Here is a 124,200-nt window from a genome sequence, read left to right on the forward strand (position 1 = left end):
GAAGTAGCATAATTGATTTATGAAAACTTGGCCAATCCCAATCTAAATCTAGCCAACTAAGATCGAGAGAGTGATTCCCAAAGCAACTAAAAATAGTTGGAGTTGGAAAATTTTCATTTCTAAAATTCGTCACGTTGTTAAGATTTCAAATCCCTTCTCACTGGTAAAAAATTATCTTATGAAATGGTCTTCTAAGATATTTTTCTCACAAAATATGTTGCAAAAGAAATGTCTCATATGACCATCTTGCTTACAACCACCTAAAATGGATAGCTACAACTCATACAAGCCAAGAGTATGAATGACTTATCATTTGGATATTCAACATGATGGACTCATTAGCACCATGTGAGTTTTGCAAATTTTGACTTTCAATCACGAAAAATTGGGAGGAGTTGAGGAACTGGGATAGAACTTATCCACTAGAAAAATATATCATCAAAAAAGAAAAAGAAAAAATCCATGGTGACAGAGAAGGTTAGGGACCTAGGGATTCCCATATGGTGATGCTGAGTGTTATCACGCGCACCAAGGTGACAATAGGTCCAAATAGTTGGTTTTGACGTAGTAAATGTTCACCTAGAACTTCAAGCAACAACTATTTCCATAGATACATGGCAAGTAACGTTATCACTTTAATGTCCTAATAATATCCAACAAAATAATGAGCCTCATAATTTAGATTTTGGACTCTCTCTTTTGAATTCAGCTTAAAAGTGAAAATGGTAGGCATCGATCTTACTTGGGTAGGTGTGAGTTTTGAAATTGACTCTAAAAAACAAACCTAAAGTCCAATAAGGCCAACCATGAACCATCTAAAAATTGACACTTGGTCCCCACAAGGACCCTAACAACCTGGAAAATTGTTGTTTATTCTCTACTTTCATTATTGTAATAAGTCTTCACTTAACACAATTTCTAAATTTTCTTTTGAACCACTTGCACTGTTTCTACTCGTGTTGAAAGATTCTTGTAATGTTCCCTTCGTATGTTATGAATACTAGCAGCAAAAATAATCTAACCACTGACAGATAGAAGGTGTTACCTAAGTTAGAATGCAATCAAATGAAACTCAAATAATGGAAAATTTAGATCCAAAGTCGTATTGGCGATATGTGAATTGACATGGCTGGAATATTTTATAAATATCTTGAAGAACCAACAATTTTTTTTTTTCTTTCATTTTCTAATATTGTATTATTAGTAAATGACCATAAAAATATTGTGATAATTACAGAACTGCCACAATTTCTTGTTCAAATCTTGCTTCTATTCCATCGAGTTTTTATTTTTAAACCGATTAAGAGTCATGCAGCTCAATTAGTACTTTTTGATATTTTCAACATATATAATTAGGATTCAAATCTTCTCTCCTCAACTATCAAATTATCAAAAATAATAATAATAATAACAATAATGTAAATAATACTATTACCATATTTTATGACTTTTTTAGTTTAGGGAGTACTTTTTTTTAAGAGAATTTCAACTTATAACGTTCCTTCCTAGTAATATCTTTATCATTAAATCAAGACATCAATCAATTTTTGGTATAAATAGTGATTGAACTTCAAATACCCTAATTAACCCTAAAAAATTTTACCGACTAAACATTTTCTGGAACCTAATTGATGGAAAACAGAGAAAGTACCCAGTCACCAAGAAAGCGAAATAAAATAGTTCAAGTCAAAGATAGTAATGAACTCCAGTTCCTAGTGCTACCGCTACGGCTCGTCACCCATCATAAACATAAACAATTAAAGTTATTAAACACATATCAATAGTCTAATTCCTTTACTGTGTAAGTAAACGTCACTTACGCTAATTGAAAATGTTGGATTTGTACGTACACGCGGAAAGATGATTTTACTTATAAAAATATTTCAAGATCAAGATGCATTAGAGACTTAATTCTTTGTAAACAATAGTATTTATTAAAGGCACCCTTGATTTTTGTGTAAATGTTTATTAATGTTTTTTAATTTCTAAGAAGCACGTAGATTCCGAAACTTTCAACGTGTCTATGTCCAACAAGTGTTTGTATTTAACACGTTGAGTAACTCAATACATTTTTTTTTTTTTGCTGAATAATAACTCATATACATATGTCATTATTCCTTTCCCCTTATATTGTTATGTTAATCCTCTATTCTCTTTTGGGAAATTTAAAATTGAAATCCTTTTTTAATAGTTTTTTTAAAAAAAAAAAAAACAAATAAATTTCTTAATATACCCTTCAATTTATTTAAAAAATTAACCAAAATACCCCTCTTTCACTAAAGTTTAAATTAAAGAGGGTAATGTTGAAAACCTGAAAAACTGTTCTATATATATATATATATATATAACAATACATTAATTGATGTTCTATTAAAAAGTTTGATATTTTTTTTTAAACATGCCTAACAAATTGAGATGGAATGAATATATATTTGAAGAAAAAAAAATTATAAAAAATTCATTTGATTGTAGAATTTTCTTAAAGAATTTTGATTGTTGTGATCTATTTTAAAAACTTAAAATAAATATAGAATGTGCCTATAAATAAATTAAATATATCTAAAATATGTATATATTAATTAATTATTGTACCCCCACCGTATTGTGTCTTAATTTCTTAATAATTGCTGTGTTACCGTGTCTCATATCATGCCATGGCCATTTTAGTTTCCATATATGTCCATGCTTCTTAGATTTTTTGGGGTTTTGATGTTCCTTCAAATGTTAGTAAACACAAAACATTTTCGTATGTCAAAACGCATAAAATTACACTAAATTGTTTGAAAATATTTGTTACGATTTTAAAAATTGTAAAAAAATTTATGAGAAAAAGTGTTGAATGCATGCCTGCCAGATTTTACCCCATTTTAACCCTTCTGTATGTAACTACTGTCACTTCCTACATCATTGGTGGTCATTACCTATTCCCTAAATTTCTCTGTCGATCTAGCCACTTCTGCTAACCATACTCACTATCTACTAGCTACCACTCGATCCTCCCTCTACTGGACCACCTTTGCCATTTTGCCCATCGCTGACAACCACTGGTTTTTGCCCATTAATTTCTGATCACCATTTGTTGTCAAACTCATTGTCACTAATCATTAGCAACTAATATTGTCATTGTCACTAATCATTAACACTAGAAAATTATTTTTTTGGTTCTCAAGCAAATAATAGAAAACATGTAACCACTAAATATATTCTTTTAGAAAAATATTTTATGTTCAAATATACCAAACCTCAAATATTTAAATACATATTATTATGTAAAATCAAGGGTCTAGAGTCTAGACAACCCGTGAACATACATAGTTAAAACAGTTTTCATAGTAGCAATACAATATTGTAGTGATTGAGTGGTATGAAAAGCCTCTTTTAGCTACAGATGCATCCAATAAATTTTAAATCCATAATTTTATCCTTCATCCCAATAAACTATTTTTTAAATATTATAATAATTGAGGCAGAAGAGATTTGAACCATGAATGTCTCTTTTAAAAACATCAAGTATCAACTAATTGAACTATAAAACTCTTGACTACATCTCTATAAACTTGAACTAAATTTTTTTGGTTTTGGCATAAGAAGCTATTTTACTTTGAATGTAATGCATAATTAATTGGCTAGCTTAGCATATCTAATACATGAAATTGCACAGTGAACAAAATATAGACTTATTGTTACCATTTAATTATAATTAATCTTTTTTTTTTTTTTTTACCTTGCAAAATGTGAAATCCAATTTTAAGAGGCTAGCAAAATCAACAAGAAATTGGGAAAGAAGTTTTTGGGTTGGCAATTATTATCGAAGTTGCCAATATAAAAATAATTGGTTACAAGTTGGATTAATTGGACCAAACCAATCTATGAACATGTGATACATTCATAAAGTGTTACATCTCTTGGTCTATATTTTTTATTCTTAATATGACATTTTATATATATATCGAAATTTAAGGGTAGGAATTTAAATCTCAAATATCTCTATTAAAAACTTCAAAAATATTAATTAATTAAGTTATGAGACTTTTGGCTTAATATGACAATTTTTTTAAAGTCATATAATTCATGACTAAAGCTATGATTAGGTTAGGTAACATAATATCCTAATATACATTCCACCAACCTAATATACATGCCGCACTGGCACTGCACTTGAATTTGCTGTGGACATTGGTTTATCTGATATAGTTATTGAAGGTGACTGTGTACAGGTGATTAATGCTATCAAAGCTGACAGGAGTAATTTGTCTCGGCAAGGCCATGTTTTTAAAGATATTCAGGTGTTGATTTCAGGCCTGAGGTGGGCAGAAGTTCGTTGGGTGAAGAGGAGCGCAAATCTGGTCGCCCATAGTTTAGCGCGGTATGCAAAAAATATTTCAAATGATGTAATCTGGTTGGAAGATAATCCATCACCAGCTCTTGAACCTCTGTTTCATGACTGTTTAACTATTATGGAATGAAAGTTTGGTTCCAGTTTCAAAAAAAAAAAAAAAAAAAAAAACTATAATATTATCATTAATTATCATTCAGATGCAACCTTCTTCTCAAAAAAAAAAAAAAATCAGATGCAGCCTATGAGCCAGCTGGAATTCAAATTGACTTCGCACCTTCACACTAGTCACTACCCAACTTGCAATTATCTATGAACAAAAAAACAAAGAGAAAAAAACAAATAGATAAACGAGTATAGCGTATGCATTATCTCAAAACTCGGATAATAGGTAATATTCTATCAAAATCCCACTCTATCTACCAAGTCAAACTTTGCAAAATAACCAAAAACTACGTATGCTATTGTTTGATTAGTCAATTTCCAACCTTATAATTATCAGGAGATTGTCTCTTTTCTTTTCTCTTTATTCTCAACCTCTAGAATCTAGATGCCAACAATTTTGATAACCAGTAAGTAGATCCCACACTTTGAGTGTAAATAATATTTAAATAGCAATAATACCTAGCATATGTATTATATGCCTTAGCTTCAACATGATTGGTTTGGTGAGGAATAAGTGAATTCTGCCTGTAAAATGGGTAAACAGAACATAAGTGAATTATTTAAATAGCACAAGTGAATTATTTAAGTGAATTTTGTGTGGGTTTGGATTCAGCGGAAATTTAAGTGAATTTTGTGTGGGTTTGGATTTAGTGTTTCCGCTGAATCCTGCGTCCGCGTTTTCCCCTTTTTTTTTTTTTTTTTTTTTTGCCTTCACGCGTTTAAGGAGAGACAGAATTTACTGTTCATGAGACATGTCACTGTTCACGCACTGTTGAGCACTGTTTACAGATTAAAAAAATATTAAAAATTGGTCATACCGTACTATTTACATATTTAAAAATTATTTTGCTACCGTATTTTCAGTTTTCAGTTTCAACAACAATAAATTTAATCCAAACAGACCATTTATGTTGTATATATCTCATAGACTCATATTACTTCTTATTGTATAGACATACACAGAACATTTTACTAATAAGCGATCTAATAAGCGAAAGTTCGAACTGTCGGTGGCCCTTTTTGGGGTCTAGTGTATAGGATTCGAATAGTACCTCCTATTCCCTCTATTTACCTAATAATAAAATAATAATAAAATGACCATTGAATATGTGTTTTCATCATCTTCTATTTGTTTTAGGAAATGGTTAGAAAATCTACACTATGATGCAGTCTCTGCTGCTGGACCCAGCTAGCCCTCCCTTAGACCCTCATGCACTTACTGCATGGGGGAGGTATCACTTGGACTAACATATCTGGTGGTGTGTTTTCATTGGAAGATGTGTATTCCATCGAGTCCCTAGTTCCTGATTTAAGTTCAACATTTCCTTTTGAGCACCTTCTTGTACTTGTATGCTCCACTTGGCACTTATGCTCGGATCTTGAGCTTAGAATCAACTTGTTTAACTCAATTGACTTTTTGATAGATCTGATCAAGTAGCTGTAGTTAGACTCCAAAAAATGAAGCAAAAATAATTTTAGATTGACAAATATTTTTGAACAATTCAAAGGTAAAAATATTAAGATTAAATTATTACTTTGGTCCTCCAAGTAAAGTTTGATTTGATCATTCAACTATTACTGATGGCGGATGCTAATTTAATCTCTCAAATTTCAAAATCAAGTTTAAATCATTCCTGTGTCTTCTATCCACTTAAATATAAAATCCATGTTGTTTATGTTAACATTTTGATATATAATATTCTAATATATTTTAACATCTTCCCTCGAACTAAAGGTGAAGATGTAACAAAAACTTATGTTAGGAAGGAAAGTTTCAACACCCATCAAATGAATCGAGACTCATTAAAAATAAAATTAAAAATTAAAATTTAAAAAAATTTAAAAAAATAAAAAAAACCCTAAAAAAGATCATCATTGGAGAGAAAGAAGTGCATGATGCAATGGTGGCTAGCTCTAGAATTTTTTTTTTTAGGGAGGTCAGTAATGGTGGAGCCAGGAATTTGTGGGTTGGGGAAAGGGAGGTAGGCGAGTAAAAAATAAGATTATCAATTTTATTTTATTTTATTTTTTGTATATACAATTTTCGCATTATATTCAATACAACTATATTGTAAAATAGTCTAAAAAAATTATTAATAGTTTAAAGATTGTTAAGACAACAATCATTGGATGCACAACACAATAAAATTGGGGTTAGGGTGTTCTAATTTTTATTGTAAGGGTCAAAACAATAAAATTTTAAAAATTAAATATTATATATACTTTTTTTTGGGAGCCAAGTCAGGGAATTCATTTGAACTCCTAGGCTGGTCATGGGGCCGCCCCCCACATGATGCACATGAAAAATGTGAAAATAATTTTGACATGAGAGCGTATGTAGACTAATTTATATTATATGTACTGTATAGTAAATACCAATTAAAGTCAAATAATAAGCAAGACACATAATCAAGATCAAATTGGTGTGTGATAACTCTAAAGTGGCATTTGACTATTTTAGTATTCTTGGGAATGTTGAAAAACTCTCATATTTTGTTGCAAATCACACAAGGGAATTATTTGCTTGGAGTAGTATTGCATTTCACTCAATGCCTTTTTTGTAGGAATGTGGATACCCTTTAAAAAATGTGGGTATCCACACCCCTATACCTGAATAGAGTTACATTTTGTATAATTGACAATTTTACTCATTTCCCCTACTCTTTAACCAATAGAAATAAAATAAAAATGTTATTATAAATTGACAATTTAAATAATTTTTTTTTGAATTATAAATGTTATTTTAAAAAACGTTATACTACAGTTTTATTAATTTTTTCATGATTTATAGTTTATATTTTGTTTCTCATAATTTATTTGGAAGAAGATTATTTAAAAAAAAAAAAAAAAAAAAACCTTGATGTTATATTTAGGAATCAAATGGTATTTTAGAAACATAAATAATTCTTATAAGATTCTTAAAAATAAATCAAAAATAAGCATATCATATTCTTAGGATTCTTATTAGATTCCAAATCAAACCAAACATATAATAGTTACTTTTCTAGAGATTCAAATTTTTAGTCATCACATTCCTAAGAATTTGGATGTTAGAGAAAATATGGATTCTCCTATACCAAACACCTACTAAGAGCATGTAGCAGTTGTGGAGGGTGTCTTCAGATTAGAAAGTGGTGTGTACAACAACATGGAAGCTTAAAATAGGGACTGGAGGGTGTGTTAGGGAATGTGCAATGTGCTTAATGGAAAATTTGAGAGAATCTGTATGCATATCTAAGGAGTATAGTTATAGATGAGATTCCCTTGAATCTAGACTTCAGGTGTGGGGTTGGATGTTGACAGCAGAAGCAACAATATTGAAGATTAATAAGGTTTAAAAATTTTGGTTATGGTACCCATTAACATGGTAAGAAGAAAATTAATTGATGTAAAAACAAAAGGAGCAAAAACAAGAGAATTAACGTGCTTTCGCTTGACAAATTTTTTCCACATCAAAAGGCTATAAATGACTATTTGTTTGGGAGCAGCTTATTATCTAGATTTTTGCAGAAAACTATTTACTGAAAATATGCTAAAGTAAAACTATACTTTAAAAAAGTAAGAAAAAATGGGGTTTTAAAAAGAAAAAAACTGGCTTATAAACTGGCGTCAAACACACACATCTATACTGATGATGCTGAAAATACCACCAGTAAGCCGCACAGTCCTCGCGCACTACAAACGGCACTTGCACAATAAAAAGAAAGGACCTAGCAGAGAGTACAGGTGTGGTACCAGCCAAACACCCTCCGAAGGTCAAGTCAGAATTATTCTCACTGCTCTAGAGTGCTAGAGAGAGCCAATTATGTGTACCTTGGTTTGTGAGGGAGCATGGTTTTTATAGTAGTAGGGCTTGCCTCCTTTTCCTTGGAGTAGAAGTCTTTTCCTTATAGGAGTCTCCTTGGACGTATTTTGCGGGATTCTTTGATTTCTTTCCATATAGGAGTCCTTTAGGTTTCATGAAGCGTGGGGAGCAAGTTATTTACTTATACACGCAAACGTGGTGATCAAGCATTCAATAGATTGACACCGTCAGTCTATGTTGTTCTGTCAGATTCAGCACCATCAGTTTCAGGATGTCCAGTTTTATGGTATTTTACATGGAGTTCCTTCACACCATATTGCCTTCAGCTCTTTAGAAATGCTGACGGCAAAGTGGAGTTCCTTCACACCAAATCGCCGTCAACTCTTTAGATATGCTGACGGCAAAACGTGTCCCGTCACCCTTGTCCTTCACTTATTTTATCCTCATCACTTGCCCCCTACTCCGTCAGTCTTTATACTGACGGGTCATGGAGTTTATTTTTCAAAGAGGCAGGGATTTGTATGGATCTGTGTATTTAATGCTTTGGACAGGTGGCTCGTTTCTATTGGCTCTGCTTCTAACGAGGTGTCACTTCGTCTTCCGCGCCCTTTTTCTCATATATAAATAGCATCTCTCCCTCATTTTCCACTATTTCAACCCTTGGAGAGAGAGTTCGTCGCCCACTTTTCGCCATCTTTACTCCCGTCAGCTTATCCGTCGCTGTCTTTAGAGCCATCCAGAAGGCCACCATATTGGTAAGTTTTCATCTCCTCTCTTCTTTCTTCTTTTTTATTTTTTGCCTCATTAGTGAGGACGTCAGTCTAGGTACTTAGATTGAATCCGTCACTTGTAGGTAGTCAGATGTCAAGTGACGCGTCATGTGAGGAGTCGTCAATCCGCGAAGGAGCGGGCTACGACGAGGCTTTTGGTTCTGGAAATGAGTCAGAGGACTCTTCAATTCCGTCAGAGAGAGAGACGTCGGCCCAATCTCCTGACGGCGATGAGAGTTTCGCTGAGGGAGATGAGGATGAGGAAAGAGGGGATGGAAACGACGAGGATGAGATGGATGTTGACGGAGACGATAGTGACGGGGATGAGGGATCTAGTGAAGGAACTATGGAGGGTCCCGGAGATAACCGTCCCTTCATTCTCCCTGAGGATTGGGCCGTTAACAAATTTTTGCCTAGGATGAGCGGTAAGGTTTTTAGGGAGTTGCGTATTCGTTACCAAATCTCAGACCACATCCCAATCCGTCTCCCTGGCGAGAATGAGAGGTGTTACTCTGGGAGGACTGCTGACGTTGGCATGTATGATGCCATGTTTGCTGCGGGCTTGAGGTTGCCTTTGACGGCTATACACTGTCAGCTTGCTGACTCCCTGGGCATATCTGTCACCCAAATTGCCCCAAACGCCTAGAGGACCTTCATAGGAGCTGAAATCCTGTGGGGTAGTTTTAGTGGAGGACACCGTCAGCTTACGTTAGGCGAATTTTTTTATTGTTATAGGCCTCATCATATTGCCTCGTCTAAGGGGACATATCACTTCAATGCTAGGGAAAAAGAGTTACGGCTTGTGTCAGACATGCCAGATTCCAATAGGAACTGGAAGAGTAGGTATTTTTTCGTTAAGGGGACGGATTGGGTTTGCCTTCAGGAGGAGTGGGCGACAATGCCCCACGGCTATTTTGACAACACCTGGGCCTTTGTCAAGGACTCAGGTTGATCCCGTCAACTATGTTCCTTCTGTTTTTTTTTTTTTTTTTGAAGTAACGCTACTAACACTTGCTTTTGTTTCTTTCAGCCTATATCCATCCGCACATAACTGACGAGCAAGAGGAGTTCATCCAACGGATTCTGGAAATCCCTTTGGAAGACCGTAAGTGCAGGGATTTGATCACCCTTGACACCCTTCACTTATACTGTGGGGGTCCAGAACTGTCAGCGGCAGTTCGAAGGTTGGAAGAGTTTGCACGTTGACGTGAGTGGACTTTTATTTTCCCCGTAAGTTTCATTCCTCCGTCCCTTGCCCTAACAGTCTTTTTGTGTTGTAGAGATGGAATCTGCGAAGTAAAGGATAAGGGCTGCCGCAGCTCGTCAGAAGGAGGAGAGGAAGGCTAAGGAGGCAAGGAGGGAGGCCTCGTCAACCCCCAAGGCCGTCGCTAAGGTGGCGAAGAGGAAGCCCGACGGGATTGACAACCGTCCCTCAAAAAAGGCTGCCATTTCTCCTGGAGACGAACCACTGAAGGACAAATCCCCTCCGAAGCCTAGCCAAGGCGCGGGCAAGGGGGTGATGACTTCTATTGGTCCCGTCAGCGAGGGTTCCTGCCGCCTCCTGACTCATAAGGAATATGCCATCGAGGAGGTTGAATCTTTGAAAAACCGACGGACATAGAGCCTTGTGACCAGGTGGGGACGGAGGATTTAGGGGCGTCTGCCCTCTTCGATCTCACCAGGGTATGTTTATTACATTTTTGGTTGAACAAGTTTTATTTTGTTTTGGTATACTTTTTGACTGACGGATATGTTCTTTTAGGCCTTGGTGCGCGTCAAGGCCCTTCGCGACCGTTGTGTGGCGAAGGAGGGGGTCGTCACCCAAGTTCATAAACATAACACGAACCTGTTGAATCAGCAAACTCAGTACAAGGAAGCCGTCCGTATCCTCAACCAGGAGCTGCAGGAAGTTAAGGAGAAGCTGACGAAGGTCAGCTGTCAGAATGACAAGCTCCAGGGAGAGGTGACGGCTCTAGGGGAAAAGTTACAGACGGCGGGGGCTGACGCGATTAGAGACTTTACAGTGTCGCAGTCTTTTATTGACCCATGTGCCAAATATTATGGCACTGGGTTCGATGATTGCCTTCGGCAGGTCGCGTCGGCCTTCCCGGAGTTGGACTTGTCTGGGATTACCATGGATGATGGAGATGATGACTCTCCTCAGCCTAACCCTACTCCGGAGCATGACGGTAGTGTAGTCCTAGCTCAGCCTGCTGCTAACCCTGCTGCTTCTGATTCTCCAGCCGTGATTGTGGATATTGAAGACCATTAAGCTGACGGCAACTCTGCTGACGTTCCTGCTGCTTAGTTTTTATGTTGCATTTTAGCTATGTACAAAATAGTTGCATTTTAAACATTTGGAAAACAGTTGTAGTTTTAAACAATGTTTAAGTGCCCTTTTGGTTTTCTTCGGGCTTTTGTTTATGTACAGTTGTGTATGCGTTTAGTTCCGTAGCTTTTATATCTCTTTATTGATGATGACCCTAGACGAAATTTTGGTAAAAATTCTCGTCTGTTTGGAACCTGTCAGTTCTTTGAACTGTTGGAAGACTCCGTCGGCATTACATCGTGCCCAGTCTTCTTACCTTATTTGTTTTACGGGTTTCCTGTTGGATTTTCAGCCTTGTTTTTTCCAAGCCCCGTCAGCTTGGTGACCGTCCAGTTTTCTGTTTTGTCTGCTGGAGCCCGTCGATTTACAGCTTTTGTTGGTTGGTCGCACCATTTAATGGTCGTCAATCTCTTAAGACCGTCAGCTTTTTTAGTTTTGGCCTTGATGACTGTCATCATTGTAGGTCTTTTGGTTTGAGGGCCTTGTCCATATGATGATAGCTTCATCTATGGGACCGTCAGGTTTCTAGCCTAAGCTTTCGCTGACCTTGTAATCTTAGTAGGTCCGTTGGTTTTAGGACCCCGTCCACATGATGATAGCTTCATCTATGGGACCGTCGGGTTTCTGGCCTAAGCTTTCGCTGACCTTGTTATCTTAGTGGGTCCGTTGGTTTTAGGACCCCGTCCACATGATGATAGCTTCGTCTATGGGACCGTCAGCCTTTTGGCCTTAGCTTTGCTGACCTTCTTTATGGGCCCGTTGGTTTCAGGACCCCGTCCTCATGATGATAGCTTCATCTATGGGACCGTCAGCTTTCCTGGCCTTAGCTTTTGCTGACCTTGTCATCTTAGTGGGTCCGTTGGTTTTAGGACCCCATCCACATGATGACAGCTTCATCTATCGGACCGTCAGCTTTTTGGCCTTAGCTTTTGCTGACCTTGTCATCTTAGTGGGTCCGTTGGTTTTAGGACCCCGTCCACATGATGATAGCTTCATCTATGGGACCGTCAGCTTTTTAGTCCGTGTGTTATGGACTTGGTCGTTTGATTTGTTCACTTTTGCGAACTTAGTTGCCCATTCTGTGGATTCTAAGCCGTAGGTTTCTAAAATAGATACATTAGCAATTTTGAATAAACTCCTTTTATTGCCATGCATTTGTAAATAAAAGTATTTAAAACCAAATCCTGCCCTTTGGGCTTAAAAAAAAGTATTGTTGCAAAAAACTAAAGTAAATGATAAATCTAAGAAGTAAAACTAAAATTTGCTGGAATAAAAAAGAGGTTGGTCTTCATGCTGCCGCTCCTACTGGTAATACTTTCGTAGGTGCTCAGTGTTCCATGGGTGTGGTAGTTTCTGTCCTTCCAACATCTCTAGGTGGTAAGTGTTTTTCCTCTGCCATGACGTAACTCGGTAAGGTCCTTCCCAATTGGGGCCGAGTTTCCCTTGGGTAGGGTCCCTAGCGGCACCCATGACCTTTCTAAGAACAAGGTCTCCAACTTGGAAGTCTCTATGTCGGACCCGAGAGTTGTAGTGTTTGGCCATGCGGTCCTGGTACCTAGCGAGCCTTTGTTCTGTTGCTGCTCTGATCTCGTCCACTAGGTCGAGCTGTAATCGCATAGCCTCGTCGTTTTTGTTCTCATCATGGTTGTGCATCCTGTAGCTTATGAGTCCAACTTCGGCTGGGATGACTGCTTTCGCCTCCGTACGTCAGTCGGAACAGTGTCTCTCCTGTGGGTGTTCTTGCCGTCGTCTTGTATGCCCATAGTATACTTGGCAATTCTTCGGGCCATATACCCTTTGCCCCCTCGAGCTGAGTCTTGATAATCTTGAGCAAGAATCAGTTCGTGACCTGGCCATTAGCTTGAGAGTGGGCGGGGGAGGAGTAGTGGTTCTTTATTCCTAACTGTGAGCAAAAATCCCAGAAGGGGTCGTTGTCGAATTGCCTCCCGTTGTCCGAGACAAAGACTCTAGGAATGCCAAACCTACATATGATGCATCTCCAGACAAAGCTTCGCACGTTCTTCTCTGTAATTGTGGCCAAAGCTTCAGCTTCCACCCATTTCGTGAAATAGTCAATGCCCACTACCAGGAATTTCAGCTGTCGTGCGGCTGTAGGGAATGGTCTCATAATATCTAATCCCCATTGTGCGAACGGCCATGGGGCCGTCATCGGGGTCAGCTCTTCAATTGGTTGTCTAATAATATTGCTGAACGTTTGGCATTTGTCGCAGGCCCTGACATAGGCTTTGGCGTCCTTCTGCATGGTGGGCCAATAATACCCTGTTCGCACAAGCTTGTGTACCAACAATCTGGACCCTGAGTGGTTTCCGCAGATTCCTTCATGTACCTCTCTCATGACGTAATCTACCTCTTCCGTACCCAAGCATCTCAAATATGGTCGGGAGAAACCTCTTTTGTACAGGACGTCTTTTATCAGGACGAACCTCGCCGCCCGGACCTTAAGCTTCCTTGCGGCCTCCTTCTCATTTGGTAAGACCCCGTCTTTCAAATATGAAGCTATCGGCGTGGTCCAGCTGTTTTCGGAGCATATTTCCTGCACGTTGCTGGGATCTATTAGCGGAGAAAGCTGAACGAAAGAAAGTACATTACCCGGGATGACCATTTGTTCTGTTGAAGCGGCCTTTGCGAGGCGGTCGGCTCGCTCGTTTTCTCCTCTAGGAATTTGGACAACTTTAGCTTCCAGGTCATCTGCTCTCGCCCTGACTTCATCAAGGTATTTCTTCATCCTTTCACCCTTGCACTTGTAGTCTCCATTTATTTGGTTAGTGATGACCTGAGAGTCGCAGTAGATGACGACCCTTACGACTCCTGCTGCTTTGGTGAGGTCGAGCCCTGCTATCAGCGCTTCATACTCCGATTCATTGTTGGTAGCAGGGAAGTCGAGAAGGACCATACATTCAATGATGTCTCCTTCGGGCGATAGTAGCACAATGCCAGCCCCTCCGGCCTGTTTGTTGGACGACCCGTCCGTATATATGCTCCAGTGAGGGGACTCTTCTGCCCCCTTGACTTCGTTATGGGTGAATTCGGTTATGAAGTCTGCGATGACCTGTCCCTTGATGGCGGTTCGCAGGCGGTACTGAATATCAAACTCGCTCAGTTCTATAGCCCACAACGCTAATCGACCCGCAGCCTCGGGATTGCTCATTGCCCGTCGTAACGGCTTGTCGGTCAGAACGTTCACCGTATGGGCTTGAAAGTACGGTTTGAGCTTGCGGGCTGCCGTAACTAACACAAAGGCGAGTTTTTCCATGGGCGGATACATTTCTTCAGCACCGCGAAGCGCTCGGCTTGCGTAGTACACGAGCCTTTGTACTTTTTCCTCTTCTCTAACTAAGGTAGCACTTACAGCTGCAGGGGAGACGGCTAGATAGAGAAAAAGCTCCTCTCCTGGCTGTGACGGGCTCAGTAGCGGTGGGGAGGAGAGGTAAGCCTTCAATTCTTCGAATGCTTGTTGGCATTCGACCGTCCACTCGAAGGATTTCTTTAGCGTTCGGAAGAAGGGTAAACACTTTTCTGTTGCCCTTGATACGAACCTATTCAACGCCGCTACTTTTCCGTGAAGGCTTTGCACCTCCTTCACATTCCTTGGTGGTGTCATTTCCATGATCGCCCGGATCTTGTCCGGGTTGGCCTCGATGCCCCTTTGGGACACCATGAATCCTAAAAACTTTCCTGTCATAACTCTAAAGGCACATTTTCCTGGATTGAGCTTCATGTTGAAGGAGCAAAGTGTGTCGAACGTTTCTTTGAGATCTGCCAGATGATTTTCCTCCCTCCGACTCTTTACTAGCATGTCGTCCACGTAAACCTGGACAGTCCTCCCAATTTGTCGTGCGAACATTTTGTTCATTAGTCTTTGGTATGTTCCTCCTGCGTTTTTCAGGCCGAAGGGCATCACTTTGTAACAGAAGAGGCCTTGACTAGTGACAAACGACATCTTTTCCTGATCAGTTTCGTACATTCTAATTTGGTTGTACCCTGAGAAAGCGTCCATGAAGCTCAGCAACTGGTGTCGGGCCGTCGAGTCTACAAGTACATCGACTCTAGGGAGAGGGTAGCTATCTTTGGGGCAGGCCTTGTTAAGATCGGTGAAGTCCACACACATCCGCCATTTCCCGCTCGCTTTTTTGACCATTACCACATTTGCTAGCCAGTCGGGATAGTACACTTCCCTGATGAAGTTTGCTTCCTGTAGCTTTCGGACTTCTTTTGCTATGACTCGATCTCGCTCGGGAGCGAACACTCTCTTCTTTTGTCGAATAGGTGGAAAGGTGGGCGATACGTTCAATCGGTGCACCATGACTGAAGGATCTATCCCCGGCATATCTTCATGACCCCAGGCGAATACATCTCGATTGCCTCTGAGGAAGGTAATGAGTTCCTAACGGATAGCGGGGTGTGCGAGTGTTCCAATTTTGGTCGTTCGACCAGGATCGGAACTGTCAAGGGGTATCTCTTCTAACCTTTCTACTGGCTCTGTTGTTGTCCGGTGTTCTTCTATGCTTAAAGCTTGAACTAATTCTTCCATTTCCATCATGGCCACGTAGCATTCGCGTGCGGCCATCTGACTTCTGCGTAGCTCTCCTACTCCGTAGTCGGTTGGGAACTTAATCATCAGGTGGTAGGTGGAAGTTACCGCCTTCCACGAATTGAGCGTGGGTCGTCCGATGATAGCGTCGTAGGCAGACGAGCAATCGACCACCAAGAATGTCACGTCCTTGATTATCTGCTGAGGGTAATCACCTACCATTACGGACAATGTGACCGCACCCAGGGGGAATACTCGGCTCCCTCCGAAGCCAACGAGCGGGGCATTTGTCGGAACCAACTGCTCCCTGTCGATCCTCATCTGCTGGAATGCTGGGTAGTATAAAATATCTGCTGAACTGCAATTGTCGACCAGCAGTTGGTGCATGTTGTATTCTTCTACCTGCAAGCTGACGACTATCGCATCATCATGTGAATGGTGAAGGCGTCGTGCGTCTTCTTCTGAGAACCCAATTATGGGGCCTTCTCTTCGTGCTATCTTCGGCACGACTCCCGTCAACTGAACATTTTGTACCATCCGAAGGTAGGTCTTGCAGGCCTTCTTGGATGACCTGGCGACAGTTGTTCCTCCTATGATCATCCTTATGTCCCCTATCGGGGGCCTCGATCGCTCGTTATCTCGTTGAGGGCGTTGGTCTTGTGCAGGAGGATCCACCTTCTCCTTGCTAACGAATCTCTGCAGTTTTTCTTGTCTGATAAGAGCCTCAATCTGCTGCTTGAAGTCATAGCAATCAGCCGTATCGAGACCATGGTTGCGGTGGAAAGGGCAATACTTATCCCTGGAACGTTTGTTGGGGTCACTCTTTAGCTTTCCCGGGAATGTCAGCGCCTCCTCGTCCTTGATCTGCATAAGGACTTGGTCTATCGGGGCTGTCAACGGAGTGAAGCTCGTGAATCTTCCTCCCAGGGGCTTAGAGCGCCTCTCGTCCCTTCGGTCTCCTGTTCTTGTCTTCTTTCGGCCTTGGTCCTGCCGAGTGTCTTCTTACCTTTCTCTTTTCCTGGGCCTCTCTTCTCGGGTTAAGAGCGCATCTTCAGCGTTCATATACTTTGTGGCACGATAAAGTACTTTTGACATGGTTTTTGGGTTGTTTTCGTATAGGGAGAACAAAAACTTACCATTTTTCAAGCCATTCGTGAATGCCACAACAAGTATCTTATCGTCGGCTTCGTCGATCGAGAGCGCCTCCTTATTGAATCAGGATATGTAGGCTCTTAGAGTTTCACCCTCTCGCTGCTTCATGCTCATCAAGCAAGCCGTAGACTTCTTGTATCGATGGCCTCTAATGAAGTGTGCGGTAAACTGAGCGCTGAGCTCTTTGAAGGTGCTGATGGAGTTTGGTGTCAGTCGGCTGAACCAAATTCTCGCTGCGCCCTTCAGTGTTGTAGGGAAGGCCCTACACATGATGGCGTCCGCTACTCCTTGAAGGTGCATTAGGGTCTTGAAGGTCTCCAGGTGGTCCAGTGGGTCCTTGACTCCGTCATAACTATCTATCTGCGGCATGCGGAACTTACTCGGTAAAGGGTAGGAGTTGACGGTGGCGGTGAACGGCGAGTCAATTCGGTTGACAAGGTCGTCAAGGTCGCTTGATACTCGCCCCTTGAGAGCATTCATCATAACCTCCATTTGTTCCTTCATGGCCTGCATCTCCGCGATAACAAGTGGTGGAGTGGTTTCTGCGAGGGAGGGGATGCTTATGTTCTGTCGTTCTGGTTTGCTCGGGGCGTTGCTGGCCTGAGGTCCCTCTTGGTTTCTTCTGTTGGCGCTGGTTCCTTCTTGATCTGCTCCTTGGTTGTCTGGTGCAGCGTTCTTTTGGCGCAATTGCTCTTCTAGGTCGTGGTTTTGTCGAGTGAGGCGTTCCAAGGCCGCGGCAAGAGTCTTGACTTGCTTCTCAAGGGCGGTTATGGGTGGTTCTTCTTCTTGAATGTCATTAGTGGTTGCCATTGAGCGGGTGAGTACCATGCGACTTTTGTGCGAGAAGCGGTAATATGACTTTACACTACGTGTTTCCCACAGACGACACCAACTGATGATGCTGAAAATACCACCAGTAAGCTGCACAGTCCTCGCGCACTACAACGACACCTGCACAATAAAAAGAAAGGACCTAGCAGAGAGTATCGGTGTGGTACCGGCCAAACACCCTCCGAAGGTCAAGTTAGAATTATTCTCACTGCTCTAGAGTGCTAGAGAGGGCCAATTATACGTACCTTGGTTTGTGAGGGAGCATGGTTTTTATAGTAGTAGGGCTTGTCTCCTTTTCCTTGGAGTAGAAGTCTTTTCCTTATAGGAGTCTCCTTGGGCGTATTTTGCGGGATTCTTTCCATATAGGAGTCCTTTAGATTTCATGAAGTGTGGGGAGCAAGTTATTTACTTATTCACGCAAATGTGGTGATCAAGCATTCAATAGACTGACGCCGTCAATCTATGTTGTTCCGTTAGATTCAACACCGTCAGCTTCAGGATGTCCAGCTTTATGGTATTCTACGTGGAGTTCCTTCACACCATATTGCCGTCAGCTCTTTAGAAATGCTGACGGCAAAGTGGAGTTCCTTCACACCAAATAAACGTGTCCCGTCACCCTTGTCCTTCACTTATTTTATCCTCATCATATACTATATTGGACTATATACTATATGTTATAATAAACACAATATAGGGTTTCTATATGTACATTAAGAGTGTGTTTGACTTTTACTTATTTCTGGTAGTTTATTTGTATAGTGTTTATCAAATGATTTAGTTTTTGGTAACTTTGTGTTAAATGTGTTACAAAAAGTTAAAAACTAGTTTATTTTTAAAAAATAAAATAAAATTTAGATTATTTGCTAAAAAGCATAGAAAAAAAAAGTAAAAAATGCAAAAAGCAAAAGGCAAAACTTTTTTTAAATATATCCCAAGTTCACACTTAGTGCTTGTTAGGGATGCACTTATAAGCTTTTTTTTTTTTTTTTTTTTGAGGGAACACTTATAAGCAAGCTTATTTTTTATTTTTCCTATTATTTTATGGGTCTCGCGTGAATGACATACTTATTTTATTTAACTTTTACATTTTATCTGCAGTCAACAAAAATGTTTCAGCAAAATCTAGATAAATTATTTCCAAACGAACTAAACTTAGTATATTAACCCTAAAACTGCAGTAATCCATAGCATTTACAAAACCAACGTAGCCCTAGTATTCTTTAAAAAAAAAAAAAAAAAAAATTGATTACATTATTTATGATATTATTCCAATATGTTTAAATAGAAGTCCAATAAAATAAAGTTACTAAGAGCAACCACATCAGTCCATGTATTTTACACATCCATTTTTACACTAAAAACCTACTTTTTCTATTTTACACATTCACTTTTACAAAACACCCACATCAGTTCATCTATTTTATCACCTCCTTTATTTAAATAATCAATTTTTAAAATTTTTTTATTATTTCCTCAACCGACCACATTATTATACGCGCGTTCTCATTTTTTCTATACAGCTCTCTCTTTCTTTTCTGATAAAGCTCTCTCTCTCTCTCTCTAGGAACCCATTTTTCGTTCTCATTTTTTCTTTTCTGATAAAGCTCTCTCTCTCTCTCTGGGTTCTGATAAAGCTCTCTCTCTCTCTGGGAACCCATTTTCGGTTCTCATTTTTTCTTTTCTGATGAAGCTCTCTCTCTCTCTCTGGGAACCCACTTTTGGTTCTCATTTTTTCTAATAAAGCTCTCTCTCTCTCTCTCTCTCTCTGATACAGCTCTCTACACCCATAACCCATCTCTTACCCAAATCTGAATCAACTCTCCCTCTTGGTCTATACCAATCCACAGCTCCGTTCCACAGTTCCCAATCTCCCTAGCTCCGATCTATAGCTCCGATCCACAGCTCCGATCAGGCAAGCACCGATCTCCCTAGCTCCGATCCACAAGCACCGATCAGTTATTGTATCTTCCTAACACCAATCAGGAAAGACCCATACCCACGAGCTCCGATCAAGCGAGACCCACGAGCTCCGATCGTTCCAGTCAAGTGTATCTCTGTGTTTTTTTTTTTTTTTTTTTTTTTTTTTTTCACTTTTGAGCAAGTGTATCTCTATGTTGATTTGTCTGTGAATGTGTTTGGGTTAATTTTTAGTTGATTTTGGGTTAATTTTCAGTTGAGTTTGGTTAATATTCTATGCTAGATTTTGGTGTTTGGTGGTGGCGCTGGGTTTGGTGGTTGGGTGGTTATTCTGGCGCGCTGGGTTGTTGTAATGGTTGGGGAAGAGAAGTCGTTTGACAGGGGAGAGAAAATAATGTTAAAAAATTGTTTACACGGTGAACAGTAACCGTGTATATATGCATGGTTACTGTTCATTTTGCAAGATGTCGTGTATATATAGACATTTTTACATGAACTGATGTGGAAGAATTTTAGAGTAAAATGTGTAAATTGGAGCACTTTTTGTATTTTAGATGAGAATCCACAAGCTGGTGTGGATGCTCTAATTTAACCAAAATTAAATTAGGAAAATGTTGAGATAAAGAAAAAAAAAATGTAACGTTGAATTAACTTTAGAAAATGAAAAAAAGATGGTGAGATTGTTGGACCCTATTGGTATATTTGGAAGAAGAGAGAGACATGCGTGTCTAGCGGCAATGGCAATGCACACAGAAGCAATGAAGAAGAATAAAGTCCACATGATTTATTAGGGGGGGCACGTCACAGTAACCACATCGTCAACACCGCATGCAGCTGCAACCCCATGTGACGACTCTCACTATCAACAGACAACAGTCGAACGTTATATGCTCCTGGTAAAATCTGAATCTAAGCTCTGGACTTGAAATCACATTTCAATTTAGTCTAATATTTACACGTTTTATGATTGGGCTTGCTTTGAAATTTAATGGGCCTTAAAGGGCATGCCATTATTGAACGGCTCACTTTTTCTTTTTTTAAATATAAAAAGATAATATTCACAAGTCTCATTCATTATTGTTCTTTATCATCAAATAAAATCAATTATCAATTTATTTTTGATAGGGATCAGAATCAGTTATTTTATTTGAGGACAATCAATTTTATCAATTTTGTTTTTGGTAAATATAAATTTTATCAATTCAACAATTATAATTTTTTTTTCTCATTTTATCTTGTTACCCATAATTTATGGATTCTGTTAATAAGTGTCTTAAGAGTAATTATTAATAAACAATTTTAGAAAAAAATTGACACGACTTTCATAAAAAAATATAAAAAATTGTAAAAAAAAATAATTATTTTTTTTGTTTTTTAAAATATTTCCTATGGGCTTTCAAGGTCATGCTATTGGACGGTACACTTTTTCTTTTTTAAAATATAAAAAGATAATATCTACAAGTCTCATTTATTATTGTTTTTTATCATCAAATCAAATCAAATCAATTACCAATTTTTTTTATATGGATTAAATTCAGTTATCTTATTTGAGGGCAATAAATTTTATCAATTTTGTTTTTGGTAAATATAAATTTTATCAATTCAACTATCATAATTTTTTCTCTCATTTTATCTTGTTACCTATAATTTATGAGTTCTGTTAATGGGTGTTCTAAGGATAAATATTAATAAACCATCTTTTTTAAAAAAAAATTGACACCACTTTCATGGAAAATATAAAAAACTGTAAAAATTTAATTTTTTTTTCTTTTCACATAAAAAGTTTTTAAAAATATTTCCTAAACTAATGTCTTTAAAGCATCCGTTAACTTTTTCTCATAATTTATAACCTACAAAACTAAAGACGTTTCATTTTTGGTTGGTTGACCTCATAATATTTTTCCTTTTGAGACCTCACAATTTTACACGTTATTATTCTAATATTTATTTTTTTTATTGAATTTAAAATTTCATTTGACATTTAAACCATCTATTAGAATCTTCACATCACATTTCTTTTGATGATATATAATATATGTTTCCGTATACAAACACAATCATTATAAATGCCTAATTGTAGAATATTTAGTTTTACAGATTAAATTCTATAATGATGTGGTGTAAAAACCTTTCAAATTCCAACATGTTACATTATCATATCACATATTAAAGATTAGGTACAATCACACGCAGTCAATTTTAATACTCATATAAAAATCCAACTTAATTGAGAATTTATTGAGATGTTATTAGGTATGGTACAATATATTGAGTTTTAATTAAAAGAAACTAATGTGACAATTTCTTATTGGATTGTACTCCCTCCGTCCCACTTTGTTTGTCTTTTATTTCATTTTGGGATGTCCCAAACTATTGTCCTATTTCTAAAAATAAAAGTTATTAATTTACTAATGTTCGTATTATACCTCTAAGCCTCATTAAGAATAACTCTTTTTTTAAAAATCTGATAAATTTATTTAAGGGTAGTTTTGTAAATTTATACATTTTTATAAGGCAGACAAGACAATAAATGATATTCCCTTAAAATGCTTGACTTTTTAAACTTGACTTTTTAAACAGTATAAAACATGGGTTTTACACCCCTAACCTTATCAAATTCGGATTCTTAGTTCTATATACAAACATAATCATATTAAATGTCTATTATTAGTGGGTTTCAGTTAGCTCAATTCGTAAAACCTCTCGTTAATAATAGATCTGAGTTTAATTCCCGCCAAAAAACGAATTAATGTCTTGGACCAATAATAAAGAGCAATCATCATAGAGTGACACCATAAATTTGAAATACTATTGTATTTATTAAAAAAAAATGTCTATTAGTAACTATTTTCAACTTTCATATTTAGGAAAAAAAATTAAAATAAAATTACATTATATTAAAAATTTCCTATGCATCCATATATGTTTAATCATTTGAGGCATTCTTACCATCTTCTCAAAAAAAAAAATCTTTTGAGGCATAACAATTTTACAATTTATTATTCTAATATATATGGTGCCATTAAGTGATTTCAAAAAATAATAAATAAAGATTAAAATTAAAATTATTTATTTATGGGTAAAGGTTGTAGATTTGTAAGATCCCTAACCATTACTCAGAATTAAATACCTTCCTAAAGACTTTGTATTTAAAAAATAAAATACATTTTCCAAAGATTCCAAAGACAATATACCAAATACCCTTTTCTCAACCAAAAAAAAAAAAATCAAATACCCCCAATAAAAAAGGCCCATTCAACAATCTATCCAGTACCGCGGTCATATACCCCATAGACACAACGCCTTTGTTTGTTTCTTGTGAGAAACAAACAAAAACATCAACTCCTCTCTCTCCTCTTCATCTGTATAGATAAATCAATACAAAAACACACACACACACACAAAGACTCGGATTTGAGTCGGAAAGAATCACAGAGCTCAGAGCAGAGAGTACTCTCAGCACACACACAAAATGGGGAAAGGTGGCGCTCTGAGCGAAAGCGTCCTGAAGAAGATCGTCCTATCCTACACCTACGTAGGAATCTGGATCTTCCTGAGCTTCACCGTCATCGTGTACAACAAGTACATTCTCGACAAGAAGATGTACAACTGGCCATTTCCGATCTCTCTAACCATGATCCACATGGGTTTCTGTTCTTCCATCGCCTTCTGCCTTGTCCGAGTTTTCCGTCTCGTGGAACCAGTTTCCATGTCAAGAGATCTCTACCTTTCATCGGTGGTACCCATCGGAGCTCTCTATTCTCTCTCTCTCTGGCTTTCTAACTCGGCCTATATCTATCTCTCTGTCTCATTCATCCAAATGCTCAAAGCTTTGATGCCTGTAGCTGTGTATTCAATTGGGGTTTTGTTCAAAAAGGATTCTTTCAAATCTGATACAATGGCCAACATGCTCTCGATCTCTGTCGGTGTGGCCATCGCCGCCTACGGTGAAGCGAGGTTTGATTCATGGGGTGTTTTCCTTCAATTGGGTGCTGTTGCTTTTGAGGCCACAAGGCTTGTCATGATTCAGATCTTGCTCGCCTCTAAAGGCATAACCTTAAATCCCATTACCTCGTTGTACTATGTTGCTCCTTGCTGTTTCGTTTTCTTGCTAGTTCCATGGATCTTCGTCGAATTGCCGGTTTTGAGAGAGTCTTCGAGTTTCCATTTTGATTTCGTGATCTTTGGGACTAATTCTCTCTGTGCTTTTGCTTTGAATCTTGCTGTGTTTTTGCTTGTGGGAAAAACTTCGGCTTTGACCATGAATGTGGCTGGTGTGGTGAAAGATTGGTTGTTGATTGCGTTTTCTTGGTCTGTCATTAAGGACACGGTCACACCCCTTAATTTGTTTGGGTACGCGCTTGCTTTCTTGGGTGTTGCGTACTATAACCATTCCAAATTGCAGGCCTTGAAGGCGAAAGAGACGCAGAAGAAGGCGGCACAGGCCGATGAAGAGGCCGGGAGGTTGTTGGAGGAGAGGGAAGGAGATGGAATGGGAAAGAAGAGTGAATCACAGGATTAGTTATTTATTTTTAGAGAAAGTGAAATGGAGGAAAAGAAAAGGAGTAATGAAAATAAGAAGAGAGAAGAAGATGAAGAAAGAGGCTGGGTGCCTTCGGATAGATTTGGGTTTGGTAATGTTGTCCTGTATTTGATTTGGCTGTTTCTTTTAGTAATGTTTAAGGATTTGAGATTCAATCTGTTGCTTATAGGGCCCATTCATGTATCTTAGATTAGTAGAGTAAGAATCTCAAATGCCCTTCTTTCTTCTTTTTTCTTACTTATGTTTGTTGAGGAGCTCGTTCTTCTTATGACATTTTCAGTATGCTTATTTATTCATATTTGTTTCGTTTACTCGGTTGAATTGTATTTTTTTTTTTTTTTTTAATGGTATTATGATTTGGCATTGCCCACATTATAATTTGGCCCACATTTGGGATCTTCTTGCATCTTGGGGTTTATTTTTGTGACCTTTATCTTGAAGTCTTTGAAAGACAACACTTCTATCTGAAACAGGAAAGAATGATGTTGGATGAGGGAGGTGGAGATATATGCTTGTTGTAGCCAACAATAATAGTAAAATGTTGAATTCAAGTGCAAAGGTTGTTAGGTACCACAAACCAAATAAATTAGCATTGCACACACACTCCGTTATAACATCTAAGGTTTATGGAACTGAAACTTTGGTGTTTGTTGAACCTTTAGTTGGTGTTAAACCAAAAGATTGTGGATCTCACATGTGATGCTTCATGTTGCTGTTGTTCAAGTTGAAGAATTCCAGCTGCTGGGTTTCCTTGACATGAGTTCAGATTCTGGTAAGTATTCAACTACTTTCATGCATGCACTGTGCAGATCTACCATTAATTCAAATGAAAATTGCACAGTTTATATAATGACCACAAACCCTCAAAGATTTGTCTACATAGTGAGGTTATGCGTTCTTATCTGTTGAGAATATGTGAATTAATAGAATACTCGTCTCTTATTGGTGTGAATTTGAATACTATAAGAATTTATTGAACTTGATCAATCCTGCTAACTTCCCATATATGCAAGTCCTGGTTGACATGACTTACAATAAGGTAACGAAAACATCCTGCATTCAACGAAGATTAGCACTGTGCTGTTATTCTCTTATTGGTGTGAATTTGAAATTTTGAATACAATAAGAATTTGTTGAACTTGATCGATCCTGCTGAGTTCCCGTATATGCAAGTCCTGGTTGGCATGACTTATAAGGCAGCAAAAACATCCTGCATTCGATGAAGATTAGCACTAAGCTGTTATTCTATTTCACACATACCTAGGTTTCTAACAGCTGAGGGATAGGCCACTTTGCCATTCTAGGGCCTATCTTTGCCAACCTGATTGTGCATAACATCAACATGATTCTAACTCTGGCCTGCTTGATTTGGGGCCATACTTATCTTCTATACCATATGGGTTTTGCTCTATCTTCTTAATTTCTATTTTGCCAAACACCATTTTTGATCCTTGAAGTGTGTCATTTTTCAATTTTGGTCCATTATTTTTTAAACCAGGGAATTGTCAATATCTTAATGATGTGAGAAAATTAGTGACAAGAGTAGTGTTGCACTCATGCGGTAATTTAGGTGATTGAACTTCAAGGAATCATCAAATTCAATGATCGTGGTGTGGTTGCAAATGGATTAGAGAGTGCCTTACCTAATGTTCCTTCTGTGGCATTGGACAGCCATCTTTATCAAGTTCCTCCGACAACTCAGTAGAGTGTTAAGGTCCCTAATTTCGCAATGAGTGCCTGAGTAGTTTCACTTTCAAGTTTCATCAGCATTGCCTAGTTTCACTTTCATCAGCATTGCCTCATACCCAACTATGAGTTGATTATGCGCGCCATCATTTCTGCAAGCGAATCTTTGTCTCTTTGGTATCATAATTTTAAGGAAGCTGTAGATGTCAAGTCATGGAACCAAAGTGAGCTTTCGCTTAATTGTTTTCACACGGCTTTTCTAAAAATAAAAAATAAAAAAACAAAAAACAATAAGTCAATAGTGATTTTTTATTTTTTATTTTTTTTTTACAATTTTTTCCACAGCTGTGGAGAGGTGGCATATTAAGATTTATGCTAGTTGTGTCATATTAACAGTTGTAAAAAAAGAGTGATTTTTTAAATTTTATGTTCCTATCTTAAAAAAAATCTAGAGGCTAGAAGTTCAAGCTCCCCATATATAGTTGAATATGGCTACGAGTAATAAATAGATGGAGTTTCACATAACTCTAAATCTTGCTGTGACTTGCAAGTACAAATTTAATGTTGAATAGACAGCGAATGATAGATAAACCTCGAATACTAGTTGATTATGAAGCATTGAAGCTCTCATTCTTGTCTATATGCTAAGGACAGAGAGGTTCAGTGTCGTTGTTTTTTTTTTTTTTTTTTTTTTTTTTTTTTTTTTTTTTTTTTTTTTTCACTCAGTACATTCTAATGAACTAAATGGAGGTTGATGAAACTTTTATAGAGAAGACTTGGAAGAAAGAATCGAAAGCACTTCTGGGCTGGATACCAATTTTGGCAATGATTAGACTGTAAGCATCTTTCTTTCAAGTAAATAATTTTGGTAAATTCCGTAAAGAAATGTTCTTTGGAGCATGGATGTCATGAAGTAGTAGTCATGAATCATGATTATCAAAAATAATAAAAATAAAAAGAACAGAACAAGCATACACTTCATGGATGATGGATGTGCAAGTAACGCACGGCCACCTCATTATTAGGTCACAAGAACACCATGTTTGGTTCAAGGGAAGAGAGGTGGATGGGAAAGGGAGGGGTGAAGGGGAGACAAAGGAAATGGAAGGATTTTGTTTCCCTCCAAATCCACCGTTCACTTTCCTTCCAAATTGGAGAGAGAGAGTTTAAATTTTATTTTTTAATAGTAAATTTGAAATCATTTCCTTCAACTTTTCCCTCCTAACTAAACAACATGAAAAATGAAAATTTTCTTTACTCTTCCATTTCCTCTCCCCCTTCATTTTGCCAAACATAGTGGAAGTGTCATCATCACCTTCCTAAACACCGATAGAACAAAAAAAAAAATTGATTGGATGCGATTTTTTGAGAAAGGAAATTTTGCAATTTATTCAAAGGAAAAACTACTAATTTTCACATGTTTCATATAGTGGCTATTAATATAGGCTCAATAGATCATAAACAACAATTTTTCCAAGAAGGAAAAATTGCAATTCATTCAAAGGAAATACTACTTACTTTAACTTTCACATGCTTCATAGAGTGACTACTAATATAGGCTCAATAGATTATAAACAAAATATGGTAACTTGAGAAGAGCAAGACTTTTTTAATAATTCGATCGATCTATATTGGGTCGAGAATTTGAACATTGGATATTTTTGTTAGAAATACTAGGAATTGTCAATTGAATTACAAGACTCTTGGCAAATATGATTGAAGACTAAATCCCAATAAAAAATCTAGAACTATTTTAAGAAAGAATCCTAGAAACCTTGTGATTGGCTCTCAGAGTCATTGTTCCTGAGAATCACTCCCATTTGAATTATATGGGCATACAAATATGAAGGACATGGATATATTATAAATTACGTGGTAACAATTTATTTAGTTTTTTTTTTTTTTGAAAACTTTTCGTTGTCAGTATATTAAAGTATATTTGTCCTTTAAAAGAGTGAGAAAAAGTAAGAAAAATGTCATGTATAGCTTTTAAAATTTTTTTTTCTTACTTTTCTCCAATTTTTTTTTTTCATTTTTTTTAAGGTACAAATATACTTTAATATACTTTCAGCAAAAAATTAGATAAATTGTCCTCAAATTGACTAAAAGCTAAAAAGTAAAAAGCTGAACTTATAATATGTTATAAACACACGTGGACTCCTACATAAAAGCATTTCCATTGGCAATTGTAAATGGTATATGTAGGGAAAATTTAGCATAAAGGCACAAAAAGAGTCCAGCAACCGGACTTGTAAAATCTTACAATTGCAAATTTTTTTTGCAATTGTGCTACAATGCCATCCTAAATGTAGGCTGACACGGTAGCACTTTAATAAAAATTATAATATATTTTTATTGATAAAGTGAAAGAGAGATGAGAGAGAAGAAAGAGAAAGAGTTGTATTGGAATATATTATATTATTTTAATGGGTAATATATATTATTTTAATGAGTAGAATAAAAAAATAAAAGTTGGAATGTTGGTTGTGTTGTAAAATAATATAGTATAATTGATAAAATAATTTTTTAAGATGATAAAATAAAATATGATGGAAGTTGCGGATGCGAATACTCTAACGTCAAATAAAAAGAGCTTAAAGCTCTATCTTTGTTTTATTGACTTAAGCATAAGAGGATCCCAGTAAAACAGAACCAGCGACAAGTGTTTGTAGGTGAAGATCTGCTCGTGTAATCAAAATCTGCACCAACAGGCAGTATAAAATTCACTAATCACCATAAAATGTTTAGCACCGACATGTAATGTTCACATTAAAATGTCCAACTATCCTGACTTCTGAATGATCCGTTTGCCATTAATTTCAGCACAAACCGATCATGATTCCATCAATTTGAAATAGGACAACACTGGCTGCATCAAGGTTTCCAATTAAAATATTCATATTCTACTCACTTATTTTACACCATACTTGTGAAGGTATCCTCTTATCTAAACCAATAAAGAATGCTGGCCGACAAGCTTTTGGCAATATTCCAAAATTTGTCAATGTCTCACAGCTAAGGACTAGTACATTAACATTTGACACCTCATGTCTAATTGGTGCTTATATACTAAAAAGTTGATTTTCAACCCATTAAACTTTTAGATTTCAGGTATTGACCAACAAGTTCACAGTTCAGAGACTAGTTTCACTCAATGAAGCAGTTCACTACTTACGGCTTCTTCATTCAGAAGAAAAGTGTATGCGGCTTTGTCAGTAAATTATGTCTTTGAAGTATGTCCAAGCAAAAATGCAAAACAAATCTTCATCATGAAACTTCAAACAAGGCGCAGGATTAACAGTGATCTTCAATTCATCCAACTCATTAATTATTTCGGATTTATTGCTTTGGGACTTTAGGGAGATGGAAAAAAAAGAGTGGAAAATAGAAGAGAAAATGAGTGAGATGTTTGGTTGAGAGGTAGAAGGGGAGAGAAAAGTGGTGGGGCCCACAAGTTTTCTCTCCTCCCTCTTCAAAATACCATCTCTTCAAATTGGAGAGAAAATTGGAGTGAAAAGTGGAAAAAATATTTGGACAAAATTACCCCCATATCTTTTAGCGTTTCTAGCTTCTTTTTTCTTTTTTTTTTTTTTACCTTTTTCTTTCCCTGGTAATGCTGACTTTTTGTTTTTGTTTTTGTTTTGTTTTTTTTCTTTCTTTGGTTTTGTCAGGACATGGTGGTCTCTTCGAGTCTTTTGACTAAAAATTGCCAAAAATTGAGTTGATTGTTGTTATAGGTATTGTTCAAAGTTATTTGGCAAAATGAGGAGAGAGACTAAATTTCAGCAACGGTGTTGCCGAAATTGCAAGAAAAAGTACAATGTGTCAGGGGAGAGAGAAAATTGAATTTCGGTAATGAGATTACCGAAATTCTTGTCCTGCCCGTACTGCTCGAAATGGAAATCAATTGTGGTAATGGCATTGCCGAAAATGGTAGAAAAAAAAAAAAGAAAAAAGAATTGTGGCAACTACGTTGCCGAAAATGGAGGGAAAAAAAATGCTACGTTCACAACAAATTCAGGTGATTAGTTGTTATTGATTTAAATTTAAACCTAACACTAAGATTACTTTTTTTGCCCTAATAATAACAATCAGTAACAACCTACTACTTAAAATTTGTTGTAAAAATCTTGTGGACGTATCATTTCTAAAAAAAAATTGTGGTGCCGAAAGAGAAGGGAAAAAAAAAAAAAAAGTGGCAAATTGTTTTGTGGCAATGGCATTGCCGAAATAGAGGGGGAAAAAAAAAACAATTTGCCACTTTTTTTTCCCCTTCTATTTCGGCAATGCCATTGCCACAAAACAATTTGCCACTTTTTTTTTTCCCTTTTCTTTCAGCACCACAATTTTTTTTTAGAAATGATACGTCCACAACATTTTCACAACATTTTTATAACAAATCCTAAGTGACAGGTTGTTACTGATTATTATTATTGGGACAAAAAAGTAATCTTAGTGTTAGATTCAAATTTGAACCAATAATAACTAACCACCTGTAATTTGTTGTGAAAAATGTTATGGATATAGCATCTTTTTTTTCCCCTCCATTTTTGGCAACTTAGTTGCCACAATTTTTTTTTTCTCCCATTTTCAGCAATGCCATTGCCACAATTGGTTTCCATGTCGAGCAGTGCGGAGAGGACAAGAATTCCGGTAATCTCATTACTGAAATTCAATTTTCTCTCTCCCCTGACACATTGTACTTTTTTCTTACAATTTTGGCAACATCGTTGCCGAAATTCAGTCTCTCTCCTCATTTTGCCAAATAACTTTGTACAGTACCTATAACAACAATAAACTCCATTTTTTGCAATTTTTAGCCAAAAGATTTGGGTTCTTCTTCTTTTCCTTCCTTTTTTTAAAAATTTTAATTTTAATTTTTTTTTTAAGAAAACACTTGTGAGAGTGCCTTTTTCGGGATACTCAGGCCCAAGGATCCCGGGCCTGAATGAAAAAGGAAGGATTTGGTGGACCGGGCCTTGACTCACCGCAGCTAACAAGCTGTTTAAGAATCAAGTGAATGCAGAGAATACTTCTGACAATATATAGAAAAAATGACAAACAAGGATATCGAAGAGTGCCAAAAATTAACAACGTAAGTTCAGAAGGGAAGAAAAACAGGATTAGCAAGACGATAAAAAAAAGTGCTGTGGGGATCCTGGGAATTATGAAACAGTATTTCATTAATACATTATCTGTTTGATTACAGAAAGCTCACTAGGACGTGATACAAGGTCCAATCAAGCTCAAAAATTGCAGTCTTGAATGGCTATTTCAGCCTTCAAAACTTGCAAAGTTTGATTCTCGTTGAATCCGAGTATGTGCAATAGTGGCATTTACAGGATATCGGGAAGCAGTATTTGTTTTTCCCTTAGCATTTTCTTTCTGCACAGATTTTTCTGATAGTTTTTCCTAGAGAATTTCTTCTTTCTTGCGTTTCTTTCTTTTTTTCTCGCTGCCTTCTTCACAACCCATCCCCTCCTTTTATAATGGAGTTTTCTGGGCGTCCCGGGGAACCGTTGGTTCCCCTGTTTTGTTCTTTTGCAAACAGAGCATGTTCTGTCCCCATCGTCTCGGTAAGTCCCTTTTCCGTTTTCTCTCATTCTTTCCTTCTCTTGGTTCTGATTCCTTCGAAAGCTTCTGGTTGGCCATCCTCTTTGGGACGTGCTGAGGTATGCCCTTCTCGGCATCCCCACTTCTGGCGCCTTCTACTTTTTCGTTTCATTCCTATTTGGGCGGAATCCTGTTCTGCCTTTTTTAAAAATCGTTTTGTTATCATTCTTCTTCCCTGTCTTGGTTCCTCGAGGCTCTTCTGTCTGTGCCATGAGAGGTCGCTTGCGTTCTTTTGCTTTCTTGTTGTTTTTTTTTTTTTTTTTTTTTTTTTTTTTTTTTTTTTTTTTTTTTTTTTTTTTTCTATCGATCTGTCCCAGTCTTCCTTTTTATTTGTGCTTGAAGGGATCTGCGCTTGTTGAGGATCCTTGCTTCTTTATACTTTGCCGTGGTCTCTTTTTTGGATGCTTCTTTCTTTTCTGGGCTTCAGGATCCTCTGGGCCTTCCTTTTATTCCCCCATGGGTCATCCGTATCTATTGCTTTGGGCTTAGCCTGAATTTTTCCTTTTGGGCTTGACCTGTTCTTCTGTTTTGGGCTTATTTTATTATGACCTTTTTTTAGACCTCAACAACACTTTTGGATGATTTCTTATGCTATTTTTTGAAATGTTCACTTTCATTTATACACAATTTTTAAAAAAAGTATAATGTATTACTTTTTGTTTTATTTAAGAGGGACATAATGGTAAATTTATACAAACCTTATTTTCAACCAAACTAAAAAGTTTTCTATCCCTTCACTTTTTTACCCTCTTAACCAAACACAAATGAGGAAAACTAAAAACTTTTCTATTCTTCCACTTTTCCATCCTTCCTCTATTTTTTATCCTCTCACTTTTCTATCCTCCCAACCAAACGACCCCTAGCATGTTTATTGAACACTAGTGTTGGTGGCACATGTAAGACACATGCTTGCTTTATAGGAGGACTTCATTCTACCACCACTCAACATTAAGTACAAGCAGATCACAGTTCCCAAAATCTGTCTAAGATTTACCAATATGCAAAAAATTTATATAGTTTTAGCACATATAACATTACATGATCAAACCATTAGTTAACAAACTGAAGTTTCAATTTTACATTCAAATTCATAATCTTGTCATGACCCAAGTGTTGGATAAATTATTTGAATTTAGTTAAGTGATAGAATAAATCTTCCTAGATAGATTAGTATTGTTATTTATTTATATTCAATTTAATTCCTATGTTTTAGGATAGGATTAGTTTCGATGTTTTAGGATTTGTTGATGAGATTATCTCATCCTTGACTATTTATGTACATTGAATGCATTAATGAAAATAAAGCAGAAAATTAATCAAAAATGTCTATTTCCTCTCTCAAGTTCAAGAGATTGGATAACTCGAATTGACTACATTATCTTTTATTTCTAGTTCACAACAAATCATTACATTGAATAAGAAAAAAAACATATTTTAGCTTTCAGTACATTAGATTTCATTAAAAATGATAGGGTGTCCACCTTTCATCCCTGATGCACAAACTATATAAAAAGTGGTAGAGACCACAAAATTAGGTCTTCCTGCAACCAATGCAGCTTGTTTGATGGGAGCCTGTCCTAAATTAGCACTGAGAACATTGCCGAAGAATGCTTCTTGTACAAGTGACGGATCAATGTCTGCTCCTAAGAGCAACTACTGGGGACCCCAAAACAAAAGTTACAGAAAATGGCAAAATAAACTTTCCAATGACCGAGATTACCCATTCATGAAGCAGTAATAAAGGTTCTATGCCGACTTTCAATAGCTATAGATCCACGCTTGGTGGCATATAAAGATAAAAGAGAACCCAAAAATCCACATATTTGTGTACATGCAGTACCAACAATGCAAAGATCTGCACAGAATAAATTAACAAGCATCTGCTTTCCAAACTTTTTGTTAAGTCCAATAGTTCAATCCATATTATCTCTTAAATAGAAGAGAATAAAGTATCTAATCACAGAGACATAAAGCACAAAGGCACCACTAAGTACACACCTTTAAGTAACTTCAGTATTATTGCAATCGCTTTACGATGTTGGTGTGCTTCAATTTACAGATACAACCAGAAATCTACAGTTCCCACATTATATAATAGAGGGCAAATACAAGATCTCTAAGCTTAATTGAATCTGAAGATGCTACCACTGTTGCTAGCGACATGGATATATATATATATATATGTAGACCATAGCAACCAAATTAAGAGTAAGAAAGAACCATTGAGATATACACATACATCAGTGAAAATAAAATATTGTTCCGTAAAGGAGAAAATGGCAGAAATAGACAAGAAAGATATGCCTAAAGTATATATTATGCAAGAAAAATTGAACAAGCAATCTTAGAAATCATTCTATAGATATACATACGGATAGTGTATATATATATAGATAAATAAAATTAAAAAAAATTAAAAAAAAAAAAAAACCACGATTCTTAAATGTTTTAAAATCCAAATGGTACATTGGTACTTGCTTGCTTCTAGGGAATTTGAAATTACTCCAATTTGATCACATCCAAATGTTGAAGAAACTACAAGATAACAAACATTATGAGTGATTATTATTTATTGTTTATTTAAATGAATCACTTTTTTTTTTTTTTTTTTGTGAAATAAAATTTAAATTGATATGAAAAGAAAAAATTGAGGTTCTCATTAGAAATTATATATAAAAAGAAGTGTCGATCAGTTTGTGCACAAGCCCTGTAAAAATGCTCGTAATGTTTTCTGAGATCTAATCAACAACTTTCAGGTAAAAATGCTCATAACATTAACTCAATGGCCGGCCTTTACAACCCAATCACAAAGACATCTAACCAACACCTCTCACACCATAAGTCCCTCATTCAAGGCCATTCAATTACCAAACAAATTTACTAACGCATAGGTGCAAACAGAATCTTAAAATCAAGATCAAATGTCGTACACTCACTCACAGAAGTCAAACAGGTTAACAAATCTGAGACAACAAGCACTATGTTGGGCTTTGTGGAGCTTAGTTGTGTTTGATCCAGATTATGACCCGACCCAAAATAAAATTGTTACGGTTTTTTAATGGGAGATTAAGGTTTGGCGTGTTGTTTTTACAGAGAAAATTGTACTTCCACATCTTGTAATTTGGGTGTATGCACTATCCATGCTTTTAATAGTAAGATTTTGAGAGTTGAGAAATAGCCCTGTGCTCCTAAGGTTTTATTTTTTAAAAAATTTGAAGTAATTGCTCAAAAAACTTGTCTTAGTAAATTCTCACACAAACATTAATAAAAAATAAAAAATACTGACCAAAGTCTTGGAACACTAGGATTTTTGGCTACTGTAAGAAAGGGCTGAAGCAAAGCGTATAGAATTTTTTAAAGAGCTGTAACGGATTGGCTAAAACCTGATTCAAACAGCTTGGTCTCTATGGTAAGATATGATGTAAAGAAAAAAAAAAAATACTAATCCAAACACAGCACTGAAGTGATAAGAGGAAATGATGTAAAGAAACTAAAACATCAGATTTTCAACAACCAAACATGATTTATATTTGACTAAAACAAATTATTTGACAGAAGACTGAGGAGAGGCACTATTTTCAACACTGAGCAGACCAATACAAAACTCCATCTGTCCATCATCACATCCCACTATGCAAAATCTCAAACACCAATCAAAATTCACCACCCAAAAAATCTATATTACAACGAGGAACAAATCTAAATCACAATAAAAGGGGAAAAAAAAGGTTTAAAGGAAAGAAAAGCAATCTAAATCAGCTAAAATTTTGTAAGGGATTACATAGAGAGAGAGAGATAGTACATGCTTTGTGTTGAGCCAAAACACTGAAAGGAAAGAAAAACAACCTAACCGGAGTTGAAATCTTGTAAGGGATGAAACAAATTAGGAAGAAAAAAAAATAGAGGGAGAAGATTACCTGTTGTGCTGAGCCAAAATACCAATGAACCACAGAAATCCTCTTTTATCATCTGCTCCCACTTTCACTCTCTCAATGTCGAAAAAACCACAAACAACCCCATAACAAGTAGGTAGAAACCCATCTTGCACTCTCTGCTCCCATCATTTCAATCCTCTGCCTCACCAACTCACTGTCCTTCTCTTGCTCTCCTAGACAGATCAGGAGAAGGTGCATGATTTCTTCTCATCCTCTCAGTCCTTTTTCTCTCTCTCAAGTCTCAGCACCTCCGGCCCTCTGCAGCTCAACCTGTCTGTAGCATAAAACCCGCACAAGGCACAATGCAATACATAATATATGTGGAAAGACAAAAATCCCCTGCTTAACTCTCAATCTCCACAACACAAAAAACTTTCAGCCTGTCCATTAAGCTTTCCAAAATCGTTTTATTACATCATTAACAAATGCCCAAACTCCCGCCTTTTATATATAGTAAGATAAGATTAGCAAGTTTGATCTTATTTTGACAAAGCCATACGGATACTGAGGACTGTTTTACCAACACCAGACCTCCATACAAAGGATAAGTCACGGTGGAAGCATAGCTGGGTATAAAATGATGAATTTAGGCCAAATGCCCACCTTAAATTGCACACTATATATATTGAATCAGATATTCCTCCGAAAGATGATCTTTCAGCTACTATCTTGAGGTTGAGTTAAACTTTGGGGTATATATCTGTCCAGTTAAATGATTTGTTACAATTTCTAGCTGGATCAAACTTTGCACCAGTTTGGTGATTTACTAAATGATCATGACAAAATTTGAGCATGATCTATTGCTCTATAATTTTCAGAGAGTCAGGACAGCCCATCAGCCAACCCAACAATGGTTTCCATTTCAAAAGTTGATAATCATAATATTATAGGTAGTTTTCACCAGAAATCTCCACATGAGCACGACCCTTCCTTGAAATAGTGAAACCGGTTCCGGTCCCTAACGACTATTTCTCGATTATAAATCTTAGAGATAAATTTAGTAGCAGAATGACAATCACTACAGACTCGTAAATTCTTCACTATCCGAATAGGAGTTCCTGGTGGTGTGTTGAGAAGGGCAAATGCAATAGCCAGCTTTTCACTGTGCCTATTTAAAGCATCTTCCTTATCTTCTTCATCAATATCTTGTAATACCTCTGATGTAGTAGGAGCATATCCAGCCCTCTTCAACTCCCTCCCCATTTCATCCACCATCTCATAAATTTCCTTGGACTGACCATGCGATTTATCTCCAGCTACAAATTCATAAATTTTGTTATCTAGCTCAATCATAGTGCTCCCAGGGATCTTTTTCATCCCCCTCTTGTCCATTAACTCTCTAATTTTGGTTTTCTTCTCCCAATGGGACATTTTTGCATAAATGTTGGAAAGTAATACATAATTCGATTCATGCATAGGCTCATTTCTGATTAGCTTTTTAGTAATGCTCGCTCCAAGCTTAAGCTCACCATGAGCACGACAAGCACTTATTAAGGTTCGCAAAACTATTGGATTTGGCTCAATGTGCATATTTTGAACAAACTCCAGTGCCTCTTTGACAAGTCCAGCCCTGCAAAACATATCCACCATACATCCATAGTGTTCTATCTTAGGTACAGTTTTAAATCTTTTGATCATCAAGTCAAAATATTTTCTGCCATTTTCAACTAATCCAGAGTGACTACAAGCAGAAAGCAACCCAATAAAGGCCACATCATCAGGAGCCATCCCAGTTCCTATCATCTCTTCAAATAAGGAAATGGCTTCTAGACCACGACCATGCATCGCCAGACCAACAATCACAGAAGTCCAAGTAACAATTGTTCTCCCACTCATGTCTCTGAACAATTTCAGAGCTTTATCCACATCACCGCACTTCGCAAACATGTCAATGAGTGCATTACAAAGCTCCACATTCTTTTGAACCCCTTCTTTTTCAATATATGACTCCACCCACTTCCCAAGCTCAAATGCACCTAAATCTGTACACGCAGAGAGCACCAACACCATCGTGATCTCATCTGGGCGAACTCCCACCATCTGCATTTTCCTAAACAAACCAATCGCATCTGAGGACCACCCCAATCGGACATACCCTCCAATCATCGCACTCCAAGAAACAGAGTCTAATTTTGGCATTTCATCAAACACCTTCCGAGCATAATTAATGCCACCATTGCAACAACAGTACATGTGAACCATAGTATTCTGAACATGAACATCATCATCAAATCCAAATTTCACAACAGACCCATGAACTGATTTACCTAAATTCAAGCTCCCAAGGCCAGCACAGGCCTTGAGTACAAATGGGTACGTGAACTTGTTAGGCAAAACTCCATAACCAAGCATGACACGGTAAAAACACAAAGCTCTGTCCCGTGAATGAGTAGTTTGAGCATAAGCTCTAACGACGGTATTGAAGAGAAACGTATCGTAAAGCCGGGTATCAGAACGAGGTGAGAATATAAAGGATGAGGCATAGTCAATGGCTTCAAGATCAGAGGATGTGGAGGCGAACTTGGTGAGGACTAGAGGGTTGTTTTGGAGACCCAATTTGAGAATGTAGGTGTGGGTCTGGAAAAGCTTTGGGAGTGTATTGCAGGAGTGAAGGAAGGCCAAGCAGCTCTGCTCTGCTTCTCTATTGCCTGTGGTGGTGGAGTTGGGTGGGTTATGGAGTGAAGTGGTGACTGTTGCTGTAGTGATTGTGCGGAACAGCTTTGGTGTTCTTGTGGCTGGGGATTGCATCTAATCTTATGAATTAGGAATAGGATTAGATTGTTATTTGGGGAGGGCGGGAGAGGTGACCGTTTAACGGAATTTGCACACATGTTATGGTGCTGCTATCCTCCAAAATCCAAATATCAAGGTTATTGATTATGGTTTGTTTGTGTTTGTTTTTGTTTTTGCTTTTGCTTTGTTTTATTTGGTTTGGTTTTGTTTTGTTTTGTTTTTTCCTTGTTTTTTTGCCTCAATCTCTTTTATCTTTCTATATAAGTTTTGATAAATCATCTTCTATCTTTTTTCCTTGTTTTTTTGATAAATCATTTTCTTCTTCTATTTTTCATGCTTCTAGGAAATCAAACATCAATAAATATGCTATCAATTAAATGTAAAGTCTTTTTGTATAATGCTCACTCTATAAGTATAAGTTCTTGTGGGTTGGGAGAGGGTTACGGTTCAAGTTTTTAGGAAGAAGTTTCATACACATACATTTGAATTAGGTTATAGTATGATTTCTATTTCAAAAAATAAAATAAAATAAAAAATTAAAATTTTTGTAGTTTAAAATTATGCATAAAAAATAAGTTAATGAATCTAATAGTAAATAAAATCTAATTAATACAAAATTTAACATGCATGTTAAAAAAAAAAAAAAAAAAATCATGCTTTCCGGTTATTTTCAAAATATATAGTCATGTTAATTTTTTGAGTAAAAGTTATAATCATTGGCTATAACCAAAATTTGTTCTTTTTAAAAAGGGTGTCTAATGGTTTTTTGAAGGGTAATTCCAAAATATTGATTAAAGGTTTGTCATTAGAACTTTGAAAATGATTTTTTTTTTTTTTTTTTTTTTTTTTGCATTTAACATTGTTTTTGAAATATTTTAGTTAGTTGTCTTGTTTGCAAAACTATGTAGCAAACTAATATCTCGAGTTTCTAAAACTCGAGTTGCATGTAATGGCAGTCTAATGTGGAAAAAAATCCACGTGGAAATCAAGTATTTAAAACTCGATTTCCGTTCTTCTTCATTTTCTTCACTCGGTCCATTCTTCTTCTCTGTTTTTCTTGGTTCTTCTTCTGCGGGTTCCTTTCTTTTTTGTGCTTGGGTTCTTCGTGTTCTTCCATAGGTTTCTTTTCTTCTTCGTGTTCTTTCTATTCCCATGGGGACTGTTCTTCTTCTTCCTCCGTGGGTCTCTTCGTCTTCTTTTCTTCTTCAATTTCAGATCTTCTTCAGATTATTCTTCTTCTTATTCTATGGAACTCGAGTTCCATGTGGCAAAAACATCTCCATGTCAACAATAAGAACTCGAGGTTTTGAGGCTCGATTTCTTTATTGAACTCAAGCCTTAAAGGCTCGAGATGCTATTCTCCTCAATTCTTTTCAATGCCTGCTAACTAATGATATAATGTGGCAAACTCATGCTACTCTGCAAATTACCCCTTTGAAAATGAGTGGTCCCAAGGTGTGTAGTCCACTATCCCATAAGCACTAGATACTTACATAAATGAATATTTCAATCATCTCTTTATGATCAGTGAGTCGGTGACACATTAGTTTGTAAGTTCAAAGTAAATCTTATGTACCCCTAGCAGTGGAGATCGTTATACTTATACACAGTGCGTACAAGTCACGCATTGCCATACGATTACTATCGTGTGGTGGTAATTGTTTTAGTACAATAATAATAAAAAATTGGGTAAATTGTAAATTACACCCCTAAAGTTTGAGGATATTTAGATTTTATATCATAAAATTTCAGAATTTGGATTTTACTCTGACTTTTTAGAATTTGAACTTTACCTTCTAAATTTTAGAAGTGTTTGAATCTTATTTTCTTAAAGTTTGGGGGTATTTGAATTTTTGAAACTTAGAAGTGTACAATCCAAATACACCAAAAATTTAAGGGGGTAAAATTTAAATTCTAAAACTTTAAGATGTAAAATCTAAACACGCCCAATTTTAAAAGTGTAATTTACAATTTACCCATAAAAATTCTATTTTGAAAACATATTTTTATAGGGTTTGTGTACAAATAGAAAATGTGTAATAAGATTTAACGTTAATGAATGATTTTCCATACATACACGTCAATACCTGTCATCGTCCTAATTTATTTTTCGACGTGGCTGGTCTTATTTCGGGCACGTCACCAGCCAGCCATTACCTTTTCCACTTTGTTAGTTACAAAGTAGCGACAACAGCGTCGCTGCAATTTGATTTGGGATGTCTTCTTCTACTCTGATTCTGAATTAGAAATTTTTGGAATTTTGGATCAAAGTGAAAAAAAAAAAAAAAAAAATGAGAATTCGAGCTTCTTCGATCGCTTCGTCGTTTTTCTCTACAACCCTTTCTCGCCGAACCTTCATTCACCACCGCATCAATGTCCTTCGCTTCTACTCCCATACCCGTCCAGGTCTCTCTCTCTCTCTATCTCTTACGTATCTAATGCATGAGAAATGAATTTCATTTTTAGCATTTTCAATTTCATCACTTTTTTTTTGATTAGTTGAGGTAGTTAATTCTGTTTCATAAAGTAGAGAAGAGCAATTTCATGAAGAGAATGAGAATGGAATTCTTCTATGTATGTAGTACTGGTGTTGAGTTTCTTCATGAGGCATAGTTTGATGGATGAATTGGTATATGGTTGACCTTCACCTGCTACTGTGTTTGATTGAATTCTTTGCCAGAATGCCTTTTACTGCATGGTAATGCTGATTTATTACACAAACTTGAGTGGTTCACTGCTCCCTCTCAAAATTGTGGCTTGTTCTTGATGACTAATGTCTACGGTATTATCTATCCAGAAAATGAAAAAGAAAATAAAAAGAGAGAGAATTGTTTATGGTCATAGATGCCAGCATCTGAGTATTACTGGCAAGAATGAAAGAAAATTGCACATTGACTTATTAGAGGGTCATATGAAAGGATTTGGTTATGTTAAAAGGGCAAAACTTAGGTTCCCCAATTAAATTCAAACACCTGATTGTATTGACCGATAGAGCACAAGAAGTGTTATCTTTTCCAAGGACAAATGAATTCAATGCAGCTATGTTTTTGAATTTGATTGGAGAGCCTAATGTATTACACCTAAGGTAATGTATCTAAGATTTACCCATGTTAATTTTTTTTTTTGGTTTAAAATAATAAAATTATAAAAAGTTCTTGTAGATAGGCCGGAGTATTTAAATTTCTCCCAATTAGAAATTGCCAACTACAATTACTATATATGACTTATCGATCTTAAAAGTGTACTTAGAATTAATTTTTTCATCGTGTAAATATACACATTAAGATTATGACATGAAAGTTTCTCCCTTCAGGGCCACTTACACGGTACAAGAATCTTGTTGAGCAAGGGAAGCTACAACATGATCCTTACCAGGAAAGGGTTGCTTCAGAATTAGAGAAGTTACTTGGGAGGTTGGAGGAGTATGAGAAAGATATGGAGGAATATCATGTATGATATTTTCTGATATTATAATACATTGGATGATGGTCTCAGTTGTCATTTTTCCAGAAACAACAGACTGTTTACACTGAGTTTTGAATGATTGTGCATCTTCTTTTTGAACTTTATAGGTAAACCTAGCTAACTGGGAAAAGAGTAGGGAGAATGAGCGGCGAAGGCTTTTGATGGAAGAAGCCAAGGTAAAGCAGCAGGGGGGCGAGGGGGGCATATGGATGTCAATAAACAAGCATCGAAGTGAACTTCTTCAAAGATGGACGTTCCGGTGAGGCACACTACTCATTAAAATTCTTATCCAGACATGGCTTGGACTAATTACCACTTTGGTGATTGCTATTTCCCATGAGCTTCTCTCTCTCAGTTGAATGTCATGAACTTCTCCTTGGACCTAAATTGAACAGGCACATTAGAATGAATAACAATGAAATGCTGTGATCTAGAACTAGTAGTCGAACATTTTTGAGTAAATTAAAGTCACATAGCACAACTTTGTTCATCCCAAAATTGTTTAGGTTAGACTCTATTTTATTTTCTAATGGAGCATCTACAAGGCCCATTAGATGAATCTGTTTTTTGAACATAATGCAGTATAGTAGTACTTAACAAATTAGATAAGGGCTATCAACATTATTGACAAATCAGATGATATCAGAACATAGATGAGATCAGTTATTGAAAGTTTAAATGAACTCATTGATGACTAGTGTTGCAAAGGCTGGAAGACTTGTATAAAAAAGAAACTGCGAAGTGGCATGTCAATAAAACTATGTAGCCTTCTCAAGTCCCTCTAAATTTATTAAAAAGATGGAAGCCCAAACATCATAATAATTTTTCTAACTGAGTATATTGAAAGGTCAAAGCAAAAGATGGAAAAAGAAAGAAAAAAAATTTGTGGATTAAGTATTGCAGGGGGTTGCATGTGTGACTATGATGATAAATTTTATTTTCTTCAGTAGTATTAATATAAAAACTTTTGATGGGAGTAGTAGTGCCTAACAGGCATATTTGGTGTCATTTTTTTAAAAAAAATGCTATTTTTTTACAGTGGCAACAGTAGATTTTTAGATTGTTGCAATCTGATATTGATAGCTTTATGAAACAGCATTTTCCAATTGTTGTCAAAGAAATTTGTAAATGTTGTCATATTCCTGTAGGATCATTTAAAGTTAACTAGTTAAGTTAGATACCTCTTATGAAACATGGCATAATTACTACAGCTACCAGAATCACAATACCACCCATCCCTCTATTGCCACAAACTGATTCCTGCTATCAGCTTTACCACGATACTACCATCTTTAAAACCACCTTCACCCCCTCCCCAATCATCAAAACTCCCATTTCACTATACTGCATTCTCAATTTTCCACCATAGTTGTATCCACCATTCTACAACCCATTTTGAACGATCCCTACCTGTCCACCACCATTACTATCTTGCTGCCAAGATTGCCACAAGTGCTGTCACTCTCCCCCATCAGGCAATCACCACTACTATTCCACAGGCTCTCATCACTCACATTGCACCAACAAGCTTGTTTTTATTATCATTGCCACTACTGCTTTACTGTCACCTTTTGACCTCTTCTTTATTTGACTCCAACCTCGTACCATGCACATACAACATTCATTAAAGAAAGTTCTGAAATTTATTAAGTCCACAAGATTAAATGGCCATATATAAATCTATATGAAAAGTCTTATTTTTATGGGCTAGGAAGTCAGTTTTTTAAGTACCAGTAACTTTATAGGAATTTTCTGTTATGGGGTTGTTTGAATTTGGCTTTAGATTTTGAGTTCATTAAATTTTATTGGGTAAATTACACCAACCTTCTTTGAGGTTGCACGAAATGACATTCCTCTCTCTGTATAAAGGAGACAAATAAGTCCATGCTCTCTTGAATCCTTGATGCAGAAACAATTAGGGTAGAAATAGAAAATAATGGGGAAATAGGGGAATGAGACACAAACCCAAGGCATTACCACCAAGCTATTGAGAAATCTCTAATTCATTAAATTTTCATTTAAATTGCTTTCCCTGCCGTGCTGCACATGATTGGGAAGTAGACTCTATTGCCTAGTTAGTGGACAATTTGTATGAGATAAAGTTCCGGCAAGGGGAGGAAGATAGATTGACATGGATCCCTTCACAGTAACAAGTATGAAGAATTATTACAACGTGTTAAGGGGCAAGACAGGGATTTTCTGTGGAAAAGCATTTGGAAATCATGTACCACTGAAGGTGGCTTTCTTTTCATGGTCTGTGGTGCTAGGGTGGATTCTGACGGCTGATGATATAAGTAAGCGGGGTGTAATTATTTTTGAGTGGTGCTTCATATATAAAACTCATGGAGAGAGTGTGAATAATCTATTTCTACACTATGCCATGGCTAGGGAGTTGTGGTCTATGATCTTTTGCTTGTTTGGTGTTTCCTAGGTCATGCCTAACTCTGTGCAGGAGATGTTGTCTTGTTGGATCGGGAGGTTTGGTAGAAGTAATGGGGGGTACTGGGAAAGTCGACCCGTTGTGACCCATGTGGTGTTTATGGTGAGAAAGGAATCCTTGTTCCTTTGATGGGCAGGAGTTAAGTGTGGTGAAGTTGAAATATTTATTGCTGAAGTCTTTATATGAATAGAATTTGCTGTATCCCATGTCCTCTATCATAGGTATTTCATAGTGCTTGGATTCTTTGAGTCTTCACTAATCCTGTAGTACATTTTGTTTCTTATTTTTAAAACCTTTTTTTCACCGTTTGTAGCTATGCCCTATGTACACATCCCGTGTACTGGGTAGTGTAACTAGCATGTGTCTGTGTCCCCTTTTAATTTTGTAACTACTACCTTTTCTATAATTGAGAGAGAGAGAGTATATTCAGTCAGTTAAGTATAAAGTATAGAGTTAACCATAGCTAAGAAAAAATAAAAAAAAATTGAGCAAAAATATTTTTTGTTTTATTTTTTTTATTAGAGAAGTTATAGTGTGAGAGGGCATGAACTTATGTATCACCTTTATGCAAACGTCAAGGGGTGAGTCATTTCTTCCATATTTTGAGGACTGTTATTTTGTGAATTTTAAAGAAAGTTCTTAAGGGTGGTTGGCCGTTGGTGTAATTTAAACCAATTTTATTTTACAGTTTATGCAGGCAAATGATGCAATTGGTGAGGTCTGCTCACCTCCCTTTCATTGTTTTTTTGTTTAAAGAGGGTTGGGGGGTGGGGTGATTTAATATCAGTTGTATTGAAATTATGGTTTAAACTGGCATATGAAAATTTATTTAGCTATTTTTCTTTTTCAATAAATGTATTTCTTTCTCTTCTCTGTGCTTTCTCTATATGTGTGCACGCACGTGTGTGTGTGTGTTTAAGGTAATTATCTTCATATTAATGGAGTTTCACTTGACTCAGGAAAAAAATTGAAAATGTCGAACCAGGAGTGGGGAAATGGGTTTCATACCTTAATCGAGAGAGAAAATTAGACTCATTCACTGGTCGCCGCCCGACTCCTCCTCCGGCTCCTAAAGGACTATATATATATGGCAATGTTGGAAGTGGTATTTTTCTAAATCTTATTATGTTTAACTCTAAAGAAAATATTTTCCAACAAAAAATGGTATTGATTTCTCATTTGACTGCATCATCCAACACGTCGTTTCTATCACTCAGAGAATAATAGATTTCAGTGCATACAGTCTCCTCCTTTACGATCATTTTTTAGCTTCTTAGTACATTTATCTTGTTTGAAATCTAGTTTGCTCATAAGAATACAATTGACTGAAGAAACTATTGTGGACACTATAGGGAAGACAATGCTTATGGATATGTTTTATAGTGCCACTGAGGGAATTGTGAAAAATCGAAGAAGGCATCACTTTAATGAGGTGAGCTCTTGGTTGTGTTTTGACAACATTTGGTCACAGTTTTCTGGTTCTTATTTTTCTGATTGCTTAGTTAAAAATGCACCCTGTAGACAATGGCAGAGGGAGGTGGTCAATGCCCCCTGGATTTTTAAATTCCTTGCTCCTATTTTTAAAAATTATCAAATTAGATGTTAATTTACTTAATGGCCTCCCTAGGATTTTTAAAAACAATACTGTCACTCATTTAAAGGTATAATAGGCTATTTAGTCACCTTTTGATATTCTTTTGTATTATATGTACATAACTAAAATAAGGTGCTTATAACATATGCCTCTACAAATTGATTACTAAACCCCTTTAAAAAACCCTCTATTTTCAAAAAGCAAAAGCCTCCACTTTTGAAGAACATTAATTATGATGAAGGTAATTTAAAAGTGGATTATGCTTAACAAATTCTTTAAGTTGGCTATATAATTAGTTATAAAATTTAATATTCAGGATTCAAGGTATAAGTAAATTATGGGAAAACCATACCCCATTAATATGTACTTTAAGGGGGAAAAAATCTGTTTAAGATCCAAAAGTTACTCTCCAATCATTTATCCCAAATGTTGAAATTTAGATTCTGAACCCCTAGAAAGGCCCAAAGATTTGAACATAAGGAAATGGATATTGCCTCTTTATAATGAGATCTTAGATTGAGATGACATATTTTTAATGTCAAAACAAAAGTTCAAAATAAGATTGAAAAAGAAGAAGAATTGTTTATGTATTATAACTGTGTACAGAGAAAAAGAGATTGCTAGGAAATTTAGTACAAGAACGGGATCAATTATATATTTCTTTAGTACCTTAAAATAACAATAAAACATAACTTTGTTAAGTTAAAGCTATCTATGAGAGAAAATATTTTTTTTGAGTCATAGAAAGAATAGATATAAATTTTACTAAATGAAACAATGTTAAAAGATAGCTTGACACGCATGTGAGCGCACACACACATATATAGTTTTTTTACTTAGTATTTTCTGTTATCTTTAGCTTAGCCCCATTATGCGAGTTTTTTTCTTTCACTCCCATTGCCAGTGGGTCTTGAACCCACCACCTCACCTTCTATCCCATTATCCCATTATTAACGGAGGGAAAAAGTGTCTTTTGAGTTAAAGTACCACTTTCTATGTTGGCCTTTGGAAGATATGACACCTATTTTGTTTGAATCTTGTAAACATGAACACACAGACTTATGTTTTATTGTCTTCATCCTCAGGCTATGCTTAAAATTAATGAACATATGCATAAGATATGGAAGAATCAGGTGGAGGAGAAGTCTTTGCAGTCTAGCTTTTCTGGTTGGATTATGAATCTTCCCTTTGATACAAAAGTTAAGGAGTGGTTGGCTGCAGAAGAAAGATACAAGCAAGAGGTACAGATGAAAAATATTCTTCCTGCTGTAGCAGATGAATTTCTTGTTGATCGACAATTGGATCAAAGAGGAGCTAGCATTCTTTGCTTTGATGAGATCCAGGTATAATGAAATAAGCATTAAGAGAGTTTGTTCCTATTGATATTTTGGCATCACAACTCTCAGTTTCACCCTTCATTATTACTTTTATCTCTTGTAATAAAAAAGGCTAAACGAATGTGTTTGATTCTGAGAGACAAGTCACTGCAAACTTTACCTTAAAGCTGAATTGTTTCTTGTACATTTGGTTTTATATGGTGAATGTGAATGTGATCCATTGTTTGAATTCTGTATGAAAATGAGAAGTGAGCTTGACTTGGTTATAATTAAAAAATTGGAGGTCCAAACTATTGAGCTTGAGTTGTGAAAATGATTCCCATGACATGAAGATAACCTTGATGGATGGATTACAATTTTTGAAATGACAACTTCCAAGAATGTAGGGCAAAAATTTGGAGTTGAACTTATTCATTGGCATGCTTGAAGAACTTAACCTAGTGAATGCCTTGACCAAAGCTCGTGTGTTTGCATACTTATGTTACATGTTAATGCCAGTTGTTAATTGCACATTAACTAAATATTTGAACAGTCAATAAACTTGTTTTAAAAGTGTCAAGTGTATTTTTATATTTCTCTTTGGAGCTTTGGTTTTGAGATCCTCATGGATTAGACTTGTACTGCAAATTTAAACTGATTTTATTATCCTTTCCTCAGCTAAATGGGTGCTATTGGGGGGGCTTCATAACATGGTCAGTAGTGAGATAGGCAACTTTACTTGTACAAATTTTGATATAGAATTTTCATCTTTAACATTTGACAAGGGTCAACTAGTATAGGTGGCAAATGTCTGCATTTTTTCCCTTAAGAAGTAGAGCGAAACTGTTATTTGAGAGAGGTCATAAAAAGCGAAGACGGAATTGGGTGTGATACAGCAAAAGGGATTCTTGTAGGAGAACCTGTGTGGGGTAAACTAAAAGGGGAAAAAAAGAAGATAAAACTTAGAAGTAAGCACCCAGGATTTCTTTGAATAAGCACCACGCTGTTGGAAGAAAAATTCCAATCAAAATGTTATTAATAAAATGTACAAATAGTTGGGGCCTCTTAAGTAGGGTTCCAGATTACATCAAATATGGAAAGGAAATAACTTGAAATCAATTAAATTAAATAAATCAATCAAATCAAATTAAATTAAATATTAAAAATCAAATAAATAAATAGGAAACAGTCAATTGGGCCTGCTTGATGATAGGCATCCATCGTCCAGCCATTCTTTGGGTGGGCTGTTTCTGTATTGACATCCATAAACCTGTGTGATCCAGGCCTGCATCTAGTGTCTACACTAGGGTGGGGTGAGGTCTGTCTGTTTCTCAGAGAAAGCAAGGGGCAAATTGATAATCTTTTGTCATTTTATTTAGGCGGAAATTGTTACTCCTTGATCAGTATAGTTATTACCACATTACTGCTGATCACATATGTAGAAGATGATCTCTAAGAGAGAGTCAACAAAGGACCTGTTATTGACTAGAATGAATTTTATTCTAATGACTGAGAACTCCAAGAAATTTTTATATGATACAATAGATGCTATTTGAGTTATTCAATTACTAGTCATTACCTATTTCTTGTATGATTATCCTTTTTGAAAATTATTACCCATGTAACATGTGGAATTTCTAAGTTTTAAATGGGAGGTAGAGTGGAGATAGGATTTAAATATATGACCATTTGCTCTGATACCATGATAAATTATCACTTGTCCAGAAGATGAAGCTAATAGGAAATGGTGAATTTAATCATGAATTTGATTTACTATTCCATTTTATTTATTGTAAGTTGGACATTGAACTAGTAAGGTTGCATCTTCATTAGGTTGGGTGCCAATGAGTTTTGACATAAATGGCATTTCCTCCTCATACAAGAATGGGTGAAAAGTAAGATTTTGGGTTCAAAACCCACCGGGTGCAAGTGTAACTTACCAATAAAAAATCTTCATAAAGTTGAGTTGCATCTATTTTCAGCCGCTATTTAAACTTTTGCATTTTGCTCTCATTTGCTCCAAGTTTCTTTCATAAATTGCAAGTACATGTTGCTAAATGAACTGGCTTATTGACTTCACAACTCAAATGTGACTTATATTTCTTGTTTCTGTTACAGACTGTTGATGTATTTGCTATTGTGGCCTTATCTGGAATTCTAAGCAGACTGTTGAGCACTGGAACTGTTCTTGTAGCCACTAGCAATCGAGCACCAAATGAATTAAATCAGGTTTGATTCTAATTAAAATCATAAAAAAAATTTTGAAAACATTTTTTTTGGTAATAATATGTCTTGGCATCTGTTGGTACTCACACATAAGTATATTTTTCCTTTCTTTTTTTCTTTTTCAAAAAATTTTGCTGGAGGTGGTTATTACTAAGAAGTTTAATTAGTTCCAGCAATTTTGTTCATACAGGATGGTATGCAGCGGGAGATCTTCCTAAAATTTATTGCCAAGTTGAAGAACCATTGTGAGATTGTTCTAATCGGAAGTGAGATTGATTATCGCCGTCTTATAGCGCAAAGTTCAATAGATCAAGTGAGTGAGTTATCAGTTCTGATTACTCTCTCTCTCTTCCCAATATTTCTTGTGATAATGCCGGAAGAAGCAAATCAACTAATGTTGCATTTGGATTTAGGATATATAATAGATATCTAATGAACAATTGCTAGCATAAATTCCTTGCTATGAATTAGCAATACATTATGTGTGCATTTGGGAAGCGCGTTTGCGCTTCCCACATCTACGTTTTGCACGTTTTCAGCCTTTTTATTTTTTTTTGGGACCAATGCCCGGTGCACTGTTCATGGGACATGAACAGTGCAATCAGGCCAATGAACAGTAAATTCATTAATGAATAGTAATCAAAATATATATTTTTATTGTTTTCAGTTTTCAGCAAAATAAGCCATATCCAAACGGACCTATGTTCAGTTTTGACTTTTGAGGATTTTGCTCTAACAAAAATTTTGCTGATGGTATATGTATTTAAAATATTATCTTATATCTAATCATTTCAAATCCAAAACTGTATTTGTAAATTTCAATTAATAAAAATAATTTTCTCTTTCATACTTTATTTAAGTCATTTAAACTAAAAACTGAAATCCAAATCCTTCTTTTCATATATTTCCATCTAAGTGAAAACTTGCTCTCTCCTTCGAGGTACATATAAATATTTCATAATTCAATGTCTACATTTGATAAACTTGACAAAATTATTATCAACCAATGAATTGGAAAATTATTATCAAAGCCAACAGAGGTTGGCTTTGATGTTTCAATTAATAAATGAAGATGTGTTCTCAAAGTTATCCAAAACCAGGGTCTCTCTCTCTCACTCTAACAGATTCCTCATAATTGGTTTTTAAATTAGTGATCTGGACTCTATAAGTTTATGAAGCACTTTTCTGATTACTCTTACCTGCTATTTAAATTCTATTTCTGTCTGTAGGTAGCTTTATCATTAAGATGTCAAACTGTTGAACTATAGAGTGAGGGCAACCTCAATAAGTGCAACTTGTCTTCCATTTTTGAAAATTTATTCTTTATGGATCAAATTCATATCTATTACGTTCTATTTCATTTTTAAAAGTGTACTTGCTTAGTTATACTTGAGATAGATGATAGGTAGTTAATAGCTATTTTGCTTACTATAAAAAAAAAATTTAATTCAAGGTAGATTTTTAGGTCACGAGGTAAGAAATCTTACTTAACAGATAGATATTTGAAGTGGGTGTTTACTTTTACCATTTGAACCTAAAACCTACCTTCACCCTATCCTTGTACCACTTGAGTCAAGTCCCCAGGCAAGTGCATAATTGTTATTAATCTTTGGGAAGTGTTTAGGGTTAAAGTTAATTATCCTAACGCATCACATTATTTTTATAATTTTTTCTAATACATTTTTACTAATTTGTCCCTCACATATATTTTACTCATAACACTTCCTCCCAAGCTAGGAAATACATATCATATAATTTTTTTTTGATAAGTAAATAGTAGAGATAATGCATATTATATAATCCCAGTTTGTTACTTAACAAATCAAACCTAGTCTTACACAAAGATAGCAACTGTATCATTAGTTTGAGCTCCTATTTTATAGAAACATATGGGGTAGCAATAATGCCACTTTCCATTCTTTCTCAAACAAGATGGCAGTTTACCTATAGATGCTTACTCTGCACATGAAACACAAGATTTGGAGCAATATGGATCATTGCTTGGTTATTGCAATACATAGTCATGCACATACCTTAATTCCTCAGAAAGGTGTTTGATCCACATAAGCTCACATAATGTATTAGCCTTGGCTCTGTACTCAACTTCTGCACTAGATCAAGTGATCAAGTGTTCCCCTTGATAGGTGTAATATCCAGTAGACGATCTTCTGTCTAAGGGTGATCCTACCCATTCTAAATCTGTAAATACTTCTACTTTTAGGTGACCATTAGCTCTACACAGAATTCCATGACTTGGATGTGCTTTAAGGTAAACAATTTGGAGAGTTGGCTCCTAATGTGGAAGGTGAGGAGTTTCCATATTCTGGCTCACAACACTCACTGCAAAAAATATATTTGGACATGCAATGATGCGATATTTTAATTTTCCAAACAAGTGACAATATCTCTCAGGGTTGGACAATAACTCTCATTGATCCACATATAGTTTGACATTAGGATTTATAGGAGTCTCTATAGGTTTGAACCTGACAAGCCTCTTTGGTACAGACACCACATCTGAGGGGATCATTTTATCTTTATCTTTATGTTTTAGGATTAGTAGTTGAGTTCAGCTGGGATTAGTTTTCATGGATTTTGTCTTTATCTTTATCTCCTGGAAGCTCTATAAAAAGGCTCCAGATGATTTATTTGTTTTTTAGACTATTATTCATTGATAAAAGTTCCTTTGTGAAAGTGCTTTTCTTGCTTGGTTGTGAATCCAAGCAACCCTTAGGTGGTGAAGCCTAAGGTTACATGGCTGTTCTAGGTGTTGAAGCCTAGGCTGTCCTGCATCACTCTTTCTTCCATAAATATCTAACAAACACTTCCTTTGTGACAAACGAATTCCTTTTTTAGATCATGCTACTTCAACACCCAAGAAATAACATATCGTTCTCAAATCCTTTTAGATTGAAACAAGCTTTGGAGGAATGACTTCAACTTATCAATTCCTTCCTTGTTATCACTAGTGATAATTATATCATCAACATAAACAATCAATAAGATTTTCCCTCGCTCAGTGTGTGTAAGAGAAAACAGAGTGATTAGACCAAAAACAGTGTAATCCAAACCTGATTATTGCACCACTGAATTTACAAAACCATGCTATGTTAGGTTGTTTAAGGGCCTCACATAATCCACACACCTTACTAGACTCCGCCTTGAAACAAACCCAAGTGTTTGCTCTATTTAGACCTCCTATAAATAACCATGGGAAAGACATTTTTTACATCCAATTGAAACCTTGGCCAACCGTGTTAACAACCAAGGATATTAAAATCCGAACATTGGAAATTTTAGCAATATGAGAAAAAGTCTTAAGAGTAATCTACACCAAGTCTGAGTACACCCTTTAGCAACCACACAAGCTTTCAAATGCTCAATAGTTACATCCATCAAGTACTTCACAGTATAGACCCATCAAAAAGAACTTCAGTCTCATTTCAGCTCATTTATTTTTTACCATGTTGGTCTGTGTTATGGACCATATATTATTGCCTTTGTTTGAGTTGTAATTTTTTCCTGAATTTGACTATCAAAACTTTTGGTAGACTTTATAGCGCACATATTCTTGTTTCTTTCCAGTAGTTGAAATTTGACTTGCATAAACATTCAGGTTCATTACTTCTGGCCTTTAAATAGCATTGCTGCAAAGGAGTTTGAAAAGTTATGGTGTGAATTAACCAACCAATTGGGAGGAGAAATCACAACGGATAATGTCCCTGTGATGTTTGGCAGGTACTTATTAATGCAATGTTACTAATTGAATACATGTACTTTTTTCCAATTTAAAGACGTACATATTTTTTAGATCAGAACATTGGAAGTTCCTAAAAGCTGTGAGGGAGTGGCAAGGTTCACATTCGAGTATCTTTGTGGTCGGCCGGTATTATGCTTGCCTTTGTATGAGCTTAATTTTGAGTTTTATTTTTATCTATATGCTTTTTTTATTTATATGATATTTCTTTTTCTGCGCTCAAGTATTCAATGAAGCTCCGTATTCTTTTATCTTTATTTTTTGGATTAAGTAGTTATTCATCTAAACTTATTGTTCCACCTCTTGTGAACTAGATTGTTGTAAGGATATGACTGCTTTAATCCATTAATGTGCATATATGTAGTCACGACCCAAACCCAAATCATGGTCAAGGTGCATGATGGGATAGTAAGGCTATCAATCTGTTCATTTTGCTGCACTTCTTGACCTAAACAATTTATCCATTTTCCTCACTTTAAGGCGAACCATAAGGATATAATTAACATTTTTATCATCTACTAAAAATAAATCATAATGTCAGAGCACTTAAATTAAGTGGTCAAGATAACTTTCTCAATTAACATATAATCAAGAAATTTTCTAATAATGAAAATTCTTTTAGATAATAAATGCCATCATAATCATCTAAAGTTCCAATGATTTTATTATAGCAATTCTCCAAGAACAAAAATAAATCTCAATAAATAGGTTTGACCTCCATGTTACTGCTTATCTCTCGAGTCTTTTCAGTCCTGTTATGATAAATACGATCTACCAGTTTTCATCGAGTCAGCTTGTAAGGTAGATTGTTTGTTGCTTTCTTGAATAAATATTGAAGTTTAAAAAAGAAAATAGAAAAAAGAAAAAAAAAGGCAGTTGAAGTCCACCAATACTACGAGCCTCTAATTTAACTGGACCTCAAGGATCTAGAAAATTTTAAATCAAACTTTAATGAGATAACTCAGTAAGCAGAATTTGTGAGTTCAATATCAAATGCATCTATTGATTGGGTTATATTGTGAAAGGAATGACTCAATATCATGTATTGGAATGGAAAAAGAGAATGGAAATAACATCTAGCCAACAGTTCCAGTATTGTTTTTAGCTATTGTTTTTTGTTCCCAGAAAACCATTTTTTAATTTTAGCTTATCAAATGTGTTCTTTACAAAAAGAAAAAAACAATCTGCGATTTTTTTGTTTGTTTGTTTTGATTTTCATAAACAAATCTTAAAAATAAGACTCAAAGAATGTATCCAAATTGGGCATGATGTCCCCCACATTCTATCAACCCCATTTGATGGTTATAAAGACAAACTCTTCGATAATTACTGTCTATAACTTGGCTTCAGTTCTTTTGTTCTTTTTGTAAGTTGTGTTTTTTCTTCGGGTGTGTGTCTGGGGGGAGGGGGGTATATCTGCGTTTTTCATTTGACCTCATTGTCAATTCTCTTCAGGTAGGTGCAGCAGATTATATTGCAGTTGCAGAAAATTATCATACTGTCTTCATATCTGACATTCCGATGATGAGTATGCGCATCCGTGACAAGGTACAGTTGCTACTTATAGGATTACTTGTGCGTGTCATAGGTTCGCCTATGTTGTTTGAGCTTCAACCGACAGAGAGTTATTTAAAATTCTTTTTGACATAGTGCAAAAGGGAATGAAATTGAACCAGATTTTTTTGTGGAGAGCTAGGGTTTTGAAGAATCAGGGTTAGTGTTTGGTGATGGGAAAAGGGCTGGAAAATAGTAGGCAATATAGAGTTTCTAATGGTGAAAAGAAATAGTAAGATTTGTGGATGAAGTAAAGGGGAAACCTAGGGTTTGGGTTGCTGTTCCAAGGTTGTGGACAATTTCCCGAGAATAGTAATTTAGCTTTTGTGGATTATTTGTAGTTTTTTGATGGATAGGTGCTTTGGGGTTGTAAAGTTTTGGATTTTAGCATTTTAAAGATAAATCAATGTGTGATTGTAATCCTTTCAAAAAGTAAAAATAAAAATGTGTGATTGTAATGTTTCAAGTTGCTGGAAATTTAAGGATAGAGAAGAAAAAAATGAAAAGGTTCTAGGCATCACACCTCAAAGAAGGTTGCATCACACAAACCTTGAACAATACTACATAGCTTTAGAAAATTTAGAAAACATATTCTCTCCCTTATTGAATTGAAAGCATTGCTTCCATATAAAGAGATGGTTAATACCTAACCCTAATAGAGCTTAAACTCCTTGGGTTTTGATAACTAAGCCCAAACTAACTGAACTCACAAATAAGCATTCTTGTTGGGACTAAAACTCATAGGGAAGAAAATAGATTTATGAATGGAATCAAATATGCAGTATTTACCTACAAAAGTATTCAGTTATAGGTAAAAATCAATATACTTCTAATGTTGAATCGAGATCAACTACGACAGAAATAAAGCATTGGGTTGAACTCTTCTTTGGTGTCAAGGTAATAGGTACGAATAGTCATAGACTCCCCCAATAAAGTAATCAAAATCCCCAAATAAGACCCAATAGACCAATAGTACAACCATGTCCAGAAATAAGAAAATTATAGAGTTGTCCCTGATACTTAAAAAATAATTAAAATGCAATTGTCTTCTAGTTGCCTTTCGTCACTTTTGTTATAGGCCTAGCACAGAAATCTGCATTTGTGTACTGAGTCAGGATAAGATGAAACTAAACAAAGAATATGGGGATCAATACAATAACTACTTGCTATCATTTTAATCTTTCAGTTGTAGTTACCTAAGCATTTTATTAAAAAATTTTATATTAATGAACTGTCAAACAGGATTGGGAAAAGCATGTAAAGGGGAAGGGTAGAGGGAGAAAGCTTTTGACTAAACTGTTCCTGTTAGAATCAAAGCTTAGTGGCCATTATGAGTCACTATCCATTACATGTACAGTCACATGTGTATGGTGGAGTTGTTATATAAATGCTTTCTGCACATCCTTTTTCTTGTCTTAAGCAAAATTATGTTTGCACTTCTCAGGCACGGCGGTTTATCACCCTAATCGATGAGTTGTACAATCATCACTGCCGCCTATGTTGTTTATCAGCCTCTTCAATTGATGAATTATTTCAAGGGACTGAAGAGGGTACACTTTTTGATTTGGAGAGGTAAGCATTTTACTTGAATGATGATCCTACATTGAATAATTATAGGTTCAAGAGATCTTAAGATTGAGAAGTTTTGATGTTCTAGGCCCATACTTGAATCTGATGATTGCTCCTTTAGGTGTTTGTTCAGTTCAATTATTTTTCTAATACCTACTGCAAGGTAGTTGAACAGTAAACTTTTTGGCTACAAATCAAATTTCTGTGACAGTGTAGTGAAAATTATACTTGAGTTGCAATCATGGAGTCTTGTTAATAAATTGATTGCAGAGTTTAGATTCCACATAGTATCCCATATCCACTAGAAAAGATTCTGTTTCTGAATGAGCCATTGCACACAAAAAGATCCTGATGCTTTTATATAGGTCCTTATTGAAAGTGCCAAATGGCCAAGAGCCTTCTAGCTTAGTGTCATTGCTTGGTCTCCTTTTTAAGGAGAAAGAAGATTCAAATCCCCCCTCCCCCACTTGTAACAATTGATTTTTTTTTAATTAAATAAAAAGTGTCAAAGCTTAAACTGTTGATTCTGCGTAATTATATTTTGTTCTTATGACGGTTTTTTTATTTTGTCCTTTTTATTGGAGAGAGCAAGGGGGCACAGTGGAATCTCTACTGAAAGCCTTTACATCAAACACCATCAAAATGACCTCTCTATATTGAGGCAAACTTGTGTTCACTAATAATTCTGTCTCCTTGCTCCTGGGCATGAGCATAAACTGCTTAGTCCATCAGGGTTGAATGCCATTGGATTATCTAGCAACTAATTCTGGCGGTTAGGGATAGTTGTCTATAAGTTTTACTAGCTAGAAGCGAGTCCAAAGGGCTCTTCTTTAGAAAGGTTCCCTACATATTATATATATATATATATATATATATACATTTTGTCTCCTTGATAACTGTATATTATTAGTCCAAAATTATTCTGTTCCTGAAGATGACTTTGACATGATGCTCTGATAGTGGTGGCAATGCCGAATATAACCTTGTTCCTTTCCAGAGTACTTGAGGGACATTTCTGATTTCTCCATTCATTTGGCATGATTTTAAGTCTTGTTGAACAGTTGATCAAAAAAAAAAAGTCTTGTTGAACAGTTCAGTCAACCAAATTATCAACTGTTAGCACTAGACTTCCATGCCTCAAACAAAATACCATGGAGTCCTGGATTTCTATTTCAGATGTTTTTCAAGTAGTTTTTGTCTTTGATCTCTTCTAGAATTGAGTACTGTGTCTTCCAAAAGTCCCTTGCATGTAAAAGTGATTTTTTATGAGTTGAAGTACTTTATGAACTTTATTTGTAAGAATTTTGTCTTCAATATTTTAATGACAAACAAATGTGACAGCCTAAAAGTGCATTACAGGATACTGACTTATGATAGTACAGCCACAAAAGTCTTACTATATATACGACATGTACATGGAAGGACAGCTTAGGCAAGCAGCAAGGCCCTAGTTTAGCTAGAATTTTGACTTTTATGCTGTGTCCGAATCCTTAAAAATCACCTCCTATTGTTTGAAACAACATCGCAGAAGTAGTTTCTATTTCTAAGGCCCATTGTACTTTAATGTTGAACATACACATTGTGTAACTTGAAAATTAACTTCTAGCTGGGAGAAGAGAAGATGTTGATAAACACGAGACCGATAGTCACTCAAAACAGCAAATGTGGGAGTCATCCACTCATACTGTAATTTAAGCCCATGACATATGCTTCAGTTTGTGCTCCTAAAGCCCAAGTAGACTCATTGATATTATTTTACCCCTTTTAACTTGACAAATGAGTTTGTCATAATTGGTAATTAGATTGTCTGAGTAAAAACGTGTCTGTTAACTGACAATGTCTACTTTAATGCTTCCAGTTTCCAGTTTGAAACAGAGACAGAAGGTGCTAAACTACGGACAAATGTCTTAGCAGAAGGCTATGTTGGCTCAGGAGGTGCCCCAACGGGTATTATATCTATGCTATCGGGTCAAGAAGAGATGTTTGCTTTCCGCCGAGCAGTAAGTGCCTGTTTGGTACAGTTTATTTTTTCAGCTTTTTCATAATGGGTTATTTGAAAAGTTGTTCCTAGAAAAAAAGAAAAAGAAAAAGAAAGTAGGATTTAAAAAAGCTATACATTGAAAAAAGTTCGTTTCAAAACAGAATGCCTTGTCATAACTTATTGCTATGACCTTGGACCTTTTTAATGCACATTTAGAGTGCACTTGAGACAATGGGTTGTAGTTAGCTCAATTGATTAAACCTTTTGTTCTCGAATAAGAGATCTTTGGATCAGTTATTGCATACACTAAAAACTAATTGATTTCTGGGCCTAATGATAAAGAGCACTAATCATTATGGAGCGGACACCATAGGTTCCTTGAGTAACATTATATTTCTCAACTCAAACACTGAGAATGGAAACTATTACAGATGTTATGTTTAACAAATGAGCTGTCTATGTAGGTCTCCCGCTTGATTGAAATGCAGACGCCTTTATACTTGGAGGGAGTCCATATTCTTCATCCATATTTCCGGAGACAACACCAAGAATTTCAAAATAATTGTGTAAGCACCTTACAATCTCATTCATCATCATGAGAAGTGATTATTTCAAGGAACAGGGACTTCCCTATTCTGTAATAATGAATTTAACAATGGAAAAGTATGTTGAAATATCAAATTAATAAAAATTGATATTTTATTCTTTACAACAATATCCATGGTACAATCTGACATGATTCATAATGTCAAGCATTACAAAAAGCGTAATGCTACGTTCACAACATTTTCACAACAAATCCTGAGAATCTTGAAACATGTCTTATTGGATCTTGCAACTGGTGCTTGGATGCACCCCAATTAAATCCTAAAATTATAACAATATGAGTATATCAGCATGATAATTCATGTCTTTTTGGGGGTTAGTAAAATGATAGTTCCTACAAAAAAAAAATATAACACATGACATAAGGCGATTACTGTGCATATTCAACGTTGATCCTGACACCATATCTTGGGATTGAGATGGCTGCAAAGGCTTTGAATGGCAAGGCCATTGTTGCTCTGCAGGGGTTGTATCGACAAAAATCAACTACCTCCATGACTAGTTGTATCGACAAAAATCAACTACCTCCATGACTATGGATCGATTCCTACACGGTCGCCGTGGGCCACTGATGCATCGCATCCTGTATCTACGACCACATGCTGCTCCATTGTCCCATATGCCATTGCTGACCGCAGCGAATTGTCCATCTGAAGGGAATTGATCCTGGTCGTCACCATAGCATTTCGTTGCTTCATAAACAAAGCAAATGAAATAAGATGGAGGAGGGTAAAGATAATAGAAGGGATCATCAGAGTGCACGTTTAGGACCTTTAATCGGTCTAGAAAAATGGTTTGACAATTAGGGGTGGAAAATTTTCTCTGGCTCAATTTGTCCAAATCCATCATGTCAACATTGTGACTTCCATAATCATGGAGGATCCTTTTCAAAGACAAAAACAGAAGGAACTTAAAAAAAAAAAAAAAAGTCACAATAAACTTTTTGTAAAAAAATTTGTCATGTCTATCTTGATTAACTCCTAATTTGTTTTTTTTTTTTTTTTTTTTTTTTTTCATTGATATGCGTAAATAAGGGATTTGATCAGAAATTAAACCCACAAGGACGTAGATGCCACTACTCCATAAAAGGTCGCTAATATCTCTTAATTGCTTTTCACACTAAAGAACTCTTAAATTAAAAGCAAGTTTACAATGGAGATTGTTTATTTTCTACTTACGCAAGTATGGAGGACCATAATACCTGGCCGTCCCAACATCGCCAAGAGCTCCTCCAAGAATATCAAAGCACGAGCAAAGCAGAAGCAGTGTTGTTAAGAATGACTGCATTTTGTTCTTCTATATTCAAAACCATGTGGAAGCACTTATATATATATATATATATATATATATATATATATGCCTTTAAAGCTTTTCGTTCCTGAGCATTTCTATGCTTGCAAGTTGCATAATTATTTATTCTGGGAAATTGGTGACAAAAATCATGATTTTTCTTATCAACTTTATCTTATGAAATCTCTTTACCTAAGCATAATTGTTGGTGCAATGTCATTATTATCTTCCTTGATATATGGAAGTCAAAGCATGTACGTCTTACCACTCACATGAGCGTACTGCATATAAACTGGTTTACAGCTTTTGAAAGAGATCAATTATTACAGGAGGATTTCTATGGAGGTGGTCCCATACAAGATGTTGGCGAGAGGTTTCGAATCTAAGATCTCATGGATATCATAAGACCTTAGAAACCACTAAACTAACCCCTTTGGACTAATAAAAAACTACTATAACTATAACGAGATGGAGAGAGTTTTCTAAAAATTAAAATAATTAAATTAAACCCAGGGGTTGGCCGAGTTGGTTGGGCTCTCGGTTTCAAAGTGCTTGTACTGGGCTTGACTAGGTGTGCTCTCTAGTTCGAATCTTGCTACTTGTATTTTGAAAAGAATTTTTTGGGCTAGTGCTTTACTCCTTCGTGGGCTCACTCGGTGTGAACAGTGATTAGTCTTTAGTTGAAAGCTTTGAAGATACACGGTGAAAAACCAAAAAAAAAAAAAAATTATATAATTGGCAGTATCATATCTCCCCTGGTTGATTTGCATGAAGTTAGAACCTTTAATTTAGGTTATTTGAAGGCCGTAGCCATGATTATTTTAAAGAGTTCTTTTTAGGTAAACTATTTTATTAGTTTTTTTTTTTTGGTTACGTAAGATCCATTTAGCTAGGTTACCTACAGTTATGATTATTTTACTATTATTATTTTTTTTAAGAGTGATTGAATTATGGCTCAAATTCCATTAAAGGGACAAAATGGCATTAGATCAGTAGCAATTTTGTGTTGTACTCAATTTTTAAGGTTTCATTTTGGCTTAAAACTAGTTTGATAAAACATTTTGATGGAAATACACACGCATGACTCACATGCAAAAAGCTTGACATCTGTCATTGATTTCTTCCAGCAAGGAAACCATTATTGACAGTGATTTCATGCCACTGATTAGCACAAAACTTTTTATATCTTAATTTCTTTTTCTTTTTTTTCTTTTTTTTTTTGGGTTAAAATCTTAATTTCTTTAATTAACACAACTACACACTCAGCAGTTGTAGAATATTTTATAAAAATTTTTGCTTTTTTTTTTTTTTTGAGGGATAAATTTTTTGCTAGTTTAGACTCATGGTTGATCTCTAATGGACCGACTGCCAGAGACGTGGCATTAGGTTCAGCATGAGTTAGGGGTGATGGCTATCACATTCGCCTTGCACTCTACTCTGAAGAAATGGGTCTTTTATTAATTTTGTCTTTTCTTATATATAGGTAATGGACCTTCCTTGTCATTGATTCTAAATTCTAATAATTAAGAAATGCTTAGTGCTCAGGAAAGATCATTACATTGGGAGTACTCATTTGTGAACTCGTGCTAGTGCTTCTAGATATTTATTCTGTCACTATGTGATAAGATTACTCAAAATATTTCAATGAGATATGGTCACGTGCTACAAGTATTGGTGTAATTGTCAGATTAATCGATTCCTATCCACTTGCGAGACTCGTATATGATCTACCACAAACGTCAATTTTAAATTTTTACGCCCTCGAGATAGATAGATATATATATATATAATTAAAATGCAATTATAATAATAAAATAGCATATTCTACGTATAAAATCGGCAATTATCTCATGAGTTACAAAAAGTTATGTTATATGTTATTTTTTTAATAATATTATAACACCTAATAATTTTTTATTTAGTTAATATTTTGAAAATCTTAATTTTAAATTATGTATTCGATATATTTCGTATCACATGTATTAAATATCTAATTAATTAGATATTATGTAATGTTCGACCAATAAAATCATTTTTATGCACAATTTACAACATAAACAAGTATAAGAATTAAAATTTTATAGATAAAATAGTTATTAGTATCTAATTTTCTTAAAATTTTGCAAGTATTGGATAAATTTTTCAAATTGTTTTCATTAAATTAGGTGATTGTGGGGATTCAAATTATTCCAAGTCTTTATTAAATATATATATATATATCAAATCAAATCATTGAAAATCTGTATGTATAGAATTGGAATAGGGATTGTCTCTCAATTGTCTAAACTATGGAGTATGGACACCCCCAACAAACTTGTGTTGCATAGAGGAGAAATAGGGCTCTTTTAAAAAGTAGTGAATTACTCTACTTTACCTATTTCTTTTTTGGGATATGCCCTAGAAACAATATACCTTTTGAACCTATGAAAGTATACTCTCAAGGTACCTGTTGAAGTGTGGATTGGGCGAAAGCCTAAAATGAGAAACCTTCACGTTTGGAGATGTTCAACACATGTGCTGAAAGGAAAGACACTTAGTGGGAGGATGATCAAGCCAATTTATACATCATAGTGGGAGGATGATCAAGACAATTCATAGATTCATGTTTTTAAGAGAAACTTATGAAGTCATCCCCAAAAAGAACTAAATTTTTTCATTGGCATACAAAGTATATAGATGATGATCACTAGATCAAGGCTATGAAAAATTAATTGGATTCTGTTTATTCCAATTATGTTTGGGAACTTGTAGAGGTGCCTATTGACATTAAATCTATTGGTTGTAAATGGATTTACAAGTAGAAGAGAGTGATAGATGGGAAGGTTGAAACCATTTAAGCAAGACTGAAAGGGTTTACTCAGAAAGAAGTGATCATGTGATGCCCCAATTTGATTGATTGTTTGATGTGTGTGGGTGTGTGATGAGTCCCACATCGGGTATTTACTGGGTTAAACTAGGCTTTATTAACAACTACAAGGAGTCTCAATTGTGACTAGTTCTTTTGAGGTATAGCGCAGATGTGGCTAGCGCTTTTCCTTGGGTTGTTACATATGGTATCAAAGCCGGTCCGGTAATCCTATGTGGGCTCAGAGACACTACCCCATAAAGTGGACCTTAATGAGGACGTTAGGGATTTAAGTGGGGGAGATTGTGATGCCCCAATTTGATTGATTGTGTGATATGTGTGAGTGTGTGATGAGTCCTACATCGGGTATTTACTGGGTTGAACTTGGCTTTATTAACAACTACAAGGAGCCTCAATTGTGATTAGTCCTTTTGAGGTATAGCGCAGATGTGGCTAGCGCTTTTCCTTGGGTCGTTACAAATGGTATCAGAGCCATGCCCTAGCCGGAAGTGTGGGCCCCACACGCGAGGACGCATGTGCCTGTAAGGGGGGTGGATTGTAGTGACCCAAAAAGGGGGGTCTTGCATTTCATGGAAGCCCACATCACCTAGGGAAGCACATGGGAATGTGTTTATAAGGAATGACCTCCCTTCAATGTGTAGAGGCCTTTTCCCCAGCGCAACCTGGGGAAGAACAAAACCATGAGGGGTATGGGCCCCAAAGTGGACAATATCTACACAGTTGGGGCGGGGTCGTTACAAATGGTATCAGATTGTGATGCCCCAATTTGATTGATTGTGTGATATGTGTGGGTGTGTGATGAGTCTCACATCGGGTATTTACTGGGTTGAACTGGGCTTTATTAACAATTACAAGGAGCCTCAATTGTGATTAGTCCTTTTGAGATATAGCGCAGATGTGGCTAGCGCTTTTCCTTGGGTCGTTACAGATCAATTATAAGGAAATTGTTTGCTAATAGCCATGTTTAAGTCTATCAAAATTCTCTTATATATTGTTGACTTATCTTGGTTGTAAGACATGGCAAGTGGATATCAAGACTACCTTTTTTAATGGCAATGGTAGCGGTGATATTCCAATAACACTGGGCTTGTTGGGCTTGTATTACTAATTAATTTGTATTATGTTCTGGGTTTAGCCCATAATGGGAGGTCCCAAGAGAGTTTTGGGCTCGATGGTGGTGATTTGGGTAGACTACTAGTTGATTTCATACAAAAATATGATTGCCCGATGAGGATCTTAAGTAGCCAAGGTGGCCTTTTGGTCTCCCAAGCTGGATAACGATTCTCAAGCGTCTCTCTCTCTCTCTCTCTCTCTCTCTCTCTCTCTCTCTCTCTCTCTCTCTCTCTCTCTCTCTCTCTCTCTCTCTCTCTCTCTCTCTCTCTCTCTGTGCCAATTTTCCAATCCCTGACCCTCACTTCCCGCCTTTAGTTTATACCATTTTCTTAGTGGACCTGTCATGATAGGGGAATATCTTGCATGTATGTGGGTCCCTCCACTCATGAGGTTTGGGTGGCTTTCTAAGTCTTGGTTATTGTTCTAGCATATCTAATCACGTATCAGAGGTGAGACTCATAATCTCACCATTGAAACGATTTTCTTAATTGAATGAAATGAGAGATATTATTATAGGATCTCACTAGAAGAGTAGTGCACCTACTCACAATAGATTTCCTACTTTATATCTTAGGTTACATTTGGATTGGACTGAAAAATCTAGCGCGTCTGTGTTTGGCGTTTTTTTTTTATACGCGTTTGTGAGACTTACGACTACTGTTCATGCATTGTTCATGAACAGTAGCCGCAAAGTTTAACTTTTTTCACCATTTTCAGCAAATCAATGGGTTCTGTGCACTGTTCACGGGACCCACAAACCTCACTTTTCAGCAACTTTTTCATTAAAAATGGGTCTCACGGTACTATTTATACATTTAAAAATTATTTTGCTACAGTGTTTTTCAGTTTTCAGTTTCCAGTTTCAGCTGTATTCAAGCGGACCCTTAGTATCAAGACTCTTGAAACTCAAGAAGAAGGATTTTTTTTTTTAAGTGAATAAAACTCGAGAAGAAGTTGTTGCATGTGGTAGCACCTTGCACATGTCATTAAGACATGCCATGGGTGTGAGAGAGGAATGTCATGGACTGTGCAAGGTTTCTCTACGCAGCAATAGGCTATGCAGCCTCATTTGGGTGCATGACTACACAAGTTGGTTTAGAGGTAGTTTGATGATGGCTTTGCAAAGGTGTTTGTTACATTGCATTCCATGCATTTCAAACATTTTTTGCAATGAGGTGACACATATAGGAACCTTGCGTCAGCTTGGCCATGCATTTCTTGTTGTGCAGTGGGTTGGCTGTGTGAGTGCAAGGAAGGGTTAAGCTGCTTGAGTGTGTAGCATATGAAATTGGGTTGTGGCTTTGCTTGACCAATTGTGGTTAAGCCTACATATATGGGTGGAGATGTGCTGTTAAGATTTGTGGGTTATGTTGGACAGACTTGGAGGTGGCATTGGCACGAACCAGGCCCTCCACATGGTGGTGCATGGACAAGGATGCACGTAGGGTAATATATTTTGGGCTGCTAGGTTGCTCGATCGGCAAGGCTTGTGGCGGATAAAAACATGTGCAACAAGCTGTGCACGTGTATCCAATAGGTGGCAGCAACTTGGTGTGACAGTTACTAAACAATTCTTGCCGTGACAGACTTTGTGGAAATGCTGGCCAAGACAACATGTAAAGGCTCCAAGGCAACAAGGCTGTTTGTCCTTTAGGCAGTTCCCATGTGACAGCAAGACAAGGGGCAATTACTTGATAGTTATTTCTTGCAAATTATAAACCTAAGTTTTTGGGGATGTCAACAAGATATGTGGGTCTACATGTTAGGCAAAAACGAAGTGTGCATTGTGTGGGAAAACATTGTAACTCTGTGGTGTTTAAAGCCTTGGTGGCTATGTGTTTAGACTAACGTAGATTTTGGTGGGGAAAACAGGGCCGGCTCAAGGCCTAGGTAAGTTAGGCCTAGGCCTAAGGCCCCACTAAAAAACAAAATTTTTCTTGAAAAAAAATGCCCCATTTTTTATAGTTAAAAGCTCAAATTTTTATAAAATTATATATATTTTCTAAAGGTTGTACATTTTTTTTATTAGTGATGTACAAATTTTACTATTAGCTTACAAATTGTCATGTTATTAGTCACAAAAAATGTAATATATGCATTCATTAGTTAAATTGATAAAATTCATCAATGAAAAACAATATCACATTATATTTTGAACATTTTATAGTACTTTTAATTAGCGCATTTTTCTTTTTCATTTCTATTAAAACTCTCAAAGTACGAGACAAACTTAACTCAATTGAAATCCTAAAATATTTCAAAAGATGTTGCAAATGTGTTAAATCATCAATTATAGATTAATCTCTCCTAATAGTTTGAGACTTTGATTTTTGTAAACTAATATCCTACAAAACCATACACCAAATAATATCTATCTCTCTCTCTCTCTTAAAATCAAAATATAAAATTAAAAATTAGATTACAATTTTATTTAACTATGCATCGTCTTATATCCAAAATAAAGTATTTTTTCCAATCGCAATATATTTTTATTTCTTTTTAGGCGAAAATCACATTTTGGTCCCTACATTTTGACCCGATTCCCGTTTTCGTCCCTAAGTTTTTTTTTTACCGCTTTTAGTCCCTCTCCAGAAAAACGGTTCCATTTTAGTCCCTACCGTTACTTCATAAACGGATATGGCTGATGTGGCAAACGGCATTGGTAGTCAATAATAAAATAATCTCTACAGTACCACTGTTAGTTACTCCCGCCCTTACTAGTCACTTGCCACTCACGTGACGGTCCCTAACCAAACAAAACCCCAAATCAGTCAGATGAGATCTAACGGCGAACTTGCTGAAAATCCCTAATCTCTTACCTTACCTTACCCGTTGCTCATCACAAGATCACAAGACTGATCAAAGAACCCACAAATCGGCAAGCACAAAAATCCCACAAATCGGCAAGCTTCAGTGTGTTTGTATGTGCTGAGCAGATTGCGAAGGTCGTATTTCTCTCCAACTCTCTCTCTCTTTAGTTATGTTATGAATGCCATTTTAAGTGCTGGGTAATCGTTCTGGGTTTGAATCGCAGTTGTTGGGTTTTGAGAATTTGGGAATTTTGAGATGTTGTGTTTTGTTATTGCTCTGGAATTTCAATCTATCTTTGTTTCTCTCTCTCTCGTTGTGTCTCACTTTCACTTGCTCTCTTCCTCTCTCCCTTTATAGCTTTTGTAGTGGACATAGTACTGACATGATAGTGGAATATTGTTTGGCTGTTGTGTGTTGCTTTTGTTATTTGCGTCTCCCTTTATAGCTTTTGTTTTACTTTTGTTTATCAGGGACCACATAATTAGGGACCACATTACTGACTGTATTTTTGTTGGCAATTGCATTGTTTGTCTGTACTATGTGTCACTATTGTTTATCAGGGACCACTATATTGACCTTTGATAAACCATGGAATCTTTGTGTTGGTATTTGCACTGATTGTCTGTATTGTGTCTTGCTTTTCAAGAAGTGGCTAGGTCCCTGTGATCCCTTTGTCGGTATTATATGCTTTTTTATTTGTTTATTAGCCTAACAAAGTATTATTAATATCTGTTTTCATTTTTATTATGTTTTCTTCCCGTGACTTGCATGCAGGATGAATGAGCTTTTTACTCTGCATGTCCACCATGGTGGGCATTTCATGTGGAACCCTCAAGCGTATGTGGGAGGGACAGTTGATATAGTGGATAACTGTAACCCAGATAGGTGGTCAAAAGTAGAGATTGAGAGTATATGTAGGGATTTTGGCTACTCTGAAGTAGATAAGTTATGGTATAAAATGCCTGGTGTGGACCCAGAGCGGTCAAATTTCCATCAGGTGGTTGATGATGATGCTGCTATATTCATGACTGACTTGGTGAAGGGATATGGGGAGATTCATGTCTTTGTGGAGCATCCAGTGCATGAACCAGTTGAGTTACCAGTGGAGGATTTTGATCCCTTAGCTGCTGCAGTACCTGGTAGTGAAGTAGAAGGTGTAGGTGTAGAGGTTTTTGCTAGTGACAGAGTGCTTCAAAATGATAATGAAGAGTACAGACCTAATTTTTCACAATTTGGAGGCCATGATGATGCTGAATTTGTTAATGAGGAAGTTTATGCTAGGAGGGCTGGCAAAGCACCAGTTGTTGATGACCAAGTTGAGGAGAGTAGTGAGGGCAGTGAGGGTGCATACTTGGGCAGTGAGGGTAGTAAGGGCAGTGAGGATGAGAGGAGTGACTTAGAAGAAGAGGCAGAGGCAGAGGCAGAGCCAGAACTAGAAGTGCAACCAATGAATATTGGTGAAGATAGTCCTGATAGTTGGGACAATCAAGCTGAAAATGCTGAGGTTGAAGCAGGACAAATGGGTGGTGGTGTCATGAATTCTGACTATGAGAGTGAGGAGTTGCTTAGCCTTGATGAATCATCATCAGGCAGTGAGGGTGGTGATGATTCAAGTGATGATGACATCCCTGTTGCTGAGGTTGACAATTCTATTAGGAGCAGCAAATATCCAATCTTTAGGCCAGTAGCCAAAGCTGAGAACCTTAGGTTTGAAAAGGATATGTTGTTCATCTCAGCTAAACAATTTAAAGATGCTATAACTGATTATGCAGTCCATGGTGGGTGGGGTATAAAATTTGTAAAAAATGACTTGGTGAGAGTGAGAGCCCGATGCCAGCCAGGGTGCAATTTTGTTGCCTACCTTGCAAAGGTGCCAAGGGAGAAGAGTTTTAGATTGAAAACACTGAACATGGAACACACATGCAGCAGAAGCTATAGAAATCCAAGGTGCACAGCATCATACATTGGGAAGAAGTTAGTGAAGAGGGTTAGGAGACAGACCTCCTGGCAGGCCTAAGAAGAAGAGGGCACTGGAGCTTGATGAACCTAGAAGTCACAGTTAGTGAAAAGGCCTAGGCATCTCAAAACAATGCAAGTTATGTGGGAAATTAGGACACAACAAGAGGAGCTGCAAGGGAGAAGTAGGAGGGAACTCCTCCTTGCCTGGGAGTGCATCCCAAGCCAGTGGGACCACTAGAAGGGTAAGTATACACTTTGACTTAGATATCCTCATTGTTTTGTTTTTCAGTTGGCAAACTATTAATTGTTATTGTGCTTATGCTTACAGGCAGCCAAGGATGCTCAGCCAACAGTACACAGGGCACAACCAAGCTCTAATGATGATGTGACTACAAGTGCACCTCCAACCCCCACTGATAACCAGTCCAATCTAAGACCAAAAAAACAGAGGAAGAGAAGTGCAGTCACTACTGAAACCTTGAATGCAACTGGGAATGCAGCAAGATATATGGCAGCAATGAGATCTGCTAAAAGATAGCAAACTGAAGCAGGGCCTTTTTTTTGTTGTGCTATATGTTGAAGCATTCTTCATATATTTATGTAACTGCTAGAACAATTGGCATATGTTTATGGGCTGACCAAATCCTTTTTTGTATGAATGTCTTTGTCACATATTTTGTAATTATTGTGGTACACCAAAAACTACCATTGGTGTTAAATATTTTGTAATTATTCTCCCATTGTTATGATGATTCAGCTTCCATTATTCAGATTTGCTTTGCTGGTTTTTAGCTTTGGTTTTTAAAATGCTTAAACTCAAATTTGCTGGTTTTTAGCTTTGTTGGGCAGTTTGGTGATTATGCAGATTTGGTGAGCATTGGAGTTTAATGTGCTGGGAGTAGCCACTTTAATGTGTAATGATGTATGAATAAATGTGTAATGATGTATGAATAAAGAGCTGCTGGTTTGGTAAGTTATGCAGAAACTATGCAGGTTTGGTAAATTATGCAGGCTGCTGGTGATGCATGCAGGTTTGGTAAATTTTGCAGCCAGCTCCTTTAATACATAAAGAGAATTTTGCAGCCATTCAAAATTGCAGGCTGCTGCTGGTTTCCATTCAAAATTGCAGTGTCAAATTGACAGTTGATGCACAGTTAATATCACAAACTGCTTTGGCACAAACACTTAACAATAATGTAATAAATTGGTACACAAATCATAGATTAATTAAAAAGACCATATTCCATTGCTAAAGTCTTGGATTGCAAAGAGAATTACACCAAAAAATCAGGCCTTTTCCCACTACTACAAACAACACATTCCAACACAAATTATGGCCTTTTTCCACTAATACATACACCAAAATTCAGGCCTTTTGCCACTAATACATACAACAAAATTCAGGCCTTTTCCACTAACACCTACCCACCTAATGACCCATTCCCCCCCACCTATTTAGCCAACCAGAAGAAGCATCACACAAAGTAGCATCCCACTTATCACCAGAGACAGTCCCAGGCAAATGAGCAGCCTCTTCTCTCTCTTCCTGTAGCCTACAATTTGAGCTTCAAGGGTCAAAATCCGTTGCCTCTGCTCCGGAATCAGCACCTTCCCACGCTCGCAGATTTCATCATCAAGCCACTGAAAAAATTTACACTTGCGTCCAACCTGACACCCAAGGACCAGATAAATGATGTTAAATGAACAACCAAAATCATGAAAAACAGTAACAAATAGTATTAGCAAATACCACCTTACCAGAAACTAAATTAGTATTAGCACAATGTTCTTGTATTAGCACAATTTATATTGTCAGCAACAAGCTGAGTTTTTTTTTTTTTTTTTCCTTAAATTTTTTAAAATTTGTATTTATTTAAGAAAAGAAATTATGGGTTAGACTTAGACTAAAGGGGATTGCAAGATTGAAGTAAGATTGAAACGAAAATGAACCTTAAGTGCTTCCAAAGTTAAAAACCCAGAAATTTAAAAACATTACAAAGAGAGATATTACCTTACCCAGTAATTTGGACAACCGTAGAACCTTCTTCCAGGGTTGTCAGATGTCCACGAAACGACCACAACGGGTCTCTCCGAGCAGAAGCATCGGGTTGGGCCCCTTTTCCTCAAGCTTCCACTCGATGACATCGAGCTTGAATCCATGGAAAGCAGTTGATTTGAAGGTGTTTTTGAGTTCGTGACTGGTGAGGGACTTCAATCCGTGTGGTGACTGATGAGCGAGGAGCTGAGGAAATTTGGGGGTTAGGGATTTCTATTTGGGTGATTTGGGGTTTTGCTTGGTTAGGGACCGTCACGTGAGTGGCAAGTGACTAGGAAGGGGCGGGAGTAACTAACAGTGGTACTGTAGCGATTATTTTATTATTGACTACCAATGCCGTTTGCCACATCAGCCATATCCGTTTATGAAGTAACGGTAGGGACTAAAATGGAACCGTTTTTCTGGAGAGGGACTAAAAGCGGTAAAAAAAAACTTAGGGATGAAAATGGGAATCGGGTCAAAATGTAGGGACCAAAATGTGATTTTCGCCTTCTTTTTATTAATGTAAGGACTCAAATTGTAACGACCCAAAATGATATTGGGTTCGCACGTAAAAAGGCCCAAACAATATCACTTATAGAGCGTGGGTTTGAAAGGCTAGACTTTGGTCACCGAACGGTAGTTCGGGTTGGCTCCGGTCAGTGAATCTCGTCCGAGGAATCTGGGGAACTCTATGCTCTTCTTATTCTCCTTGTTTCTAGGACACCATGGCTGGGAGGACGGGTTGTCCCCCTCCCTTCTCATACTACCTCTCTTATCCTTTTATACGGGCGTTTACCCTCTTACCAGCGTCCACGTGTAAGCTCAATTTCCTAGGACTTAAGACTTGTCCTATCAGCCCATACCTAGAGTGGTTGGGGGGAGGTTGCAAAAGCTGAAGAGTATGGTCCTGTCAGGTGCAGAATGCTTTATTGCAGTACTAGCAGCCTTTTACTTGTGCTGTTTCCGCACTGTGATCACTCTTCCTTTTAGGGGCATTTATGGCATGCCGAGCAGGAGCTCGTCCTAGGCCATTTCCTTAGGCCGTCCTCGACTCTCATGGTGCGCCCTCGGCCCTGTATCTCCTCGGCGCAGGCCTTGGGCCTTAACATGAAATGGGCTGGGGTCACAAACTCTCTGACCCCACAATTAATATTTATAATTCAACTATATTCAATTCTCTATATGAAATTAACATTAGTCTAGTTGATATTATTTATGTATTTAATTTATCAAATTAACCTTAATTTGATTAGTATTAAATAATTTTATTTAATTAATATTTATATATTAAAGGCCCCGCATAAATTTTTCGCCTTAGGCCCCAAATTATGTTGGGCCGCCCCTGGGGAAAAGCCTTGGTTTTTACTTTGTTCTTTGAGGCAAAGTAACTTAAGTTTAGAAGTTTTCCCACAAGCTTTGTGTTTCTTGTGCATGTTTGCATTGTGATGTGTTTATTGGATTCACACAAACTGTTTTGAGTGTTTACTTCGTGTGTGTTGGTTTAATGGCTGAGACTAAGTGGATTTTTTTTTTTTTTAGAAAAACTAGGTGGATAACTTAATGAATGAAAATGATTCTATAGAAGGTTGCGTTAGTTCCTAGATTTACAACTCTTCCAAGAATGTATAACTCTTCATATAAGGATACAAGAATGTCTATATGTAGACGCCAAGTTTTCGGGCCATTTTGTCATTTCTCCGCTCATTTCTAGAAAAATTCTGTGCCTATGATTTCTACCCTCATGGGATTTTCATCTTATCTGGAGCCAATAAATTCAAATTATTTCAAATCATTGTAAACCTCTATGTATAGAGTTGTACAGACATCAATGAAAATACTAGAGAGTAGAGAATTATTAATAAAAAATATCTTTTTAGTGGGAAGATTAGATTTTTTTTTTTTTTTGAGAGAGTTTAAAAAAAAAGAAAAAAAAAAGACAATTATATGGACAATAAAGTGTAGACACTTAAAAACAATTAAATGTGAGTTAGTGAAAATGAAGTGTGAGATAATGGGGAATGAAGACATTTTTTTATTTTTTTTATACAAGATAAAATTCTACTCTAACTTAATCTAAAAGTATATGTGTGTAAAGCTCCCTCCTGGAGACTTAAATCCTGACCCTTACCCTCCACACCTCACAAGTACTTATACTTGTGGAGTGACCATCACACCAAGGGTGTGTGGTGGTAAGATTTTTTTTTTTAATGATTGCATTGTTGTGTAGAATTCTTAATAGAGTAATGCAAAAAGTAAAACAAAAAATTTTGTTGATGAATTACAAAGGCAAAAAAGTTGTTAAAGCTGAGTTGAATTGTTAAATAAAAAAATTAAAAAGAGTAAAGGCAAAAACTAATAAACAATAAATTAAAGTGTTCTAAGCAATAATAATTGAAGTTCACTTAACAATAATAATTTATATAAACAACAATAATTAATAATTTTATCATAGTAAGAGACATTTGATTATTTCCAATATTTAATTTTATCAATATCAATTAGTATTTTCAAAGAAATGATATGCCCTATAAACCTATAGTTTATCCTTTATTCCCTTGCTAGTATATTTCTAATAAGAAAATCAGGAGTACCGCAAGATTCATCTTTTAAGAGAACTTATGTTAACTTGAAAATTTTTCTTTGAAAAAAGAACCCTTCTTAGCATCCTAATTAATGATCAAGATGAAATAAGATTTAAAATATATTTTACAAAGAGGCCATTATCAACCTCTGTATTTGCTCAACTCACTAATACATTACACAGTCTGAGTATTTATACACGTATTGGGAATCAATAAAACATCTTAAGGAAAATATCTAGATGTACTGCCTGGCAAGAATCTCTGTTGCAACGGAATCCAATGGTTATAACAGATATTTGGAGCTGATGAAGGAGGGGAAGAGTCTGAAGACTAAAATGTTGTCGTTGGCTTTAAGTGAACACACGTGAGGCTTTAGAGCTAAGACTATCACACTTGTTTTCCTTTGAGACAAAACACACAGCTTATAACAATATGTTCATTCTAAATTTCTAATACTCTGTCCAGAACGTAAAGCAGTTTCTGTACAGTACATCAATTATTATATCCTGCATGTAATACAGAACAAGTTAGATAAAATAGAATATAAGTAACGAGAAGAAGTTATAGGACAAGACGAACAGAAAGATGAGGAACAACATATGCTTACTGTATATATTCGACGTTAATTTTTGCTGTGGGAGAGTTAGAGATGGCTGCAAAAGCATTAGTCGACATGAGAAGCGTGGAAGGGCACGGCGATCGTGGGCAGTAATCCACCACCTTAACATCAATGGTGCCGTCCTTACATGGTTTGTTATTTCCACTTAAGCACCTCAGCCTATAACGCCTCCCGCAGGCAGCACCATTATCCCACAATCCCTCACTCACTGCCACAAAAAGATTTCCTGGAGGGAACTGATCTTGTCGGTTTCCATTGCAACGTGTGGCTGCATTAAGAGATTCTAATTAATTAATGAGCATTTTAATTAGCTTATCAAAAACTAACTAGGCATATTACATATACGCTTATACTATACTATACTATTTTTTACCTAAGGAAAAGCAAAATTGCCTATTCAATATGCTTGCGAGTTGTCAAAAGGAATAATTTTGAAGTTATGGAATCTGTCTTATTACTGCGCTTGAGATGTATCTAGCACCAAGAACCTAGTAATTCAGTGACATTATTTGCTCTTCTTTATTGAGATATCTTTAGTATTTTATCAAAGGGAGTTAATCTTGTAATGGAGGTTGTATCGGTTTGGATAGCAGAACGATATATTTAGGTACTCGTCAATACCAGTGTACTGTTTCGCGTTTTCTACTATTTTTTATATTTATAGATATATATATATATATATAAATAAAATTTTACCATAAAACATTACCTCAGTTTAGAACAAATTATTCATGATTTTAGTCTTTAACATCAACTAAAAGAAAAAAAAACCACACACACACACAATATAAAAAATAGAAAGCTTAATTGTTCATTGCATACTAAGGGTCTATTTGGGATCCGTTTATTTTGCTAAAATTGAAAATTTTTTGCTGAAAGTATTGTAAATAAAGGTAAAAGTTAACTAAAATAGTACAGTGGGATTCATGAATAGTAATAAAAATAAGTTAAATAGTAAAATAAGTTGACAAAAATAATATTTGTCAAACACATACTAAGAAAACAAATAATACAAATAAGTTAACATTCTACCTTTACAAAAATTTGAAAATTACAAAACTGAAAAAAAAAAAAAAAAAAAAAAAAAAAAAAAAAAAAAAAAAAAAAAAAAGCTTTTTTTTTTTTTTTTGGTGCCGGCCTTTACGGCCCAGTACATGGCCAGTATTTAAACTGGTACAAAATAACTGCGTTTTGGTACCCGTTCACGTATCGGAACAGGATATAATAACTATTCTGGCTAGTACGGTGCAGTATCGACCATCTTGATTTGAACTATTAAATAATAACAATAATAATAATAATTTATGGATCAAACGGTGCATAGTGTACTCACGTATATATGGAGGACCATAAGAAGCAGCTGTGCATATGTCCCCAAGAACTAGGCCTATCAAGCCTAACACTACAATTGCCAAGATCACTAAGAACCTCATTTCATATATATAATTAAGAAAGGAAAACACGAAATAAGTTTTGCTTTACAATACATTTGTTTCGTGTCAAATTTATATAGTTGGGAACCAAGCTTATTGGAGTTCCCGTGAAGGAAAAAAAAAGGTTCACGAATATTTTACTCCATTTAAATGTCTAAAGTTGCTTCTTTTTTTTCTTTTTTTCTTTTTTTTTTGATAGGTATAAAGTTGCTTCTAGTTCTAGATAAGCATTGATAAGGTCACGGGGTTCATACAAGCTTTGCTAAAACGTGTGGATTTCCTATCTGACTTTACAAATTAAATCACAAAAAAGTAATGAATGAGAGACATAAAACCACTTTTTTGATAGACACGCAAGAAAAACTTTGATATTCGAATGCACTATACCACTTAGTTTCTAGGAATTTTTTTTTAAAAGACATATGCTTATAGCCTTATCAGAGCATCTCCAATAGTTTAGGTAAAAGCACAATAATCTCTATAATAGAGAATAAGACCCAAAAAATGGTCTCTAATGGATTCTCTAAATCATGACTTTTTTTTTTTTGACTCATGAACAGTAGTTCATCAAATCTGATGAGCTACAGTATATTAGCAAAAAGATAAAACTAAATAAAAAATTAGCAAAGAAAGAAGTGGGGATGGGGTATGGGAATATGTGTGTTAATAAATGAAGAAATAATATTTAAATAAGATAGAGAAATAATAGAGAATCTGTTGGAAGATGTATTTGAAAAAGTAAGTAGATAAAATATAAATGTCACTGTTTATTGTCTAAATAGTACAAAAATATAAAGAAACTGTGGAGATGCTCTTTTACATGTAACGTGTATAAGCATTTGCCGTACCCGTAAGGCTCTATTCTTATCCAATGCCTTTATAAGATGCCTCCATGCCCTGCATATATTATATATTCTAGTCTCAGTTGTGGAGTTTTATATGAAAAATTTGTCAGATAGGTAGGAATATTAGGATAATAACTAATGCGCACACTATTGCACTATAAATCGTGACATCAAATTATGAGTTCAGGGCAAAATTATGTGTGTATACTTTGTATTCAATAGTTTATTTACAATAAACACCACTTTATATATTATTTTTTGATTGTTATCCTTTCCTTAGGAGATAACATTGCCGCAAAATGTTAAATTATTGATCACGAGTTGGATATGATTATTTAGCTTTTCGAAGCCATGGGTTTCCCATGTAATTTTCTTTTTCCTTTGTTTTTCCTCTCCATAAGCTCAGCTTAATTATTCCACCAAATGTGCCACTCAAGTCAATGGGTTCCCTTGTAATTAACTACTAGCCACAATTACAAGATCCCAAGTATGCCATTAGTCTAAATTGTTGGAGCCTGCGGCCTCTGTTACGAATTAATTAGGAGATCGGTTTGCGATTATTTTTTGGGCTTTGTAGATATATAGGTGATTAATAAGCTCATGATAATCATCTTCAGCTTCAGTGGTCTTATCTGTGTGGATCTAAAGTAGACACTAATGGCGTCAAAGATATCTCTTGGTGATTGTAGAGCAGTTTCATCTTCCGAACCTAATTTTAAAGTGCAATTAACAGTGGGCCTGTCACTTAATGCTAATGGTCCTCTAAAGTTGAATATCGACATTGCTTAATTTGGGCCTATAAAGGCTGTTAGTGTAAGATATACTAGCCCAGTCAGATCTCTCTTTGACTGTCTCTGTCAGGCTGTAAGTGTAAGATAATTTATTTTTTTGATAATTTGATTTATTTTAGAAGAGATAATTTGATTGTTAGAGATTTAAATTATGGATGTCTTCCTAGAAAACAGTAGAAAATACTAACTAGTTGAGCTATTATTCTTTTATAAATGTCATTTTAGGGCTTACACGATTTTTTATTTTTTATTTTTTATTTTTGTTAATAGATACTGTAGGGACTGGGTTTGAGCGCTCCTCCTATTGGACGAAGAGTCTCAAGCTCAACTAGTCTAATACAATGAATTTTTAGAGAAGTGGGTTTAAGAACTAGGTCTTAGTCCGAACCACAATCACTAGACACAGTTAGGTGTGGGTTGAGTAACAAGGAAATGGATTAAAGTGTGGAATTTTGTCCTCGGGCATTTCGTCCGGGGAACTCAGTATTCTTCTTCTTCTTCTTTCAATACTAGGTTATAGGGGTTTCCAAGATCATGTAGACTGCCACAGCTTCCTCCTTTCTGCTCTTTTTCCGTGATCCCCCATTCTTGGAGGGTCTCTCACATTATATACTTCTTTCTAGTCGATCTTGGCCCTCCACCTGTTGATTATATAGGTCACTACTCGAGTGCTCATCCCATCAACCACCTTCCCAAACCCTCTGTGAGTTGCGGCAACTAAGACTGCACTGTTCAGGGGTCATTTCCTCATTAATGCGGCCAGAACGTTAGTTGGGTGCATTCAATACGGAGGTAATAGTTTCCCCTTGAATTGCTCCTGCACCATACGCCTATGGAGATCCTACTGTACTTATCCTTCTCCTAGGGACGCCCTGGGAGGCTGCCTTTGCCAGTGTGCTGTTCTCTCTTCTTGGGATTTGGAATGCCGAGGGCAGGATCGTCCTCGGTGATGTTTCTAGGCCCTTTGGGCTTTCTTTATCCGTCCTCGGCTATTTCTCCCCCCTCGGCGCGGGCCTTGGATCCAATACAAAGTAGGCTGGGGTTGTCAGATTCCTTGGCCCCACAGATACAATAGAATTTAAAATTATGGGTCCACTTAATGATGTTACTTTTTATCATTTTGTCAAGCTACCAATTGGTTTTTTGTGTAGGCGAGATTTGAACCCCTCTCTTATTCAATAACAAAATACTTTACTAGTTGAATTAATATGAATCTATCTTACACCACTTTGATGTAAGGGTAATTTCGATCTCTATATTTTATTTATTTATTTAAGATTAGATAAGATAAGAGAAATGTGTATTGGCTAGTGATTTTGAGATTCCCAATTCTTGACTAGAAGGGACGTAAGAGGCCTCTGCCCTTCCATCCCTGATATGCTACATTAAAAATAATTAATTAATTAATTAATTAAGGCTTATCATAAAATTCTACCATAACTTTATATATTGTAAATAGTATTTTTTTATTTGTAATATTTTTTTAATTTTAAATATCTAATAAAAATGATCAATCTGAATATAAAAACTTTATTTACGAGAAAAAGAAGAATGGATGAATTAAGTGAATCTCAAACAGGATCTCTTAATAAATTTATTATTAGCAATATAAAAATATAACAACAAATACAAAATGAACAAGAAATTCATAAGAATTTTTTTTTTAAAGATAATAAAATGATACCACTTAAAGATAACAATGAAAATTATCATAATGATTTTCAAACATGTAAAATAACAATTCTTGCTTATATAAAATATACTACTGCTTCTATCCCATTTGTTAGGCACTTTTAGCAAATTCATATTTTTAAGTGTTAGGTCCATATTTTTTTAGCATTGGCAAACCATAACAAATATGTCAAATTGGGAGTCAAATGATGAGTTTTGATGTATTCTAAAATGGTAATTGAGTATTTAGTTGAAGACCCAAAGACTACTTAAGAAAATGTGAGGTTTTTGTTTACTCGACTCCACCTTAATTCTTCTCATCTCCACCTCAACTCTTGCTCAACTCCTCTCAATTTATTGAGACATAGAATTCAACAAAAAATCAACAACGTAAAAAAACTTATAACTTGTTCATTTCAAACCCAATTTGAGATTTGTTTGTTGCATTATTTAGAGGACGTTATAAGCCATCACTAAGAAGGCTTTATAGAGAAGGGGAAAAAGCCATTTGTGTTGCTAGGATTTGTGTGATCAAGTATCCCTCATTTTCACCATACCAAAGACTTTCAAAGAGATTTAACCATCACTTAGTGAAGAAACTGAAGTCATAACAACCATCACAAACTTGCTGCTATGAAGCAAACTTTTAAGAAATTCTTGGAGTCGATTAGAGGTTTTAGTCATGATCATGAGTGTGTCATCAATGGAGGCAATTTATATGAGGCATGAATACCATTTTTGTCCCTATATTTTCTACCTATTTCCATTTTGGTCCATACATTTTTTTTTCTTTTCCAATTTTGGTCCCAAAAATGCAAAATCATTCTCATTTTAGTCCTTACCGTCATCTCATTAAAGAAAATTACACTCAGTGAATAACTGGCACATCAAACACTAATGTGACTAATAAAATAATAATAATAAATGTCACATCAAAATCCACATCATCATCTAATTAAAAAAATTATTTTATAATTTTAACCAAAAAAAAAATAGAATTAAAAACTAAAAAACACATAAATTCAAATATGAGTTCATCTTGAACATGAACGTGCAAATCTAGAAATGTCAAAAACAAGAACTATAATTCGATAGTTACAAGTTCTTATAATGGGAGAAAGAGGTGGATTTGAATCTTAAGTGTCTCTATTGAATATACCAAAAAGTGTTAAGCAATTGAACTATAAAACTCATGGAAAATAGTAGATAATTATATAACTCTGATGAGGCTTTTTATTTTTTATTTTTTTTGGTATAGTGTCATAATTTTCCTTTTTTTTTAAAAAAAAATTTTGGAGAAGTTTGTTTTGAAGACATGGATTAGTAGGAGAGTATCCTATTTTGTAAAAGTAGAGTTAGAGGTATATTTTTACTGGATTGTCCTCAAATTTTTTTCCTATTAAGAACCAAAGGTTTAAGAATATTTTTAAACCATATAAAAGTTCAGTGTAAAAAGAGAAATCCTTTTATAAATAATTTTTTTTTAACATCTTCTTATAAATAGTGTGGGGTCAGAGAATTCGTGGCCCAGGCCCACTCTACATTAAGGCCCAAGGCCTAAGCCGAGGAGAGCTATTGCCAAGGACGCATAATGAAAGCCCAAAAAAGGCCCAAGGATATGGCCGATGATGATCTTATGCTCAGCACCTCACAAAACGCCTGAAGAAAAGGACAAACTCAGTACAGGGGCAGGACAAGGGAGAAAGCTGCCAACATCGTAGTACAGAATCCTGCATCTGACAGGCCCATACTCCAAACCATGCTATTTAACTTTTCCAACCACCCCCGACCACTCTAGGTATGGATTGATAGGACAGGTCTGCACCCCAGAAAGTGAAACTTACACGTGGACACTAAAAGGGAAGTGAAGACTAGTATAAAAGAGGTAGAGAGAGCCAAGGGAAGGAGGCCCTGGAGGGAGGATAAAAATCCTACGAAAGGGAGAAGGGGAAGGATACTATGCTCCTCGGACGTAATCCGAGGACCTAAATCCTACAACCCATACCAATGGAATGCTTAACTAGTTAAGCCAAGTCCACCCATAAAAGCTTCCATAAAAAACCGGTGACCAAGGTCCTGCCTTTCAAGCCCATTCTCTACAAATTACATTGTTAGGGCCCTTTACCCACAAGCCCAATGTCATTCTTGGGTCATTAAATAATCGTGTCCCTACAATTGGCGTCGTCTGTGGGGAGGCTTGCGCGTTGGCACAGGTGGCAGTGGAGTCAAGCCTCTATCAAGCAAGGGCCGGCGAAAGCCCCTTCATTTCCAGCAGCACGCTGTTGGTGTTCCGACATAAATTTCCGCTAGGGGTTACGCCTCGCAGTATCAATGGCACGGGCAGCTCTAAGGGCTTCCAACATCAAGCTAACGCCCCCCACCTTGGCCGAGGGCTAATCTTCGAAAACAAGAAAAAAATACAAGTTTTGGACAGAACCAAGGCCTTGTATAGTCCTCGGACTCAAGCCTATGGGGAAACCAACTACTTAACAGAAAAAACACAAGTTTTGGACAGAACCAAGGTTTTGTATGGTCCTCGGACTCAAGCCTATGGGGAAACTAACTACTTAACAGAAAAACACAAGTTTTGGATAGAACCAAGGCCTTGTATGGTCCTCGGACTCAAGCCTATGGGGAAACCAACCACTTAACAGAAAAAACACAAGTATTGGACAGAACCAAGGCCTTGTATGGTCCTCGGACTCAAGCCTATGGGGAAACCAACTACTTAACAGAAAAAACACAAATATTGGACAGAACCAAGGCCTTGTATGGTCCTCGGACTCAAGCCTATGGGGAAACCAACTACTTAACAGAAAAAACACAAGTATTGGACAAAACCAAGGCCTTGTATGGTCCTCAGACTCAAGCCTATGGGGAAACCAACCACTTAACAGAAAAAACACAAGTATTGGACAGAACCAAGGCCTTGTATGGTCCTCGGATTCAAGCCTATGGGGAAACCAACGACTTAACAGAAAAAACACAAGTATTGGACAGAACCAAGGCCTTGTATGGTCCTCGGACTCAAGCCTATGGGGAAACCAACTACTTAACAGAAAAAACACAAGTATTGGACAGAACCAAGGCCTTGTATGGTCCTCGGACTCAAGCCTATGGGGAAACCAACTACTTAACAGAAAAAATACAAGTTTTGGACAGAACCGAGGCCTTGTATAGTCCTCGGACTCAAGCCTATGGGGAAACCAACTACTTAACAGAAAAAATACAAGTTTTGGAGAGAACTGAGGCCTTGTCTGGTCCTCGGACTCGAGCCTATGGGGAAACCAACTACTTAACAGAAAAAATACAAGTTTTGGACAGAACTGAGGCCTTGTCTGGTCCTCGGACTCGAGCCTATGGGGAAACCAGCTACTTAAGAGAAAAAATACAAGTTTTGGACACAACCTGGACGTTATATGGCACTTAGACTCTACCCCGGAGAGGAGTTACCCATTAGTAGTTGGGTTAATCCCTAGACTGAATGGAATCCCCAGTCTACCCTCGGATCCTCAATATCAGGGGAACTGATGCGATTGTGATAGGGCCAGGTGTTATCAAGAACACGGCCAAAGTCCCTCACTACTCGGCAACCCTCTCAGATGGTTTATTTTGAGTTTATCATTCTCGGACGGTTGCCTCACATGCATTATGGAGCACTCAGCTGTTATCTCGGTTAGTCTCATAAGTTTAATTTACTGTGAGATAGCATTATTATACTTGATAATGTCGATAAGTTCAAATTAGTAGCTTTCTGTTTCAAGGTTTCCTGCTCTAAGTATCATTAAAGGAAAATACACATGTAATACCCCATTCACAAAGTAATTGCTGCAAAAAAGAAAAGTATTTAGAAGGAAACAGGTCCATCTCTTATTAAGACAAAGAAATAGTACAACGTACAATGAAAGAGCTTGAATAAGCTCATACTGAAAACTAACTACATGAGCAAAAAGAAAAGATACAAGGAAATTTAAAAAAAAAAAAAAAAAAAAAAAGCAGAAGAAGAGGCGCAGAGAAGAGAGATGTAGCAGTTCCAGAACGTTGTCTACGAAAACCATTTCTCAATACTTTTACATGCCCATAACTCAGGCAGCAAAAAAACCTAACATGGAGCTAGCACCTTTGAAGAAAAGGTGCAGGGAGCGGGGTGTTCGCCGGTAGCCACACAGGAAGTTGACGAGCCTCCATGTTAGCCACGCTTGCGATAAAGCAGATGGCGGAAAACCTTACTTCTGACGCACCAAGAATTTGATGCGATCAGTACCTGCTTCGGATTTTAACGAAAGAGGCAGAGATATCATCCCCACCTTGTCAAAACGGAAGATTATCTTGAGTCTGTGTCTCCCCTGTCCAGATTGCACCACCTTGAGTCTCGGAAGGATCCGGTGCCTCTGTGGCGGGTGTGGTTCCTTCACCCCCACCCGTGCCTCAAACATATTGCACTATGGGTGGATTGCACTGATATGGAAACTGTGATTATGGCTGAAGGATTATGAATTTGAAGGAGCCGAAGGGTTTATATGAAAGGGGAATAACCTCCTATCCTACTTATATAAAGGGCAAGTTAGTGGCATTTAATTTATGTAGGTTTCCAAGGAATGCTACGGACAAGACGGTTTTGGCTTGATTTCCAACACCATCTGCAACCATAAGATTTGAAAATCCTCGTGAAGGCGCGCCTCGGGCACTGAAATGTCAAGGACACCGCATGAGTAAATCTAAAGGGATGCCTCTTAATTCGGCACATCTCCCATGCAAATGGAAAAACACCAACATCAATAAAGTACAGAATTTGAGCAAGCCATGATGTGGGCCCAATATCACCAAAACCCTCCTCCCCAACTAAAAGTCGGACAGCAGGATTTTGAGGGGCTATTGTGGGGTCAGAGAATTTGTGGCCCAGGCCCACTCTACATTAGGGCCCAAGGCCTAAGCCGAGGAGAGCTATTACCGAGGATGCATAATGAAAGCCCAAAAAAGGCTCAAGGATATGGCCGAGGACAATCTTATGCTCAGCACCTCACAAAACGCCTGAAGAAAAGGACAAACTCAGTACAGGGACAGGACAAGGGAGAAAGCTGCCAACATCGTAGTACAGAACCCTGCATCTGACAGGCCCATACTCCAAACCATGCTATTTAACTTTTCTAACTACCCCCAACCACTCTAGGTATGGATTGATAGGACAGGTCTGCACCCCAGAAAGTGAAACTTACACGTGGACACTAAAAGGGAAGTGAAGACTAGTATAAAAGAGGCAGAGAGAGCCAAGGGAAGGAGGCCCTAGAGGGAGGATAAAAATCCTACGAAAGGAAGAAGGGGAAGGATACTATGCTCCTCGGACGTAATCCGAGGACCTAAATCCTACAACCCATACCAATGGAATGCTTAACTAGTTAAGCCAAGTCCACCCATGTAAAAGTTTCCATAAAAAATTACGACTAAACCGCTGACCGGTGACCAAGGTCCTGCCTTTCAAGCTCACTCTCTACAAATTACATTATTAGGGCCCTTTATCCACGAGCCCAATGTCATTCTTGGATCGTTAAATAATCGTGTCCCTACAAATAGTATAGATACTATTGGACTACTAATAATAAAAGTAAGTCTTGCCATCTGTTAAACCTGAGTACATTTAATTATTTATATTTTTATCTTCTTCTTCTTCCGCTTTTTTTTTTTTTTTTTTTCAAAAAGACAGCACTATCGTCACTCATGTCTTTATCAATAGATATTGAAAGTTTAAAATAAAAATTTTAAAGTATTGGCCTGATATACTTTTTATATTTATTAGTTTCTCAAGGAAAAAATATAACCTTTTATATCTATTATGTTTCAGCCTTAACACGATTTTTATTATAGTTTTATATATAATTTTTTCTTTAAAAAGGCCTATATATGTTTTAAGTAAGAAACGTTTATTTTAATTAATTAATTTTAGATTTGCCTTTGAATCAATTTTAAATATGTTTTCAAACATTATATTGTTGTTATTCAATTTTAAAATAAACATAAATTATGTCCAAAAATATATAAATTATACTGTAAAATAAATATTAATTAAAATGTCGTATCTCTGAAGTGAATAGCCTTTTCAGTACCAGTGCAACGTAGATATTTTCCATGGCCATCTCTTTCTTGATCGGCTATGTTTATTTAGCAGTCAAGCTCTGAGATTCGATGTGTCTGCCACCTTATGAATTCTTTGTCCTCACCTACCTTACCTTTGACAATTACTTGGCCATTTCTCTGTATTTTTCCTTTACTCGGCGCCGTGTTAATTTCTGGGTGGAAGTCTTTTCGTTTACATTGAAGGTAGTGGGACCTTACGAGTTACGACTTGCGCAGGGGAAGAACTTAAAACCACAAATATATAGAAGAGTGAACAATTCTTTACGCAATTGAAATTTGGAACACCAACCTTATTGATCTTATTGATGAATTTGTTTTCTTGTTTGACATTATTGCCACCAACCATCCACTAAGTCACCAAAATAGACAGGAGATTATGACAAATAAATCTCATTGTCCATTGGGCAAGCTTAGGTTGCAAGGAATAACCTCCATAATTTCACGCCAATAATGCTTAGAATTCCGTTTAGTAATCGTAAAAAGATTTTTATGTTTATAGACTTAGTCATAGAACCCATTTATCATTCATGATTATCCCACATCTATCTCTTTTTTTTTTTCAAGAAGGCCACAGTGTGACTATTGTCAAGCATCCGAAATGATTTTGTTATAAAAAGCTGAGAAAAAGGCAGGACCATCCAGTTCCAACCCCATACTCCAAAGAGCCTTCTGTGCACGCTCATGATGCTTATACAAAGGCCATCCATTCTCTTGCTCTTGGCTTTTCTTTTAGTGCAGCCATGCATACTTCAGTTGTCCCAGTCTTCCAACAACTTTACCGATCAGTCGGCTCTCATTGCCTTCAAATCTAATATCAGTTTTGGTCCAAACGATACTGTATTCGCAGCTAGTAACTGGTCCATCACAACAAACTTCTGTGACTGGTTTGGGGTCTCTTGCAGCCGACGCAGACAAAGAGTCACAGCGTTGAACCTTTCCTACATGGGTCTCCAAGGCACCATTTCCCCTCATATAGCCAACCTCTCCTTCCTAGTCTCACTTGATCTCACTAACAACAGCTTCTATGGTGTTCTACCACATGAGATAAGTCATCTACACCGCTTGAGGGAACTTCGTTTGTCATACAACCTATTGGAAGGTAGTATCCCTCCCACTATACATAATTGCCACAAGCTTGAATATTTATTTCTTATAGAAAACAATTTCAGCGGTGTCATACCAAAAGATTTGGGCATGTTACCAAAGCTTCGCGAATTACGTCTTAGTGATAATCGTCTTATGGGTACAATTCCATCGTCTCTTAGCAATATTTCATCACTAGAGATGTTGGATTTGCAGTACAATAGCCTCACTGGTCCATTTCCTCTCATTATTTTTAACTTCTCTTTTCTAACGGTTCTTGCTACCACAAATAATCACTTCTCAGGAACCCTTCCAATGGATTTTTGCACCCATTGTCCTAATCTTAAAGGACTATATATTTCCCGCAACGAATTCAGCGGTAAGCTCCCCTCACAGTTTAATAACTGCAGAGAGCTTTCAATCTTATCTCTGTCAAAAAATAAGTTTGATGGAAGTATTACAGAAGGTTTTGGGAGTTTAGAAAAGCTTGAAGTGCTACTTCTTGGAAGTAATTACTTAACTGGAAATATACCCCCTATCATAAGCAACTTGTCAATGTTACAAATGTTTTCCATTGAAAAAAACCACATCAGTGGAAGCATTCCAAGTGATACATGGAGTCTCCAAAATCTGATTAGATTGAATTTTGCTGAGAACAATCTCACGGGGACAATACCCCAAAATATTTTCAATGTTACATCTCTAAAATATCTCTTGTTGACCATAAATTCCTTCTCTGGAAATCTTCCACTAGATACTAGGATCTCTTGCCCTAATCTTGAAACTCTGTTTCTTAATAGTAACAAAATTAGTGGTCCTCTTCCATCATATCTTTCAAATTGTTCCAACCTCATTGACATAGATTTTACTACAAACTTATTCTCTGGACCTATACCCAGAAGTCTTGGAAATTTAAAATATCTCAAAACACTATATATGAGTGAGAATCAGCTAATAGAGAAGCCTGGAGATCAAGAACATAGTTTCCTTTCATCTTTGACTAATTGCAGATTTTTGGAGGAGCTATATATAGCTATCAATCCCTTGAATGTTACAATTCCAGATGTCATTGGAAATTTTTCAGTTTCACTTACAACTATTGTTGCATTTCAAAGCCAAATAAAGGGTCAAATTCCAATAGGAATTGGTTCCTTGAAAAACTTGAACTTTCTTGATTTGAGCTATAACAATTTGTCTGGAAATATACCGTCAACATTAGGGGAATTGGAGGGGTTGCAAAGATTGCATCTTAGATACAACAATATTGGTGGAAACATTCCACAAGAGCTTTGTCAGCTGAGGAAGTTGGGAGATTTACTTCTCTCAAATAACAAAATTTCTGGATCTGTCCCAGATTGCATTGGAAACCTCAGTGTTTTGCAAAAACTGAATCTAAGTCATAACAGATTAACATCTTCAATCCCATTGAATGTGTGGAGCCTTGAGAATTTATTGTTCTTAGATTTATCATCAAATTCCCTTGCTGGATCTTTGTCTCCAAATATGAAAAAATTGGCTACTATTGAATTTGTGGACTTGTCTTGTAACCAAATTATTGGAAATATTCCAAGTGTCATTGGTTCCTTTGAAAGCCTAAGTTATCTAAACATGTCAAAGAACAAATTCCAAGGAGACATACCACAATCTTTTGGACACTTGAAAGGATTGGATCAGTTGGACCTCTCAAACAATTATCTATTTGGTACAATTCCTAAATCTATTGAGGAACTTCGATATCTCAAGTTTTTGAATCTTTCCTTCAATAATTTATCAGGAGAGATTCCATTTGGTGGACCTTTTGCAAACTTCACGGCAAAATCATTTTTAGGTAATGTAGCACTTTGTGGGAATTCAACTTTTGGAGTTCCACCTTGCACAAGTCTAAGTTCTCAAGGATCAACGGTGAAACAACTTTTGCTCAAATATATTGTTCCTGCCATTGGATCAATGATAATCCTTGTAGCATTGGTCATTGTGCTAAGAAGGCATCCACAATCTAACATGGAGATTCCAGGTTTACCGATCACATTGTTTCAATTGAATCATAGAATGATATCTTATCAAGAGATTTATCGTGGGACAAACAACTTTTCTGAAAGCAACTTGCTTGGAACTGGAGGTTTTGGTTCTGTGTACAAAGGAATACTATCTGATGGGATCACTGTTGCTATCAAGGTTCTAAACCTACAATTAGAGGGTGCTTTCAAAAGTTTTGATGTTGAATGCAAGGTGTTAAGGGCAGTCCGACACAGGAATCTAGTTAAAATTATTAGTACATGCTCCAACCCTGAGTTTAGAGCTTTAGTGCTACAATACATGCCAAATGGTAGCCTTGAAAAGTGGTTATACTCTCACAACTACTACTTGAATCTTGTTCAGAGAGTAAGCATTATGGTTGATATTGCATCAGCATTGGATTATCTGCACAATGGACAATCGGAATCCGTGGTGCATTGTGATTTGAAGCCAAGTAATATCCTTTTAGACGAGGAATTTGTTGCACATGTTGGTGACTTTGGCATTGCAAAGATTTTAGTTGAAAACAAGGATGCAACCCAAACCAAAACCATTGGAACAATTGGCTACATCGCACCAGGTACACATGAATTCATCTATATTTGTCTAATTAATATGTTAATTTCATGAATAACATTAATAATGGCTAATTTTTCAAATGATTAGTGTTTTCATTAGTTTAGTTTTATAGCTGCATTTTATTCATATGAATATACACTATGTTCAATTCATTTAAACTGGCATTTGTTTGGTTCAATTAATAACTAATTAATTGTCTATTTGTTTCTCTTATGTGCTTGCTAGGAATAATTATTCTACAAAATTATTATTATTTTTCTTAAAAAAAAATAGTTATATCAACTATCAAGGCTGCTTATTTTATGAGTTATGCTCACTTCATATTTGAATTAATTCAATTAGATCAATTAGTTGGAGTTTCAATATTCATCTTGGTAGTGTAACTATATGGTATTGGTTTGGTTTGCCTTATGCCTAAGGGAGTCAATCTCATATTGGAGGCTATTTTAGTTTAGCCAGGAGAACGAAATATTTTAGTGCTAATTGATACTGGTGTACCGCTTTGATTTTACTGCTATTTATATATTTCAATACATACATACATACATACATACATACACACATACATACATACATACATGTGTGTGTGTGTGTGTGTGTGTTTGTATTTATTTATGTAAGAATGAATTTATTAATTTTTATGTTTATCAACAAAAAATTTAAAATCCACATGTTTTATAAGCCCAAATATTATTCTAAGTACATCAACCACTATATTAGCTTAAATTATGTGTTTTTTTTTTAATATAAAAAATTCAAAATTTAAAAAAAAAAATTATTTTACCGGCTAAAATGCCTGAGATATGCCTGGTATAGGCTGATACAATCCAGTATTCTTTTGATACATTTTAGAGAAGTATTAAAACTGGTTTAATGGCCGATACGGTATATTTCCTCGGTATGGCCGGTACCAATACGATATTGACTTCCTTGCTTATGCCCACTTATGGGGAAATTAGTTAAAAAGACATAGAGCTTATAAAATGCTTCAAATTGTCAATTAAATTCACTAACTTATGAACCATTTCAATTTTAAGTTTTGTCCATCTTCGTTATTTTGAACAATAACAAAGCATAGAAAAACAAGAAACTATTCATAAAACTTATTTCTTACCTAGTGTGGGGGTCCTGGGATGCAAAGGCCACTTAGAATAGTGGGCTCAGATTCATTAGGCACAATACAATTAATTTGCTAGAGGGTGGGTTTACAAAGTCAACTTTAATGCTTTGTTGTGATCCAAATATGAAATCAATGGAGTTAAGGCTTGTAAAGTAGTAAAGAGAAGAATGAAATATGGATAAAGCACTTCCTCGTGTCTGGCTGAGGAGGCAATGTTCATAATGATTTGCTTAAAGGTTTGATACAAAATGATCCATTTTCACTCCACCTCCTTTTTCTTTTTAGAGGCATTCCTTTCCTTTATATAGTCCTTAGGATTACATCCTAGCCTTCCACTTGTATAGCCAAGGTCCTTCCTTTGGATGCTTATCCCATCAGAGCTGTGCTGGAGGTGGGTAAACTATGTTGCAAGCTGTGAGGCCACTATTCAAGGGTCACTCCTTCATTAATGCGGCCACTTGAGTTGGTACAATGCATTAAATGCAGAGGTGATGACTACTTTATCTAAATATTTTCTTTCTTCTTTGTTCACTTGTCCCTCCCTCCTCCCTTGGTTTCTTGTCACGTAGCATCATTGGCTTGCTTGGGAATTCCCGAGGGGTGCTTGCTCTTTAGGATCCTCGGAAAGTCAGCTTCTTTATCTTTCCTTCTCAAGCTCAGGCTCGCAGGTCAAGCCAGGATCTGATGTGCATATGTCACTTTTTTCCTCCTCGAGCTGAGCCCACAATTCCGACTTCATACTCGGTTCCTTCCCTCCTACACCTAGGTAGCCAACTTCAATTTTATGGTATAGAAGATCCATTTTCACTTTCTCACTCTAAACAAATTTTTCTCACTCTAAATGGAGCTTTCACTCTCTACTTTCTTTGCTAAATGGTTTCCAATTTAATTTACAAACAAAATTTAGGTGAAACATAGAGTTTAATAAAAAAATCCTCACTTTTATTTGCTACGTTACTACCAAATATAATAGAAATGAATAAAGGAGATGGACAAAGGTTTCAAATTAAAACAATTACAATTTTTTTTTTTTTTTAGAATACTAAATATTTTTAACACACACATAGGGAAATAGGAAAAAGGTTTTTTAAAGAAATTTACAGTAGTGTATATCCAAAAGGGTCTAACTCTTGGATACACAATACAAGCTTTAAACCTCTTTTACTCACACTCATTTTTCAATGTGGGATTAACCCACTATTTTTTCTTTTGAGAATACAAAGTATTTTTAACATACACATATATAGGGAAAGGGGAGAAGGTTTTTTTTTAAACAATTACATAAATTTAAGACTTTAGGCATTTTTCAACAAGGGAAAAGCTTAGAAACAATGTCTTGTATGTTGTTCATTAAGTTGCCCTCTTAACAGCCACTTGTCTAATTAAATATTTCAATAGACAGTGTTAATTAAAAGACTCTCTTTTTCCATTTTCCTTTTTATCTTCCCTGTCCCACGATAACACATTAGATACATCTTCAAATCTCTCAAATTCAGGTTGGAACTTTTCCATTTCGTGATGGTTTCGTATTCAAAGCTTTTTTATTTCAAAATTCCCTCCTTCTCCCCTACCCACAACCCCCCCACCCCCCCCCCCCCCCCCTCCCAAAAAAAAATGCTTTTGTTGTGTGCTAAACCTGATAATCACTTCCATAACAAAGGTAAATATAAGGGCATAATAGTAAATGAACACAACAAAAGTTGTAATAGCAAGCATGGAGGGAATTGATCCAACAATAAAGGAGACTTGTCAAAATGTAATTCCATGGCAGATTTTTCAACATATATATTATTAAAAAATATTAAGTGATATAATATTACTAAACTTACATTAGATGTAATTTAAACCCAATCTATAATAAAAATATATTTTCGAAAAGTTTTTTTTTTTATGACTAACTTCATGACTTCTTGACAAATGTGAGTGTGGCAGAGTATGGTTCTGAAGGGAAAGTGTCCACCAAAGGCGACATCTATAGCTATGGGATAATATTGTTAGAGATGATAGCAAGAAAGAAACCCACTGATGAAATGTTTGTTGAAGAACTAGGTATGAGACAATGGATTGCATCACATCTTGACAAAATGGAAGTTGTGGACCACAATTTACTTAGGAGAGAAGATGGACGAGATGTGACAGTCACACAAACTATTCTTTCATCTATCTTAGAATTAGGCTTGAGGTGCTCTGAAGAATTGCCAGATGCAAGACCCGACATCAAAAACGTGGTGGCCAAGGTTAACAAAATAAAATTGGCACTTCTTGGAGATAGAAATACGGGTGTCTAACATTTGTGTTATTGCTCAAGTTCTGTAGGTGCACCTACATTGTTAAAACTTGCTATCTTGTCTGTCTTCTCTCTCTTTCCCTCTCTTCTATGACCCTGGTTTAGTATGTCCTATTGTTCATGTTGATTTTAATTAATACCAACATGCAATCCATTCTTATAATCTTTTCCCACGGAGAAGCAGTAATGGGTTGTAAAGGATAATTTTTCCTTTAATAATTGTCTTTGTTAATGAATTGTACTATTTTAAAAATTATTTGGTAAAGTATTTTAAACTTATTTTACAAAATAAAAATTTTTCTTTACTTGTTTTATTGAGTTCAAGCACTTTATATGCTAACATGGATAATGAGTTCAAGCACTCGTCTTCTTTCTCAAAGATGATTTTTTTAATAATCCTTTCTCAAAGATGATTACACTTGGAGTCACATGTTATCAGTATATTGAATTATTTTACATGTGAAGCGCGCACTAAAAACCTATTTTACAAAAATAGTTTTATAACTTTAATATTTTCGCAAATACTTTTTAAAATGTATTATTTAACAAAATGGATGTACATGGCTACTTAGACCAAAATTAGTTAAAACTATCCCAAGTTACTAGTTTTTGAATTTCATAAATAGGACTTTTGATTTTTGTATATAAAGATGATTCAGTTTGACATTCTAAACCATTGGAGTATAAATTAATGTATCTGAGATTGTATGAATATGAGAAATATATATATATATATATATTTTTTTTTAAGAATTTCAACCTATGGCGTCTGTTCTTGATAATAATTCTTTATCATCAGACCAGGACACCAATCAGTTTTTGATGTAGGTGGGGATTGAACCCCATATATTTTATTCAACTATTAGAGACTTTACCAGTTGAGTTAACTAGAACCCACATGAGAAATATACTCTTAATAATCTTAATTTCTTGCTTTTGTAATTCTATTGGACTTCTTAAAAATTTTCAATAAATTAAAAACAAACACACGTATACTTCAAAAAAAATATTATCAACCAATTTTCTTTTAAGTCCTCATCGAATATTTTCAATTGATTACACTATCTCTTTTAGAGGAAAAAGAGGCCTATCGATTCTGCATCAAGCAATTATGATTTACCTAGTCTATTCATACACACAATCCAATATATCCGTATATAATCCTTAATTGATCAACACCAGCTAACATAATCAAAATTATATGCAATAGGCAGAAATTCAATTTAGTCCTTTATATGATGCTAAAAAAAATAAAAAAATAAATTAGTCCTTTATACAAGGCTTTTCCTCTGTCTCTACTCTCATCCAAGCCACTCTCTTTTTTAGTAATGATGCACAGAGATATCATCAAGAACTCTAAAAATCTCTCTCTCTCTCTCTCTCCAAAAGTTTTGACTTTTGGTTGACTTACTGATATATTTTACTATATCAATTTTTGTAGCCTTGTTAATACCAAATTCAAATCTTCTGTTCCACTTTTCCTGCTCCACTCTATACTTCACCAATAAAACCTTGCCACGTATTAACACAATTAATTAAATACTATCATTATTGACTTATTAATATTATCATTATTAATTAATGGTAGTATTTAATTAATTAGGTGAATACGTGGCAAGGTTTTATTGGTGGAATATAGAGTGGAGCAGGAAAAGTGAAACAGAAGATTTGAACTCGTTAATACCATATTTTGTTCATCCTTATTTTAAGTGTAAAAAACCTGATTCCACTTTAAAAACTACCCAAAAATAAATATTATAGGCAATTGGACGTCAGATTGACCGATTTTATGATTCAACGATCAAAATAATCAAAACGCCCTTTGGTGACCAAATTTTGACCAAATTGACAATGGTCAAATAAATTCAAAATTTCAACCAACCACCAAATTCCATTATTTTACATCAAAAATACATATTTTCAAACACTCTCCACAAGTTTAATCAAGTTTGACCACAGTTAACCTAGTCAAACCTCATTTTGATTGAAATATTGGCCATTCGATCATAATAAGTCCAAGCCCACATTTTAGATGTCAACACAAAATTTGGTGCACTCTCAATTTACGTTCTAAATCCCAAAATTTTCAAAAATTCATATTTTGATCTTGAAATCATGGGAATATAAAATAATTTAATTTGTCCCATCTAAATGTTGATTCTAGACATGGCAAAACAGGTCAGAATTTTCTGACCCGACCCGAAAAATACCTGATCCGAACCCGATTTTTTGACTCGAAATAAAAGCGGGTTAACTTGTGACTCGACCTGTGTCTTTTGCAAGTCAACCCAACCCGAACCCAAACCATTTTTTAAAAACTTTTTTTTTTGGGTAAAAAAAAATAGTAAAATTAAGACAATATTGGTTTAATTGTTTATTGTGAGTTTTAAGGAAACAATTGATACATTTACATAACTGCATGCAAATTAATTGAAAGATAAATAGTTGAGCATTCTGTAATGAGTAAAGATTTTTAGATATCAAATAGTAAAGTACATGCCAAGATAATTTAGTTAAAGTAGAGTTAAAAATATAAATTTTAAAATTGTAGACATGTATGAGAAATATTCACAAATGTGAAAATAGTGAAGCCAAAGTATCAAATTAGCATAAATTATGAATGCTTAGACCTATATTTTTAACAATTTATGTCCAAAATAAACGGTTTTTTAAAATAAATTATGATATTTCCTAAGTGTGTGTTGCTTAACAATGATATGATATTCATAAAAGAGACCATATATAAATAAGTAAGCAATTAAACTTTAATGTATATCTCAATTGAAATAGAGTGCCAACCATAATTGATAATAGATTATAAAATTAATTTTCAAGATTGTAAATTTCTTATATGTTTTTATTCTTTATCAAATGAGTTATCCAATAAGTAATTTGTAATTTTGTTTTATATTTTGGAATGTTGATATTGTGTAGAATAAAATTTGCGTATTTGTTTTACTTATCTTTGTGTTATTTTGTTTTAGATAGCAATATTAGGATTTGTATAATTTTAAAATTATTGAATAAGTTATAATAAGTTTAACTGAGTTCATTCTTGATATAAGTGGTGAATTCAAGATAATGCATTTTACATCAAGTAATTTGTTGCATAACTTTCCAAATAGCAAATACAAGTTGTTTTCTTTATTATAAATTAAAAAAAAATCATGTGAAAAATGCGGGTCAACCCGATCCCTAAACCCGTTTTTAACCCGCTTAAAATGACTTGTTTTTTACCCATGACCCGACCCGACCTGCCCGTTTTGCCATGTCTAGTTGATTCACCCATTTTCTTTCACCCATTTTTTTTTCTTCAATTTGAGAGGCAAAATGACAAAAATGCTTTTCGGTTGACCAAATTTTGACCGAGTCGACTAATTGTCAAATATTCTCAATTTCCACTAATTAAACATCTAAAGAAACTCTTTGCATATGATTTCTACTCTCACATGATTTTCTTCTTCTCAGGAACCAATAGATTTAAATTATTTCAAATCTTCATAAACCTCTATATGTAAAGTTGTATAGACATCAAAATAATATAACATGGAATTATCAAAACAAAATTTTTTTTTTTTTTTTCTGTGGGAAGATTCGAATTAGTGACTCTTGTTTTATAAGGCTACTTTGGAGTTTAGTAGTAATCATGTTGATCACATCAATATCAAATTACATCCAATGCCTGATCATTATCACAAATTTATGTATTACAAGATATATAGACCAATGTTATGGATTTTGTTCTGTTTTGGCTAGAATGAATGGAATTTCTCGTACAAGTATTTAATCTAGAACCGAAATACCCATTATTCCACCTCGGATCGAATTTCGGCTTGTTTTAGGGTGTTTCGACCATTCCAATGAATTTCGGCCAATACCCAAAGTCGGCCCTAGGCCTAGGCCAATTAGGCCATTGCCTAGAGCCCCCCCCCCCCCCCCCCAAAACTAGAGAAAGGCCCTAAATTTTGAGGTCAAAATATTTTTTTTTAAATAAATATTTTTGGGAGATATTTAAAGAATTTTAGCTTACATTTTTTTTTTCACTATTAAGAAAGCTCAAAGAATTAAGTAATGCTAGAGATAGAGATAAGACAAATTTAAATATATAAGTCTTACAAATAGGCATGTTACAAATCACATGTAATTCAAATAGGAAAATGTTAAAAATACTATCAATTTTACTACATAAATTTTATTTATTTATTTATTTTTATACAAGATAAAAATTCTACTCTAACCTATGTAAGTGTATATATGTGTGAAACTTCCTCCTAGAAACTTGCCCCATACACCTCACAAACACTTATACTTGTGGAGTGACCACTGTGCCAAGGATGTGCGATGGCTACATAACTTTTATGATTTGATGTGACGATGAATATGATAGGTGGACTTCAACAAACTATTGAATACATTTTTGAATGAATTTTTGTGATTGGTGATATATCTTTGTAATTTTCATGTTGTAAGTTTTATAATATCTCTAGCATTTTTGTAAGCCTCATGTCACTTATCACATCCACTACAACATCATTTTGTAGTAAAATTTATTATAAATTTATCATTTTCTCAAAAAAAAAAATTCATATTAAAAAGTAAAAAGAATGGATTTTAAAAAAAAATATTATATAAAATGCTAGTTAAATACTATTTAAGTGATAACATAAAGGCCTCATGTGCCTACAACCTCCGAAATCTTTGGGCCGATCCTGCCAATACCGGCCAGAATGCACTTTCGGGGTTTTTTTTCTGAATTTTTACATCTCATTTCAAAGTTCAAACATAAGCTTGACATAGATCAATACCAAATGATTTTTTAGGGGAAAAAGAAACAGAGAAGAAGACAACACAAATTGGTACCAAATGATTTGTTAGGGTAAAAAAAAACTAGAGAAAAGACAACAAATTGGCATCAAATGATTTATTAGGAAGAAAAAAAAAACCAGAGAAGAAGAAGAAAGCAAAAATCCAAGCTATGTGAAGTTGTAAACGAAGCTCAAGTTTGCTTACCATTTGAAACTCTCTTCTTCAAGACTTAGACTTCCAGAGAGATAAAATGTTAAGACTTAAGAATGACAAAAGTTTTGAAAAGTGATGTTAAGGGTCAATGGCTCAAGCATGTAGTGTGAGGACATATGTGGAACATGTTTAGAACATATGTCATTTAGAATTGACTAATCTTTTGACAAAATGCACTTTACTTGTAATTAAGTAGATCTAGGATGTGTTTAATACTTCAAGGAACAAGAATTCAAGTTTAAGTATTGAAGCCATGCAAATCTGTCCAAGAATCAAGTGAAGAAGTGTTGTTCTTTAAAACTTGACAGATATCTCGACAGATGTATCTATCGAGATTTAAAATGTGAAGCTCAACAAATAAGCTCGACAACTGTATCTATCGAAAATTACAAAAATCAATGTTTCGATTCTGATTTCACGTATATCCATGTGTATTTGTATAAGGTTTCTTTTCTCATAACCCTAGACATATATAAGGATTATTTTAAGGGCTGTCTCATTTGATGAAACTTGATGCAAAGGTTTTATGCATGCATATTGTAACCGGAGACATATGCCCTAATTCATCTTTCTCTTGAAAAAGCTGCTGCGTTTGTACACCGTAAGGTTTTGTAACCAAGAAGTTTTTTGATCTTCATTGTGTGGATGAACTGAATAACTTTGTAACTGATAACACCTTAAAATGTATACTTGTTATATATTTATGTGGGCGTTGTCTCCTAATTACTATACTTAATTTGTATAATTAAGCCATGATTTACATTAGTCCCTATTATTTATCTTTACATAATTTCTTGAATAAGATGCTATTCATTGTGTGTAATTTTCTACTTTCAGGAAATCATGCGAGAAAGATGAGTTTACAGGAATTTGTAAGAGAATGGAGGCCAAACTAGAATTAAAGTGGAGTTAAAGGACCATGCTTAAATGTCTAAGGAGATGCAGCTGGAGTGCTTGGATCGTCTACCATGATTGGAAGCTTCAAATAAGGAAAGAAATCAAAGAGGCAGAATCTGAAAAGGAAAAATCTGATTTGAGCACTGATCAGTATTTTGGGTGTATCTCTCTCCTCAAAAATTCAATTGACACAAGGCTAGATGGGTTGAAACTGTGACTTAAATATCTACAACTTTTCGTTTTGAGTTTTTCTAAATTCTCAATTTTTAAAGGCCGAAATTAACTCACAAGTTACTGCTGTAAACTTGGACGGAAATTAAAATAGTAAGATTTTTATTTTCTTTGGACACTTAGACATTAGGGTTTAGAAGGGAGGCTGGTAGAATGAATTTTGGAGAGAAAACCTTGTATTTTTCTTTCTCTAATGGCAGCCTAGACTCTTTGCTAGGACTAGGGGTTATGTTTCTTCTATAAGGTATGAATATTTAATGTGATTCTTTCTAAGATTTTATCAATGACATATTTGATTGTTTAATTAGATTTCTTTTGATGTATTAGTTCTTCCATACTTTCAATAAGTTCAATCATGTTTTTCTTATTGTTTAGATGAATTTCTAATAGTTTCAAATAGAAAACAGGTTTTAAAGTGAATGGGTTTTTCTAAAAACCTTTCTAACCGCATTATCAATCGAGGTTATCATGCGTTCTTGAATTGTCTCAGTTCAACCGAATCATAAGTGTTTAATTGTATAAAAACAATCAATTATGAAATATATAATTTCTTAGATCACAAAGAATTTCATATCGATATAGGAAAACATCCCGATGCCCTAGTATTTACATTATTGATTTGAATCAATTTTTATTATTATTCTTGTTAACAATCACCAAGTAAAAGTATTTTTCTTCTTCACCCAAATTGTTATTTAATTATATTGTCTTTGAATTTACCCTACTCCTTGTGGTTTGAGCTCGGTACTCCGAGAATTATATTGCTACGATCTCCTGCACTTGGGAGTGAGTAAGCAGTAACCAACATCCTTCTCAAGTTAGTGTGTTAGTCACATACTTGGAACTGTGCATCGATTAGTTAGTCACGTACTGGGAGCCATGTATTGAAAATGAGAGATTGTCACTACATTACAAGTCCAATTATGTATTGGGGTAAGGGTTCAACTATAGGTTGGTATAAGATACTGGAATTCCTTTACTTGTAACCGCTTGCTTTGATAATAGTGGATTCTCGGGAGTGGTGACCTTAAATTCACCCAATGGGATTTTGCCTCAGTAGTTTTCTCCATTCGTAAACAAATCACCTGTGTCAAATTTAATTCTGCATTTAGTTTATTTGGTCATTTGTTTGTACTACCACGCTTATTGCATGTAATTGAATCTAATTAATTAACTTGGCTAATTAATTGATTAATTTACCAAAGGTGTCAATACATTCTTAGCCTATCAAGTGGTATCAAAGCGGGCACACTCTAATTAGGTTTTAATCTTTGTTGTGTGATCCATTGACTTGTTGTCATGGCTACAACCGGCAAGAAAGGATCTTTTGTTTCAAATACATCCTGTTTTTCTAATTACTACTTGATTGAGTGTATCAGAAAATGCAAGTCTAAAAGTTATTTGAAATCTATCATGATGATTATTGGAAACAATCTTAGCATGACAAAGAAGAAACTAGATTATCTCAGAATGAAAATGTGTAGAGGAGTTCGTCTAAGAAGAGTGAAAGTTAAAAGCTTTGTTTGTAAATGGCAGATGAGAGAAGACACCATTCCTACTGATTTGTCATCTAAGCATGAAGTGTGCTTCATGATGAAGTCCGTATTTAATGTTATGGACACATGTTTGTGGTACCTTGATAGTGACTGCTCAAGACACATGACTGGAGACTGATCTCTCTTTAAGGTTTTCGAGTCTAAGAAATGTGGTAATGTCACTTTCAGTGATGGGAGCAAATCACAGATTAAAGGAAAGGGAACAATCTCTCTACATGGACTGCCAGACATTGCAAATGTGCTATATGTAAAAGGTCTGAGAGTGAACTTGTTGAGCATAAGTCAAATATGTGATCAAGATTTTATGGTGCTATTCTCAAAAGGGAAATGCCTTGTGTTGAATGAGTCTGGAAAGAAACTCATAAGTGGTGTTTACACTTTAGACAATTGTTATGGATTGGTCCCTTATGCTGATATTGTGTGCAATAACATTCGTTTGCCAAATGAAGATCTATGACACCAAAGGATGGGACATGCTAGTTACAAATATCTTTCAATTGTATCTAAGCATGAATCAGTTTTGGGGATACCAAAACTTAGTAGAGTGAACAATGTTATGTGTGGACCGTGTTAGCTTGGGAAACAGACAAAAGCTAAATATCCGGGCACTCAGACATTCGCTACATCTAGACCATTGGAGCTACTACATTTGGATCTCATGGGTCTAACTAGAAACGAGTCTCTTGGTGGAAAGAGATACATCATGGTTGTAATAAATGACTTCACTAGGTACACTTGGGTCATTCTTTTAAGATCCAAGTCAAATGCTCCTAAGCACATTAAAGTTTTGTGCACAAGATTGCAAATTGAAAAGAGCTTAAAGATTGATCAAATTCGAAATGATCACGTAAAGAATTCGAGAACTCATACATGGAGTCCTTTTGCACTAGATCAGGTATATCTCAAGAATTCTTTGCTCGTATTACTCCTCAACAAAATGGTGTAGTAGAAAGAAAGAACAGAGTTATTCAAGAGATGGCTAGAGCCATGTTGAATAACAAGGATGTGGCTAGAAGCTTGTGGGGAGAAACCGTCAACACTACGTGTCATACGGTTAACAAAGGGTATTTCAGACCCGATATCAAGAAAACTCCCCATGAGTTATGGAAGGGAAGGAAGCCAAATGTGAAGTATTTCAGAATTTTTGGAAGTACTTGTTTTACTCTCAAGGATAGAGAGAATGTGGGAAAATTTAACTCCCAAAGCGATGAAGGAATATTTTTGGGATACTTCTCTACAAGCAAGAGAACAAAGAAGGTGATGGAAACTGTCAATGTTGTTATCGATCAGGCTTCAAAGTCCGGCTCTAAGAAAATTAGTGAGGAAATCCCTAAAGAAATTCTTCCTCCCGAGCCTAAGGATGTTTAAGAAATTGTTGATCAAGAGCATCTCCAAGTACTCTCGATACTCTAAGTGGTGTAGAAGGTTCAGCAGATATACCTACCTCACCTGATTCTGAATCTCATGAAGAGAAAGGACCTTCCTCAAGGATCAAGTTGAATCATCCTCCTGAAGTTATTGTGGGAAATATGAATGAACTTACACTGAGGAAGCGTACAGTTGATAAATGTGTTGCTAACTTTGTGTCTTTTTCTTGTTATATATCACAGGTTGAACCCAACAAAGTTGAGGAAGCCTTTCAGGATGAAAGCTGGGTTGAGGCAATGCATAATAAACTGCTTTAGTTTCAAATGAATGATGTCTGGACTCTAGTACTTAGACCAGTAGGTGAGCATATCATTGGCACAAAGTGGATATTCCACAACAAGACTAATAAGAAGGGTAATGTGATCCGCAACAAGGCTCGTCTTGTGGCTCAAGGATACTCTTAAATGGAAGGAGTAGACTATGATGAGACATTTGCTCTTGTAGCCCGTATGAAGTCCATCAGGATTCTTCTAGCTCTAGCATGTCACTTGAAGTTCAAGCTTTACCAAATGGATGTGAAGACTGCATTCTTGAATGGGTTCCTTAAAGAAGAGGTCCATGTGGCTCAACCAAAAGGTTTCATTGATCCACACTTTCCGAATCATGTGTTGAACCTCAAGAAGGCACTATATGGTTTAAAATAAGCCCCTAGAGCTTGGTATGATCGGCTTACACAATTGGTCTCACATGGTTTCACAAGAGGAAAAGCTAATCAAACACTCTTCATCAAAAGGGAAGACAACGAGTTAATAGTTGCTCAAGTCTATGTTGATGATATCATCTTCGGGTTGACAAAGGATGAACTTGCTCATAGTTTTTCCAAACTCATGCAAACCGAGTTTAAGATGAGCATGATTGGAGAGTTGAATCACTTCCTTGGGTTGCAGATCTGTCAGCAAGAGTCAGGTATATTCATATCTCAATCAAAATATGCTAAAAATCTTGTGAAAAAAGTTTGGTTTGGAATCTGCTAGTTCTATTAGAACCCCTATGAGCCCAAATGTTAAACTCACTGTTTATTTGTTAGGAAAAAGTGTTGATTCTTCTCTATTTAGAAGCATGATAAGTAGTCTTCTTTACCTTACTGCTAATAGACCTGATATTAGTTACAGTGTGGGAGTGTGTGCTAGATATCAAGCTAATCCCAAAGAGTCTCATATGATTGCTTTGAAAAGAATCATAAAGTATGTCAAAACCACTGCTGATTTCGATGTGTGGTATAGTAAGGACACCAATGATGTCTTAGCTAGGTATTCTAATACAGACTGGACTGAGAATGCTAATGATAGAAAGAGTACTTTGGAGGGTTGTTTTTATGTGGGTAATAATCTTGTCTCCTGGATAAACAAAAAGCAAAATTTCATCTCCTTATCCACTGCGGAGACTGAATACATCGCTGCCGGTAGCTGCTGCACCTAACTTCTATGGATGCAAAAACTTCTTCTTGATTATGGTATTCGTCAAAAACATCTTACCATCTATTGTGACAATACCAATGTCATACATCTCTAAGAATCTTGTTCAACATTCTTGAATTAAACACATAGAGATTTGATATCACTTCATTTGGGAGTTTGTTAAATATGATACTCTCACTCTTGAGTTTATTCACACTAATGATTAGAATGCTAATTTGTTTACCAAATCTCTTGATAGCAAACAGTTTGAATTCCTTTGCCAAAACATTGGTGTTATCTCCATGGATTGATCTCCTCTTCTCCTCCTCCTTCCTCTTGCATTTGCATCTAGTTTTATGTTTTGCCTTGTTTAACATGTTTTGTTTGTTTGTTTTTAGTTTTGCTTTATTTTTGTTTTAAAAAAAATTTAAAAATTATTGAAAAATCAGAAAAATACAAAAACAGTGTGTGTTTATGTACATTGGTACTTGTGTACTTTGGATAGCCATTGAAACAAAGTTTTCTAAACCTTGTATCTCTTGTAGCTTAGATAAGCATCTCTATGCACAACTAAACAAGTGAGCTTTGTGGCTCGTGTGTGTGATGAGTGAAATTAAGTAATCTCTTGTACTTAACACTCATATCACTCTTTTTGACAAAAAGAACTAAAAAATCCTAAGAGAAAGGCATAACCAATGTTGCCCACCAATCATGAAATGACATCTGTATGCTTTGGCATAGCAAAAATGCAATGTCAAAAGCTTAACATAATTGAGTATTTCTTTTCTCTCTCTTTTATGCCCATGCATGATATGCTCAAAAGAAAAAATATGAAAAGAAAAATAAAAGCAAAAAGAATCAAAATGTTTTATATATAATTGCAAGCGTGTCTTCTAGGAGATGTGGGAGTTATAGGATGTACCTCAAAGGCGATAGTCCTCGTCAATCAGTTATGATTGTATGTGAGTTAAATTGATTTTCTCATATCTCAAATCGTCATAACATGTAGACACTTATGCAATCTTGCGATATTTTCACACATATGCAAAATTCTTTGCAACTTTTGATACATGTGCAAGTACAATGTGATTTGGCCATCACAAGGAATTCATGTGTTAACGTATGCTCACTAAACTGTCTTAACTTGTTTTTGAAATATAAAATTGGTTAGACTTGTTTAGTGTGTGTGTGTGTGTGTTTTGGATCTAAATGCTTGACATTTTTTTGTTGAGAAATGTTTTTGAAAGCTTGAAATGTTGGTTGGATCTTTGGTTGAGTAGCTTGCTTGATTATATTCGTTTCTATGTTTTTCTCTTCTTTGAAAAACTATTTTTACACATCTCGACAACTTCTCGACAACTCTCGATAGCTAGCTATCCATCAAGATCTTTGATCTTCCTTTCTCGACAGAAACGCAATCTCGATCCATCGAAGCTTTCTTGAATTTGTCTCGATAGCTGCTCGACAGATTCTCGATCCATTGATAAAGTTTCTGTCTACTCGATAAATGCTAGATAGTTGTTCGATCCATCGAGGTTCTTTGGCCATCGACAGATTGTCGACAACACCTCGACAGATTTATCTGCCAAGAATTAGTGCTCGACAGATTCTCGATAGCTCTTGATCCATCGAGCTTCAGTTTTCAATATATAGTTTATGCGCGATTTTTTTTTTCATTTCTCTCCAATCTCTCTTGACAGAAACATTATTTTCTCTCTCCCAAACATTTCTCACTCAACCTCTTCACGTTCCCCACTTGTTTTTCGGCCCAAACCTTGTGTTCTTCATCTGGTATGATCTCTTTTCTCTCTTTTATCATGCATTTCATTCATTTAGACCTAGGTTTTTTGGGTTTTTGAAAATTTTTGGGGTTTTTCAAAATTGATGAGGTTTTTGTGAAATTTTTGGGTTAGCTTATGTTTAAATGATCCTATATGCTCATGCATTGCATCACATTTTTATTTTCACAATGTTTCATGCATTTTAGATGTGTATTTTATATGTTGAAACCTTGTGTGCTAGTAGGTTTGGATTGGGCTAAGCCCATGATGTTTATTTTGTTGCATGTCAGATGTTCATACATTTTTCATGCATACGTACCTTTCTTTTCTTTCTTTTAATTTTTGTTATTGATCGGTACTCTTCTGCGTGTCTCTCTCTTTCTCTCGGATAGTCTGCGCATGGCACCCAAGCACAAAACTACTCCGTCTCGAAACCCTCTTCGTTCCAGGGCATCTTCTTCTTCTGATCCAACTCCTTCTCACGTCAGGTTCCATAATGATAAAGCTCGTCATGGCTTTTCAGAGAACTTCTCTAAACGTGGCCTTCATTTGAAACGTCACACTATTCTATCAAATATTTTCAATACTGATCTACCGACTGTCATTCACAGGCAAGGATGGGAGTCTCTTTGTGAGATCCTAGTGAGTTCTCCCACCATGATCATACAGGAGTTGTACTCCAATATGCATGGTTTTGATTCGTCTATACCTCGTTTCATCACTTCTATTTGAGGTACTTGTATTGTGGTCATTTCGGAGCTTATCTCAAATGTGCTACACGTCTCGAGGGTATCGCATCCTGATTACCCCAGTTGCCATCATCTGCAGACTGTGTCTAAAGACGAACTCTCATCTCTCTTTTGCAAGACACCTTCATCTTGGGGTGACCGTCAAAACACCCCTTGCTCGAGCTTTGCAAAAGGTCCGAGGTTCCTTAACATAGTGATGACATTTGTTCTTTATCCCTTGTCTTACTATAACTCTATTACTGAACCTCGTGCGCACTTTTTACTTTCCCTCATTGAGGACCTTACTACAGACTTTCCCTCTCATTTCATTCTCTCTCTCATGGATGTTTATAGAGATACAGCAATCTGTGATAAGCTTATTTTTTCCTTCTGCTATCATGAGGATCATTTGTCATGCGTCTATCTCCTATCCAGAGTTTGCTCACTTCTCTATCATGGCTGCCATCAGCAGCACGTCCATTAGACGGAGCAAGGCCCAGCTTCGACTAAAGCGGCCCGAGACAATAACTTCTCCAATCTCTTCCGCTCCTTCTTCTTCTACAGTTGGTGTGACCCTTGAGGCGGTCATGGTGCAACTTTAGCGCATGGATGCTCGCCTTGACACTCTCAGTGATGAGTTGTGTCAGGTGAACACCTATGTCAGTCGTATTGCACGACGAGAGGCTCGCCTTGGTGGCTTCGTAGAGTCTCCTTCTCCAGAGGCATCTGAGGACGAGGACAATGATGGTGACTTCGATGGTGATGATGATGATGAGGATGAGGATGCTAGCTCTTATGGTGACGAGGAGATGACTGCTTGAGTGACTTGCCCTTTGTCATTTGTGACAAAAAAGGGGTGTAATTTTGGGTATGAGAGTAGTCATGTACTTAAAGGGAGAGTTAGTATAGGGGATTTTTGTTAGAAGGAGTGTTTATTTTCTTTTATAAGGGATGTAGTGAGGACTTTTTGTATCTTTTCTTTTCTTTCTCTTTTAGATACATTGTTTTTATACATCGGTCTTGTGACCACTTAGTGGTAGCAAACCTTATATTTATTTGATATATATTTGATGAGGTTGTTATTACATTTTTTCACCTATCTCTTCATGTATTGTTTTTTTTCTCTCTTTATGCACATGCTTCTTATTCATTATATGCAATCTTTTATTTCTGTTTCACACTAAAATGATGTGATGAGTTTTGTTTAAAGTGTTTCAAAAATATAGGTTGTCAAGGTCTTCCATGCCATGAACTCTCTTCTTGCAAAGTTTTTTAAGAGTTTGTGTTAGGATAGATTTTATTGTATTCAACAAATGAATATGAGTTAAGTGATTTATGACTTCTCTCATATTTTATTTGTTTGTTATGGTTTTTTCACGAATTGCCAAAGGGGAAGATTGTTAGGACATATGTGGAACATGTTTAGAACATATGTCATTTAGAATTGGCTAATCCTTTGACAAAACGCACTTTATTTGTAATTGGGTAGATCTAGGATGTATTTAATATTTCAAGGAACAAGAATTCAAGTTCAAGTATTGAAACCATGCAAATATGTCCAAGAATCAAGTGAAGAAGTGTTGTTCTTTAAAACTTGACGGATGTATCTATCGAGATATAAAATGTGAAGCTTGACAGCTGTATCTATCGAGAATTACGAAAATCAGTTTTTCAAATTTGATTTCACACATATCTATGTGTATTGATATAGGGTTTCTTTTCTTACAACTTTAAATATATATAAGGATTATTTTAAAGGCCGTCTCATTTGATAAAACTTGATGCAAAGGTTTTATGCAAGCATATTGTGACTGGAGACATATGCCTGAATTCATCTTTCTCTTGAAGAAGTTACTGCGTTTGTACGTCGTAGGGTTTTGTAACCAAGAAGTTTCTTGATCTTCATCGTGTGGATGAACTAAAGAACTTTGCAGCCAACATCCTTCTCAAGTTGGTGTGTTAGTCACATGGTTAGATCTGTGCATCGATTAGTTAGTTACGTACTGGGAGCTGTGCATTGAAAAAGAGAGATTGTCACTACATTACAAGTCCAATTATGTATTGGGGTAAAGGTTCAACTATAGGTTGGTATAAGGTACTAAGATTCCTTTACTTGTAACCATTTGCTTTGATTATAGTGGATTCTCGGGAGTGGTGACCTTAAATTCACCCGGTAAGGTTTTGCCTAGATGATTTTCTCCATTCGTAAACAAATCACCCATGTCAAATTTAATTTCTGTTGCATTTAGTTTATTTGGTGATTTGTTTGTGCTAACACGCTTATTGCATGTAATTGAATCTAATCAATTAACTTTACTAATTAATTACTTAATTTACCAAAAGGATCAATACATTCTTGATCTATCATTTAGGTAGTGGATAGTAGGTGGGAGTGGAGCTTCCTAGAAGCTTCATTAAATATCTCAAATTCCCAAGATATTCATTCATTTACAAAAGAACTTAAATCTGAATTTTTTTTTAAAAAAAAAACAGTCTAATCCCCTTTATTAAAATTTTATCTTTAAATCACAATATTAAATTCATAACATTGATATAGACCGTTAACAACACAATCAAGCAACAATCATCCTCTAACATCCGAAGTTACATTCCGTACATATACTCCTTTCAGAATTTCGAGGAAACTATATATGTTGATTCAATCATTGTAACGATATGAAACGCAGAGGAGTTTTGGTCCATAAAAATGTTATATCCTGCATGTGATTCAGAATAAGTTCATAGATAAAATAGATTAAGTAACAAGAAGAAGGACAAGACGAACGAGAAGAAGAGGAACAACATACTTACTGGATATATTCGACATTAATTTTTGCTTTCGGAGAGTGTGAGATGGCTGCAAAAGCATTACTCGACATGAGGAGGGTAGAAGGGCACGGCGATTGTGGGCAGTAATCCACCACCTTAACATCAATGGTACCGTCCTTACATGGTTTGTTATTTCCACTTAAGCACCTCAGCCTATAACGCCTCCCACAAGCAGCACCATTATCCCACAATCCCTCACTCACTGCCACAAAAAGATTTCCCGGAGGGAACTGTTCTTGTTGATTTCCATTGCACCTTGTAGCTGTATTAAGATATTCTAATGAGCATTTTAATTAGCTGTACTACAAAGCAAACTAGGCATTACGCGCATGCTTTGACCTAAAGGAAATGCAAAAAGTATATTGCCTATTCAATACTCCTAAAAGTTTATCCCTGCGAGTTACCAGAAAGAAAAAATTTTAAGTTCTAAAATCTTTTCCCATTATGTACTACTTGAGATCGATGTATGGAGCATCAAGAGCCCAGTAACTTATTAGTGGCTTTATTTGCTCTTCTTTATGAGTGAACCAAAATTGAAGTCTCTCTCTTGTTATTGCAACTATCGAATTATATTATATGAAAAATATATATATGAGCAAAAACTGCGTAGTATACTTACGCATATATGGAGGACCATAAGAAGCAGCTGTGCATATGTCCCCAAGAACTCGGCTTATTAAGCCAAACACAATTGCCATGATCACCAAGTGCCTCATATATAATTAGCAAAGGAAAACATCAAATAAGTTTTGCTCTACAATACATTTGCTTCGTGTCAAATTTATATAGCTGGGATCTTACAATTAATTAAATAATTTTCCATGAACCTTTATAAATAGACCCCACCCTCTTTTGTTCAAAATATACTGATAATAATTGCTTTCTAAAAAGAATTATATTGAAGTAGCGAATCATTGCCCTCTTAGCTGTAAAATTGGCCACTCATCATAATGTCTCATTTGTTTAATTTGAAGGAGATTTAAAATCTGTGATTGACAGATCTGCAGTACCATCCTTCCATTATCCCAAATTTTCTATTGAAAGTTACGCCCTATGGCCCTTTACTTCTTTTTCTTTTTTTCTTTCTTTTCTTTTTACCTTTTTTTTCCTAGATAGAATTTTTATTCCACCTTAATTTAAGTATAGATTGTTGGGTGCACTGCATCATGGTCGAGCTCACACTTTATCTTAGCTTATTAAATGAGTTTATTGAAAAATTGGCAAGAAGTCAACAAAGCAAATTGAATTTGCTGGAGAAGCTTGTCCGAAAGAGAAGAATTGGGTTCATCTTTTCCTCTCTAATTATGTACAAAATTTCAACAGCATTTATGAAGGGATGTACAAAAGTCAAGCCACATAAATGAATATGTGATGTTAAACCTGTGAGACACGTTGGAAGGAAGAAAGAAAAGAAAAAGCAAAAGGCAAGGGTCATTCGACTAAAGGAGAGCTGAAGAAAAGAAATTGGTTGAAACAAAGTCAAGATAAGTTAGCTTGTATTTATTGTGATTTGATGTGAAGAGTATGAAAGAGAGAAAAGAAGGAAAAGATGAAGAAATAAAAGGAGAGGCCATTCGGCCATTTGAAAAAGTGAAGAGAAGAAGTGAAGTTCCAAAGTGTAAGGACTGGTACAGTCTTGAAGACCTGCATGAGTGAGAGCAAGCAAAAGAAAAGAGAAAAATAGAGAGGGTAAGAGAAAATACACAGTGAGGAAGAGAACTGTGAGTGAAAAGAAAAAGAGAGTTTTTCTTTATTTAAGTAGTATCTCTAAGTGTTGTAATCTCTATTTAATATAGTGAAATTATTCACAATTTGTCCCGTGATTTTTCCCTTCAAGGAGAAAGGGTTTCCACATAAATCTTTGTGTTCTTGTATGGTTGTGCTTCCGCTATGCTTGCTGAAATTTATTCACAGTTATAAAGAATTTTTCCCAACATATATGTGTGTGAAGCTCTCTCTTAAAGACTTGAATTTCAGTCCTTGCCCCCCACACCCGACAAATACTTATATTTGTGGAGTGACCATTGCACTAAAGGTGTGCGATGGTTTTACTTCTTCTTAAAAATCCCCATTTTACTTAGAAATTATGCTTTGTATTCAATGACCTTAATTAATTTGCTCACAACTTAGCTTATTAGGCTTCTTTTGTAAATGGGATGGGCCTGTAGTCATTTCTTCTTTTCTTAATTGGTTCTCTTACCCATTATTTAGAGATGGACATGGGTCCTCTCCCTCTCCTTTCTTTTAATATAATCCTTATTTATTTGTTTAAAAAAAATTATTTATACACTATTTTTCCTATCTCTTGCAAGGACTCTAAAATATTAAATCAATAGAAACTCAACAAAATTGAAATCACAAATTGTTTAACAAAAATATTGTAAATGTGTAGCATGATCAACTTCCCCTAACAACTTGAGACTTTAATTTTTGTAAATCAATATCCTAAATGGTAGATTGTCAAAATTAGTCACCTAATCTCCCACATGACTACACACTAAATAATCTATATCTCTCTTAACACGAAAAATTAGATTACAACTTTACTTGTTCCATGCATTTCCTTTTCTTTCTTCTTCTTTTTTTTTTTTTTTTTTTTGAAACCAAGTAAAGAGATTTTTTTTTTTTTTTAAATACCAAGTAAAGAGGTTTAAACTGAACACATCACAAAATTAGGAGTTTGTCTTGCTGACACAGTGAGCATCATTTTGTTTTTAATTTTTATGTTTGAATGATGATATTTGATTCACTATATGAAATTAATATTGGTTTTGTTAATATTAAATAAATTTTATTTAATTGATTTTTTGATTGTATAAGGACATACTTAAATTTATTCCTTAGGAGTTTGTGAGAGACTACGACCTCAGCCCACTAAAGGTTTCATTGGCCAAATCCATGTTGATGGTGTCACAGAATCCCCAAACCCATGACTCGTCCATATGTCTCGTCCAACGAAAGAAGCAACAATAGGCGGAGTATTGCAACCATACCAGCAACCCTCGTCCGTATATGGACGGGCTTAATACCTCAAGATCTACTCGTCATTTATGGACGACAAGCCTTCCAAGATGATCTCGTCCGTCTTTCACTAAAAGTGGACGAGATCATCCTGGAGGTCTCGTCCATCCTCATTATGGATGGACTAAACGTGGACGAGCTACTCATGAAGGTCTCGTCCATCTTCATTATGAATGGACGAGTTCATCGGCCGTCCGACCTAAGTAACTTCCACAGCGGTTACTCCCAATTCTCCGGACTCCTCGACACTGGGAACGGTTACCAAATAGATAACCGTTCCACACATTATATAAGGCTTCTTCGATGAAGGAAAAAGGTATTCAGACACTTTCTTACTTTTAAGAGAACACTTCTTCGTTACAGAGAGTTCCAAATAACTAACTTGATCATCGGAGGATTTTTGGGCCGGTCGACACCGGTCCCCTCTGATTCTGTGTCTTTGGTATTACAGGAGATAGCCCGAAGATCAACGTTCAAGTCTTATCAACCCACTGATAACCAAGGAATCATCAGTTGGCGCCGTCTGTGGGAACGATTGTTTCACAATTTGTTTCTTCGTGACAAAGGGTTGATGGTTCGGACTAGATCACGGGCTACTAGCCCAGGCCATCAGGGTAGCAGCAACCCGCATCGCGATCGCCAGTCTGCGCCGGTCATGCAGTCATCTGCCCAACAAGCACAATCTATGGCAGACGCTATGGCGGAGTTGACTCGCCAAAACCAAGAATTGCGAATGGAGATTAATATGAGGAGGCAAACACAAGAAGAACGTAAAGGAAGACAAACAGATAGTCACGGTGGAAGAGAGAACACCGAAGTTGGAAGTCAGTTCAGAGGCACCACTTCACGAACGGTACCATACTTGAAGGAAGAAATGGACCAAATGAAGAGAGTTATGGAGGAAATGAAGGAGAATATGAAAAAGGCGAATCCGATAGAAGACTTGGTTCACAGGACAGATTCTCCCTTTACGGCTTCCATCAACGGTCACCCACTACCATCAAAGTTCAAGTTGCCTTCTCTGGATTCATATGATGGAACACGTGACCCGTTTGATCATATAGCCACTTTCAAAACCACCATGCATCTTCAAGGAGTGCCTGATGAAATAATGTGTAGGGCCTTCCCAACCACCCTTAAGGGTTCGGCGCGAGTTTGGTTTAGCAAACTACCTCCGAATTCGGTGAGTTCTTTTGAAGAGTTGAGCAAGTTATTTGTTAACAATTTCATTGGAGGACAAAGGCACAAGCGTTCCTCGTCCAGTTTGTTGACAATAGAGCAGGGAGAGAACGAAAGCCTTCGGTCATTTATCACCCGTTTTAACAGAGAAGCTCTCAGTGTGGACGAAGCAGATGATAAGCTTCTACTGGCAGCCTTCCACAATGGGGTGAATTCAGATCTGTTTATACACAAGCTCTATGAAAAAGAGCCCCAGTCCATGGCCGAACTCGTCCATTCGGCTCAGAATTTTATGAATGCAGAAGATGCAATCATTGCTAAGAAGAGGAAGAGGTCCGAGAGAATGGACGCAAATCCCAGTCGTCAGCATGAGCAAGGTACTCGTCCAAAGAAGGGACGGATGGAGGAAAGGAGAGATCGAGAAAGTAAGAAGCCAGGCCCTCCAGTACGGAACCAGCAGTATACCCCTTTAAACGCCCCACTTGAGCAAGTCCTTATGCAAATCAAGGATGATCCTTCCTTGAAGTGGCCAGAGAAGATGAAGGGTGATCCCAATAAGCGCAACAGGAACAAGTATTGTCGCTTCCATAGGGATCATGGTCATGACACGGACGAGTGTTTTGACTTGAAGCAGCAAATTGAAAATCTCATAAGGCAAGGGAAGTTAAGGGGTTTCCTTGGACGAGACCAGAGGGACGAGAAACAGAAGGGAAAGATGGAAGATTCATCGCGACCACCACTCGGGGAGATAAGAGTCATCATTGGAGGAAGTACAACTGGCCAGTCGTCCAAGTCCAAGAAAGCATACTTGAAGGTAGTACAGAGCGTCCAACTTTCTGGACGATCACCAAGAGCAAGATCCACGGACGAGCGGGCAATCACTTTTACGGACGAGGACGCCAACAGAATTCATCACCCTCATGATGATGCCCTCGTCATCTCTTTACTAATTGCAAACTACACAACCAGAAGAGTGCTTGTGGACAATGGAAGCTCAGCAGACATTTTGTATTATCCAGCCTTTCAGCAGATGAGATTAGGACGAGACCAGCTCCGTCCAGTGAACTCCCCCCTAGTAGGCTTTGGGGGGATGAAGGTGCAACCAGTGGGTACCATTTCCCTATCCGTGGTAGTGGGGGCATATCCACAACAGATTACCAAGGATGTGAACTTCCTTGTGGTAGATTGTCCATCCTCTTACAATGCCATCATTGGGAGGCCAACTTTGAATAGTTGGAAAGCTGTTACCTCTACTTACCACTTATCAGTCAAGTTTCCAACAGAACACGGGGTAGGACGGGTACAAGGTGACCAACTGGCAGCAAGAGAGTGTTACTTGGCCATGCTGGCCATGGATGAACAAGTTCAAGCAATGAACATTGAAGAAAAGAGGGTTGTAGCAGAACCTACTGAAGCATTGGAAGATATTTCCTTGGATGAAGATAACCCTGAGAGGTGTACCAGGGTGGGAGCAGATTTAGAAGAGAAGATTAAGACAGACCTCGTCCAGTTTTTGAAGAAAAACATCGACGTGTTTGCGTGGAGTCACGAGGATATGCCGGGTATAGACCCTAGTGTCATTACCCACCGTTTGAATGTATGTCCTTCCTCCAAGCCTGTGCGGCAAAAGAAGAGGGTGTTTGCCCCTGAGAGAGATAATGCAATCAAGGACGAGGTTCAAAAGCTGATGGTAGCAAAGTTCATTCGGGAGGTGTACTACCCGGATTGGTTGGCCAATGTAGTAATGGTCAAAAAAGCGAATGGCAAGTGGAGAATGTGCGTGGACTTCACTGATCTGAACAAGGCTTGCCCAAAGGACAGCTATCCGTTACCGCGCATTGACCAGTTAGTAGACTCAACTGCAGGCCACAAATTGCTTAGCTTCATGGATGCCTTTTCAAGATATAATCAGATAAGAATGGACGAGGCTGATCAAGAGAAGACATCTTTTGTCACCAGTCAAGGCTTATTCTGCTATAAAGTGATGCCGTTTGGTTTAAAGAATGCAGGGGCGACATACCAGAGGTTGGTCAACCACATGTTCCGTCCGCAGATTGGGCGGAATGTGGAAGTCTATGTAGATGACATGCTGGTGAAAAGCCAGGACGAAGGAAGACATCTAGATGACCTGCAGGAGACATTTGAGACGTTGAGGCAGTATCACATGAAGCTGAATCCTAGCAAATGTGCCTTTGGAGTATCGTCAGGGAAATTCCTTGGCTTTATGGTATCCCATAGGGGAATTGAAGCGAATCCAGATAAAATTCATGCAATACTGGACATGAAGCCACCGCAAAATACCAAGGAAATTCAATCCCTCACTGGACGAGTCGCTGCGCTTAACAGGTTTGTCTCTAAGGCTACTGACAAATGTTTGCCATTTTTTAAGGTTCTCAAAAAAGCATTTGAATGGACCGACGACTGTCAGAGAGCTTTCGAAGATTTGAAGGTATACCTTACCATGGCACCGCTGCTGAGTCCATCAGTGGAAGGAGAGGAACTATATTTGTACCTAGCGGTAACACCACATGCAGTGAGCTCAGCATTGATAAGAGAGGAAGATAAAGTACAAAGACCTGTGTATTATACAAGCAAGGCATTGAAAGGAGCGGAAGGACGATATCCACAAATGGAGAAGTTGGCCTTTGCACTAATCACAGCTTCAAGGAAGCTGAGGCATTATTTCCAAGCACATGTCATTAATGTTATGACAGATCATCCTCTCAAAAAGGCAATGAATAGACTGGATGCTGCAGGACGATTAATCCAGTGGGCTGTGGAGCTAAGTGAGTTTGATATCAGATATCAACCAAGGCATGCCATAAAAGCTCAAGCCCTAGCAGATTTTATTGCAGAGTTTACCCCAAGTCATAACGAGGCAGAGGACAGCAAGAGATGGATCGTCCACGTGGATGGTTCGTCTACACGGCATGCAGGAGGAATTGGTGTGGTCCTGCAGTCCCCGGAGGGAGACAAGCTGAAACATAAAGTCCGTCTACAATACCAAACGACAAACAATGAAGTCGAATATGAAGCCCTCCTCAAAGGGCTAGAATTGGCGAAGTCCGTGGAAGCCAAGTCCATACGTGTCATGGGAGATTCCCAACTGATCATGGGGCAAGTGAATGGGATGTATGAAGCGAAGGAAGGACGAATGAAGAAATACCTTGGTAGGGTGATGCGCCTTGTGAAAAGGTTTGAAAAAGCTGACTTCGTTCAAATCCCCAGGGAGGAGAACGTGGAAGCTGATACTATAGCAAAAGAGGCCCCAGCAGATGAATCATTAGAGAAGTCAGATGAAGTTCAGTATATGCCAAGTATAGATGCCCAGGAAGTACAGCAGGTAGATAACAAAGAGGATTGGATGACTCCCATTATATCATATTTGAAAGATGGACGATTACCAGAAGAAAAGGACGAAGCCAGAAAGGTGAGGGTGAGATCAGCTAGATACGTCCTTATGAATGAAGTGTTATACAAGAGAGGTTTCTCACAACCTTACCTTAGGTGCCTAGCTCCGGACGAAGCAAACTACGTGCTGAGAGAAGTTCACGAAGGGGCCTGTGGCAATCACTCAGGAGCCAGATCACTTGTCCACAAGATCGTCCGTGCAGGATATTACTGGCCGAACATGCAAGCTGATGCAAAAGCATATGTTAAAGTCTGCGACCAATGCCAGCGATTTAGCAATGTCCCCAGGCAACCGTCGGAATACCTCACCCCAATGGTAGCACCGTGGCCCTTCGCACAATGGGGATTGGATATCTTGGGTCCCTTCCCTTTGGGAGTAAGGCAGATGAAGTTTTTAGTTGTGGGCATCGATTACTTCACCAAATGGGTGGAGGCAGAACCGTTGGCAAATATCACACAACAGAATGTTAAAAACTTCGTGTGGAAGAACATTGTTTGCAGATTTGGAGTGCCGAGGGTATTGGTGTCTGACAACGGACGGCAATTTGACAATGCACTCTTCAAGGACTTTTGCTTACACTTTGGAATTCAGAACCATTACTCCTCACCTGCACACCCCCAAGCCAACGGCCAAGCTGAAGTAGCAAACCGATCCTTGTTGAAAATCATCAAAACTCGGCTTGAGGGGGCAAAGGGAATATGGCCAGATGAATTACCAGGAGTTTTATGGGCATACAGGACCACTGTGAGGACCCCTACAGGGGAGACTCCTTTCAAGTTGGCCTATGGAAGCGATGCAGTCATACCTGCAGAAGTGCATATGGCTAATCACAGGGTGATGACGTATCAAGACAAGGATAATGAGGACCAGCTTCGTCTGAACCTCGATCTAATAGACGAGGTAAGGGCAAACGCAGAATACAGGGCAGCAAAGTATAAGAACCTCATGGCTAAGCAGTATGATGCGATGGTGAAGCCTAGGCGTTTCCATATAGGAGATCTCGTCCTGAGAAAGGTCTCTTTGTCAACCAAGAACCCAGCCCATGGGAAGTTGGGCCCAAACTGGGAAGGACCCTATAGAATAATCAACTGTAAAAGGTAAGGATCCTACTACCTGGAGGCCCTGGACGGGAGAAAATTGGAACATCCTTGGAATGTGGAGCACCTGAGGAGGTACTACCAGTAAGAGTTAACCTATGGACGAGACTTGGGTCTTATTTGTCTACTAGCGTACTATTATGAGTGATGCTGTTTGATACTACTATGTTTGGTATTGTTTGTGTGTGAAGTTTGAAACTATGATTTACTTTTTATAGTTGTGTTGTGGTTATGGACGAAGTCATGAAGTATGTATTTATTAAATAAAAAGGCATCAGTGTGCATATGCCTTGTCTGTAAACAATATTTATGTTATGTACAAAATATTGTGTGAATTCTCCATGATATTATCGTCCAATTCAATCCTCAAGAGGGTTGAAAGATCCAAGACGAACAAAATCTCTGGACGCAGAGATGTAACGTCTAAATTTTCTTGAATAAAAGAAACCACATCCATACTCGTCCAACTCATGGACGAGGTAAAGCCAACTGAAACAATCCAAATTCTGGACGAGACAAAAAGTTGGCAAAATAAGTAGACGGTATGAAAAATTAGTTTGCAAGTCTTAAGACGAATCAAGCTAATTAAAAATACTACCTGCTAAGACGAGTTAGACTACAAGAAAAATATGTATTCTCGACATGGACGAGCTAAGAATAAAATAGCTTAGCAGCATCCGTCCATGCAAAGAAAATGAAATCACTCGTCCATTCAAAGAAAATGAAATCATTTATCCATGCAAAGAAAATAAAACTTCATTCAAAGGGTGGACATCCTACGTCCAAAAACCCTTGATTAGTTTGAAAAGTAGAAATAGTATACTTAAAAAACCCGTCCTAAAACCATGGACGAGTATAATGTATTCTTGTTACATAAAGAAGGTCCAAAAACAAAGGACCAAACACAAAAGTTACAAAAAAAAAAAAAAAAAAAAAAAAAAAAAGAGAGAAGAAAGAAAAAGCAAAGCTACAAAGTTTAAAATCCCGTCCTAAGAAGGGGGAGCATTCACTGTAGGCTCGTCCTGAGGAGGCTGAGTGCTGGCGTCGTCTTCCACGTTGACATCATCAGAGCCAGTCTGGAGGAGAGAGCTTGTGGCAGCAGCAAGGTTAAGCTTGATTGTGCTGAAGTCAACTTCAGGAAAGTTTTCAACAGCGTCCATTCTGAAATCTTCAAAACCAGCTGCATAATTGCGATCCAAAGTGTCTGTATACTCTTTGGACGACTTGAACTCAGCCACAGCGTCCTCTCTTGCCTTGGAAAGACGAGCATTCAACTCATTGTTCACCTGTTGTAAGTGATCAATGCGCGTCTCCTTCTCCAATGCATCCGTCCTTAGCTCCTCAATCAGCTTGTTATGCTCTTTGACCTCGTCCTTAGCTTTTTCAGCAAACCCAGCCCATTTCTTACAGTCAGCGTTCACCTCCTGAATCCTCGTCTCCAACAAGACTCTCGTCTTGTCCAGCTCCGTTGCCTGTCTAGACGCTGCTATAAACTTCGACATGGCCTGTGAACAGAGAACAACATAGAATGATTAAATGAGGAAAATTTAATAACTAAACAAGGACGAGGGATACTGGCATACCTTGAAAAGGTCATGGACGCCTGAATGCTCAAATTCCTTCAAGCCCATGTTATAGCACATGTTTATATCCTCGTCCTTGACGGCCATCTGGAACCGTTCCCAAGCCAGGTCTTCATTTGCAATAATATTCATAGAAGGCTGGGACGAGCCAGGCATGGTAGATCTGGCCACAGGAGTTCTGGGAGGAGTCTTGGACGGGGTGGACTCAACTGGAGTGGACGAGTCCACATCAACTATTTGGACGGCAGGCTGAGACGAGGGTGGTTTGGACTTGACCACCTTGGACGAGCTTTGTTTAACCCTTTTATCTCTTCGACTGGAGAGCCCATCCAGATCAATGTTCTTAGGCAAGAACTTTCTTTTGTCCCCAGCCGTTGGACGATCCTGGGCTTGACCCTCAGGACGTTTCCCCTCTCCTGCGATCTCTTTTCCTCGGTTCTCTTTCATTGTTGACATTCCTAGGACGAGATGAACAAATGAGGAATGTATACATAAAAAAGAAAAAAGAAAGGAAGGTTAAGTTAAAAACTTACTTTTTCGCACAGTGACTTCGTGGGCTATAGCTTCGTCTGAAGGCTCGGGACCTAAACCCCACTTGGCCAGACGCCTAAGCGTGACAAGGGAATGGAAGCTCCTGTCTGCGTGTAGACGGGCCCTGTGGACGCGGTCACGGTGAAATTTGCTCAAGGACGGACGTTTGGCAGCTACAAAACAATGAACAAACAAAGGTTAGAAATTGTAAATGTACTACATAGAAGAATAAAAGTAGACGAGGGGAAGGGACGTACCTTCTGGACGAAGGTTCCCCAGGTCCCCAGTGTAAGGAGGAAAGGGATCCCTGCCAACGTCCACAGGGTTCCCAGCCCAGAAGCCTGAAATAAAAATAAACTCCGTCTTCCACTTCCTATCAGACGAAGCTAGGGACTTGATCAACCTACAATCATTCCCTCTAGCAGTAAATTGGTAAAAACCTTCAGACTGGCTTATGGCAGAAGGTTTATAACAATAAAGGAACTCGTCCACTGTAAGAGGACGGTCCCTACCAAAAACTTCCCTCCACAAAATTTGCATGGAGATAATTAATCTCCATGCGTTGGGATTGAATTGACAAACACCTAGACCTAATTTGACTAGTAACTCCCTAGCAAAGGCATTTAAAGGAAACCTAAGGCCACCTAGGAAGTAAGATTCATAGACGCCTATTCCAAAACGGGGCTCACAACACCATTCTCCACGGACGGGTAGCCTAGGGTTAAACTCGTCTGGGATTTGATACCAGGACCTAAGGTTACCTAACCTCTGTTCGTCCGTCTTAGAATGGACGCCTACAGCGCAACTGAAGACGGTTTCTACCTCGTCCGTTGGATTGGACGGAGAACCAGCTTGAGAGCCAGAAGCTCTCCTAAGCTGTTCTTGGACGACTTCAATAGGGAGCCCAGGGGCCCCAGAAGAGTAGTTCTCGTCCGTGCTTCCTCCACTCTCATCACTAGCACTGCTAGAGCTAGACCTATCACTAGTATTATCACAATACTCGTCTATAACCTTATCAAGGCTATCTGTGGACGAGGAAGCAACAGACATCCCTAAGAAGAAACTTAAACCTAAAGACGAGAAAAAGAAGAGTACCTGGCTCTAGACGGAAGAAGACTCTAGACGCAGAGAACTCTTAGACGAGGCTCTAGACGATGGATGTCAAGGAAGAAAATTTCTGGAATGAGGAGGGTCAAGGGAGGCATTCCACTATTTATAGGATGCTGACCTGGGTAATCGAAACGACCCAACCAATACAGAAGCAACATGTGGCATCAATCTTGGAAAAATAAATCGACAGAATCAGTCTCTAATAAGAAAAGGACACGTGGTACAATAATTGTTAACCAATTGTGCCCAAGAACGTTCAACCTTTTGGACGACCCACATGGACGAGGGGGCAACTGATGGTGTCACAGAATCCCCAAACCCATGACTCGTCCATATGTCTCGTCCAACGAAAGAAGCAACAATAGGCGGAGTATTGCAACCATACCAGCAACCCTCGTCCGTATATGGACGGGCTTAATACCTCAAGATCTACTCGTCATTTATGGACGACAAGCCTTCCAAGATGATCTCGTCCGTCTTTCACTAAAAGTGGACGAGATCATCCTGGAGGTCTCGTCCATCCTCATTATGGATGGACTAAACGTGGACGAGCTACTCATGAAGGTCTCGTCCATCTTCATTATGAATGGACGAGTTCATCGGCCGTCCGACCTAAGTAACTTCCACAGCGGTTACTCCCAATTCTCCGGACTCCTCGACACTGGGAACGGTTACCAAATAGATAACCGTTCCACACATTATATAAGGCTTCTTCGATGAAGGAAAAAGGTATTCAGACACTTTCTTACTTTTAAGAGAACACTTCTTCGTTACAGAGAGTTCCAAATAACTAACTTGATCATCGGAGGATTTTTGGGCCGGTCGACACCGGTCCCCTCTGATTCTGTGTCTTTGGTATTACAGGAGATAGCCCGAAGATCAACGTTCAAGTCTTATCAACCCACTGATAACCAAGGAATCATCACATGTGAATGAGTGAAACCGTGTTATTGTCTCAAAATGGTAATTAGAATAATGCTACTGTTCCCCCTAAATGCAGGGTTTTACATTTGGAGTTGCCACTTATTTTAATTAAAGAAAAAATAATAATAATAATAAGAAACCCACAATGAAAAATAAATTAGACCTTTTATTAATTGAATTGAAAATTTACATTTGATAGAAAGATAAAAAGAAATACATTGCATTGGTCCTAAATACAGTCTAAGATTATACATGAGTTTGATTCCTAGTTACATTCTAGGCGCAAATACTATTTTACTCCTTACATTTTGGGGTCACAGTCAATTTAGTCCCTACATTTTTGTAGTAGTCAATTTAATATCTGTTATTTTCAACTTACAATTAATTTGGTCTCTACCGTTAACTCACTAACAGAAAATACCTATGTGGCAAAATAGTTTGTGTTGTTGGCACACAATAGCTATAATAATAATAATATAAAATCATATAATTAAACATTAAAAGAGCCACCTAAGCATTTTAGTGAAGAAAAAAAAAAGTCATATCAATTTTTATAAGGCGTAAATGCACTTTTAGTCCCTACATTTTGGCTTTTTTCTATTTTGGTCATTACATTTTTATTTTATCACTTTTAGTCTCTAAACCAATTAACGCGTGATATTTAAATCCTTACCGTCACCCAACTAACAGAAAAAGCTGACGTGGCTGACAGAAGAATTAAAATATTATTAAAAATCCATCTAGCACTTATCCCTCATGCCACATGAGCTTCCCGCCCTTTTAGTTCACAGTAATTTATATATAAAAAAAAGCCACGTTAGATAAAATAATAAAAAAAATTATAACCTTCTTATTTTTTTAAAAAGAAAAGAAAAGAATTAAATTAATTTTGTTTCTTCTCTTTTTTTTTTTTGGGAAGAATATGAAGAACCCAGAAACTTCTAACCCGTCAATCCCTCCAACCTTCAAAAATTTAAAACACCTTCAACAAACCCAAAGTCCTTACATAATTAGAATCTCTCATTCTCATTACAAACCCAAATTTACCCAAAATAACAATTGGAATCTCTCAAGCTCTCTCTCTACGGGCTGACTGAAGGTGAGCACTCTCTTTAAATCCATTACTGAAATGACGAAGCCTTTGGTGGTGAGGTTTGTGAAGTCGGGTGTGATGAGTTTGATCTGGGTTTGAGATAGAAAGAGGCTGAGATCGACTTGATCTGGGTTAGAGAGATGCTGTGATCAGTTGCTAACGGCGGTATGGCCGGCGACAGCGCGACGCAGGGCTAGTGACAGTGAAGCTCGATGGTGGAGTCGAATTTGATCGGTTCGATCTCGAAGATTTTTCGATGCGAGACGTCTCGGTCTGCCACATGGCGAATGTGGTGAGAGAAGGGAGGGACCTGGAGAGCTGTGGTGGAGGTCATTGTTCAATGGAGGTCTAGGTTTGGAGGTTTCAGATTGTTAGGTTTTGTTGATGGGTTTCAGATCTGGGATTCGAGTTTGGTTGTTCAAATCTATGATTTGGCGGTTTCGGATCTAGTTTTGGTGGTGGGTTTTGTGTTTGGTTTCTCTGGTTCAACACTTCAGCATTTCGATTTTGCTTCCACTAGAATTGATTACTCATACCTTTGGTTTAGGATTTGGGTTTAGTTATTGGGTTTTCTTCATTTGAGCTTGTTTGTACTAGGAGTTTGTGTAGATGGAGGTAAGCGAATTGGGTTGTTGCTGGTTTTGCTGAAGATGGATTGATGGGTTTGTGTTTGTATTCTTACTGGATTTGTCTGCATTTGTGTTTGTGGTTGTGTTCTTGCTTAATCTTGTGTTTGTTTTCTAAGAAAAAAAAAAGAGAAAATGTCAAATTAAGGAAAATGTTCTTATTCTTAAATCTGGATTTGTGTTTTTATTGTTCTTATTTAAGGTAAGGACTTAAATATCACATATTAATTGGTTTAGAGACTAAAAATTGTAAAATAAAAATGTAGGAACCAAAATAGAAAAAAACCAAAATGTAGAGATTAAAAATGTATTTAAGTTTTTTTATAAAATATATGAAAAAACTAATTGAAAGAAAAAATTAAAGAAAATGAATTTTTAAAAATCCTTAATTTCTTTTATTTTCTTTTGTATTCTTCCACTTTCTTAAGTACCATTGCCCAGCAAGAAACACAACAATATATCTGTGATTTGCACTGTGCACACACACTAAAAACAATAGACTGAAGACAATAGGATAGCAAAAATTGTTTTTCTCTAGTTCACACTTTGCCCACATGGGAATCCCGCTGTTCTAATTCAAAACGCCGCTGTCACCATCACCATGCTACCACCACAACCACCACCATCAGATCACAGTAGCACCCAACACATCCTGGCTCCGTTTGCATCAGATCAGCCAAAACAATAGTAGAGAGGACAATATGCGGCTGCTGTGTTGTGAGGAGGGCTAAGGCGTTGAAGAAGAAGAAGACTGTATTAATCTATATTATTCTAGCTGAATGTACCCATCAGCCATTGTTAGTTGATTTTGCTAATAAATGCTCAATTAGCTTCTTCTATATATATGACAAAGAAAAATATATGCTTCTTGTTTGGATCTGTGTATGATTTTGATAACGGTGTGAATGTTTGATTAGTGTCTAGTTTCAGATTATTTTGTTGTTTTCTGGGTAATGTGTTCAGCAGCTAAGAAAGTACGAGAATACAAATAGATATTTAGAATTTTTTTTTTTTAATTTCTTTCAATTAATTTTTTCAGAATTTTTTTTTTTTTCAATTTGACATGGCTTTTTATTTTTCATTAATATGTTTAGGTGGCTTTTTTAATGTTAATTACATGATTTTATATTGTTATTATAATTATGTGTGCACCAACAATGTAAATTGTTTTACCACATAGGCATTTTCCGTTAATGGGTTAACGATAAAAACCAAATTAATTGCAAGTTGAAAATAACAGTGACCGCTACCAAAATATAGGGACCAAATTAACCGTGACCCTAAAATGTAAAGACCAAAATAGTATTTTCGCCTACATTCTAAAACATGAAAATTACATGGATAAAGCTAGATCTATGAACCATTGATCTAAGATCAGAAGTCAAGTTACAAAGTAAGAACATTCACCTTGTCCGATGGACCGATCTTCAAGAATGCAGCAGCCATGGATTCATGTCATGCAATCAAAACATCCAAACATGTCATAGAAATAAGAAAATAGCTTGTTATTGTGTGAAAACAAATAGAAAGATTAGGGTTTTTGGAAGAGAGAGAGAGTTTTAAGCATGTGAGTTTATTTCATATACCCTAGGTAAATCTAGCATGTTCGAAGGTTCATCCCCTATCATCAATCACAAACAACATAGTA

The 124,200-nt window shown here is 36.5% G+C and overlaps 10 protein-coding genes across 11 annotated transcripts; 4 read left to right on the plus strand and 6 right to left on the minus strand.

Annotated features, from left to right (window-relative positions):
- The first annotated feature begins 23,127 nt into the window (after positions 1-23,127).
- Positions 23,128-24,711, plus strand: LOC126712948 (probable sugar phosphate/phosphate translocator At4g32390). The gene has a single exon (XM_050412503.1). It carries the CDS (start codon positions 23,330-23,332, stop codon positions 24,377-24,379), a length of 1,050 nt encoding a protein of 349 aa, XP_050268460.1. The 5' UTR covers positions 23,128-23,329; the 3' UTR covers positions 24,380-24,711.
- An 8,317-nt stretch (positions 24,712-33,028) lies between these two features.
- LOC126712949 (pentatricopeptide repeat-containing protein At4g21065-like) lies at positions 33,029-38,526 on the minus strand. Its single transcript, XM_050412504.1, has one exon. It carries the CDS (start codon positions 38,380-38,382, stop codon positions 36,532-36,534), a length of 1,851 nt encoding a protein of 616 aa, XP_050268461.1. The 5' UTR covers positions 38,383-38,526; the 3' UTR covers positions 33,029-36,531.
- Positions 38,527-40,552: 2,026 nt separating this feature from the next.
- Positions 40,553-58,984, plus strand: LOC126712951 (uncharacterized). The gene is made up of 14 exons (XM_050412505.1): positions 40,553-40,773; positions 41,681-41,817; positions 41,940-42,091; positions 45,232-45,377; positions 45,625-45,704; positions 46,952-47,209; positions 49,301-49,411; positions 49,599-49,721; positions 53,025-53,146; positions 53,225-53,294; positions 54,621-54,713; positions 56,164-56,291; positions 58,147-58,288; positions 58,734-58,984. Exons 1-14 carry the CDS (start codon positions 40,659-40,661, stop codon positions 58,866-58,868), a joined length of 1,812 nt encoding a protein of 603 aa, XP_050268462.1. The 5' UTR covers positions 40,553-40,658; the 3' UTR covers positions 58,869-58,984.
- An 8-nt stretch (positions 58,985-58,992) lies between these two features.
- On the minus strand, positions 58,993-60,220 carry LOC126712952 (EG45-like domain containing protein). Of its 2 annotated transcripts, none has more exons than XM_050412506.1 (4): positions 60,054-60,220; positions 59,401-59,567; positions 59,250-59,365; positions 58,993-59,136 (listed from the first exon to the last, which is right to left on the minus strand). In XM_050412506.1, the coding sequence occupies exons 1-4, from the start codon at positions 60,160-60,162 to the stop codon at positions 59,130-59,132; spliced, it is 399 nt and encodes a 132-aa protein (XP_050268463.1). In that variant the 5' UTR covers positions 60,163-60,220; the 3' UTR covers positions 58,993-59,129. The 2 variants fall into 2 exon arrangements, with proteins under 2 accessions (XP_050268463.1, XP_050268464.1); XM_050412507.1 differs by having other exon boundaries at positions 60,077-60,203.
- Positions 60,221-73,607: 13,387 nt separating this feature from the next.
- LOC126712953 (EG45-like domain containing protein) lies at positions 73,608-75,735 on the minus strand. The gene is made up of 3 exons (XM_050412508.1): positions 75,487-75,735; positions 74,142-74,421; positions 73,608-74,040 (listed from the first exon to the last, which is right to left on the minus strand). Exons 1-3 carry the CDS (start codon positions 75,584-75,586, stop codon positions 74,034-74,036), a joined length of 387 nt encoding a protein of 128 aa, XP_050268465.1. The 5' UTR covers positions 75,587-75,735; the 3' UTR covers positions 73,608-74,033.
- Positions 75,736-85,556: 9,821 nt separating this feature from the next.
- LOC126712954 (receptor kinase-like protein Xa21) lies at positions 85,557-92,329 on the plus strand. Its single transcript, XM_050412509.1, has 2 exons — positions 85,557-88,704; positions 91,756-92,329. The coding sequence occupies exons 1-2, from the start codon at positions 85,707-85,709 to the stop codon at positions 92,109-92,111; spliced, it is 3,354 nt and encodes a 1,117-aa protein (XP_050268466.1). The 5' UTR covers positions 85,557-85,706; the 3' UTR covers positions 92,112-92,329.
- A 15,321-nt stretch (positions 92,330-107,650) lies between these two features.
- Positions 107,651-108,758, minus strand: LOC126712955 (EG45-like domain containing protein 2). The gene is made up of 3 exons (XM_050412510.1): positions 108,596-108,758; positions 107,959-108,238; positions 107,651-107,864 (listed from the first exon to the last, which is right to left on the minus strand). Exons 1-3 carry the CDS (start codon positions 108,690-108,692, stop codon positions 107,858-107,860), a joined length of 384 nt encoding a protein of 127 aa, XP_050268467.1. The 5' UTR covers positions 108,693-108,758; the 3' UTR covers positions 107,651-107,857.
- Positions 108,759-114,637: 5,879 nt separating this feature from the next.
- LOC126696378 (uncharacterized) lies at positions 114,638-116,118 on the plus strand. The gene is made up of 2 exons (XM_050393134.1): positions 114,638-116,014; positions 116,089-116,118. Exons 1-2 carry the CDS (start codon positions 114,638-114,640, stop codon positions 116,116-116,118), a joined length of 1,407 nt encoding a protein of 468 aa, XP_050249091.1.
- A 1,516-nt stretch (positions 116,119-117,634) lies between these two features.
- Positions 117,635-118,581, minus strand: LOC126712956 (uncharacterized). Its single transcript, XM_050412511.1, has 2 exons — positions 118,269-118,581; positions 117,635-118,190 (listed from the first exon to the last, which is right to left on the minus strand). Exons 1-2 carry the CDS (start codon positions 118,422-118,424, stop codon positions 117,675-117,677), a joined length of 672 nt encoding a protein of 223 aa, XP_050268468.1. The 5' UTR covers positions 118,425-118,581; the 3' UTR covers positions 117,635-117,674.
- Positions 118,474-119,849, minus strand: LOC126696389 (uncharacterized). The gene is made up of 4 exons (XM_050393145.1): positions 119,057-119,849; positions 118,802-118,972; positions 118,525-118,726; positions 118,474-118,477 (listed from the first exon to the last, which is right to left on the minus strand). The coding sequence occupies exons 1-4, from the start codon at positions 119,847-119,849 to the stop codon at positions 118,474-118,476; spliced, it is 1,170 nt and encodes a 389-aa protein (XP_050249102.1).
- Positions 119,850-124,200: the final 4,351 nt, after the last annotated feature.

Source organism: Quercus robur, chromosome 2, assembly GCF_932294415.1.
Source record: "Quercus robur chromosome 2, dhQueRobu3.1, whole genome shotgun sequence".
NCBI classification, from domain to species: Eukaryota; Viridiplantae; Streptophyta; class Magnoliopsida; order Fagales; family Fagaceae; genus Quercus; species Quercus robur.

Coding starts and splice junctions, on each gene's coding strand:
- LOC126712948 (XM_050412503.1), top strand. CDS start 23,330: ATGGGGAAAGGTGGCGCTCTGAGCGAAAGCGTCCTGAAGAAGATCGTC.
- LOC126712949 (XM_050412504.1), bottom strand. CDS start 38,382: ATGCAATCCCCAGCCACAAGAACACCAAAGCTGTTCCGCACAATCACT.
- LOC126712951 (XM_050412505.1), top strand. CDS start 40,659: ATGAGAATTCGAGCTTCTTCGATCGCTTCGTCGTTTTTCTCTACAACC. Junction 42,092..45,231: donor CTTCAAAGATGGACGTTCCG/GTGAGGCACACT, acceptor CACTTGACTCAG/GAAAAAAATTGAAAATGTCG. Junction 47,210..49,300: donor TTTGCTTTGATGAGATCCAG/GTATAATGAAAT, acceptor TTTCTGTTACAG/ACTGTTGATGTATTTGCTAT.
- LOC126712952 (XM_050412506.1), bottom strand. CDS start 60,162: ATGCAGTCATTCTTAACAACACTGCTTCTGCTTTGCTCGTGCTTTGAT. Junction 59,568..60,053: donor TTATGGTCCTCCATACTTGC/GTAAGTAGAAAA, acceptor TTGTTTATGAAG/CAACGAAATGCTATGGTGAC. Junction 59,366..59,400: donor ATCGATCCATAGTCATGGAG/GTAGTTGATTTT, acceptor CTAGTCATGGAG/GTAGTTGATTTTTGTCGATA.
- LOC126712953 (XM_050412508.1), bottom strand. CDS start 75,586: ATGAGGTTCTTAGTGATCTTGGCAATTGTAGTGTTAGGCTTGATAGGC. Junction 74,422..75,486: donor TTATGGTCCTCCATATATAC/GTGAGTACACTA, acceptor CTCTTAATGCAG/CCACACGTTGCAATGGAAAC.
- LOC126712954 (XM_050412509.1), top strand. CDS start 85,707: ATGATGCTTATACAAAGGCCATCCATTCTCTTGCTCTTGGCTTTTCTT. Junction 88,705..91,755: donor AATTGGCTACATCGCACCAG/GTACACATGAAT, acceptor TGAGTGTGGCAG/AGTATGGTTCTGAAGGGAAA.
- LOC126712955 (XM_050412510.1), bottom strand. CDS start 108,692: ATGAGGCACTTGGTGATCATGGCAATTGTGTTTGGCTTAATAAGCCGA. Junction 108,239..108,595: donor TTATGGTCCTCCATATATGC/GTAAGTATACTA, acceptor ATCTTAATACAG/CTACAAGGTGCAATGGAAAT.
- LOC126696378 (XM_050393134.1), top strand. CDS start 114,638: ATGGCACCGCTGCTGAGTCCATCAGTGGAAGGAGAGGAACTATATTTG. Junction 116,015..116,088: donor TCGATTACTTCACCAAATGG/GTGGAGGCAGAA, acceptor CATTGTTTGCAG/ATTTGGAGTGCCGAGGGTAT.
- LOC126712956 (XM_050412511.1), bottom strand. CDS start 118,424: ATGCCTGGCTCGTCCCAGCCTTCTATGAATATTATTGCAAATGAAGAC. Junction 118,191..118,268: donor GCGTCCATGACCTTTTCAAG/GTATGCCAGTAT, acceptor CTCTGTTCACAG/GCCATGTCGAAGTTTATAGC.
- LOC126696389 (XM_050393145.1), bottom strand. CDS start 119,849: ATGTCTGTTGCTTCCTCGTCCACAGATAGCCTTGATAAGGTTATAGAC. Junction 118,973..119,056: donor GGGGAACCTTCGTCCAGAAG/GTACGTCCCTTC, acceptor ATTGTTTTGTAG/CTGCCAAACGTCCGTCCTTG. Junction 118,727..118,801: donor CGAAGTCACTGTGCGAAAAA/GTAAGTTTTTAA, acceptor ATCTCGTCCTAG/GAATGTCAACAATGAAAGAG.